Here is a 106085-nt window from a genome sequence, read left to right as displayed (position 1 = left end):
GTCCGTAACAGCCAAACATAAATACTAGGATAACAATTCACAGATCACGTGTGCTCTGCGAAACAAAATAACATTCAATTGAGTCCCAGTGCTGGCGCTAGGTTAGGTTAAATTGCAGTCTGAGAAGATATTTATGCCAATCGTCGTTATGACATCATATCTTAGCCATTCCACCACTTCCTTAATTGAAAGGATCCCCGCTTGATACACACTGCAGGGGTCGGGTAACCTTTACGATATGACCAGTTCTAGATCCTTAGAGTACACCCCAAAGCCCACCTGGTCGTCTAGTTTGGTACCATCCATATAGAAGTCTATGTACAATACTTTTTATCAAAAAGCGGCTCCAGAAGGGGGTGTAATCCGTAGCCGCCACATGACCAATGAAAAAGCTCCCTTAACCTCACGGTAGTGGTCGCAACAATTTGTCAGAGGTATTAGATGTAGCACCGAATTCAGTGCTTCAGATGATTTCGTCCTCAGTGCGGCTGTGATGCACAAACAAGCCATCCTTTGGAACCGATTGACTACTGAACAGTAGGTGGACTTTTGAAGCGCCGTCCACCAGTCCGCAACACCATATAGCATTATAGGTCTGACAACTGCCCCCTTCGTCGTTGCACGTAGAGCTTCCTGAAGTATATCTCTTAGAGTGCTGGGAAACTTTCCCATAAACGCAATTGCCACGTCATCAGCATACGCGCCCACTTTTACATATTTTTCTTCCAGAGACAAATAATAATATTCCAAAGTAGACAGTACACTTCCATGAGGTTTTCCTCTGCTGACCAATCTTTTTAGGTCCTCAGATCCCAAGCCTGCCGTAATGCATCTTTTAGGAAGTAAGTTAATAATAAACTTTTTTACGGTAGAGTTGATGCATAGAAACTCCAACTCCGTCCACCAGTCCGCAACACCATATATCATTATAGGTCTGACAATATATCATTGCACGTAGAGCTTCCTGAAGTATATCTCTTAGAGTGCTGGGAAACTTTCCCCTAACCGCAATTGCCGCGTCATCAGCATACGCGCCCACTTTTACTTCCAGAGACAAATAATATATTGTTAATGGCTATATTCCAAAGTAGACAGTACACTTCCATGAGATTTTCCTTTGCTGACCAATCTTTTTAGATCCTCAGATCCCAAACCTGCCGTAATGCATCTTTTAGGAAGTTTCAGTGGATTTGCCTTTACTATATGCATGCCGCGACAGGCGATCTCCAGGGATCTTTGCCCTAAGCTATGTTTCTATTAACCTCTCAAGAGTCTTCAGCATAAAGGACGACAGACTAATAGGACCAAAATCTTTCGCCTTCGTGTTTTAAGGTTTTCCTGCTTTCGGAATGAAAATGACCTTCTTGTCCCTCAATCCCACAGGTATATATGACATGATGATACAAGCAGAGTATATCTCCCTAAGCCAAGGAACCTGTCTATCAGACATAACTTGTAATTCAATCAGTGATACATCATCAGGGCCTGTCGACTTAAAGGAGTCGAAACTTCTTATCGCCCAAAGGATTTTCAGACACAATTTCCCTAATAACCTCAGACGAATGCATACCAGTGACAACCTCTTCTGGCGCTACGTTGTCCGTTGGAGAATTTCCCGGGAAATGTGTATCAACGAGTAATTCTAGTGTTTCCTTACCAGACATTGTCTATACATTCTCTGAGTTCTGAATATACCCCACCGTAATAGGTCTCGAGGACAGAATCTTCCTTGCCCAGCGGCCTCAGATGTATCCTCCACGGAGCTGCAGAGGATTTGTTCTGAGCCTTTCTCAGCTCGCCCTTATATATTCTTAGCTCAGCCTTATGGATGTCCCAATCGTGCGGTGCTCTTGTGGCTTTCGCTCTGTTGAAGAGTTTTTTGCAGTCCTTCCTTAGACCAACCAGCTCAGGGGTCCACCATGGCGGTCGCTGTTTACCCCTTGGCTTGGTACTAGGACATGCTGGTACAAGCGAGTCATTCAAGGGTTTCGTGATCCGCTTGACCATTATGTCTATATCATCCGCAGTTTCCACTTCCCTTTCTGGTCTAGAAGTGATAGACGTGCAGAATTTGTGCCGAAATTTATCCCAATCCGCCTTTCTTCTGTTAAGCCGAGGGAACGCTTCTGCAGTATTTTTTCCAAGGCTGAAACTAATAGAACGATGATTAGAGAAGCTGTGGTCATCCAACAGTTTCCAGTCGCATATTCTTGCAATTATATCTTCCGATACAAATGTAATATCTAGTACCTCCTGCCTGTTCCTTGTAATAAAGGTCGGTTTATCCCCTTTATTACAAATCGCCAGATTGCAACTTATAATATATTCGATAAGCAGCTCACCTCTTTTGTTGACATCCGAACTTCCCCATATCTGGTGATGTGCATTAGCATTACTTCCTACGTTGAGGATCTCTTCCCTACAGAAGCATTTGGCAACTTAAGGTTTGAAGGCGGCATCTCGGTGCCATATATAAGGAAGCCAGCCAGTATTGAGACTTGTTTATTTCAAGGCTGGCTGCTACTAAATCTTCAGTGCTTAGCGACGGAAGAAGAAAAACATTTAGACTACTTTTTACCTCCCATTCCCCGTACACTTGAGTAGTATAAATCCCGGTATTCTTAGTCCACGAACCATTCCTCCACACACCCATGGCTCCTGGATAAGAAATCCTCCTGTCATCAGGAGGACCCTTAATGCCGCTGATGCGGCCTTACAGTGGTGGAGATTTATCTGTAGAAACCGGACCATAGTCAGGATTCAGAACTTCCACCACTATTGTGTTAACCTCGTCTTCTGACTTCACCAGGAGTTTATCCTTACAAGATTTGTTAGATCTTGTCATGATGAGCTTCCGTACGCATCCAGGGGCAGGTGAGAAAGCTGTGGAACTACTCTTCCTCATGACATTGGGCACTTGCGGTGTGGACGATTTCTCCTCAGATGCTTCTCTAACTGCTACTGTCAAAGTACTTTTTGAGTTCCGTGCTTTCCCGCTGGGACACACATTGAGCCCAGTCCAACCGGATGACCCACCCAGACTTCTCGGGTCCCGTTTCGATCCCTTCCCCTCCTGTCTCGATTGTGGCAGGAGGATTTTCAGTCTCCTGCAGTTCCTCAGGCAAGTGTTCAGCAACAACTGCCGAGTCGTTTCCTGATTCCCCAACCTCACCGCCTCTATGGACCTTCAGTTTCAACTTGTTGAATCCATGGGATACAACTCCTGCAGACTTGTTGAGGTCTGCGAGACAGCCGGAGTTTAGTACGAATACTGCATATCTCCGGTCACCATCAGCCTCATCCAATCTACACAGAAAACAAGAAAAACTATGTTCAATTAAGAAATTTGTACATTCAATAAAAAAATTTGCTGAAATCGGACCTGTAAAGGAAATTGTATTATTGATTAACAAGTTTGCAATTTGGATTTATGATAAGCTCAATCCAATTAAAATGGTTATTAACTCAAGATTCATTCAATTCATTCGAAATTTGCAATTTCATTTAATTGATATTTTTCACAGTAATAAAAAACATTTTATTTCATTGGATTAAACTACGCAAAAAACATTAAAAATATTGCTAAAAAAATTTTATTTTTTCTTAATGTTCAAAGTAAAATTGTCGATTCCATTTTGAGCCTCTGTTTGTTGTCGGCGACAATGCCTGTAAAGAGTATTATAAACAATATTATTTATATACATACATATTTAAAATGAATATACCAATTTTAGCATTTTGCTTGGAATGCCACGAAATCTAAAGCCACATGTGTTATCTTCCATCCTCAGCCCCAGTCTATTCTATTCTATATCTTACATATAAAAATCAATTTGTGTTTGTGTGTTCCTTATAGACTCAGAAACGGCTGAACTGATTTTCTTGAAATTTTCACAGATGGTACATATTGACCCTGTGGTGAAAATAGGGTACTAAATTTTTTGATATCTTAAGGGGGGCGGACCCTCCCCCTTACCCTGGTTTTCAGAAACGCCAGATCTCGGAGATGGGTGGTGCGATTTAAGCGAAATTTTGTGTGCTCTCATATAGTACCCTAAAAATAAAAATTTGGTATTAAAATTTCGGATGGGGTACCTAGGGGGGCTGCCCCACCCTAAAACCTACCAAACATATATTTACACCAATAACGACAATAAGGGATTCAAATGAAAGGTATTTAGGATAAGAAAACGTATCTGATATCCAATTGTCAGATCAAGTGCTAGGGGGACCACCCCAAGCACCAAAGCACCTCTAAATCGGACGTATTTACCGACCACAGCAATATGGGACTCAAATTGAAGGTATTTACGAGTAGAATACGAATCTGATATCCAAATGTGGGACCACGTTTCTGGGGGTCCACCCTTCCCCAAAACATCCCCAAACAGGACTTATTTACTGACCATGGTAATATGAGGCTTAAATAAAAGGTATTTGAGTGTAGAATTCGAATCTGATATCCAAATATGGGACCAAGTGTTTGGGGGGCCGCCTCTCCCCAAAAACATCCTCCAATTGGGGACAAATTTACGACCATAGCAATATGGGGCTCAAATGAAAGGTCTTTCGGTGTAAAGCACGAATTTGATATCAATAATCGGGAAAAGTGTTTATGGGGCCTCCCCACCCCCCCAACACCACCCAACTAGAAAGTATTTGCTGACTATTGCAATATGAGGCTCAAATAAGAGTATTTTTAGAGTAGAACACGAATCCGATATATATTTTCAAGGCCAACTCACTGAGTAGCCGCCCATCTCCCCAAAACATCCCCAAGCAGGTCATGTTTGTCGACTATGGAAATATGGGCTCAAATTAAAAGTGTTTTGGGAGTAGACCGCGTATCTGATATCAACATTAGGGACCAATTGCCTAGGGGACGTCCCATCACCATAACAACCCCCAATAGGACGTATTTGGGACAATTTGGGTCTTAAAGAGAGTGGAACTAAATATTTATAGTTTTTAGGGCCAATATCCCAAACTGGACATATTTGTCGAATTTTGCAATAAGGATTTTAAATGAGATTAGAAATGAATTTGATATCCAATTTTGAGGCCAATGGCAATATGGGGTTCAAATAAATGATATATAGATATATGAGAATAGAGCACGTTACTGATATATTTTCCGGGCTTAGTGTTTCGGGGACCACCCCAATCCCCAAAACACCCCTAGATCGGGCATATTTACCGACCATGTCAATGTGAAGCTTAAATGAAAGGTATTGGGAGGTAGTGCAAGAATTGATACCCATTTTCGGGACCAATTTCTGGGGGTCTACCCCTTTCCCAAAATACCCCACAAAAAGCAATTTTTTAGTGGCCATCGCAATATGGGGCTCAAATAAAGGTATTTGGGAGCAGAATACGAATTTGATATCCAAATGTAGGACCATGTATTTAGGGCATCACCCCTTTCCCAAAACACCCCCCCAAAGGGTAACAATTTGTCGACCATGGGAATATGTAGCTCAAATAAAAGGTATTTGAGATTAGAAAACGAATTTGATAACCTATTTTGAGGACGCCTCATCGTGTAAACTTCCTTAAGCCAATGGCAATATCGGGTTTAAATAAATGGTATTTGAAAGAAGAGCACGATGCTGATATTTTTTCAGAGCCAAGTGTCTGGGGGATCACCTCACCCCCGAAAATACCCCTAAATCAGATATCATGAGAATATCGGGCTGAAATAAAGTATTTTAGGAATGGAGTACACCTTACATCCAAATTGATATTCGTAGACCAATAAAGATCATATGGGATTCAGATAATGACACTTATATTGTTAAACTGTTAGTCAAGCGATATACTATTTGCGTAGCATGGTATTTCACTAAAAGGTCTTTAATTGTCGAAAATAAATATTCCAAAGAAAATTTTGTTCCATATAAAGTAAAAGAAGGCGCAGCGGCATTTATCCATTTTATTTTTTCACATCGACATTTTTCTGCATTACACTATCTCAGCGCAAAATTTTTCACTATACATTTGTTTAACTTTAAAGTTTTAAAAAAAATTTAATTTTTTGTTGAAAAAATCCACACTTTTAATTTTCCTGATACTCTTTTTTTTTGTTTAGCCACTCCACTTTGTATGTGATAGAAACTAGACAATATATTCGCCACACTCGCACCCCTTTCGCGTTACATATGTGTGAAAGGGAAAACAATATAATTTTGGTCAATACACAATTAATACTTTTAAATAACAATTTAATTCATACAATTAAAGGTATGTTCAACGTATGCCGTATTTAACAATCACTTGCCGTGATACAAAAAATTTCTGTATCAAAAATAATTAAACAATTAACACCTTGTTTGAAAAGATTTTTATAAGTCAATACCATTTTTAAAGGTCAAGTTTAGGTCTATATTTTTTCTGTGTACCAATCTTCCAGTCGGTGGTTGAAAGATTAGGATTGCATTCCCTTAGTCTTCCAAGTATGGATTCAGGATCTGAGGGAATCCGTGGTATCCAAGTATGCGCCATTGGTCGAGCCGGAATATCTTCCTTCTTGACTAAATCTAGTGCTGCACCTAACCAGATGGTCTAGGCAAATTATAAGCCTGCGAAGAAAGAGTAGGTTCGGCCTTGTCCTTAAGACTCGAACCAGTTGTTTTCCTCAAAAGCCCTGCTGACCCGTCGTCTGTCGGCTAGTGGAGCCTGGAGCAGCCGCTCCACCAGACGAGGTTTCAATGCTGGCAATACTTGTGAGGTATTTACCTTAGGTAATCAGCCGTGTATACTGGTCTACTTAAGTGGTCTGCGGCAAGCGCTTCGGCCTCAGCAAAAAAAAGGAGGTCCCTTAAGCTTAAACTTTTGTATCGGACAGCAATCATCCAAACTGTTCCCTAATGAAATGTTCATGGGCAAATTTGCAAAGGAACTAATAGGCAAACAAATAGGTTTAGCAAGCGTTTTTGTTGTTTTGAATAACAAATTTCATTGGGTGTATGTGCGTTGATTCACTTTTATGAACCATTTGGGTCAAATTGACAATGGGAATGAGAAAGCACACGATTTGACAGTGAAGGCCAGAGAACTGCCGTCAATAAATATTGTTAACCTGAAGCTTTGCAGGTCGACGCAGTCCGAGTTAAGGGCTTGAGCGACGAATGCGCCTGTTACCCTTTGGAAACGGTCGACAGGACGGCGAAAATCCCATGGGGAGATCTATATCGTGAGAAGACGAGGCTATTACTGAAAGGAAGTAAGCTGCATAAGCATAGCTTTCGGTATCATAACGTTACATATAGGACTACGAGCTCACTTATGTTAAATAGGTGCGGCAAGTGATAGCATGTGTACGGCATGTGGGGAAGATGATGAGACGTTGGAGCATTTCCTACGTCATTGGCCGGCTTTCGCTGCTAACAGACACATGCACTAAGGTGGGAACGCAATACCAGACATGAGCCAACTTTGAGGCGTGGCTTGGAAAACAATTAAGGATTTTGTAAGTAGCACGGAATTGCTAACTTAGATTTTCGAGGTTACTTTTTTTAGTATTTAGAGCTCACAACAAGCCGATGACAAGCTAGGTGTATGTCTATAGTGACATGGGGCGGATTAATATCCGCGCCCTCTTTGCAACCCATCCAAATTTGGTTCGAGTCCGATGAAGAATAATCCTTTTATAAACCCAAGAGGTATATTTGCGAGATCGTTCTATATATAAAAATATAGCCGATCTAGACCATTTTGGGCAGGGTGTCGTAGAATTGAAAATAACTCACTGCACCAAGAATCTTTAATCGGGAGATCAGTTTATATGGCCGCTTTATGCATCTGGTGTTGCATATTTATTTTAGTCCCATATTGTACCGATCGGCCATCAATTCTCAATTTGGGTGATGTTTCTTGGGTAAGGGGGAGAGTCCAACCCGTCTCCGGTACCTAAAAATCGTCTATTGTTCTTTTCGGAACAACCTACATATTCTTTGAAAATTAAAAAAAAAATCGATTCAGCGAATTTATAATAACTGGCAACTGACTGACCTACCATAAATGCATCAGAATGATGGGCCTTCTATGACTATATTGCCAAATTCCTTTCATTTGACCCTATGTGCCCTGTATTAAGCCTAGTACTGACTTCATTCGCAGCGAAAATGCCTGCTAAATTATTGAGAAATTCAGTGGATATAATACTTTGCCAGATTAGTCAATCAACAACGCACAACAAAGTATTGAAGCAGAATTTATTGGTGCCCATTTCGTGAGCATTTAATTACTTTTGATATTAATTGAAGCAAAATTTATACTGACGCAGCGATATGTCGTCCTTTTTTTTTCATAGAATTCACAACCACTTCTAAGGAAAGTGTTCGCATTCTGTCGTGACCACATTTTTATTATGCGTTTTGACAGTTGTTCGGGCGATTTGTCTTTGACTTTACTTACTTTAATTAGCTACGACAGAACATTTGTCCCATTAGCCGAACTTAGAATAGCTTTCCGAGCTCCCCAATCTTCTGCGCTTCCTCAAAAATCTCCGATACCAAGTTTCGAAATGTCTTTCAACAACACTTGACCTTTCCATTGGACCTTTTGTCATCCCGTTTAGCGTGTACCACCGTGAGCCTTCAAAAGACTTCTTCGCAGAGGCTTCTTGATTTAATATGACAACATGATGTAGCCAACGCAACCGTTGTATTTTGATGCGTTTAACTAACGTCGTCATAGAGTTCATACAGTTCGTGGTTCATACGACGCCGATACTCTCCATCAGTGCAAACTGGTCCACAAATTTTACGAAGAATGTTCTTTTAAATACTCCACCCACTACCTCGCCTGTTTTCCCAAGAACCCATGGCTTGGAACCCTATCAGTGTCTTGTATAGTGTAATTTTCGTTTGTTGAGAGGTGGCCCTGTTTCTAAACTACTTGCTTAATCTAAAGTAGCAACTGATGTCATTCGTTTCGGTTTTCTTCATTTTTTTTATCTGCTCGGATGTACAAGGCATAGTGGGAGTTGATTCCATCCATTTTGCTTTATTTCCATTTATAGTCAGGCCCATTTTCATTGATTCTATTTCGATTTTTGAAAGGCTGCAGTTACTACTTCCGGTGACCGACCCATGATATCGATGTCGTCAGCATAGGCAAATAGTGTGTGTTTTCTTGTGAGTAGTGTTCCATATCTATTCAAAATGCATCTAGTCGAAAGCGGCGTTGTATTCAACGAAGAGATGATAAGAGGTGACCTGTCCTTCTCGGGACTTATCCAGGATTTGGAATACTTGGAGGAATGTAACTGAGGTACAGGTTTGGCAAGCTGTGGTATACTATTAAGTCAATCTCAAAGCCCGGTAGAAGGAATGACAAATAATCAAAGGCGTCGGGCCCCGACGGAATCTCTTCACAGATGCTGAAGAACCTGAATCTAGCTGGAGTAGAATACTTTACAACTGTCCTCAGTCTGTCTTTGAACAATTAGTTTCACAAGGCTCTGAGATATCTTCGGCACTGTTTAACCTCTACCTATCCTCCATTCCAGCCCCTCCAGATCGTATCGTATCATGACATCAGGCTCCCCCCATTGATGGCATCTGAGATAGGTTTAACGTCTACCTTAACGAATTTGCCGCTAATTTCGCTGCCCGAGATTTGAAGTTATCTGCCACCATTGTCCACTAAAATACGCGTGAGGTAAATAATAAACTAAATCTTATAGACAACAAAGAAACGATTCTGACCATCAATTGTCCCAAACTACTTGGTGTCAGATTGGACAGCTTTTACAAATTCTCCCCACATGCCACAGCAATTTGCGATAAGGTCAAAAGTAGAAACAAGACACCCAAGTCAATTGCCGGCAGCACTTGGGGTGCAGACAAAGAAACTTTGTTGACCACGTACAAAGCAATTGGCCGGTCTGTGGTAACTTATGCAGCGCCAGTGTGTTTTCGTCAGCTATAGGACACGTTGTAGAATAATATTCAGGTGCCGAATTACCGCATACGTGAACGAGAAAACCCGTTCGAAATCTCTCCTTGGTGAATTATGTATTTCTTTATTGTAAGAGAATTTTTGAAATTTAAGAACGCAAATATTTTAGTCGACCATAATTTAAAAAAAAAATTGACATACCATTAAACATGGTATTGATTTATAAAAATATTTTTAACAAAGTGATTATTTGCTTTAATAATTGTTGACATTGAAATTCTATTTTCCATTGAATCATGACATGTGATTGGCTAAAAGACTAGTGTTTAACAAATTTTTCCACGAATCGAACGAATAAAAATTGTTATTTAATAACATAAACGGTAGGTATGTATCTGTTTCGACGAAAAGAATTATAGTATTGTGTATTTTTTCACACACATTTTATGCGAATAGAAGTGCAAGTAGGATAAATATACATATATATTTTGCTTCTCTCCCACACAATCATATCTTAATTTTTTGCATTCCTGATTTAAGAGGAAGACTACTAGCGGGGCTAGACGAATAATTAAATTTGCAAAAAAATATTTAAAAAGTGAAAAAAATTCATGAAACTCAATAATTTGTAAATAAAATACATGTAAAGGACCGCCAAGTGTGCGACGTGCAGTTCAATCCCGTTGCTAAAATTCCATTTACCAGCACATATTGATTTTTTATTGACTTTGGTTTGAAGCCTCACACAGAAAAAATATTGACTAATAAAAACATTCATAAAAAAGTGATTAACGGCTTTGATAGTTTTTTTTTACATTGAAATATTACTTTGCATTAAATCATGACGAGTTATTGGTAAAAAATACATATTTTTAGCAAATGTTTAAGTGTACAAATAACAATTATTAACAAATTAAAACTATTATGTTATTTAATAGCATAAACGGTATGTATCTGTTTCTACAAAAAGCAAGATGATATACTGTTCTCTTCCACACATATGTAACCGGGACAGAAGTGCAATTTAGCCAAATATATGTACACATACACTACACACATTTCGCATCCCTGATGCAATTCAATAAAACACATGGTTAAACCCTGGTACTATGTTCGCTTTTCGCAATGAAAATCCATATAAAAAGGGAAAAGAATTGCCCAAATGTTTTCATTTCTCCATAACTTGTTTTTTCAACTATTGCAAATTTGACATTTAGCGAAGCCCAAGGAAAGCACAATCACAGTCGCTATGAAACACACACACACAAAAACACTAGCGCTGAGGGCCTCATTGTAATTCAACGTTATTGGCATTGGTGACAATAAACACATGCTTATACTCGAATACGCATATGTGGTAAATTATTAATCCTGTTAATTTTTTGTACTATAAAGTTAAATGAATTATTTATTGAAGAAAGATGGACACGCAAAGAACTTCCGTCCTCGGAAGATGGTAATGTGCATACATAGAATATTATAAAAATGCAATGCAAATGCAAATTTGCCCAAGAATATACCATAAGGAACAAGTCAAATGCTATTACAAAGCAAAAAACATATTTGTCTGCCTAACTTTAAAAAAACAATGTTTTTTGTGTTCTATTTGTAATAGAAACAGATAACCATGTGGTCTGCAGCCATACAATACCCAATTGTTTAAAAAATTGTTTGGTTAAATTTAAAATATGCTTGGTATTTTTACGGTGGTTGCGGAATGGGAGATCGAGTTGATGATCGTTCGCCCCGCAGACGATGCGAGTGGAATCAAGCTAAAGACCCGAACAGAATGAGCGTTGCGTTGAAAAATGCAACAACGCAAAAGTTAAAGAATTTTCAACTTTGACGACTGAAGTCGGGCGTCATTCTGTATTGTCATGTGTGAAGTAGTAAAATTAATATAATATAAATCAATATAAAATTTTTGGAAAGTAATTATTTAAAACCCCACTTACCTTCGCTAATGTGTACGATACTCTCTCCATGCTTCGGATTTCAGGGTTATTTGCTCGATTTCAGCTATGGCTTTTGTGAAAATGGCGAAGCTTCGCTACGAATGTTGAACTTGAGCAATAATACACAAAAAAAAGATTGACTTAAATATGACCAACTAAACATGTTATTGATTTATTAAAACATTTAAACAAAGTGATTAATTGCTTTGATAATTTTTTACTTTGAAATTCTATTTTCTGTTGAATCATGACATGTGATTGGTACAAAAGACTAATGTTTAACAAATTTTTAATTGGATGATTTAATAATGTTATTTAGTGACATAAACAGTGTGTATCTGTCTCTACAAAAAGCAAGATAGTATTCTCTTTCACACACATGCTATGTGAACAAATTTGCAAATTTAGGTACACTTACACCACTGAATGCAAAAACAAAATTTCCTTCTTCTCACCCACAAAATCATATTTTTATTTTGTGCATTCCTGATGCAATTCAAGAGGAGACAACAAACAATTGGCGTGCTTAGATGGATATAAATTTGACAAAAAACATTGAGCAAATGACAGATATTTTTTATGGCTTTGTAAAATTCCATAATCTTTAAAAAAATGAGGCCACCGTAGCGCAGAGGTAAGCATGTCCGCCTATGATGCTGAACGGTGGCAGTGGCAGTCAGCAGTGGCTTCCCCTCCTAATGTTGGCAACATTTGTGAGGTAATATGCCATGTAAAACTTCTATCCAAAGAGGTGTCGCACTGCGGCACGCTGTTCGGATGGTGCACTCAATATTTTGTTGTTGGGCAACTGCCACTACCTGTAAATTAATATATCTTGGAAAGAACAACGTACAGTCCAATCCCTTTCCTAATATTTCATCAATTTTATATGTCTACGGTTAGAAAAGTTGACTTGCATATTTTCCTTATATAACTAAAAGGATTTTGCTATTTGTACCATTAAGACTTTCTCCGCTTGTAATACCACTTAGATTTTTGTTTTGTTTGTTTAAAAAAAAATACCATTTATTTATTTTAATTAGGCCAGATAATCATGTTTTTGAAAGAATAAACAATTTTCTAATAAATTGGTTTATTGAGTTTATAACCGTTTTAATTGATTTGTTCAGCTTGCCATAAATGCAAATTGCAAAATTGTTTATTAATGATATAAATTTGCTTATAGGTCCGATTTCAGCAAAATTTTTAATTGATTATACAAATTTCTTTCTTAAGTGCAGTATGCTGGAAGGGATAGAACTGACATTCCAAGCACTTCTATGGAAGCTGGAAAAAGAATCAGATTTCCCGAAGAGCACAACACTGCTAAAATACTGAGGAAGAAAAAGAGCTCCCCGCTTTCAAGTACTCAGGGAAAACCAAGTCAGCCATCCAGCAATGGAGACTCCAGACAGTGTTCCGCGGAGGTAGACAAAGTTGGAACAGGAACGAAGGGAGCGCGCACGACCCCTGAGTCTTCATGGAGGACTGTGACTTCCAAAAAAAACGCCAGTCATCACGTAAGTGTATCCCGTAGGATTCCACTAGATCATCGGTCCTAAGTGGAGGATCTGGTTTACGATCGGATTTTTGACCATGTGTGGAACTTCACTCCGGGTCCACCCGTTTTGCGTCGGCGGAATGTATTGATACCGTGAAGGTATTCACGGCTCCCTCGCAAAGCTCGACCTTGTGAGAAAGATGGATATCCCCCAGCTCACAAAGGCGACGGTCTTCATTAAGGGATGGGGCAATAAATTTGCGACAGAATGCATGTTGGGATTCTTCGACAAGCAAATCCAAGGTTTGGTCGCAGAGAAGTGGGAGGTCTTCCTCAGGAAGGAGAAGGAGGAAGGAACTCTCTTTGTGGTTGGCATTGATCAAGTGTCCGTGACGAGTTTGGCTTAGATTAAAGGCAAGGCGCACTACGGGAGCAAAGCTACCTTTTTCAAGATTGGAAAACTAGGAAAGGCAGAAATTTTTATTCTTCCACATCAACACCGCCCAACAAACAGGGGGGTCGACAACGAGACAATCACAGCATCTCTCAATATTTGAAAGACAAGGAGCAGCAATGATCCTAATACTAAAATATCAGGCTGTGCAATGGCGAGAGACCCAACACAGCCTAACAACCAGGAAGTCGACGACGGACCCATCACCGACTTAAAAATTCGGAATACTGGAGTAGGTAAAGATCCTAAGATTGAAACACTGGGCAGCGCAGCGCAGCGACAGGAGCCTCAATAAGAATAAGATCTCCCGAAGAGCATAACCCTGCTAAAATGCTGAAGAAGAAAAAGAGCTCCCCGCTTTAAATTACTCTGGGAAAACCAAGCCAGCCATCCCGCAATGGAGACTCCAGACAGTGTCCTGTGAAGGTAGACAAAGTCGCAACAGGAACGAAGGAAGCGCGCACGGCCCCTGAGTCTTCATGGAGGACTGTGACTTTCAATAGGAGGCCACAGCCACAACAGATGGGGAAGATGGTCGCTGAGAAAGGTAAGGAGCCGCCCTCTTACGCCAGAGTGGCGAGGAAGCACAACAGAGATGAGCTGACATATGCAGTCATCAATATCGGCTGTGCATCCGGTAGGATTCCACCAGGGCATCGGTCCCAAGTAGAGGATCTGGTTAACGATCGGATTTTTTAACCATGTGTGGAACTCTGTAGAGGGTCCACCAATACAAATGATGAGCTGCTAGTTTAGAGGGCACATCTTTACGCTGCGTTTTGCGTCGGCGGAATGTATTGATACCGTCAAACAGCTCGTCAGAGGTATTTTCTCTCCCTGGGAGGGAGCAAAGCTCGACCTTGTGAGAAAGGTGGTTATCCTCCAGCGCACAAAGGCTACGGTCTTCATCAAGGGATGGGGCAGTAAATTTGCGACGGAACGCATGGATTCTTGAGCAAGCAAAACCAAGGTTTGGTCACAGAGAAGTGGGAGGACTTCCACAGGGAGGAGAAGGAGGAAGGAACCCTCTTTGTGGTTGGCATTGATCAAGTCTCCGTGACGAGTTTGGCTAAGACTAAAGGCATGGCGCACTACGGGAGCAAAGCTGTCTTTTTCAAGATTGGGAAGGCTAGGATAGGCAGAAATTTTCATTCTGCCAAAATCCGAAAAGTGTGTATTTGTCGGCTCTCTAGTACGTCAAATGGATATCGTGTTTACAGTTTTAATCGAAAACAAGTTTATGTATGCCGAGACGTTATATTTCACGAAACCGATTTTCATTATAAGAATAAAGTTAAAAAAAATCCAAAGCAATAGTGAAATTCCCCTATATACGATTCAAGTGGTATCCCTGATAATTAAAGCGATTTTGGGTCATGCTCATCAATCCTAGAAGATGCACATGAAGTGGGGGAATCTGAAGAAGTTCAAAGCGAACATATTGATGATGTTCCTGCCGCAATTGATTATGTAGATAATCAAGACGTTTCGGCGGTTCCACGCAGAAGCGAAAGACTCGCAGCAAAAAACAAAGCTCTAACCGTCAAACAAGAATGTAGCGCAGACGAGCCAATAAGCCTTGAAGATACCATGAACTGTTCTGAGAAGCTGAAATGGATTGACGCGATGAAAAGCGAGATAAAATCTCTTGAAGAGAACAATACATGGAAGTTAGTAGAAAAGCCGCCTGGAGTGAATGTCATCAAGACCAAATGGGGTTTCAAAAAGAAAAAGTAGCCAGGTAATAATATACGATATAAAGCCAGATTAGTAGCAAAGGGCTACACATAGAAGAGAGCAATTGACTACGACGAAACATATTCGCCTGTAGTAAGGTACACTTCAATACTTTTTCTTATGGCTTTAGCAGTGAAATATGACCTGCAAATAGAAAAAATGGATGCAGTCACAGCTTTTCTACAAGGTGAGCTGGAAGAGGATATCTACGTTGAAAAACCTGAAGGTATCCAAATAAGAGTGATGATGGTCATGTTTCAAAGCTGTGAAAAGCAGTATATGGGCTTAAGCAGTCGAGCTTAGTTTGGAATACGAAATTGGATAAAGTTCTTATCAAAATAGAACTGATTACATCCAAAGTAGATCCTTGCATTTACAGGCACCGAGATGGATCAAATATGACGTTTTTGACCATATATGTCGCTGACATATTACTATTCAGTAATGAGACATCATAACGGAAAAAAATAAAAGCTCAATTAATGAAGGATTTCAAAATGAACTTTTTAGGAGAAGCAAAGCAATGCATAGGAATTCGAATTTCACGAAAAGATAAAAAATTTATTTGGACCAGGAAGAATACAAAGACGAAATGTTGAAGAAATTAAATTTATTTAATGCAATCCTGTCTCAACGCCAATGGATGTGAATGTCAAACTTTCAAAGGATATGTCTCCCAAAACAGCTGTCGAAATTCAAGAAATGTCAAAAATTCCGTATCATCTTTTTGCTTCGCAGTGCAGTACTTTTAACGATTGTCCTGGAAATGCACACTGGAATGCAGCAAAGCGAATTTTCAGATACCTGAAGGGAACAAAGTGGTAATGGAGATATAATTGCATATTCCGATTTCGACTGGGTTAGCGATTCCGATGATAGGCGTTCATTTACGGGATATGTAAATATTCTTGGGCTTCCAAAAATCAAACAACAATAGCATTATCGTCTACAGAAGCCGAATACATGGCACTCTCTGCCACAGTTCAGGAGATTGTATGGCTTAAAAAATTTGAAGCAGAACTCAACCCAAACTCAATGAAAAGATCACAACAATCTATTGCGACAATCAAAGTACAATGCATTTGGAAAGATCGAAACATATCGATGTTCGCCATCATTTTATACGTGAAAAGGGAGAGTCAAATATTATTCAATTTGTTGGAGTCAAAACTCAAATCATGGTTGCAGACAATTTAACCAAAGCAGTTCCTGCTGATAAACATAATTATTGTTCAACTCAAATGGGGCTGCATTTTAATTAATTTTTGTTCGAGTGGGGGTGTTGAAATAAACTCTTTGCAAAATATACTTGTACGAACAAAAACATGTAGGCCATGAGCATTGAATTTGTATTTTTATTTTTAGTCTTCGTAAACTCTGTCAATAAATGTTAAATATATTTTGCTTTCCAACCATTCAACTGAATAGACTTATTTTTATTTTTTGCTCTTATAAAAACTTCCGACAATTGCATACCAGTGACAACCTCTTCTAGAGCCACGTAGTCCGTTGGAATTTCCCGGGAAATGTGTATCAACGAGTAGATCTAATGATTCTTCATTACACATTGTCCATACATTTTCTGACTTCTAAATATATCCCACTGTAAAAGGTCTCGAGGATCGGATCTTCCTGTTCTGTGTCTCACCTCCTTTTTTTAAATTGGCCATGTCAAAACATTTGTCCCATTAGCCGAATGTAGAATATTGTTCCAGGCACATCAATCTTCTGCGCTCCTTCTTAAATCACCGACACCAAATTTCGGGGTGTCTCCCATCACTTGATCTTTCTATCAGGATATTTGTCGTCCCGGTTTGCGTGTAGTACCGTGATCGCCTTCAAAAGACTACTTGCTGGGACTTCTTCACCTATTCTGACAACATGACCTAGCCAATGCAACCATTGTATTTGGATGCGTTTAACTATACTATCGCCGTCATACAGCTCATGGTTCATACGACACCTATAGTTAATGGAGAGTACTTAACACAAACTGGTCCAAATATTTTACGAAGGATTTTCCTCTCAAGCACTCCCACCGCCACATCTGCTTTAGCAAGTTCTCATGCTTTGGAGCCACGGGTAGTAAAGGGTGATTTTTTAAGAGCTATAGGAAAGTTTTTCAAAAAAAAAAAAAAAACACACATAAAATTCAATTAATGCATGAAATCTTTATTTTAATCGATAGTTCGCTCCATATAATGTCATGTTCAAAGATTATTCCATGCAAATTTTGACCGTAACTACGCCTCAAATGGTCCATCCGCTTAGTCCAATTTTGGCATACTCTTTCCAACATTTAACAGCTGAGTATAATTTTTTCTCGCGAGGTGCACTATCTGTCAACCAGTTTTGGTTATGTGTGTGTATTATAGTTAAGAACCATAACACACAAACAACGAAAATTTGCGAGAACTAGTAACATACACAAATTAAGAGTTGCACTAATCACTGAATTTGACAGATACTCAATATTTTGTTGTTGGGTAGCTGCCACTACGTGTAAAAGAAAATGTCTTGTATAGACATGAGTTTAAACATATCCCCACAAAAAATATTCTAAAGGCGTTAAATCGCACGATCTAGTCGGCCTATTGACCGGTCTCGAACATGAAATAAAATGTTCACCGACTTCGTTCACCATGCCACCTGTTGGAGTATTGTTCTACTTGTTATAAATCACTTTATAAAATAGAAATAATTTTTAGTCACATTATCTATGAAATTGTAATTGAATTTTATTATACTTATTTTTTATTATTCTGTTGTCTGACATCTTATTTTAAACATTCAAATATAATTTTCCTGTTAAATATTATTTACAAATTGCACTGCTTTATTATTATATCAAAGGATAATAATAGATTTCCAATAGGTTATGGGCCCAGTGCAGCGAGAGAATTTGTGAATAATTGTGAACTGCAAAGAAAATTGAGTCTAAAATGGAAGATGTAAAATCCTGTATCAAAAAATTAAATGGAGAGAATTATCAAATCTGGAAGTATAAATTAGAGCTTTTGCTGATGAAAGAGGATTTGTGGGATACAATCTCTTGTGATAAACCGGACAATGCTCCAGCATCGTGGATATCAAAGGATGGCAAAGCTAGAGCTACTATAGGTTTGTTGGTGGAAGACTCTCAGTTAGTACATCAACGTAATCTGAAGACTGCAAGGGAGTACTGGGAAACATTGAGGAAGGTCCATGAGAAATCAACACTATCGAACAAGGTAATGTTGCTAAAGAAGTTATGCCGAATGCAGTTAAAATCTGGACAAGATATGGAAAGTCATATTTCTGAAATGCTGGATACTGTGGATAGATTAAATGGTTTGGGAGAATCATTGGCGAATCATCTTCAGGTAGCATTTTTGCTTGGTAGCTTGCCGGATGAGTATAACTCAATTATTACTGCTTTGGAAGTCCGTTCGGATGCAGATTTGACATTAGAGCTCGTCAAAGAAAAGCTGATTCAAGAATTCAAGCGCAGACAGGAGGCACATCAAGAATCTGGTTTGTCGAATCTAGCGCTAAAGTCAAAGGCGAAGACAACGTTGAAATGTTTCAATTGCGGTAAGACAGGTCATTTTAAACGAGACTGTAAAATCAAAAAGCAAGTCAATACCAAGCAAAGTCAACACAATGTAAAGAAGACATCAGAGGATTCAAACTCGAATGAATTTTGCTTAAACTCAAGCGAAAAGTTATGTCACGATTCTTGGTATATAGACTCAGGTGCAAGTTGTCATATGAGGAGCAATTATGAATTTTCCGAGAAATACGATGACAGCACCAACGGGGATATTTATTTAGCAAATGGTAAGAAAATCAAAGCCCAAGGATCAGGTGAAGGATTTCTGTTTTGCTGTGGCAATAAATTGACTATCAAAAATGTGCTGTATGTTCCGGAACTAGAAGGTAATTTGTTATCAGTTTCCAAATTAACCCAAAAAGGCTTAGGAGTGACATTTAAGGCAAATAAATGTGAAATTTTTAATGACAAACGAATACTAGTTACTGCGAAGTTTGTGAATAACTTATACGTACTGGAACAGGACCAACATGCTAATTTTGCAACCAGCAAAGCAGTTGAATGTATTCACACATTTCATCGAAGATTCGGTCATCGTGACGTTAATGCATTAAAGTCCGTAATTAAAGAAAATTTGATTGGAAATGTCAAATTGAAACCCTGCAATTGTTCTGATAATTGTGAATCGTGTTTGAAGGGAAAAATGTCAAGAAAGGAATTTCCCAAAATTACTCAAAACAGAGCGAATGATGTTTTAGATCTAGTTCATGCTGATTTGTGCGGACCTATGCAGGAAACAACACCAAGCGGAAACAAATATTTTCTCACTATGATTGATGATCCTACAAGGTACTGTATGGTGTATTTTCTAGCAAGTAAAGATCAAGCATTTGAGAAAATCAAAGAATTCGTGGAGTATACTGAAAATTTTTTTGGAAAGCGGGTTAAGATTCTAAGGACTGACAGAGGTGGAGAATTCAAAAGTCGAGGATTCGATCAGTACATGAAAAGCAAAGGTATATTTCACCAATTCACAGCCCCATATACACCGGAGCAAAATGGTGTCGCTGAGCGAAAGAACAGGAGTTTGGTTGAAATGGCTCGGACAATGCTCATACATGTGGGACTACATTTAAAGTACTGGGCTGAAGCTATTAATAGGGCTAATTATTTGCAAAACCGACTACCCTCTAAAGCTGTAAATAAAACGCCTTACGAAAAATGGTTCAATAAACAGCCTTCAATGGAGCATATAAGGATGTTTGGTAGTGAAGCCTTCTACCATATAAACAAAAATTTTCGTCAAAAATTTGATGAAGTGTCCAAGAAGGGTATATTAGTAGGATTTTCAGAGGAATCGAAAGCTTATCGAATTTTAGATCCACAAACAAACAAAATTATAATTTCAAGGGACGTACGATTTTTGGATGAAGTTTGTCAAGTTATAGCGGAGTGTAACGAGGTTCCGCTAGTATTATCTTATTCAGGTCAGCAAAACATCAGGGAAACAGATGAACCAAGTCAAGATGACACTGAAGATTATGATACACCTGACGAAACTGATGAGATACAAGAAAATAATTTGACAGAAGATTCATCGACGGATAATGTTTTGGAAAGTAATGAAATCGAGCATGCGCCAAGAAAATCGTCAAGAACTACAAAAGGTAAACTACCGGAAAGATATGCATGTACAGCAACTTCGATATTTGAGCCGAAAACTTACCATGAAGCTATTCAATGTTCAGATAGAGAAAAATGGTATAGCGCCATGGAAGAGGAGATGCAATCTATGTATGCAAACAATACTTGGGAGTTGATTGAACTACCAAAGGGTAGAAAAACTGGTTTATCATATTGACGTAAAAACTGCATTTCTTAATGGTGATTTGGACAACGAAATATATTTAAAACAACCCGAAGGATTCAAAACTACCAAAAATGAGAATTTGGTATGCAAATTAAATAAAAGCATTTATGGCTTGAAACAGTCGGCCCGATGCTGGAATCAAAAACTTAATGAATTTTTGTTAAGTTTAGGATTCAGAAGGGGTGATGCTGACTGTTGTCTATATACAAAAGGGGAATTAGACAATATTATATATTTACTTGTTTATGTTGATGACATTCTGATTTTTAACAAAGACGAGAAAGTCATTGAATCCACTGTAAAAGACATATCTTTAAAATTCAGAATTAATAACCTGGGTCCTTTACAGCAGTATCTTCGAATTCAAGTTGAAAAAATTAATAACAAGTATGTCATTCATCAACAACGTTATATTGAAAAGATTTTGGATGCATTTAGTATGACAAAATCCAAAACATCTAAAATTCCTTTAGATGTTGGATACATAAATCAAATTTCAAATGAATCGAACAAAATGGAGTCCAATGAACAATATAGACGAGCAATTTGATCATTGCTATATTTGTCAAACAATACAAGACCTGACATTACTGTCGCGACATCAATTTTAAGTCGAAAAGTTGCATGTCCCACTAAAGCAGACTGGGATGAGGTAAAAAGACTCTTAAAATATATCAATGGTACGAAGAATTTAAAGCTTTGTCTTGATTGCAAAAATTTTAAATTAATTGGATATGCTGATGCTGATTTTGCTGGAGATATTAATGGAAGAAAATCTACTAGTGGCTATGTGTTCCAACTCGGGGGCGCCACAATATCATATGCAAGTCGTAAGCAGAAAAATGTCACATTATCTTCAACAGAAGCAGAATTTGTTTCGTTAGCTGAAGCTGCACAAGAATTAATATGGCTGAGAATGCTTTTCAAAGATCTTAAACTTCAAGTTAACGATATCTGTATGAAAGAAGATAATCAAAGCTGTCTCAAACTATTAGATGCCGAGAAAATAAATCCACGCACGAAGCACATTGATGTGAAATATTATTTTGTTCGAGAACTTAAACAATCTAAGGAAGTAATCTTTGAATACTGTCCAACTAACGAAATGTTGGCAGATTTGCTAACAAAGCCACTACATCGTATAAAATTAACGAAATTCAATAATATGATTGGACTTATTTGAGTTTCTATTTTATAAATTGAGAAGGGGTGTTGGAATATTGTTCTACTTGTTATAAATCACTTTATAAAATAGAAATAATTTTTAGTCACATTATCTATGAAATTGTAATTGAATTTTGTTATACTTATTTTTTATTATTCTGTTGTCTGACATCTTATTTTAAACATTCAAATATAATTTTCCTGTTAAATATTATTTACAAATTGCACTGCTTTATTATAATAATAGATTTCCAATACCACCGACCTTGTGGCATGTGGCACCGTCTTGTTGAAAATAATACTTCCATTAACATTTTATCATAAGTAAAGAGAGAATGACCTACTGAATGAAATCAACATTTTTTTTTGCTTCAAAATCAATTATCTAAAAAGTATCCTTAAGTCCTTAAGTATCCATATCCAAAAACATAAACAAACCTTGAATGGCGCTTGCATCGAAACCAATTTTCCTCTCATTTAAGGACGCGCAATGGGAAACAAAATTTACTGGTATAAATCGGAAATTTTTTAACGTTAGAGATATTTTCACGAAATTGTAAATGGTTACAGCTGATTATTAGTATTAAATAGATTGGGACTCTAGAAGGGCCGAGAACCTGTTTATGGGCCTTCAAAGCCGTCTACATCGGAACTGCAAAATTTTGTTCGGCCTGCGAAAGTGCATTTTCGATCCGATTTCCAATAAAAAATTTGCATGGGATATTTACTAAAGTGTACCCCGCACGGGAAAGCTGTGAGCACCACACAGGCTGAACATTGAGGTCCGATCTGTGTGGTGTTCATTGCTATCACGAGAAGCTTAGCTGCGAACTACAAGGTGCGTCCACAGGATGCGGATAATGGAATGCTGCATATGGAGTAGCTGCAAGAGTAGTCGCGGACAATTAGCAGTATCGAGCGAAAAGTCTCAGTGAGAGGCCGGTTGGCTCCGGCTCTATAATGCTCGATATGACAAAGCAAGTAATTGGCGCCGTTAAATAACATATGGCCACACTGTTCCCGCGGCGATCGATCCTTTGGACCGGAACGTGCTTGCTCACCTACAGGAGCCTGACGAGGATCGCCACCTTCACATGGAAATATGGCTACAACAACAACAACAACTAAAAAAATTACCGAGTACCCAAGACGGCGTAAATTGATGTACTACTATACATATCACCGACGTAGCAAGGGAGAGGTCCGGGATCCGACAAAGCAAGGAACGGGCCTGGTATATGTATATTCATTAATGCATGATAGTGGGCGCCCGTTTTACTTTACAGCAATCCAGGACAAGTCTGAAAGTTTGGTACGAAAATCGCTCAAAATACTCTAATTAAACTCAGAACAATTTATTTCTATAGACTTTGTGCCTACAGGCGTTTTTAATGTACACAAAATTCTGCCAAAATACGTCTTACATTTTCTTCATACGAATTTAAATGAGATTTTTTAGCGGCAACTGAATATATTAATGGGCCGTTGTGTGATCGCAGAGTTGTAAAAAACATTAAAGCTTTTATTTGAAGTTCCTCAGGTTGTTGCTTGGATAAGTACAATGCAATTGTTTCGGAAATTTCGTTTAAATATCGTCCATCCAAATTTAAGGCAGCGATAAGACTGGGAAAATTATTTAAAAGTTTTAACTGAAGTTTGTATTCCTGAGTGTGACTGAAAAAAGAAAATATAATTAGATAATAAATTAAAAAAATAAATATAACATTGTTTAATGATTTCTATTACTGTTGTTTTTCTTGTTAGTCTTTAAATCTTTAGTGTGTGTTTAGTGTAAAGCTTTGTTTTTTTTTTTTTTTAATTAGAAAACAAAAACCTGAGTAGAATATGAGATAGAGAACAAAATAAAAGACACGCGTTTTTTGCGTTTTGAAATACAAATACAATAAAACTTTCAAGAAATTCTTTCTCACAGAAAAACTACAACTGGATAACGCGCTAGCACAATAGCCAAACCAAACTGCCTAGACCACTCTCGGTAGCTTGCTGTTGCACGTAGAGCTTCCTGAAGTATATCTCTTAGCGTGCTGGAAAACTTTCCCTGTCCAGAAAAACACCCAGGTATTTTGCGCTTTCTATAAATGAAACATTCTCTCCACCCAAGGAGACAGGTTCCACTGTAGGCAACTTGTGTCTCCTGCTGAAAAGAACTACTTCTGTCTTGCACGGATTTATAACCAGACTACTTTCGGTAGCCCACTTTGATGTTGCACGTAAAGCTTCCTAAGTATATCTCTTAGAGTGCTGGGAAACTTTCCCCTAACCGCAATTGCCACGTCATCAGCATACGCGACCACTTTTACATCTTTTTCTTCCAGATACAATAATATATTGTTAATGGCTATATTTCAAAGTAGAGCTGACAATATATTTCCTTGAGGTGTTCCTCTGCTGACCCATCTTTTTAGATCCACAGATCCCAAGCCTGCCGTAATGCACCTTTTAGGAAGTAAGTTATTAATAAACTTTCTAACGGTAGAATTGATGTCTAGAAACTCCAACTCCTTCATGATTGACGTCGATTTTACATTATTGAAAGCACCTTCAATGCCAAGAAATGTTACCATTGTATATTCCTTGGCAACGAGAGAACCCTCTATGTAGCCGACTATGTCGCGAAGCGCTGTTTCAGTTGATTTGCATTTACTATATGCATGCTGCAGCCGCGACAGGCGATCTCCAGGGATCTTTGCCCCAATATATGTTTCTATCAACCTCTCAAGAGTCTTCAGCATAAAGGATGACAGACTAATAGGTCGAACATCTTTCGCCTTCGTGTGGTAGGGTTTTCCTGCTTTCGGAATGAAAATGACCTTTGTGTCTCTCCATCCCATAAGTATATATGACATTTTGATACAAGCAGATTATATCTCCCTAAGGCAGGGAACCAGTGTATCAGACACAGCTTGTAATTCAACCGGTGATACATCATCAGGGCCTGACGACTTAAATGAGTCAAAACTCCTTATCGGCCAAAGGATTTTTGGCTCAGACACAGTTTCCCTAATAACCTCCGACGAATGCATACCAGTAACAACCTCTTTTGGCGCCACGTTGTCCATTGGAGAATTTCCCGGGAAATGTATATCAAGGAGTAGTTCTAGTATTTCCTCACTAGACATTGTCAATACATTCTCCGACTTCTGAATATACTCCACCGTAATAAGTCTCGAGGACTTTCGTCTTGAGCCGCCAGATGTATCCTCCACGGAGCTGCAGAATTCTACCCAGGATATGTTCTGAGCCTTTCTCAGCTCGCCCTTATATTTTCTTAGCTCAGCCTTATAGAAGTCCTAATCGTGTGGTACTCTTGTGGTTTATGCTCTGTTGAAGAGCTTTCTGCAGTCCTTCCAGAGACCAACAAGCTCTGGGGTCCACCATGGCGGTCGTCGTTTGCCCCTTAGCTTGGCATTATATTTTCTTAGCTCAGCCTTATAGAAGCCCTAATCGTGTGGTACTCTTGTGGTTTATGCTCTGTTGAAGAGCTTTCTGCAGTCCTTCCAGAGACCAACAAGCTCTGGGGTCCACCATGGCGGTCGCCGTTTGCCCCTTAGCTTGGCACGAGGGCATATTGATCCGCTTGACTATTATGTCAGGGCCTTCGTGATCCGCTTGCCTATTATGTCTAGATCCTCCGTAGTTGCCATTTCCTTTTCTGCTGTAGAAGGAATAGAAGTGCAGAATTTGTACCGAAATTTATCCCAACCACCTTTCTTCTATTTGGCCGAGGGACTACTTCTGCAGTATTTTCTCCAAGGCTGAAAGTAATGTAACGATGATCAGAGAAGCTGTGGTCATCCAACACATCCCAGTCGCATATTCTTCCACTTACATCTTCCGATATTAAGGTAATATCTAGTACCTCCTGCCTATTCCTGGTAATAAAGGTCGGTTTATTCCCTTGTTTTATAAAATGCTGGCTACTACCAAATCTTTAGTGCTTAGCGACGAAAACATTTAGACTACTTTGCAGGCTCTGTGTCTCCCATTCCCCGTACCCTTGAACATACAAGTTTTAACCGCTGTGATTCTATATTTACTTTTTCTAATTAAATTATTTTTTTTTAATTATGTTTAAAATTTTTGTAATAATTTCAAAAAAGTGCTGCAATATGTGAAAACAAAAAGTGAGTTAAACTTTATACTAAACTTTGAGAACAATACGATAAAATAAATTTATTTTAATGCACTAGTTATTAAAAGACCAACAGAACCCACAACTAACCAAGTTTTCCTCAGCGACTTTGCCATCATCCATCAAAATCAACACTTTCAAAACGACGATAACGTGTCTTATTATATAATCCACTTCGCCTTCCTTGCAATTATTTGTTGTGTTCCATAAGACAAAAAACACAAAAAAACAAATATCACGAACATTTTTTCAATTAAAAATTTAACTGAAAATAAAAATGTTTTTAACTAAAAAATTAATTAAATCAATATTTTTTAAATTAAATTTGAACTTTTTTCAATTACGATCGTTATTGTAATTTCCAATTAAAAATTAATTTGATTTAATAATTTTTTAATTGAATCTTAAAAAATTTTATGTATAAAATGTGATCTTTTTCATTAAACAATAACGGCCTACACCTCAATTTTTTTTTCTTTTTATCATTAGATTCATTCGCCTATTTATCGAAGATAAAGATATTAAAGAGAAAACAGTTGTTTTCAGCGAGTGACAAAAAGAAAAAGTAGTATTGGTATAAATAAATCAGAAACCTTATTTCATTGCAGTTGGGTCTAAACAACAGCACTACTATGACTGTCCGTTTTTAAAAAGTAGAGCCGCTCAAAATTTTGATAAATACTTTCTATATATAGAAAATAAAACTTCCCCACAAACAGTCTATATATTAATGGCATAACGGCTTTTTTATTATCGATCTAATTATAACATATTCTAGATAAATTTTTTTTCTGTTGGATTTACTTCCTCAATGCAAGTAATTCATAAAGTTTCTGTAACAACAATATATTAATTACTGTTAGTCGGTAGCTAGAGAAGAAAACAATATTTTCCGTTGCATTGTTGGAAAAACCTCCGGAGGTGTTGTTTTTCCCAAGGAGTGATGGACTGAAACATAAACCTCAAGTTCGTGTTCCAGGAGTTTTACATATGTGAATCATGTGCCCACTATACGGCGAGCTTTTCTCAAAAATATGCATATTTTCAATAAATTTTTAATTGATCCAATAAAAAAATTAATTGGATATTTCGGAAATTTCAATGAATTTTTTAGTTGTGATTTCAAATTTATTTGGAATTAAATTTTTTTATCATTTTTCAATTGAATATGCAATTCCTCTTAATCAACTTTTTCAAAAACTGTGATTGATATTATCATGTTCGTGATTTCATTTAACAAATTAATTGGATCAATACATTTCGTGATTGAAACCGGCTTTTTTTCTGTGATGGTAATCAAGATTCTACTTTTGTATCGGAAGATATAAGTGGAAGAATATGCGACTGGGAAGTGTCGCATATTCTCTGATCATCGTTATATAAGTTTCAGCCTTGGAGAAAATACTGCAGTAGTGGTCCCTCGGCTAAACAGAAGAAAGGCGGATTGGGATAAATTCCGGCACAAATTCTGCACGTCTTTTGCTTTTAGACCAGGAAAGGAAGTGGAAACTACGGAGGATATAGACATAGTAGTCAAGCGGATCACGAAGGCCCTGAGTGACTCGCTTGTGTCAGCATGCCTTAGTGCCAAGCCAAGGGGCCAAAAGCGACCGCCATGGTGGACCCCAGAGCTAGTTGGTCTAAGGAAAGACTGCAGAAAACTCTTCAACAAAACAAAAGCCACAAGAGCACCACACGATTGGGACATCCTCAGAACAAATCCTGGGCATAATTCGGCAGCTCCGTGGGGGAAACATATGAGGCCTCTAGGCTAAGGAAGATTCTGTCCTCGAGACTTATTACGGTGAAGTATATTCAGTCGGAGAATGTATTGACAATGTCTAGTGAGGAAATACTAGAACTACTCCTTGATATACATTTCCCGGGAAATTCTCCAAAGGACAACGTGGCGCCAAAAGAGGTTGTCACTGGTATGCATTCGTCGGAGGTTATTAGGGAAACTGTGTCTGAGCCAAAAATCCTTTGGCCGATAAGGAATTTTGACTCATTTAAGTCGTCAGGCCCTGATGATGTATCACCGGTTGAATTATAAGCTGTGTCTGATAGACTGGTTCACTGATTTAGGGAGGTATACTCTGCTTGTATTAGCATGTCATATATACTTATGGGAGGGACACGAAGGTCATTTTCATTCCGAAAGCAGGAAAACCTTACCATACAAAGGCGAAAGATGTTCGACCTGTTAGTCTGTCATCCTTTATGCCGAAGACTCTTGAGAGGTCTGTCTTAGGGCAAAAATCATTGGAGATCGCCTGTCGCGTCGCCCTCCACAACAGTAATCGGGTTCTCTTGCTGTCAGGGAATATACAATGGTAGCATTTATTGACATTCAAGGTGCTTTCAATAATGTAAAACCGACGCCAATCATGGAAGAGTAGGATTTTCTAGTCATCAACTCTTCTGTTAGAAAGTTACGGCAGAGAAATATAGAATATAGGCATTAACAATATATTATTGTCTCTGCAAGAAAAAGGTGTAAAATTGGTCGCGGTTAGGGGAAAGTTTTCCAGCACACTAAGAGATATACTTCAGGTAGCTCTACGTGCAACAGCAAAGTGGGCTACCGAAAGCGGTCTAGGTATAAATCCGTGCAATACAGAAGTAGTTATTTTCAGCAGGAGATACAAGTTGCCTACAGTGGAACCTTTCTCCTTGGGTGGAGAGAATATTCCATTTAGAGAAAGCGCAAAATACCTGGGTGTTTTGCTGGACAGAAAATTCAACTTCAAATCCAACATTTTGGAAAGGGCAAAAAAGCCAACTCTTGCCCTATACACCTGCAAGAGAGCCATTGGCAAAAGCTGGGGGTTAAGACCGCGTGTCATGCATTGGCTATATACTGTTGTGGTCTGGTGGACAGCGCTCTAAAAGTCCACCTACTGCTTAATTCTTAACCGGATCCAAAGGATGGCTTGTTTGTGCACCACAGCTGCACTGAGGACGCCACCAACTGATGTAGGGATTTAATGCTACATCTTATGTCTCTGGACAGTGTGGCTACCCAAATTGCAGCGACCACTGCCGTGGGGTTAAGGGAGCTTTCTCTTTGGTCATGTGACGGCTACGGACATTGTGTTATCCTTGATACAATATCCGATGTTCCAGGCAGTGTGGATTACACCCTACCTGAGCCGTTTTTGATAAAAAGTACTGTAGCACTATTCCTGACAGAACCGATTGGAACTGCGATATCCCTGGTAACAGAAGTTACATAGACTTCTATACGAATGGTTCCAAACTAAACGACCAGGTGGGCTTTGGGGTGTACTCTAAAGATTTAGAACTGGTCATATCGAAAAGGTTAGCCGACCACTGCAGTGTGTATCAAGCGGAGATCCTTGCAATTAAGAAAGTGATGGAATGGCTAAGATATAATGTTATTACAACGATAGGCATAAATATCTTCTCAGATAGCCAGGCAGCCATTAAATCCCTGGAGAACGTCTATTTGAACACCAAACCCGCTCTTGGCCGTCACAGATCTCTCAACGAGATGGCTGAACAGTTCAAAATTCACCTGTTCTGAGTGCCGGGCCACTGGAATCTGTGGGTATGCCTCTTGCGACAGGCAAGCTAAGTTTTCGGGACTAGGCCCGAAGAACAACGAATGATAGATGGTCACAAAGAGGGGGCTGTGAGCATTCCATAACTATGTGACCAAATCTAGACTTGAAGAGGTCTACTGCTTTGCTTTTATTAGCAAGAACAGACGTATCAGTCATTGTGTCGGTCATGACAGGTCACTGTCTAATCGGAAAACATGCTGGCAGACTGAAGGTTGCCAGCAACGACTTTTGCAGAAGCTGTGAGGACATCCAAGAAGAAGAGACTGTGGAACACCTTCTGCGTGTATGTCCCACACTAGCAGCCAGAAGGAGTTCCACTTTAGGTTCTCATTTCTTTGAGAACCTGTCTGATTTAGCAGATGTGAACATTCGCAAGTTATTGGGCTTTATGTCATTGTGTCCGCCATGACAGGTCACTGTCTAATCGGAAAACATGCTGACAGACTGAAGGTTGCCAGCAACGACTTTTGCAGAAGCTGTGAGTACATCGAAGAAAAAGACTATAGAACACCTTCTGTGTGTGTCCCGTACTAGCAGTCAGAAGGAGTTCCACTTTAGGTTCTCATATTTGAGAACCTGTCTGATTTAGCGGATGTGAACATTCGCTAGTTATTGGGCATTTTAAAGGAATGGTTCAATGGTAAGAACTAGAAGGCACCATCCTTCTTCTGTTACTGTGGTATCACAATGGACGAAAACGTCTAAGTGAGTCTGATGGAAGACTGCCACTTAAACCTAACATTACCTAATCTAATCAAGATTTATACTAATTTATTTGATAAAAAAAAAATAAACTTACGCGGTTATTTTTTTGTTCCAAGAAGATTGAGCAGCCTCTTTTAAAAATCCGTTGAGAAAAGGAATAACTTCACTGCAAGATAGAATAGAATACATCATAATCAAAAGGTAATTATTATAATGGTAAGATTGTACAATATATTCACACAGAAAACTGACTCATTCAGCCATTAACGATAATAGAATTTACCATCTAAACCCTAACAGGATCTAATGGCAGATTTTTAAATAAATTCTGAATGTTCTTTGAGGTTGAGCTGGCAACTATGGATGATCGCATATACTCGATATTTTTAATATCTCTAATAGTAAATATCAATACTATCGTAATTTCCCATAAAATATATTTTTAACGAAAATTAAAAGTACAAATCTCGTGATCGATTTACATACCAGTTATATCAATGCACATACCGAAAAAAAAAAAACAAATTTAATAAAGTCGGTTGGAATTCACTAGAGAAATTATTGTACAAAATGTAAGCCCAATCGGCTGAAAATTGCGGCCCCTATAGGCGTATAGGATATATTCAGTGTCTGATCGCTTATTTTTATTCAATTTTGGTAAAAAATTAACTTTCCCGATAGTATCGATAGGAAACATATCAATCGATATTCAGACCAACAATAAAATAGTATCGATAGTGCCGTCGCTATTTTGCCAGCTCTACTTTGAGACTTAGTTATCTCAATTATGACTTAATTAGGATAACAAATGTGATTAATATGGTATAATTACCCCAATGGCACAAATAATAAGTATTTGGGTGTGGGGTACGAACGCAGTATTTACATTTTGATAAAATTATAACCACATTTGTGAAAAGCATTAGTTGGGCCGCATGGCTTCACAAAAACCCTCTAAGGGCAACATCGGGACTATATTTGGTAGTAGTATACGAAATTGATGTTTAACTTTGGGAACAAAGATGTTTAATTAGGGGCCGGGACAACACGTAACTTAAATGAAATGTAGTATAGGCATTGCAACCTATCGTAGCCTTTTCCGTTCAGTCTTCATGGCATGATGTTGCGTTGATGATCGCATGTCGCATCAATGAATTTGTTTTTGGCAGATGGCATAAACAGAGAAGTTTGAAATAGCACTTCCCGCAAGGAGGTAATATCGTTCTCAATCATATTATCTGCTTTCGCTGTATGTAAATTTAAGTTCTCAGTCGACTAAGCTAACACCTCAAACTAGTATAAGGGAGCTGCGAATCCCTTAAGTTGGTGTCGCTTTTTACTCTAGCTACCAACGTTTGTCCATACAAGGTCGAAAATCTCGAAAAAATCCATCGCTTCCGAGTTTTTAGTTGACATAACAAGCGGATATTTTGTATATACATACAATCGTCCATGTGAATAACAATGAGCCCTTTGCCAAAGATCACAAAAATAATTGAGATTTTTATACAACGATTACAAATTATACTTACTCCAAGCTTCTCTTCGTTATGAAATCTTTAGAACATTTTGCTAGAACCTCTAGCAGTGTGAAACAACGATTTAAGACGCAGGCGTTTCTTTGTCGAAACTTCTCCACAAAAGGGGACCATATTAGATGCACTAACGGAAGTAGTTCATTTTCATAATCCGACAGTAGGGGTAAGCCACTCGATACGCACTCCAAAGATAAGATTTGTAAATCTTGATCCGATGAATTTATAAATTTAACGACTTGATACAATATTGTCTTAACAACCTCTATATAGCGAGGAAGTAATTTATCATCATGTTCAGTGTCCGCTGTAAAATTTGATTGCTCAGTAAAATCTTCTGCGGTTTCGATATCAGTATTTAATAAAATAGTTTGTTCTGTATCTTCTAACAGCTTTAACCAAGAATCAGCTGTATTGGTACTTTTGAGTGCTGTAATTGCAATTCCTCTTTCTAATGGCGCAGTGTCGTGAAATTGCTGATGACACGAGTGTAGCCATTTTTTTATATGTCCTAGGAATGCCATAAACACTTTGAGATACGAGACTATACTTTGTGCTTGACAGGCTTTAGAACACTCATCGAAAATTGTTTCGAATATTGATTCCATATGAGGAAATGTGTTGGGGGAAGAAAATTGCAGTATAACCGTAAAAATATCAACCGCAGACTTACTACCTGAAGACTGAAAATAAAGATATTAGGGGATGAGTTTAATTTCATTGTTACTATATCCGTTGAAGCTTTAATATATAAAATACCTTTCTCAGCAGTGTGTTAAGGTGATATGTGACATAGTCTGTATTAACTTCTATGAGTTGATAAACCGTACTGAATCGTAGGGCTCGTTGTATGGCAACCAACGCAAAAATTGCCGCTTGGTAAACAAAAACATAACTATGAGCTGAAAAAAAATTAATTTAATAAATCAATTTAATAAAAAGTCCTTCCTATCTTACCAAGCTTCAATAAGACTTTATGCAAGGCTTGAAACAGGTAACCATCAAATCGTTCTCCAATATATAAGGCACAGTGCCCTAAACAATCCATAACAATGCATGTGTGTAAGACATTAAACTCAGCATCGGCAATGGTGACATTATCATTAGCGCCTTATCGAGAACAGCATTTGAATAATTTTTTTTAATCTTATTTGGAGCTTACCTTCAGTTTCATCATCAGAATCATAATCCTGTGTTCGAACTTCAACTGCAGATTCATATAAACCGGGGGTGCGATCAACAAACCAATCTGTGTGCTGAGTACGTTAAAAATTATTATTGTTTTAAAAATATTATTATGTTGCAGCAAGCTGGTAGCCTTGTGATTTTGTATAATTATTTTATTTATTTAATACTAGTCTTATAGTAAATGCAAGATAAGCATAAAATAAGCATTGGCCACTTAGGCCAATGCTTAATCATATGTGTTGAAGCCAATTCAACAAAAGCCATATACAAGTTGGCTAGCAAACAGCTGTAAGATGACAGTATGTTACAGTGATGCTCCCAAAGTGTAAAATATGGAAAAGAGGAGATAAAATAAAAGACAACAGGTCAGATTTCAAATGGTTCAGTTTATAATCCTAATCCAAACATGAATTACTTTTATAACTGAAGTACACTGAATTGATTTTTTGAAATTATATTAATAATTTTTACTTTAACTTTCTTTACTTATTTTGATCAACTTGGCAATCCTTTATCCATTCTTTGCAAAAGCGCCAAAAGCTTTCACTCAAATGGATAAAGGGCGGCCATGGTGATCAAATTTCCAATTCGCCTTTTTTGTAAATCTATGCGCTTTTACCTTTGACTGCCCCGCCCTTAAATCGCTTGTGCAGCGTCGACTAAAAAAGGCGATACGGACTTGCGGCTTTAAACTGAATAAACTGTATCAATTGAAATCTGACCTGTTGCCTTTTATTTAGAGCTGGAAAACTATCGACAATCGTAACATTCGATAGTTTTAATAATAAATATCGATAGTATCGATACTATCGTTAATTTCCCATCACCTATATTTCAAAAGAAAATGAGAAATAAAAATCAGGAGATCGATTTATATAGAAGCAATATCAATGCACAGTCATGAAAGAAATCATTATACAAAATGTTAGCCTAATCGGATGAAAATTGCGCCCTCTATAGGCGCAATGTACCTTAAAGGATGCATTTAGTGACGGATTGCTTATTTTTGTTTTTTGTGCAAAAAGTTAAACTTTTGCGAGAGTATCCATCGGAAAAGTATCAATCGATATTCAGTCAAAAAATTAAATATCGATAGTTCCATCGATATTTAGCCAGCTCTAACAAATACTTGCTACCCAACTTGTACATAGTCCAATCTATTGAAATCTGGCATTTTGAATTACAAAATATGGCAATGTGACTATGGTTAGGTTTAAGTGGCAGTTTTCCATCCATCTTCCATCAGTATTTTATCGTTTGTGTTTCTCTTTTGGTATCATCTTATATTTAGTCTTTAATAAACCTTCGAAAGTATAACAACGTGTGTCGTTAAAGTAACACAAAAGGATTTAGGTTCAATAGGCCAAGAACGGTTTGAAAGGTGATCGATAAATTAGATGAAAAGAATTATGACGCTTGGTGTGCTCAGATGCGTAGTGTTTTAGTCGACTCTGGATTGGGGAAATTGGTCAGTAGAAAAAGTTCCAGAACTGCGTCTGCGTCACACACAGGATGAAAAGGTGTTCGGTACATTGAAGTCTTGTATGACATCTACGGAGGCGTGGAAAAAGTTTAGTGAGATTTATCGACCAAGCGGCCATGTAAGAAAGGTTTCCATTTACAAGAAATTGTTGAATTTGCGTATGAGCGAAGATGACGAAATATCTGTGTTCTTGAATGAATTCACGATTTGCTTGCTGAAGTTGAAATGGAACTACAGGACGAGCTGGTGGTTATCATATTGTTGTCGAGCATGTCTAACTCGTACGAGCAATTTGTAGTGGCTGTGGAGATATGCGATTCGCTGCCAACGTTCCAAATATTGAAAATAAAATTTCTGGAGGAGGGGGAGAAAAAGCCAAAGCGGTTCGAGCGTTAATAGTGAATCACTCGCATACATGGTAAAACCGAAAACGAAGACGACAGATAGCGATTCAAGAACGAACAAGAAAGGCAAACAAAATTTCATTTCAAATGTTTCAGTTGCGATCAGCGTGAACATTTTTCTGCAAATTGTCGAGCCAAGGAGTAGAAAACGGAATAGCATAAAGCAGAGAGGCAATACACAGCGTCTAGCAGCTGCTGACGCTGACGTTCTCAACAGACACAAGAGGTGTTTGGATAGTAGAGCAACCGCGCATATGTGCGGCAACAAGGAGTATTTCTCTGAGTTACCGTTGAAATCCCATGTTTTTCGTAACAAATAACAATGATAAAGTAACAATTTATTTATTGAACGATATCAGCAAGTTGTTTTGCTTTAAAACCTATTATCTAAAAAACGTAATCGGCGAAAAATATCGCGAAAAGCGAATATAGTACCAGCCTTAAAAGAGCACAAGGAAAACATCCACCTGGCTGGAGAGCATATTATGAAGGCAGAAGGAAAGGGCAAGGTAAAACTGCAAATAAATAAATTTTTGTCAACAGGCTTTGACATTTGATAATTCCTGTGGCATTTGATAATTCCTGTGGCATTTGATAATTCCTGTGGCATTTGATAATTCCTGTGCGAAAATATTACACAAAAATGGCATTGAAATGTTTTGTGGCCAAAAATTATGAAAACGTAATGAAAATGCACGAACGATACGATCATCTGAATTTTCGAAGTTTGCATGAGCTTTCAAAAATGAAGTGGTACTTAGAACATATGGAATTAACGATGTTCGTGATATAGATTGCAAAATTTGTATGAAGGCAAAAATACACGTCAAGGCTTTTGAGAAAACTTAAACGCAATCAAAGAATTTTATTGAGAGAACCCATGCAGATGTGTGCGGACCATTTGAAAACCAGTCGCTCGGTGGAGCAAAATACTTTTTAACATTCATTGTTGACCGGTCAAGGTGTATATTTGTATATTTATATTTGTATATATCGGAGTTTTTGAGGAACGGGTAAGAAACCCAGCGTTCAACATTTACGTATTTTCGGAGCTATGTCTGTGGGATTACAGAAGAACAGTCATAAGATATTTAAGCCAAATGGAAGAGAATATAAAATGGTTGACTATTCTCTTACAGCCAAAGCATATCGTTTGTATAACCGTGGAAAAAAAATAGTGGTGGAAAAACGTGATGTACTTTTTGCGGCGAGGTAGCGACGAGGTATCTTATCGGAGCTGTTGAGCATCCCAGAAAAGATACGAGAAGATCCATATGAAAGTGACTATAGTGATGATGATTTTCTTGAGGTTGAAGGGGAAGAAACCGAGAAGAGCTACATGAAGCAGTTGTGATCGATGAAAAGGAAATGTCAAATGGACGCGGCAGCGTGTGCAACGTAATGGAGAATATCCACAGAATGTTATACCAATAGGGAGTAAATGGGTGTTTAGTATTAGGCATAATAAGGATTTTGATATCGAAATATTCAAATCGCACTTAGTTACACAAGGTTTCAGTCAGCAGTTTGGTGTTAACTATACAGACACATTTTCATCTGTTATACGGTACGAGACGTTTCGTATGGTCATTGCATTGGCTGCGAAACGTAAAATGTTATTACATCAAATGGATGTATGTACTGCGTACATCGGGTATCATTTCATCAGGGAATTCATGAAAGCAACGAAATCTGATTGAAGTACAAGCCAACTGAGACGATGATAGCCGATGTTCTAAATAAGAAGCTACCTAAATTGAAACATCATAATTTTACTAATGATCTTGGATTTAAACAAATTACTTTTAAATGGAATGAATAATAACATTGTGGAGGAGTTTTGAAGTCTGGCATTCTGAATTACCAAATATGGCAATGTGACTATTCAAATAATAGAACTCTGTATTTTAACTTTTGTGTTTCTCTTTTCGTATCATCTAATATTTGTAGCAGGATTCACTGAATAAGGTTAAGCCAAGCGATCAGCCGATATACTTTTTTTTAAATATTTGGCAGTACTTGGCATTGAGGATGTCAACTTGTTCTCTTTTTACATTCATTCTTTGTTTACGTTTTCTCCTATATGATGACATTTTCAATCGTCAGATTTGACATCCTTAATGATGTTTATGGGGCCTATCCACTTTGTGTTTTTGCATGTGACCTAACCTTCTATTAGTGAATCCTGTATTTGTAGCAACGAACTGATTTTTCTTTAGTCTTTAATAATCCTTTCAAAGTAGAATAACGTGTGCCGTTATTATAACCATAAGGACTTAGGTGCATTGTAGCCGTTGAGTGAAGCGGACGTGATTCGCTCCTCAAAGAAAAAATAAATAAATATGTATATATTCGTATCTCGGAATAGGTACTACCTATTACGAAAAAATTTTAAAGCCTTTTGGAGTAGGCTAGAAATGGACTTCAAGGACTCAACATCTGCGGTGGTGGCGTCAGACCGCAGCATGTTTTCCTCCCCTCCTATAGGTGTGGGTGCCTTGGCACCTGTAGTCGAGAGTAATGCTTCAAGCGCACTACTAGTCGTCAGACTAATTAATGAGGAAGAGAGAACAGTCATCGCAGCCATGGACGAGGGTATCGGGATGACAGCAGAAGTGAGCGATGGCTTTGCTAAGCTCACAAGTAGACCGAGAAGGCGATCCGGTGCACGACGAAGGAGACAGAGGAGTATGTACCGGCAGCGTAATCGGGCAAAAGTGCAGGATGCTGGAAGGTAGAACCGCTTTCAAGTACTCAGGGAAAACCAAACCAGCCATCCCGCAATGGAGATTCCAGTGTCCTGCGGAGGTGGACAAAATTGGAACAGGAACGAAGGAAGCGCGCACAGCCCCTGAGTCTTCATGGAAGACTATGACTTCCAGAAGGCCACAGCCATCACGGAAGGGGAAGATGATCGCTGAGAATGGTAAGGAGCCGCCCTTTTACGCCAGAGTGGCGAGGAACCACAACATAGATGAGCTGACTTATGCAGTTATTAATATCGGCTGTGCATCCGGTAGGATTCCACCAGATCATCGGTCCCATGTGGAGGATCTGGTTAACGATCGGATTTTTGAACATGTGTGGAACTCTGTAGAGGTTTCACCAATACAAATGATGAGCTGCGAGTTTAGAGGGGACATCTTTACGCTGCGTTTTGCGTCGGCGGAATGTATTGATACCGTCAAACAGCTCGTCAGAGGTATTCACGCTCCTGGGAGGATGCAAAGCTCGACCTTGTGAGAAAGGTGGATATCCCCAAGCTCACAAAGGCTACGGTCTTCATCAAGGGATTGGGCAGTAAATTTGCGACGGAACGCATGTTGGAATTCTTGGGCAGGCAAAACCAAGGTTTGGTAGAGAAGTGGGAGGTCTTCCACAAGGAGGAGAAGGAGGAAGGAACTCTCTTTGTGGTTGGCATTGATCAAGTCTCCGTAACGAGTTTGGCTAAGACTAAAGGCATGGCGCACTACGGGGCAAATCTGTCTTTTTCAAGATTGGGAAGACTAGGATAGGCAGAAATTTTCATTCTGCGACACTAGGCCGTGCAGTTGCAGGTGACTCAACACCGCCCAACAAATAGAGGGCCTACAAAGAGACAATCACAGCATCTCTTAATATTGGAAAGACTAGGAGAAGCAATGATCCTAATACTAAAATATCAGGCAGTGCAGTGGCGAGAGACCCAACACAGCCTAACAAACAGGAAACCGACGACGGACGCTCTGATGGAGAAAATCAGCAAGGGCAAGATTCATATTGCCTTAATTCAGGAGCCATGGACGACCCGGAACAAAGTCTCTGGACTAAACCATATCAACTACCACAGTATATTATACACGGCTCAAGGAATACAATAAGATTACCAGAGCGGCAAAACGTGCATCCTGGAAGCTTTTCTGCGAACAGGTCGATAGCGTTAATGACGCCGCCAAGATAAAAAAGTTTCTCTCAAAAACCCATGTCCAAACTGAAACTTTAGTATACGACATGGGAGTGAGAGCAGAGACAACGGAGAACATGTTGAGGCTTATGGTGCAACCCGATTTTCCACAGGACACGACGGGAAGACACCGGAATCTTGGAATAATGATGCTGGTCGAAGGTTTATAATTACGGAATTTATGGTGAGGAATCCTGGAGAAGCTTCATACCATTTAAATCACCCGGACCTGATGGAATATTTCCGTCGTTACTACAGAAGGAGGCAGACTATCTGGGACACAGCGTGCCTGGGACTCGAATATACTCCGAAAGCCTGGTAGGAGGCAATTTGGTGTTTATACCTTAGCCCGGCAAGGCAAGTTATGCGACACCAAAGGCCTACAGACCCCTAAGCCTTACGTCCTTTCTACTCAAAACCATGGAACGTATTGTGGACACCATGATAAAGAGTATGACATCCAGCGAACTGCTCAAATACAAACAGCATGCCTATGTCAAGGGAAGGTCGGTGGAGACTGCCCTGCACGAGGTTGTGCATAAAATAGAAGAATAGTTCGATTCTAAAACTTACACACTGGCATTGACATCGAGGGACCTTTTAACAATGTGCGAAGCGACACACTGATTCAATCCTTAGACCAGTACCGGGTGGACCCGGTCCTTAGAGACTGGATAAACCATATGCTAAGGAACAGCATATAAATTGTGTGTCCCAAGGCATAAATGTAAGGGAGAAAGTGGAACAGGGCACTCCACAGGGGGGCATTTTATCGCCACTTATATGGGTGACCACCATAAATGACCTATAACGGATGCTGACTGGGGAGGGATTTGAACCCGTCTGCTAGGCAGACGATGTTATAATACTTCTAAGAGGTAAGGATCCGAACGTGCTATGCAGAAGGGCCGAAAGGATACCTGAGATGAACCTTGAAGTCGAGTGCGACGCACTGCTGCCATCGGCACAGTCTTGGATTGACGGAACCCTAATATTGCCATCTGGAAGTTCAAGTTACACGGATGGATCAAAGCTAGAGGACAGAATGGGCCTGGGGGTGTACATTGAAAACCCAGGGACTGAGATCTGTTTTAGACTGACTGACCATAATACGGTCCTGCAGGCGGAGTTCCGGGCGATCACGGAATGCGTGAAGTGGTGTTGTGCTAACGCGAGGACGTCGAGTCTGAACATCTTTACCGACATTAAAATAACAACCAGGACGGTAAGGTCACGAACAGTCTTGCAGTGTAAGAAGGAGATTAACGCCTTCTCTGAGGATGGGAAAATCATTTGGGGCCGGGCCATAACGGAGTAAGGGGAAATAAAAGGGCAGACGATTTGGCGGTAAAGGCCAGAGGACTGCGTCAATAAACTTAGTTAACCCGAAGCCTTTCGGGTCGACGCAGTCCGAGTTAAGGGAGTGGGCGACGAATGCGCATGTGGGGGGATCCAGATCGTGAGAAAACGAGGCTATTACTGAAAGGAGGCAAGAAGAAGGTCAGTATAGCTATTGGTATCATAATGGGACACATAGGAGTACGAGCTCACTTATGTAAAATCGGTGGCAAGTGATAGCTTGTGTAGAACATGCGGGGAAGATGATGAGACGTTGGAGCATTTCCTTTGTCATTGCCCAGCTTTCGCGTCCAACAGATACCGGTACTTAGGTGGATACACAATATCAGACATGAACCAACTTAGGGGAATAGCATTGAAAACAATTAAGGATTTTGTAAGTAGCACGGAATTCCTAACTTAAAATTTTCTTTTTAGAGGTTACGTTATATTGTAGTTTGTATAGCGCACAGCAAGTCGATTACTGGCTTAGGTGTACGTCCATTGTGGCATGGGGCGGATTAATATCTGCACCCTCTTTTCAACCTTACCTAGGTTCAACACATTCCAACCGTCAAAGGAATCAGAAGGACGAAGTTAAATATTTTTTTGCATCACATCCACATTATCAATTAATATCATATTTGCATCATACAAAATGGAAAAGAGGTATGTAAGATTGTTAAATATGAGAACGGGTTAGACTTACATTATTTAAAAATAATATATATGACAACTCGGCATAATTTCTGAGATACAAAGCTTGTACGGATAAAGTAAAATATTTCCAGTTGAACTTCTTTGTAACGACCATCGCTATAACGAATTGTTCTCTATAACGAATAAAAATATAAAACGCAATTTTTCAGACATTTTCACCTATTTTAACGTCTCTTTAATGAATTCTTCTCTGTTACGAATTGTTTTAAAGCGCAAGTTGAAATTGTCACGCAAACTAAACCCCTATAACGAATTTTTGGCCCATTTTTATTGAAGTTCTTACTTTACTTTAATTGGCTATGACAGAATATTTGTTCCATTAGCCGAACGTAGAATAGCGTTCCAAGGGCCTCGATCTTCTGCGCTAATTCTAAAATGTACCACCGTGTTTCCCTTCAAAAGACTGGAGCTGGAGCTTCTTCATCCATTCTGATAACATGACCTAGCCAACGCTACGTGAACATGAAGTTCACACAAAAAAAAAGGGTGGAACAAAACTAAACTCATTCAATGTTAATCATCAACGCACTAGCAGACAGTTACAAACTAAAAATTGCTGTAAAATACGTTACATTTGTATTGACTACTATGCCAAGTTTGTAGGGGCTCACGAAACAAAATCGGAGCTATATCAAGCTATATATCGATTCAGACCATATTGCACACGTATGTTGAAGGTCATGAGAGAAGCCGTTATACAAAATTTCTGCTAAATCGAAAGGGAATTACGACCTCTAGAGCCTCAAGAAGTCAAAATCCCAGATCGGTTTGTATGGCAGCTATATCAGGTTATGCACTGATTTGTGTCATACTTAGCACAGTTGTTGGAAACACCACTAGCAAAAAAACAGCCAAATCGGATAAGAATTGCGCCCTCTAAAAGCTGAAGAAGTCAGACCCAAGGTCGGTTTATATGGCAGCTATATAAGATTATCAACCGATTTGAACCATACTAAGCAGAGTTATTGGAAATGATTTCAAAACACCAAGTGCAAAATTTCAGTCAAATCGTATGAGAATTGCGGCCTGTAAAGGCTGAAAAAGTCAAAACCCAAAATCGGTTTATATGGCAGCTATAGCAAAACATGGACCAATTTGGCCCATTTGCAATCCCAACCGACCTACAATAATAAAAAGTATTTCTGCAAAATTTCAAGCGGCTAGCTTTACTCCTTCGGAAGTTAGCGTGCTTTCAACAGACAGACGGACGGACGGACGGACATGGCTAGATCGACATAAAATGTCACGACGATCAAGAATATATATGCTTTATGGGGTCTCAGACGAATATTTCGAGTAGTTACAAACAGAATGACGAAATTAGAATACCCCCCATCTTATGGTGGAGGGTATACAAATATAGGCCTACATTTGACAATTTAATTGTGGTGTTGACTTATAAAAAGGTGTTAATAGCTTTAATTATTTTTGATATTGACATTGGTGATTGGTAAAGAAGGCATACGCAGAACATATTTATAATTATACGAATTAAATTGTAATTCACACATTTGTAATGGAGGCCACCGTAGCGCAGAGATTAGCATGTCCGCCTATGACGCCATGCCATGTAAAATATGCCAATATGCCATGTAAAACCTCTCTCCAAAGAGGTGTCGCACTGCGGCACCCCGTTCGGACTTGGCTATAAAAAGGAGGCCCCTTGTCATTGAGCTTTAACTTGAATCGGATTGCACTCATTGAGAGGTGAAAAGTTTGCCCTTGCTCCTTAGTGGAATGTTCATGGGCAAAAATTTGCATTTACACAAATGTAATGCGAAAAGAAGTTCGAATCGAATATCTAGAAAATTAGAAGTGTGGTTTTTATCTCTCCACAAAATGTAATTTGTTATTATTATAATTTTAAAATTAAACAAATTAATTGTGAAATATTTTGAGCTGAAATAGTATAATGTAGAAAAAAGTCGTATGTGAACAAATAGAAAGGATAAATTCCAAACGCAACAAATTGGAGGACATTGTAAACCTGTGCACAGAAAAATGTAGACCTTAATTTGACCGCTTAAATATGGTATTGACTTTCAAAAAAACTTTTAAACAAGTTGTTAATTGCCTCCATAATTTGTGAAAAAGTAATTCGATTTTTCTTACGTATCACGGCAAGTGATTGTTAAACAAGGCATACGTTGAACATATTTTTAATTGTATAAATTAAATTGTATTTAATAGTATAAATTATGCATTGATCTAGATTATATTGCGATCCCTTTCTCACATTTTTTCTTTTGCATCACGGCAAGTAATTGGTTAACAAGGCATACGTTGAACATATATTTATTTGTACGAATTAAATTGTTATTTGTTTGTAGAAAATGTGCATTGATCAAGATTAAATTGCGTTACCTTTCACACATATGTAATGCGAGAAAATGTGAGAGCGAGCCACATATATACATCACTTATATCATATACAGACACAAATTAGCTTGGCTAGTAAAAAAAAACTATAAAGAAGAAGTGTAGTTTTTTATATTGCTCCGTTAAATATAATTCATTTAATTATACTTTCAAAGTAAAAAAAAAATGATTGTGATAAACGTTTCACCGAAATAGTGAAAAGCGGAAAAATTAGGATGTGAACAAATATATGTATATATTTTTATATATTTATATTTTTAAGCAATGTGTTTCATGTTTTATACGAAATTTAAACCAATAAAATAAAAAGTTTTTTTATTTATGTGAAAAATATCAATTATTTAATTTTATTAAAATAGCAAAAAAAATGCTTAAAAGAAAGGACAACTTTCAAATAATTGGTTTATAAAGTTAATAACCACTGTAATTTAATTATCATAAATCCAAATTGCAAAATTGTTAACCTATAGATCAAATTCCTTCATAGGACTGATATCAGCAATTTTTTTAATTGAATGTACAAATTTCTTAATTGAACATTGTTTTTCATTTTTTCTTTGTATCTCCGACTTTTGAGTCGTACTCAGAAATCGAATGTAATTCCAGTATTAACGCGATTGCATATCGTTCAAATCTCGTATTAAATACACATAATGCTGCGCATCTATAAACGAATTTGTATTATTGATTAACAATTTTGTAATTTGGATTTATGACAAGCCCAAAAATCCAATTAAAGTAGTTATTAACTCAATAAAACAATTTATTTGAAAGTTGTCTCTTCTCTCAAATTTTATTTTATTGGATGGAAAAAAATGCCAAAGATCTGCCAAGGGACAAAATATAGTCGTATTTCTTCGCAATGCAGTAAAGCAAATCTCCATCTCCATTAAGAGACATGCAATAGCATCCTCCACTATGGGTGCGGAATATAAGGGCAAGACACTGCAGACATCATGTCGAGCGAAATCCCAGCTCTCCATACAGAACACGGCGCCTGCAGCGCTTGTAATAGCCGGAATGGTTCCGATAGGCCTACAGGCCACCGAGGGCGCCAGACTCTACACGAAGTGCAACACCCAGAGAGGACAAGGTAAGATTCAAAGGGATCATACACGGGCCGATGGAAAGATGTGAAGATAGAAAGCACGGCGATGTCATCTATTACGTCACAAAAATGCTTGCAGGCCATGGTTACTTCCGCCAATACCTGCATAGAAAGGGCAAATGCTCCTCTTGCATGTTCATTTATGAGGAGCTAGAAGTTGCAGACGATGTGGAACACACATTCTTCCACAGCGAGCGCAGAGTTGAAAGATGCAGTGAATTGGAAACAACCATTGGCGACGTTTCGCATGGGACAATAGTTCAAAGGATGCTGGAAGACAAGAAGAACTGGGTGGCGGAGGAAGATAGATAGACCTGAACGAAGCAGCATGGAGTATGAATGCGGAAGTCTGGACGCAGATACAACAAAATGACATGGAAAATCATCAGATATGGAGTCCACCTCGAAGTAATGCGAAAGCGGTTCCAAGGTGGAATTATTCCGCAAGGGTGACACAGAGTGGGTTTTTAGCCGGTACCGTAGATAAAGCATTTTCACATATTGACCCACAAAAAAATTACACCATCAATATGTTGTTGTTGCCACATTTTCATGTGGAGGGGGCGATCCTCATCAAGCTCCTGTGGGTGAGCCGCCTTGTCATATTGAGCATCATAGGTACTCTGTATTTGTGCAAGAGCCAGTGCCGCCCGGCCTCTCAGACTCTCCGCTCGATACCGCTGATTGTCCGCGACTGCCGTTGGAGCTAAAGTATTGAGTATTCCACTATCCGAATCCTGTGGACGCACCTTTAGCTCTTAGCTAATCTTTTCGTGACAGCAATGAACACCACATAGATCGGACTTCAATGTTCCAGCCTGTGTGGTGCTCGCAGCTATCCCGTGCCCGGACCGTCAACATTATTGGAGGTAGTTGTTCGTAGAAGTTAGCGAAGCATTGTTTACCAAAAATTATAATTAAAATATGACAGAATAAACCTATAAGTTGTTGTAGTAGTGGTTATAATTGGTCCATTGGTTGATTTCGAGCTCATTTAAGCCCATACTTGCTATCCTTTTAAGGTCATTGCTATTCGGGACAATGAAGCAAAGAACAGGGTCATTATTTGCGAATTTTGCTGCCTCGTCGGCTTATGTAATTGATAAGGATGTCTCTAACTTTAGAAATAATAATTCTATTATTTTTTTTTTATATTTTGAATGGCAGTTATTGTTGATTTAGAGTCAAAATATAGTAGAAATTTTCCACGCATATTTTTGTAACAGTTTAGGGTCCAAAATATTTCTGCTGCTTCTATGATTAATATTGATGCGTTCTCGACGAGGCTGGCTATGAAGGCTGTACAAGTTGCTGATTTATTACCCCAAAGATGTAGAGGTTGGCGTTTTGGAACCATCGGTATACGAATACAATATTTCCAGTTTATATTGCTCATGGTTTTAGATATTTCATAGGTTTGGCAAGTTTTTTGGTAAGGCCCTTACATTGTCAATGAATCCCGATTGTTTTCGGTTCCATGTTGGTTCTGAAGGAAAGTAAGATCTTAGTGGCTTGGGTTTAATGTCTAGATCACTCGTAATTTTCATAACTAGATATATAGTTGAAGGAATACGCAATGTGGAAAATGATTGAATGGTATAAATTCGCTTGATAAGGTGTTCCTCTACAGGAAAAATAATTTTAAAGTTAAGTTTAGGGATGAAACTTTAACACTAGTATCCACAAAACTTAATGTAGTTTTGAAATAGATTTATGCGACAGATTTCAAAAATAGAACTGTCAAATAAACATAATTTAAAGCTTCATTAAGTTTTGTGAATACGGCCTTAAACCTATGCTCCAAAGTAGTAAATCTTGATTCGGCTAGAAGGTTCTTTATAGGAGTGGATTTTAAAGATCCAAGGGAAACTTAATAAGATTTAGACGGGTCTGCAGCGGGATTTGTAATTGTTTAATGTGATTTGACCAAGTAACGTACTCATTGAAAACCATACCAAGAATCCTTAGAGTTTCCATTAATCATAATATCTGGGAGCATAGATATTTTCTACACATCGTCGGCCTGATGCTACACAGATAACAATAATTTTGAAAAACAACAACTTTGGTCGCAAGAACAGTTACGAAAGTTGTTAATTTTCCTGAAACAATTTATTTTGAATCTCAAAGACCCAAAGTACAAATTTGTTGTTGAAAGTCACTCTTTGCAAGCCAACATATAACAACAACAACAATATATCCATAATCAAGGCAAAAAACCATCTAACCAGACAACGCATGTGCTTTGCTTCGGGTGGTGGTGTTTTTGTTTTCTTTGTTCGCACTTGCGCTGCTTTGTATTGTTCGTTTTACTGCTGCTCTCGGGTTTTCCTCGGTCACTATCTATTATTACCCTTAAAAACAAATTTTAATAATTTTGGTATTGAGAACTCATGATCTCATGTTCGTAAGTCTTGCACGCATCCTCTAAAGGTAAAAACTACTCTAACAATTTTTTCTGAGTACGAAATTCTTATTTTTTTATGCCGAATTTTCTAAAATAAGTTTAATAAAAAAAAATTAAATTTTTTTTGGCTTACCGGGGGACCGAACCTGTCTATTTTTACAACTACCTCAACTAAAGAATTTGTTGAAAGTCAACAAAATTGCAATACATTTGCCTGCCAAGTCTCTTGCAGAGACTTACTTACATACGTACTTCAACAAAGAATGTCTTCGATTAGATGCTAAAATTCGTTGAGAATTTAAAGTTTCACATATAAATTTTGTAGCTGTTTTTTTCTACGAGTTATTTTTTTCTGTGTATCTTGTTCCATACGCCATTTTGTGCAACTGAGAAAAAAGTTGGACCCTCAATTACTCCAATTTGGCCGAAAAGGATGGCTGTTTTTTTACGTTATCATATTCATGTATTTCTAAAGAATACTCTCTTAAATTTTCAAGCTTTTCAATTTAGGAATAAATGCTTTATAGCCCATTTCCCGATGTTAAATGTTGTTTTGTTCCAAATATCCAAATTTGTGTACCATTTTTACATTTTTTCAAAATCGAAAATTGCAAACATTTTTCTGTTATTGTGAAGTTGGTAAAGATATCTCAATTTTTTTTTTGAAAACTGTGAACGCTAATATATGCAGGAATTGGCCCATCGGCGATGACATGTGGTTAAAGTCAGTGCTGAATTTTGTACGGCTTGCCAACACACCATTTTCTGACCGATCCTAATCTTTCAAAGTCTTCAAAATGTGCTTGTCTTTGCGAATATCTCAGTTTTATAGCGATAGTTTTGACGAACCAGCTTCAGTATTTTGATGAAATTTTTTCTGTTGCGCTTATTTTAACTTGAACTAGTTTTTTATGATTTCAACAGGTTATTGTTTGTATGGGTCAGTTGGTTTTAAATTTATAAATAAATTTATAAATAGCCCATTTCCCGATGTTAAATGTTGTTTTGTTCCAAATATTCAAATTTGTTTACCATTTTTTCAAAATCGAAAATTGCAAAAATTTTTCTGTTACTGTGAAGTTGGTAAAGATATCTCAACTTTTTTTGATAATTGTGAACGCTAATATATGCAGGAATTGGCCCATCGGCGATGACATGTGGTTAAAGTCAGTGCTGAATTTTGTACGGCTTGCCAACACACCATTTTCTGACCGATCCTAATCTTTCAAAGTCTTCAAAATGTGCTTGTTTTTGCGAATATCTCAGTTTTATAGCGATAGTTTTGACGAACCAGCTTCAGTATTTTGATGAAATTTTTTCTGTTGCGCTTATTTTAACTTGAACTAGTTTTTTTATGATTTCAACAGGTTATTGTTTGTGTGGGTCAGTTGGTTTTAAACGACATTTATTTCCATAAAATTTTACGCAAATAAATTAAAAAATTAAGGAACAATAAATGTTAAATATTTCAAAAAAAAAATTGACCAATTTTTACGACGAGCCATCAACGTTCTGCTTAAATAATGTCTCTTATTTCTCCTCCCATGACGAAACAATTAAATGTTGTCTCATTTGTTTAACAACCACAAATCATATGGTGCAATCCGCCATCTCGTCATCAAGATGTAATTTCAAAATTAGAATTGTTCTCAACACAACCAAATAAACTTGCCCTAGTTTGCGTACGTGTGCCAGTTAAATGGGAGAAAGAGAAACTCAAACAAAGATAACGTGCAAAAAATGGGGCAGTTTGCTGAGAATGTAAACACAGAACGGACATTTAAATACCGTCAAACTAGCCGGCTGTTTTCAGCTGTTCGTGTGAGACAACCTTCGTTAATCTTACTTGTTCTTTATGAAAATCGATCGAAAATCCGATTTTGAAGAAAAAGATGTTCGGTAAAAATTGCATCCAACTATTGCCGTATATGGATATAATTTGCATCATATCTTTATAAGTCCTAAAGTTTTCATAATTTATTGGAGATAAAATAAGAAAAGGTGGTAGAACTAGCAGTTGTAAACTTTTTAAATTTTTTTTTTTTGTTTTTGAAGAAAATCAATATTTCAAAATGTAAATTTAAAAAATTTTAAAAAATATTTCACTGTGTCCCACTCTACGGTCAAAGCCTACAGAACTAATAAATTTCTACTAGAATCAATGCTGCTTGCTATTGACAGATAGATTTCGATCCTAACTCTCTATGAGCTCTGTATCAATTGCCTTAAATACTGTATTCCAAATTGTGAAAAAAAATAAATGAAATTGGTATTAGCGTAAATTGAACGCTCAAAACTAGTTAAAAAAATGTATCCCGTGATAAAAGGTCATGTTTTAGGGGAAATTGGCTTGTCGAAATTCGGCAATTTTTAACATTCAAATATACCAAAAAAAAATTTTTTGCAAAATTCTTAGGAGTGAGATTTCTGCTATTTTATCTGAGTGTTGTTAAATCCACCTTTCTTCGCTAAATGGTTATGAATTATTAAAAGCATTGTGGCTTAGGAAATAAAAAAAAAAGACTAATTTTTTCAAAAATGTTTAAAATTTTTTTAAAAAGTTTTTTTTTAAATAAATTTGTCTTTAAAGGAATTAAAAAAATAACTACGTCAATATAAATTCTATAAATTATGAATATATGAAATTTCATCCAATTTGGACAAGGGAGTCTAGGGTCAAGCGTAATGGGTTAAAATTTATTGCAAATTGTCTATAGAAAATTTAGAAACATGTTTTCGTTCGAAAAGATGTTATTGAAATTGTTCGAAATCTTTCTTTTAGAAAAAAAATTATTTCGAGGATGCCCGGGCCTCAGCAAGATTTTTCCTTTAGACATATTTCATTAAAATTTTGCATTTAGAAAAAAATGTCTTTCAGACGCAATAATTTTTATTGAAATTTTTTGGCTTTATAAAATAATTTCGAAAGTTTGGCTTTTTGAAAATTTATCGCTGAAATATAATCTTTAGAAAAAAGCATTAAAATGTAATTTTTAGAAAAATGTTGTTGTTTTCCCTAATTTAAATAAAATTTTGAGGCACGAGCTGAAGAGAATATGCTAAATTAATACAATTTTTTCTTAAGGAAAAACTGTGATGAAGTTTTGTAATAAAAAATATTACGCAAAAATTTTGTCTTTAGAAAAAATTTCGTTAAACTATATTTTGAAAAAAAATTTCATTAAAATTTTGAACTTAAAAAGAATAATTTTGAGGTGGTCCAGGTCTGATCAAAATTTTCTCTCTTTTGTCATTTTAAAAAGTTTTTTGTGTTTAGAATAAATTTAATATATTTTTTTTTTTCTATAGACAAAATCATTTCAACAACATTTCAGTGTAACTTTCTCCAACGACAAAACTTCAGACAGAGACCGACCCCCTCACAATTATTTTTTTTAAAAACAAAATTTCATTACAATTTTTCTAAGTACAACATGTTATTTAAATTCTTCTAAAGAAACAATTTTAATTAAATTTCTCTAAAGACAATAATGTCAAAAATTTTTTTCTAAAGGTAGCATTTCTTTCAAAGACTAAATTTAAATAATTTTTTTTCCAAAGACTTAATTTCAGCGAAAAAACTTTTGCCCATTTTTGGGCCTAGCTCGAAATTATTTTTTAATGTCAAAATTTCAATGAATTTTGTGTCTGCTAAATGCATTTTGCGACACTGCATTTTGTCTAAACTTTTTAGTCTTTTTATTTTGATTTTCTATTATAAATTAAAACAAAAACCAAACCCATTGTTCTACTCTGAACACAATTTCAATAACAAAAGGAATTTTTTTTCTATGTAAAAATAAAACCTCAAAGACATTTTTTTAAAGGCAAAGTTTTAATGAAATTTTTGCTAAAGACTTGTCAATACAAAATTTCAATAAAATTTTCTAAAGACAACATTTTAATACTTTTTTCAAAATGTCAAAACTTTTTTTTCTAAAGACAAAATTTTAATGAAATATTGTCTAAAGACTAAATAGTGCTCAGGCCTGGGCCCCCTCTTAATTATTTTTTCTAAAAGAAAGATTTCAATATCATTTTTCCTATCGACAACATTTTCCAAAAATTGTTTCTAAAAACAAATTTTAATGAAAATTTCCGAGAAAGACCGAATTGCAACGTAATTTTTTCAAAAGATGAAATTTTTGGGACATTTTAAACAGAAAATTATTAAAATTTTCTTAAAGTCAAAATCTTCATGGAATGTTTCAACAAAAATTGTTCCGAAAGGCAAACATTTAACAATAACTTCTCTAAGATATAATTCTATATGAACTTTGTCTTAATTCTATATTTTCCAAAAAATTCCAAAAAATTATTAGTAATATTTAATTATAAATTATTTGAAGTACATCATCAATGAAATAAAAAATGGGGACTAGGAAACAGAAATTTAAAACGCCCGAAAGAATCACACTAATTAATTAACATTTTAAAATAATTATATCAAATGAAACAGTTTTAAATGGTTTTCATAAGGTTATTGTAGCCGTAGATAGTTACTAAGTGAATGCTAACAAATGGACCAAATAGGAAGATTGTGATTAGAGCTCAATCGCCACAAGGAGTTGTTTAGCCCTTTTTGGCTCTTGGATATCTGTCAGATTTTCAGGTCATTTGAAAAGGACAGTAAAAGTTTTTTGGCTACGAGGATGACGTTGTCATCATGGTGTGTGGCCGTTCAGAGTGCATATAGTATGCTGCCAAAATATTAGGTAACTTGATATATTCAGGCGACCTCTGCTAGTTGTGATGGAGCTGCCGCTCTCAATACAAAATGTCGTGAAAAGCCATTGCAATGTTAGGACTTTGACCTCGCGCAGGTCACATGGCGGACTAAGGCTTAATTTGTGGGGATGAAGAGGTGTCAATGACGGTTGAGCACCTATTATGAGACAGGATTATGGCTGCACAAAATTTATTTTCCTGTTTAAATTATCTTGATGCAAAAGTCCTTCCGCCATGCTTGACTACGTTAACTTTAAATTGGGAGCTTCTCCTGACCTCCTGGCCGTTTGTAATTCATGTTAGCTCGTAATCTTCTTCATTTTAAAATCTGGCATTGTACTTCTGGCCTTTTTGAATTTTTCATTTTTACACCCACCACCGTAGGATAGGGGGTATATTCATTTAGTCATTCCGTTTGCAACACATCGAAATATCAATTTCCGACCCTACAAAGTATATATATTTCGGATCGTCGTAAAATTCTAAAACGATTTAACGATGGTCGTGTGCCTGTCCGTCTATCTGTCTGTTGTAATCACTCTAGAGCCTTCAAAAATTGAGATATTGAGCTGAAATTTGGCACAGATACGTCTTTTTGATGTACGCTGGTTAAGTTCTTGAACGGGCTAAATCGGACCATATCTGGATATAGCTGTTATATAGACCGACTTTCCGATGAAGGGTCTAATGACCATAAAACCTTTATTTTCCATCCGATTTTGCTGAAATTTGAAACAGTGAATAATTTAAGGCTTTCCGACAACTGACTCTGATATAGCTACCATTTAGACCGATCTCCAGATAAAGGGTCTGAAGACCATAAAAGCTTTATTTATTAGCCGATTTCGATGAAGTTTGCAACAGTGGGTTATTTCAAGCCTCCCGACATCTGACTTAAATATGGATTAGATCGGTCCATATTTGGATATAGCTGCCATATAGACCGATCTTCCGATAAAGGCTCTAAAGGCCATAATAGCTTTAGTTTTTACCCGATTTCACTGAAATTTAAAACAGTGGGTTATTTTAAGCCTCCCGAAATCTGACCTAAGTATGGTACAAATCGGACTATATTTAGATATAAAGGGTCAGATAAAGGGTCTGAAGACCATAAAAGCTTTATTTATTACCCGATTTCACTGAAATTTGGAATAGTGGGCGGTTTTAAGCCTCCGGACCGACCAATCCGACCCACCGGATCCGACCCAAATATGGTACAGATCGGACTATATTTAGATACAGCTGTCATAAAGACCGATGTGCCGATAATGGGTTTAAAGCCAATAAAGCTTTATTTTTTAACCGATTTCGCTTAAATTTGAAACAGTGAGTTATTTTTAGGTTTATTTATTACCCGATTTCGCTGAAATTTGAAACAGTGAGTAGGTTATGACCTCCCAACATCCGATCTAAATATGGTTCAGATCGGACTATATTTAGATAAAGCTGCATATAGACCGATCTGCCGATAAGGGAACTGAAGCCCATAAAAGCTTTATTTACTACCCGATTTCGATGAAATTTGAAACAGTGAGTTTTTCTGAGCCTCACGATATCCGACCTTAATATGGTTCAGATTGGTTTATAATTGGATATATCTGCCAAATTGCAAAATTGAATGGTGACATATATATTGGACCACTTAATGTCCGTGCCGAATTTGGGTGCTTAAGTTATCCAATTTTCACCGGATTGTGACGAAATGGTGTTTACATATATACCCGAGGTGGTGGGTATCCAAAGTTCGGCCCGGCAGAACTAAATGCCTTTTTACTTTTTTTTCTAATGATTTTTTCAAAAATGCTTTACAATGGAAAATTGAAAGCCACAGGAGATACATTACACCAACCATGATTTGACGCGTTTCGACCTCTTGGTAAGAAGATGGGTAAGGTAACGAAAAGTCTTGCAGTGTAAAAAGAGATTAACGCCTTCTCCTTGAGGATGGGAAAATTCGCATCGTTTGGGTGCCGGGCCATAACGGAGTAAGGGCGAATGAAAGGCAGATGATTTGGCGGTGAAGGCTAGAGGACAGCCGTCAATAAATTTGGTTAACCAGAAGCCTTTCGGGTCGACGCAGTCCGAATTAAGAGCGTGGGCGACGAATGCGCATACAACACTGTGGAACAGCGAAACAGTCAGTAGGACGGCGAAAATCCTAAGGGGTCATCAAGATCGTGAGAAAACAAGGCTATTACTGAAAGGCAATAAGAAGGAGGTCAGTATAGCTATTGGTATCATGAAGGGGCATAAAGCTCGGCACGGGACTACGAGTTTACTTATGTAAAATCGGTGCGGCAAGTGAAAGAATGTGTAAGGCATGCGAGGAAGATGATGAGACGTTGGAGCATTTCCTTTGTCATTGCCCGGCTTTCGCGTCTAACAGATACCGGCATTAAGGTGAGGACACTATAACAGACATGAACCAACTTGGGGGAGTGACATGGAAAACAATTAAGGATTTTGTAAGTAGCACTGAATTCCTAACTTAGATGTATGTCCATACACCTAACTTAGGTGTATGTCCATAGTGGCATGGTGCGGATTAATATCTGCACCCTCTTTTTAACCTAACCTAATGATAGTCATCATCAGAAAACTTTGTGAGGGCTTCAAAGTTTGTACATTGGTAGGTTGTATTTATGTCGAAGAAATTGCAACGTTGATTTTTTGCCCACACACCTAAAATTTTTCCCAAGGTATTTACATGGGTTTGTGCATCGTTTAGAAGTTATTTTGATAGCTCAGAACCTTTATCCATATCATAACATTTTCGATCATTAAGCTTGTAGGTGCATACTTAAAAATTTGTTTACTTATAAAACTTACTTCACTTTTTCTTTGAATTTTAAGATGTCAAAAACAAAATATTTTTCTTTTTAAAATTGTTAATGTTTTCAGTTTTTTAATTTCATTCGAGAACAATAAACTCCGTATTTTTTATAAATGTGCCTTTGTTTTAATTGTGAAAAAAACAAAAAAACCTCGAACATAATTTGTGACCTCGCATTTAAAATCGCTGAATACATATTCAAATTATCTAACTAGTGTAACAATGCCTAACGCCACTGAAAATTTGGTTAATCAGGAGATGGTCGGAATGAAAGTTCTCAAGCTCTTAATAATGCTGCTTCTAGTGACCATAAGCTGCCTCCATTCTGAAAAAAAAATCCAAAACTCTGGTTTATGCAGGCTGAAGCTATTTTTGGAATTTCTGGAATCACTTGCGATGAGACCAAATTCCAATACGTTATAGCAAACATCAATTCAAACTTTCTACCTCACATTTGTGATATTTTGGAATCCCTCCTGTCCGCGTCCGATTTATCTCTTATTTCTCGAAGCTTCAAAACTACAGAAAATTACGCATTTAGATTTTGGATTACGCAGAAAATTTTTTTGGACACTTATTATAGCAGATGCTACAAAACCAATTATTGGATTTGATTTTTTAAAACATGTCCATCTTCTGCCTGATTTAAAACGTAAAGCATTGATTGATGGCAAAATCGATTTTCAAGTTTCAGCGAAAATACCTAAATCTCCGTCACGAGGCATAACAACGTTGGTGAAAGATGACTCTGTAAACAACAAATTGTTAATGAAGTATACAGAAGTCAATCAAGCATCCACTCTTCCTGCAATATATCTCCATATTAAAACAATTGGACCACCCGTTGTTGCAAAACCAATGACGCTTAGGCCCAAATCGTTTTCAAATTGCCAAAAAAGATTTTCAGTACATGCTTGAACTTGGGATTATTAGACCGCCATATGTTTCCCAAGAAAAATGGAGAATGGAGATGTGGTGGAGATTAGCGATTTTTAAATAAAATCACGGTGCCAGATCGTTAATCTATACCTTTTATCACTGCTACCAACAATAACTTAGCCGGTAGTACCCGCATTCTATCAAATTCCTGTATTTTCCGACGTCGTACCAAAAACTGCTGCTGTTCCTCCTTTTGGTTTATATGAATTTGTCAAAATGCCGTTTGGATTGCGAAATGCCGCCCATAGCTTCCAACGTTACATGGATGAAGTACTAAGTAGGTTACCTTTTACATTCGTCTACATTGATGATTATTATTATATTTTCAAAATCACCTGCTGAACATATGGAGAATCTGAAGATCGTTTTTGGGAGGTTTCAGATATGGTGTTGTCATCAAACAGGGTAAATGTTATTTAGATAATAATGAACTCGATTTTGTTGGTTTCGGAATATCATCAACTAGAATGCAACCCATTCGAAGCAAAATTGATGAAATTGAAAGTATTCCTAAGCCTTCGACTATTAAGGACTTACGACGCTTTCTCAGAATGGTAAACTTTTATAGGCGTTTTTTACCTAACGCAGCAAGATATCTAGCTTCACAAAACCAACATCTGAAGAACGTAGTCAAAAATTAGAAACGACCTGTAATTTGGACTGAAGCTGAGAAATCATTTTCGCAACGTAAATCAAGCTTATAAATGTGTTGTTATTTCATCCGGTTAGTGATGCTGAATTATCTATTAAAGTAGATGCATCAGACCTTGCTTTAAGAGCTGTTTTAGCGAATCAATGATGCATTTCAACCACTATCTTTCTTTACCAAGAAACTATGCAAATCTCCGCGACGCTATAGTACTTACGATCGAGAGCTATTAGGGGTTTATGAAGCTATTAAATATTTTCGGGAATATTTAGAAGGGTGTTCGTTTTCTATCTATACTGATCACAAGCCATTAATTTACGCTTTTTCTCAAAAGCAACAAAGCAAGTCTTCCTCAACTACGACAATTACATTATTTGTCAATTTTCAACGGGTTTGATATACATTGAGGGTAATGAAAACATCATGGCAGATAAATTCTCTCGTGTAGAATCATTATCATTATTGAATTTTGAAGAACTTTAAAAGCTTCAACGAAGCGATGAAGAGCTTCAAGATATTTTAATATCCGAAATATTTTTGAAATTGCAACTCATTACAATTCCTGCCTCAAATACGAAGATATTTTGTGATGTGTCTCAAGCCTTTAATCCAAGACCTTATGTTCCTGTTGCATTGCGGAAATCTATATTTTATGGTTTACACAATTTATCTCATCCTGGTTCAAGATATTCCCTAAAGCTTGTTACTGAACTGTATTGTTGGCCTTTTATAAGAAGAGATTGCGTACAGTGGACGAAGTCGTGTCAGGATTGTCAAAGATCAAAAATAACTGGCCATACAAAAAGTCCTATCGGGACACTCCCACTATCTTCGCAATGTTTTGCTAAGGTGCACATAGATATAGTTGGTCCATATCCACTTTCAGATGGACTTCGATATCTTCTAACCTGCATTGATTGATTTTTCGGATGGATGGAAGCAATACCGAGTATTACAGCTGAAAATGTATCCGTAAGTTTCTTAAATGGCTGGGTATCTTGTTTTGGTTCACCAGATATTGTGCACACAAACGGAAGATGTTAGTTTACATCGAATTCTTTTCGGAATCTATTAAAGCTTTTGGGAACACGATTAAAACATTCGACATCTTATCATCCAGAATCGAATGGATTAATTGAGCGCCTTCGCAGAGCTCTTAAATCCGCATTGTTATGCCACAACAAAACCCAATGGACAAGTTTTGCTTGGATTAAAAGTTTTGGTAAAATATACTATTAGTTGCTCTCCGGCGGTGTATGGCGAAACACTTCATGTTCCTGGACAAATGTTGACCGAAACTAATTCCGATATATATTCAGATGATTTTTTCAAAATATTTTACCCTTCAAATCGGAAGCAAAACAGGTAATATCATAATTGATCGGTTGAAGCCAGCATTTACAGAAATTGATCAATTGATTTAAGCCAACAGATCGCCCCTTGCAAATCGAAAGCTGTGTAATGCTCAGGTAGGGTGTAATGCACACTGCCTGGAACATCGGATATTGTATCAAGGATAACACAGTATCCATAGCCGCCACATGACCAAAGAGAAAGATACCTTAACCTCTCGTCACTGCACGCTGCAATTTGTCCAGCCACAATGTCCAGAGACATTAGATGTAGCATTAAGATGGTGTCGTCCTCAGTGCGGCTGTGATGCACAAGTAAGCCATCCTTTAGATCCGGTAAAGTATTGAACAGTAGATGGACTTTTGAAGCGCCGTCCACCAGACCATAACACCATATATCATTATAGGTCTGACAACTGCAGTATATACCCAATGCATGACATTCGGTCTAAATCCCCAACTATTGCCAATGGCTCTCTTACTGGTGTATAGGGCAAGAGTGGCCTTTCTTGCCCTTTCCAAAATGTTGGATTTTAAGTTTCCTATCCAGCAAAACACCCAGGTATTTTGCGCCTCTGTAAATGGAACGTTCTCTCCTCCCAAGGAGACAGGTGCCACTGTACGCAATTTATGTCTCCTGCTGAAAAGAACTACTTCTGTCTTGCTCGGATTCATACCTAGACCATTTACGGTAGCCCACTTCGCTGTTGCACGTAGAGCTTCCTGAAGTATATCTCTAAGAGTGCTTGGAAACTTCCCTAACCGAATTGCCACGACATTAGCATACGCGACCACTTTTACACCTTTTTCTTCCAGAGACAATATTATATTGCTAATGGTTATATTCCAAAGCAGTGGAGACAGTACACCTCTTTTAGGTGTTTCTCTGCTGACCCATCTTTTAGATCCGCAGATCCCAACTCTGCCGTAATGCATCTTTTAGTAAGTAAGTTTAATAAACTTTCTTACGGTAGAGTTGATGCCTAGAAAGTCCAACTCCTTCATAACTGACGTCGGTTTTAAATTATTGAAAGCACCTTCAATGTCAAGAAATGCTACCATTGTATATTCCTTGACAGCGAACCCTCTATGTGGATTCGCCTTTACAATAAGCGCGACAGGCGATATCCAGAGATTGTTGGCCTAAGATGTTTTGTATCAATCTCTCAAGAGTCTTGACCGACTAATAAAACGAAAATCTGTCGCCTTCGTGTGGTAAGATTTTCCTGATTTCGGAATAAAAATAACCTTCGTGTTCCTCGATCCCACAGGTATATACAACATGCTGATACAGCAGAATATATCTTTCCCTAAGCCAAGGAACCAATCTATCAGGAAATGTGAAATCAACGAGTAGTTCCAGAGTTTCCTCTCTAGGCATTGGGCAAACTTTCTCTGACTTCTGAAGATACCCCACCGTAAAAGGTCTCGAGGACAGAATCTTGCTTAGGCTAGAGGCCTCAAATGTATCCACCACGGAGCTGCAGAATTCTACCCCGGATTTGTTCTAAGCCTTTCTCAGCTAGCCCTTTTATTTTCCTAGTTCAGCCTTATAGATATCCCAATCGTGTTGGTTTTCGCTCTGTTGAAGAGCTTTCTGCAGTCCTTCCTAGACCAACCAGCTCTGGGGTCCATCATGGCGGTCGCTGTTGGCCCCTTGGCTTGGCACTAGGACATGCTGACACAAACGAGTCATTCAGGGCTTGACCATTATGTATATATCCTCCGCAGTTTCCACTTTCTTTTCTGGTCTCGAAGGGATAGACGTGCAGAATTTGTGCCGAAATTTATCTCAATCAGCCTTTCTTCTGTTTAGCCGATGGACCACTTCTGCAGTATTTTCTCCAAGGCTGAAACTAATAAAGGGTGATTTTTTTGAGGTTAGGATTTTCATGCATTAGTATTTGACAGATCACGTGGGATTTCAGACATGGTGTCAAAGAGAAAGATGCTCAGTATGCTTTGACATTTCATCATGAATAGACTTACTAACGAGCAACGCTTGCAAATCATTGAATTTTATTACCAAAATCAGTGTTCGGTTCGAAATGTGTTCAAATTTTGACAAATTTTGTTCAGCGATGAGGCTCATTTCTGGTTGAATGGCTACGTAAATAAGCAAAATTGCCGCATTTGGAGTGAAGAGCAACCAGAAGCCGTTCAAGAACTGCCCATGCATCCCGAAAAATGCACTGTTTGGTGTGGTTTGTACGCTGGTGGAATCATTGGACCGTATTTTTTCAAAGATGCTGTTGGACGCAACGTTACGGTGAATGAACACATTTCGAACCGAACACTGATTTTGGTAATAAAATTCAATGATTTGCAAGCGTTGCTCGTTAGTAAGTCTATTCATGATGAAATGTCAAAGCATACTGAGCATCTTTCTCTTTGACACCATGTCTGAAATCCCACGTGATCTGTCAAATACTAATGCATGAAAATCCTAACCTAAAAAAAATCACCCTTTATAACGATGATTAGAGAAGCTGTGGTTATCCACGCAAGAATATGCGACTGGGAAGTCGGTCTGAAATTTAGAATGTTACCTACATGCCAAATTTCAGAGTAGGGAAAATATGTTGAATGGCTAAATAATCTATTCACAACTTATACATTTTGGTACCATTTATTACTTTCTTTACAGATGGAGCTAGAGGTCTAAAATTTGGCATGTAGGTACAAGAAGGAAAATATGATGGTGACTCAATGATCCATACCAATACCAAAAAGTGCGAAACAGTACGAAATAATTTATTTTCGCCAATAGCGAACGGGGACTGCCAAAAATTAAGCAAGTTCACGAACATTATCGTAGTCTTGACAAAAATACGACATGTGGAAGAAAACGTACAAATTGGGTTGTAATTTATACCTTGAAACTAGAATAAATTTTTATGCGTAAATTTTGGTACTCAAGCATACAAAATGGTACTTTCTGAAAGGAGTGAGCTAAAGCTCTCAAAATCAGGATACAATTACACCTTGACTATAAATTTTGGGTGAGCAGAGGATTATTTAAAATCGTACATTAAGGTACTAAGACGTACAAAATTATAGATTCGTTACGAAATTATATAATGCCCTCAAAATTAGGATGTGGTTACACCTTGACTGTAAGAATTTTTTATTGTTAAAAATCGAACATTTACCATACAAATAGGTAATTTTTTACGAAATGAGCTTAGGCCAACAAAATTGGCATTAATTTATACCTTGACAATATATATTAGGCGACTTAATGATTTTTCCGATGTATTGCTTGGTACTTTCTTTACAAAAGGGGACAGATTTCTGAAATTTTATACGCAGTTATTACAAAACTTCATAATTTTATAAACTAAGCGACTACCTAGGTTTTTGGAAGTCCTACACTAAAAAGAGTGCATCAAAAACAGGGCTAGCGAAGCGGACTACCGGGATGGTAGTATTCCTATATCTCTTTATATAAAAAAGTCGCGCGATTAACTGACTGATTACTGCCCAGCCCAAACGGCTAAAGATAGAATTATGAGGAGCGCGATAAGACCGGGTTTGGTGATATTCGAACGTTGAGTTACAAAAAAGTACCAAATAGTACGAAAATGGGTATTATTTGCCCAGTGCAAACGGAAAGGGCCATACTTAAAGAGCGTCCCAAAAAAAAGGGTTGGTAAAAAAAATTTTAGAAAATCGTACCGGAAGTGGGATACGTTTAGTATCACACTCCCCTCCTATGAGTAGAGCGGATTTTTCTGTAATTCGTAATAGGTAATTTTTTGGAAGAGGAAATTTAGTCACTCAAGGATACCTAGGTAAGGTTAGGTTGAAAAGAGGGTGCAGATATTAATTCACCCATGCCACTATGGACATACACCCAAGCTAGTAATCGGCTTGTACGCTCAAAAAACTATAAAATTCCCTTAAAAAAATTTTTAAGTTAGGAATTCAGTGCTACTTACAAAATCCTGGATTGTTTTCAATACCACTCCCCTAAGTTGGTTCATGTCTGGTATTGTGTCCCCACCAAAGTGCCAATGCCCCAAAGGAGATGCTCTAACGTCTCATCATCTTCCTCGCACGCCCCACACATCCTATCACTTGCCGCACCGATTTTACATACATAAGTGAGCTAGTAGTCCTATGTGTACCGTTATGATACCAATAGCTATACTGACCCCCTTCTTGCTTCCTTTCAGTAGTGGCCTCTTTTTTGTCACGATCTGGATCCCCCATAGGATTTTCGCCGTCCTACCGACCGTTTCGCTGTTCCACAATGTTGCATGCGCATTTGTCGCCTACTTCCTTAACTCGGACTGCGTCGACCAGAAAAGCTTGGGTTTAACCAAGTTTATTGACGCAGTTCTCTGGCCTTCACCGCCAAATCGTCTGCCCTTTCATTCCCCCTTACTCCGTTATGGCCCGGCACTCAAACGATGCGGATTTTGCCATCCTCAGAGAAGGCGTTAATCTCCTTCCTACACTGCAAGACTGTTTGCGACCTTATCGTCCTGGCAATAACAACCAGTCTTGCAGTGTAAGAAGGATACCTACGATAGAGGTATCTACAATATAAGGCGGTTCATGATCTGCATCTGTTTCCAGTGGAGCGGCAGATATAGTTTAGACTGGACTCTAAAGACCCTACAGCTGCGGTGGTGGTATCAGGCCGTAGCATGTTGTCTCCTACTGAAACCTCGACTGGGGCAGTCGCTCCCCAAGCTCCAATAGCCGACAGACGACTGGTCAGCAGGGGCTTTTGACGAAGACACCTAGTTTGAGTCTTAAGAACAAGGTCGAACCTATTCTATCTTTGCATGCCAATAATTTGCTTAGGTCATAGGCCTTCCCCGGCAAACCAACACGCTCTTTAAGAGGTTGGAATAATAGAAGACGCATCGCTCTCAGGTTTATTGAGAGGCTTGGTGTGAATGATCCTTAGACTCTCACTAATAGGGAGAGAGGCTCCCTAAATTGGGTTCGGGTATTCACTGCACAGGCTACCCCAAAGACTATACGTCTAGATTCGGAAACTGCGCATCAGTCAGCCAAAAGGCTGCAGTCACCTGGAGGACATAGCATGCCTAAAAGAACTAGGGCGAACAATAATAAGATGGGTCCAAGAACATTTGCTAATGTCGCTAGGGACAGTTTGTTGATGTCAGTTGTCGACAAGGGAAAAAAACAGGGCTGCATACCTAGGAATAATTAGAGTGGGATAGTCAATGGACTGTCATAAGTATACTCCAAAGTCCTTGCGAAATTTCCTGAGTCTCCTCCATTTTGTGACGATGCAGGCTGGTATCGGGGCCGATAAAGACTAATTGCCTTCGGGGACCAGCGCTCAAGTGCAATGTGTCGCTGTGCGCTAAAAAAGATTGGTGAGATCTTACCAGGTGCAGCACTAGCACTAGTCAAAAAAGAAGATATTCCGGCTCGACCAATGACGGATGCTTGAATACCACGGATTTCCTCAGATCCTGAAACCCTACTTGGAAGGCTAAGGGAATGTAATATTAATCTTTCAAACACCGACTGAAATATTGGCATGTTGGATGAGGCTGATGGTGACCGGAGACATGCACTATTCGTACTAAACTCAGGCTGTCTCGCAGATCTCAACAAGTCTGAAGGAGTTATATCCTGCGGATTCAGCAAGTTGAAACTGAAGGTCAATAGAAGCGGTGAGGTTGGGGAATCAGGAGACGACTCAGCAGTTGTTGCTGAACACTTGCCTGAGGAACTATCGACTACATCGCTAAAGTCTGGCGGATTGCAGGAGACAGAAAATCCCTCTGCCACATTCGAGACTGGAGGGGAAGGCATCGCAACGGGACCCAAGAAGCCATGTCTGGGTGGGTCATCCGGTTGGACTGGGCTTAATGTGTGTCCCAGCGGGAAAGCACGGAACTCAAAAGGTGCTTCCTGGATGCGCCCGGAAGCTCATCATGACAACATCTAACGAATCTTGTGAGGATGAACTCCTGGCAGAATCAGAAGACGAGGTTAACACAATAGTGGTGAAAGTTCTGAATCCTAACTATGGTCCGGTTTCTACAGATAAATCTCCACCATTGTAATGCCAATTCGGTGGCACTAAAGGTTCTTCTGATGGCAGGGGGATTTGACGTGGTTCAGTCGCTAAGTACTGAAGATTCAGTAGTAACCCGCCTTGAAATAAATAAGTCTCACTACTGGCTGGGTTCCCTATATATGGCACACGATTCAAAGATGCCGCATTCATACCTTAAGTTGCTGGTTGAAGACGCTTCTGTAGGGAAGAAGAGCCTCATTGTAGGAAGTGATGCTAATGCACATCACGAAAGGGGTGTGGTGCTTATTGAATATATTATAAGTTCCAATCTGACGATTTGTAATAAAGGGGATAAACCGACCTTTATTACCAGGAACAGGCCGGAGGTACTAGATATTACCTTTGTATCGGAAGACTTAAGCGCAAGGATACGCGACTGGGAAGTGTTGGATGACCACAGCTTCTCTGATCATCGTTTTATTAGTTTCAGCCTTGGAGAAAATACTGCAGAAGCGTTCCCTCGCCTAAACAGAAGAAAGGCGGTTTGGGATAAATTTCGGCACAAATTCTGCACGTACCTTATTCCACAGAGTGAAAGCCGCAAGAGCACCACACAATTGGGACATCTATAAGGCTGAGTTAAGAAAATATAAGGGCGAGCTAAGAAATGCTCAGAATATCCTGGGTAGAAGTCTGCATCTCCTCCACGCCTAGAGGCGTCAGATGTATCCTCCACGGTGGGGTGTACTCAGAAGTCAGAGAATGTATGGACAATGCCTAGTGAGGAAACACTAGAACTAATCATTGATACACATTTCCCGGGAAATTCTCCAACGGACAACGTGGCGCCAGAAGAGGTTGTCACTGGTATGCATTCGTCGGAGGCAATTAGGGAAATTGTATCTGAGCCGAAAATTCTTTGGGCGGTAAAAAGTTTCGACTCCTTTTAGTCGCCATGCCCTGATGATGTTGTTGTTGTTGTTGTAGCAGTTTATTGTGTCCTATCTTTCGTCTGCTTGATTCTGTTGAGTGTCAAGACCCAGGAACTCTGCGACTAAGATGGGGTGCGTCCACAGGGATCTGGGTCTGAGTCGAGTGGGTCAGGCCGGGCAGTTAAACAAGTGACGTGTATCGTGCGGTCCCTGGTTACAATCGGGACATACATCTTGCACGTCGGCATCAATCCTAGCTCTGTGGGAATTGAGGCGGCTGCATCCGCCGGAACGTAATTGAGCCAGAACCACTCTGGTTTGCCGGGGAAGGTCGATTTCTTCGGGTGCAACGGGTGGCGGTCGTTCTCCACTACATTCACCCGGTAGTCAATTACCGCGTCTGCTACCGTGTCTGCATGAATGTGGTTCAGACCCGCTTGATATGCCGCTTGATCTAGAGGTTCTCTCTTGTAGCGCTGAACCTCACGCTCTAGATCGTGTAGATCTACCTTAAGGCTTCTGGGCGGTGGCTAGCTATCCACAAGATGATGATTTGGATGGTTTCTGCGATAACAGCCCAAAAGTTATTGCTTAGACAACATGTAGCTCTGTCTTCGCACTGGTAGGATCTTTGTCTCCTGATGGAGGTGGTCCACATGAGGAGACAGCCCGTCGCAGTTCGGAGGGCGGCATTCTGACAGATCTGAATATTATTCCACTGCGTGTCACAAAGTTGACGAGACCACACTGGCGCTGCATAACTTACCACAGACCGGCCAATTGCTTTGTACGTGGTCAACAAGGTTTCTTTGTCTGCACCTCAAGTGCTGCCAGCGAGTGACTTGAGGACCTTGTTTCTACTTTTGACTTTATTGCAGATTGCTGTGGCATGTGAGGGGAATGTGTAAGAGCTGTCAAATGTGACGCCAAGTATTTTGGGACACTTGATGGTCGGAATCATTTCTCCATCGACCATCACAGTCAGCTCAGTATTCACCTCACGCGTATTTGTAGTGAACAGTGTGGCTGAAGTTTTGGTGGCGGATATCTTCAGATTTCTTGTAGCGAAATATGAGGCAAGCTCGTTGAGGTAGACGTACAACCTATCGCAGATGTTATCAATGGGTGGGGGGCCTGATGCCATGATCGTACAATCGTCCGCATATGATACGATCTCAATGCCGTCTGGAGGGGGTGGAATGGAGGATAGGTAGAGGTTAAACAGTGACGGAGATATCACCCCACCTTGGGGAACTCCCTGTTTCACTCTACGGTGTTTCGACTTCTTATCCCTAAATTCCACAAATGACTGGCGACCACACTGATAATTCGCGACCCATCGTTTCAGGCCTGGCTGGAGGGACGTGTTGGCGATGTCCTCAAATAATTTGGCATGGCTGACCGTGTCAAATGCCTTCGTTAGGTCCAGGCCACAAGCACCGTCCTATCACATAGCCTGGGTTGATTGAAGCCACGGCAAATGTGTGTGGTGATGGCATGCAAAGCTGTTGTTGTGCTGTGCAGTCTCCGAAATCCATGTTGATGCTCGGCGAATGGAAATTCTCCTACGAGGCTTGGGAGGAGTAATGCCTCAAGCGTCTTTGCCACTGGTGAGAGAAGGGAGATCGGTCTGTACGACCCCAAACTCGGGTCTTTTCCAGGCTTCAGTAGCGGGATCACTCTGCCCATTTTCCAGACATCAGGAACTATAAGAGTGTTCAATGACAGGTTGAGGTAAGGTACTCAACTCCAGGTGAATCCAGATTCTTCAGCATCAATGTAGAGATTCCGTCGGGGCCCAACGCCTTGGGAGATTTGGCGCCACTCCTTGCCCAGTCTCTCTCGGGATGCACGATAAATTGACGGTTGAACAACCTGGCGCATCTCTTCGGATCAGTCACGGTTATCTCGCCAAAAGTGACTGAGGTCCTGTCGTCCCGTCTACCGGGGTTCGAGAGTGACTTAACAGTGGCCCACAGTTTGCCTACACCGGTGCCTAAGTTACATTGCTCCAAGTGTTCCAGCCACAAATTCCGCTTATGTTCGTTGACTACCCTGTTTATTTCCAGATTCAGCTCGCTGATTCTGTTGTTAGCGGGGTCCATAACACGAATCTCATCACGCTCGTCTGCGAGTACCACTGCTTGCGCCGGGAAATTGGGCCGCACTTGGGGTATTCGACCGGCTGGTATAAAGCGAGCGGCTTCTGCGTTAATGATGTCTCGGAATTTCCTCTCGGCCACAAGCACATCAGAGGGGGGTGGCAGTTCACTGAAGCGGCGATTGGTATACTCTCTGAAGCCAGTGCAATCGGCCTTCTTATAATTGATAATCGTCCGGCGCTCAGAGGTTATGAAGTCGGGTGGTCGGTCGATGGTGAGAATTATGGGGAGGTGGTCTGATCCCAAAGAGATGACGGCTTGCCAGGATACGTCACTCAGGAGATCAGGGGATGCAATTGAGATGTCTGGCGAGCTGCTGCACCTCCCCGTAATCCTAGTGGGGGCATCCTCATTCACCGTGCAAAACGTGGAGCTATCTATCTGCTCTGCCAAAGCTATGACACGCTGGTCGTTACCTAGGGAGAATGCCATGACGTGTGATGCGCATTAAAATCCCCCAGAACCAGACGATTATGGCCAGAGAGAAACCCACTTATGTCGGGATTGTAAGCCTGGCCATTAATCGGGACACAGCTACCAACCGGCGGTATGTACACGTTGTATATCTCTATCTCGGCAGTACCAGACCTGACTGCTACCCCCATACATTCCATGTAGGGGTCACTAGCGTCAAGCGCAGGCGAGATAGGTCTACACTGCACGGAATGGTGTATAACGAAGGCCAATCCCCACCTCCATTCCTTGAGCGATCCTTAGGTAGCACATTGTAACCGTGACAACTGTGCAAGCTGCAGGTGTTGGTCAGCTTTGTCTCCTGGATCGCTGCGACCAATATGCTCTTCCGACTCGTAAAGTCTACGATCTCATCGATCTTGCCACGCAGTCCGTTGCAGTTTAACTGCAAGGACGATACACTTCCAGGCAGTGGCCTGGCAATAGTAGGGCTAGGATGCTGTCGTTGCATAAATTGCCGTACGGGAGAGGTCGGGGGGGTCACATAGTCCGACGACGACGACGCTTGTGACCCACTGCTGGCTATGTTCGCACAGCACCTTGCGACATAGTCAGTATGGCTATACTCCCGTAGTGAAATTAGGCCAGAGCAAGAACGGAAATGTACCCACTCCATGCACCGGTTACACCTCACCGACACCGACCGATGATGAAGGCGGTTCTGGCAAACCGAACAGAACCAGGGTCCGGGGTACTTTCCAATCCCGGCACGGACCAGAAGCGTGCGGAGAAGGCACTCCGGGATGTGCCTCTCCCATGACGAAAAAAGACGAACACGTACACTGAGGGGGCAGCCCTTGCCGATGAGGCTTCCATCGGGTCAATCCGGTGCGTACAACTGGCTGCCATGGGATTGAGGCCCTGATGATGTATTATCGATTTAATTACAAGTTGTGACCGACATACTGGCTCCTTGGCTTAAGGAGGTATAATCTTTTTTATCAGCATGGAGGAAGGATACAAAGGTTATTTTCATTCCGAAAGCAGGAAAACCTTACCACACGAAGGCGACAGATTGTCGTCCTATTATTTTGTCATCCTTTATGCTGAAGACTCTTGAGAGGTTGATAGAAACATATCTTAGGGCAAAGATTCCTCGAGATCGCTGTCGCGGCAGCAGCATGCATATAGTAAGGGCAAGTCCACTGAAACAGCCCTTCACGACCTATTCGGATACATAGAGGGTTCAATGGTAGCATTTCTTGGCATTGGAGGTGCTTTCAATAATGTAAAACCGACGTCAGTCATGAAGGAGTTGAAGTTTCTAGGCATCAAGCAAACGTACTAATTGCGGTGTAATTTGTACCTTGGGTAACTGTAAGACGGACGGGTAACTCAAACGGACAAAATGGTACTTTCTTAATGGAGTGAGCAAAAGCTCTCAAAATTGGGATATTTTATATCGTAGATTTGGGTACTAAAACTTACAAAATTGTACATTCTTCACGAATTGAGCTAAATCACTCAACATTGGAATACGGTTACACCTTGAAAGTAAATATTGGGCGGTTAGAAGATTTGTTTTTAATTCGTACATTTATTTATAGAAGGGGACAGATTTCTAAAATTTCATTTATTCATTAATTTTTAATAATCAAACATCGCCCACCCGGGCTTTACATTGATAGATTTGAAAATTGTCAAGTTTTCATAATACAAAAATCAATATTAAAATCTAATATAATGCTATCACTAAAATAAATAACTAACAAATTTATTGAATGTAAAAAAATTGTTTTTTAAAAAATTAATAACAGGGTCTAACGCACAATTATCCCTTCAAACACAAAGAAAAATCAGCAAATGTGAGATATCTTCAGTGATGAAATTCAAGAATTGAATTGAATTTTTTTGCGAAGCAAACTAAAAACACATTCTCTCTTCACAGAAACCCAACATTAACCAAAACCCATTTGTATGTACTTACCCTGTTCGTTTTTAGTTTTGTTATTTTATCTGCCTCCAAAGATAAATTCCAATGTTCGTCCTCTAAAAGGGCTTCCACAAATATTCTAACCAAGCCCAAATCGTTTACATCTCTTTCCTTTGCTGTCGATAGCCAAAGTATTGCTAAGAGTATTTCATTAATAGCCGAATTTTGCATCTGCAACATTTCCATGAGGTGATTTGTGATTAAACGATTCAAAATTGGCGTACGGCCTAATATACAGATAACATCTTTCAAACAATAAACACTTTTCTCAGAACTAAGATTTTTAAAACGGCGCCAATGTAGTTTGCTTGCTTCCATGTAATCACTTTCAACATCTATGTCCCGCAAGGAATATTCATCCAAGAGTAAGTTCATAGAGATCTCCAATTCAAGGGCTAACAACAAACACATACAAAATATATCCAAATTTTTAGGAATGGAAAGCAATAATTGTAGTCTGGTGGGACTCATTGATTTAAGAAATCCTTTTAGGAACATTAGCTCGGCAAGTTGTTCCGCATCATCGCCCCTTTGTATAATTCTTGGCAATTTGGCCAGGTGTTCATCGAAAAGTAACTCAGAGATCTCGTCAAATACATTGAGCGTAGAATAAACATTTTGCATTCGGTCAATGCAATCACGACAAAGATTTCTAATATGGATATCCTCGTCTTCAGTAAAGGCTACAACATTTTCAAGCAAGAATATGAAGTTCTCTTTAAGGTTATTTTGTGCACAGTTTTGTATGAGCAAACAGCACATTTGTGCGTACTCTTGGCGTATCTTTTTTGAAACGTGACATCGCAATATATTTGTCTCATTAAATAAAACGCGCAATTTCTTGGACGATGCTTGCATCCATTTTTCTGATCGTCCTTCATTTTGCAACTGTTTCATACGTGTTTCCAGTTGACCACGATTCTTTTTTAGGCCCAAAACATCGTCAACGCTACAGTTTATGTTGTGTTGACCGACAGAAAAGAGTTTTTTGAACGATTCAACGTCGTACTTGGCTCCTGTATCATTTTCCATGGATTCCTCATATATTACACAAAGAATACTGCCCAGAGCTTTTATGGAATTCTGAAAATACTTATAATGTATGTAATAAATTCATTTCAATTTGTTTTATCCACGTACAATTTTACTGGATTCTCCTTTCTTCTCATCAGCTATGGCGGTTCTACACAGGATGGTAACAATTTTAGGCAGAAAAATGAAAAGAACATCTGCCACCTGGTTTCGTAAAACAACATCCATTTTGTCAGCTTCTTCATGAACGTAGAAAACAATCATTAGACATTCCAAGGATGCATTGCTGTAAAACAACAAACATTTTGAATCTTTAGTTAAAAGATTTCAGAAAGTTAGCCTTTAAAGGAGGCCTTTGTGAAGAGGTTAGCATGTCCGCCTATGACGCCTGGGTTCAAATCCCGGCATGAACATCAGAAAATTTTTCTGCGGTGATTATCACCTTACTAAAGCTGGCTATATTTGTGAGGTATCTATTGGATTTACTTTAACAATAACATTTTGTTACTTTCATTTATTACTTTTTATGTTTTACCAAGATAGTCTTTGAAGTAATTTCTCACATAGCATACATATTTTTTCATTTCAAAATATCTTCTTGTTACTTCTAATAAAACCTTTGAATTGAAAACAATTCGAAACATTCTTCGTCTTCTTGCATTAGCTGACCTCTTAATAGGTTATGGGCCTACGCTAAAATCTTTCGAGAACAGAACAATAACTATCAAAGGAAAAATATAAAAGGAAGCTGAAAATGGATTTAAAGCTAACATTTCCCAAGTTAAGTACCAATGATTACCTTTCCTGGAAATTTAATGTTGAAATGGTTCTCTTGGAAAGGGAATTGTGGCATCATGTTATGGACGCCATACCTGAATCCCCGAATGCAGCATGGACTCTAAAAGATGGTAAAGCTCGTGCTGTGATTGGTTTGTCCATAGAAAATTCACAAAAAATTCATATAAGAAAGCTAACAACGGCAAAAGCATATTGGGATGCCCTCAAGACATAACATGAAAAGTCAAATTTGAGCAATCGTGTCAGTCTCCTCCGACAGCTATCATCGAAGCGTATGAGCGAAAGCCAGTCGATGGAGAGTCACATCTCAGAATTCTTGGAAATTGTGGGTAAATTGGAGGATCTCGGAGAAGAATTTCCCGAGCATAAGGTCGTGTCTTTCCTTCTTGGAAGCTTGCCGGAAGATTATAATATCTTGGTGTCAGCCTTGGAAGTTCGCCCGGAAAAGGATTTAACATTGGATATGGTAAAAGAAAAATTGACGCAAGAGGCAAAACGGAGAAATGGTGCATTTGTCGGACAAGAAGCTATGTTGAAAACCAGAAGCAAGAAACCAGGTTATAACCCGAAATGCTATCAGTATGGTAAGAACGGACACATTAAAAGAAATTGCAATCAACGTCAAAATAAGCAGAGAGAAAATGCTAAATATACGTCAAAAGCGGACTCAAATGCGTGTTTTGTTGCCGCTTCATCTCAAAATGAGAACATGTGGTTCATAGATTCCGCTGCAACTTGCCATATGACGTGTAAGGAGAGTTTTTTCACGGAGCTTGATAAAAATTGTGCCAATGATGTTTATCTAGCTGAAGGTACAATTTTGAAGTCCAATGGTGTTGGCGAAGGAATATTTTACGGTTTACATAAGGAAATTAAAATGAAAAACTTTCTTTTTATGCCGAAATTAAAGGGAAGCTTGTTATCAGTCCCAAAGTTAACAATGCAAGGCTTCACAATAAAATTCGAAGGACAGAAGTGTTTGATAACTCTGAAAGGTGAGTTGTATGCTAGTGCTACATTAAACAGAAATCTATTTGTAATGGATGAAAAACATTCGGCTATGATGACGTCGTGTATTCACACTTGGCACCGTCGATTTGGTCACCGTGATACGGATGCAATAAAAACCGGTGTCAATAAGTCCCTATTGGCTGGGATACAATTGGAGAGATGCAATTGTGAAAGTAAGTGTGAAGTGTGTTTAAAAGCGAAGATGACTCGGAAACCCTTTCCGAAGATTGCAGAAAATCGCGCAAAAAGCACACTCGACTTAATACACAGTGACTTGTGTGGTCCCATGCAAAATTACACACCAACTGGTAATCGCTATGTTCTGACCCTAATTGATGACAAGAGCAGATATTGTACTGTTTATTTTTTGAAAAATAAAGGGGAAGCAATTCATAAAATCAAAGATTTTGTGGCATACACAGAAACAAAATTTGGTAGGCGTATGAAAACCTTGCGGACAGACAGAGGGGGAGAATTTTGCAACAAAGAGATGAAATCATTTCTGAATAGCAAAGGGATTCATCACGAGTTAACTGCTCCATATACACCCGAACAGAATGGTGTAGTTGAAAGGAAAAACAGAAGCCTAATGGAAATGGCAAGATGCATGCTCTTTGATGCGGATATGGATGTGAAATATTGGGCAGAGGCAGTTAACACTGCAAATTATCTACAAAATCGTCTACCAACGTTTGCAACCAAAGTAACACCCTATGAGGAATGGCATTCGAAAAAGCCAAGCATGAAACATATTAAGATTTTTGGTTCTGTTTCATATGCTCACGTCACAAAGAAGAAGCGCCAAAAGCTGGATGCTGTTGCAAGAAAATACATCTTCGTGGGATATTCTGATGAAACAAAAGGTTATCGTCTGCTGGATCCCAAAGATAACACCATTATCATAAGTAGAGACGTTAGTTTTTTGGAAGAAGACAAGTCGAAAGTTGAATTTGCGGAAACTCCATTCGAAGAAAACTGCGAAATCGGGCAAACATCAAATGACAACGAAGAAGTTATAGATGAGATACCAGATACCATCGAAATTGCGTCAGGAGATGAACCTTTCGAAACCGCAAGTGATTCATTTACTTCCGAAGAAGATGAAGAAGAAGATGCAGTTATCCCAAAATGGTTTCACTAAGGTCAACAAAAGGTAAGAAGCCCAAGCGATATGAAGCGAATATGACAGCAATGAAATCAGAACCTCAAACGTACGAGGAAGTTATGAACCATCCAGAGAAAGAGAAGTGAATTCTTGCGATGAAAGATGAAATCCAGTCCATGTACAACAATAACACCTGGGATTTGGTAGGATTGCCCAAAGGCAGAAAAGCTATAAGTTGCAAATGGATTTTTAAAATAAAAACTTTTGTTGACGGAGGAAGCCGATATAAGGCACGACTTGTTGCAAGAGGTTTTTCACAGAAATATGGTGAAGACAACGACCATATTCTTGCTCCAGTTGTGAAACACACAACCTTTCGAACATTACTTGCTGTTGCTTCACATAAAAATTTGAAAGTTCATCACATTGATATAAAAACGGCGTTTTTGAACGGGAATATTGACAGAGAAATTTTTATAAAACAGCCAAAAGGTTTCATCGAGGAAAGAAAAGAGAAACTGGTTTGTAAATTAAACCAAAGTATTTACGGGCTCAAACAATCCGCTAGATGTTGGAATCAAAGAATTAATGATGTGCTCACAAATTTCGGATTCAGAAGGGGAAAAGCGGATATATGTTTGTACGTGAAGGAAGTGTCTGGTAATTACGTATACGTCCTAGTGTACGTAGATGATATACTTGTAGCAGCCAACTGCGATGATATTGTTCAAGAAGTAATATCTTATATATCGTCAAAATCCAAAGTAACAGACATGGGAGAACTTAAATTGTATCTAGGGATGGAGGTATCAAGAGATGATAATGGATTATTTTATATATCACAAACTAGATATATAGACAAAATTATTAACCAGTATGCCCTTGATAAAGCAAAACCATCACTTATCCCGCTGGATACAGGCTACTTCAAAGAAACAAAAGATGAAGATTTATTGGAAACCGACAACAAATATCGCATGGCTATTGGTTCACTACTTTACTTGGCTGGTAATTCCAGGCCAGATATTTCTGCTGTCGTTTCTATTTTATCACGCAAAGTAAGCAAGCCGTCCAAAAGGGATTGGAATGAAGTGAAACGTGTGTTCAAATATCTGAAAGGGACTCGATGTGAAAAGCTTTGTGTAGGCACAAAAGACGTAAAGTTGACGGGTTATGCAGATGCCGATTGGGCAGGTGACAACAAAGATCGCAAGTCAACTAGTGGATATTTATTCAAACTTGGTCAAGCCACTATCAGCTATGCAAGTCGAAAACAAAACATCGTATCACTTTCATCAACTGAAGCAGAGTTGGTGTCACTTGCGGAAGCAACACAAGAGTGTATATGGTTGCAGCAATTGCTGAAGGATTTCAAAATTGATCTTATCGAAAAGCCACTTATATTTGAAACTTAAACTTTAATCGGACTGCACTGATTGAGATGAGAGATATTACCCTTGTTCCTTAATGGAATGTTCATGAGAAATTTAGTAGTAGTAAATAAATTGCAAATTTTGCCAATGAACACTAAGGAACAGGGGCAAACTTCTCCCATATGTGCATGAGTGCAGTCCGATTCAAGTTTAAGATCAATGATAAGGGGCTTCCTTTTTACAGCCGAGAGAAGTTTTACATGGCATCGTTTTTGTTGTAGCTGTTTATTGTGTTCTATCTTTCGTCTACTTGATTCTGTTGAGTGTCAAGACCCAGGAACTCTGCGACTAAAATGGAGTGCTTCCACAGGGATCTGGGTCTGAGTCCATGGCATAGTACCTCACAATGTTGCCAGAATTAGGAGGGGAAAGCCACCGCTGAAAATGTTTACTGATGGTCTCTCCAGGATTCGAACACAGGCGTTCGGCGTCATAGGCGGACATGCTAACCTCTGCGCTACGGTGGCCTCCTCCTTTAGTAGTAGTAGTCTTTAAAAATACGGAATATGCTATGTGACACGCCTTCGGACTCGGCATAAAAAAGTAGGGCCCTTACATTGAGCTTAAACTTTAATCGGACTGCACTCATTGATATAAGAGATATAATGCTCATGAGAAATTTAGTAGTAGTAGTAGTCTTTAAAAATATGTTTAAAAAACGTTGAGGTTTGAATGAAATGGGTGTATTTGAACCCACTGACCCAAAAAATTAACCTAAAATACTCTTACAAAAATTAAAAAATTTTAACATTTGCAATTAGTCGATTTTTGTCCGTAACCCATTTTTGGCTTATTATCAGTTTATATGGCTAAAAGGTTCGTAATTTGTTGAGTTATTGAACATTTCAAATGGTTCACTTGGTTTCAAATCGATATACCTAAATTTTCGTAAAATTTTTTTTCTTCTTCTTTATTTACATATCCGCTATTCGAATATAATGCTTTACCCCCAACGAAACTCTATGAGCTCAGATTTCCTTTAGGTTAGGTTAGGTTGAAAAGAGGGTGCAGATATTAATCCGCCTCATGCCACTATGGACATACACCTAAGCCAGTAATCGGCTCTAAATACAAAGAAAAAAAAAGTAGCCTCGAAAAAGAAAATCTAAATTAGGAATTCCGTGCTACTTACAAAATCCTTAATTGTTTTCAATGCCCCTCCCCTAAGTTGGTTCATGTCTGGTATAGTGTCCTCAAATAGTGCCAGAATCTGTTAGACGCTAAAGCCGGCAATGACAAAGGAAATGCTCCAACTTCTCATCATCTTCACCGCATGCCCTACACATGCTATCACTTGCCACACCGATTTTACATAAGTGAGCTCGTAGTCCTGTGTGTCCCGTCATAATACCAATAGCTATACTGACCTCCTTCTTACTTCCTTCTGTATGTCAATGGCTTGGATATCTAGAAGTCTCCAGTGCCCTAGTGGGCGTGGTCGTCCTCGCTCCGCCTATACCAAGACAACATGTTTTCTGAACCTGTTGTATGGTCCTTATGTTGCACTTTTCCTCCATAGTCCACCAAACTGCTGAGGCGTAAGTAAGTATTGGTCTAATCACACTGCTGTAGAGCCAGTGGACTATCCTCGGATTCAGGCCCCATTTCGAGCCTACGGCCCATCTACATAGTGCCCAACATCTGTGAGCCTTCTAAGTACGCTCCTTAATGTGACACTTCCAATTCAGTTTCCTGTCCAAGATCACACCTATGTATTTGATCTTGTCAGATATTGAAATCGTCTTATTGAGGAAACGTGGTGCGTCATGGTTCTAGCCCGGTCATGTGCCGCAAGACCCTTTCGACCCATCTGCATAGCTGATTCGGATGGTGGTTGTTGTTGTTGTAGCAGATTGTTGTGTTCTATTTTTCGTCTGCTTGATTTTGTTGAGTGTCAAGATCCAGGAACCCTGCGACTAAGATGGGGTGCGTCCAGAGGGATCTGGACCTGAGTCGAGTGGGTCTGGCTGGGCGGTTAAACAGGTGACGTATATCGTGTGGTCCCTGATTACAATCGGGACATACATCTTGCACGTCGGCATCAATCCTTGTTCTGTAGGAGTTGAGGCGGCTGCATCTAATTGATAATTGAGCCAGAACTACTCTGGTTTGCCAGGGGAGGTCAATTTTTCAGGAGCAATAGGAGGCGGTCGTTTTCCAAGGACTACATTCACCCGGTAGCTATTTACCGCATCTGCTACTGCGTCTGCATGCATGTTGTCTAGACCCGCTTGATATGCCGCTTGGGGTCTCTCTCTCCCTCTCTCTCTCTCTCTCTCTCTCTCTCTAGGGTTATCTACATCATGTAGATCTACCTTAAGCTTCTGGGCGGTAGATATCTATCCACAAGATGATGATTTGGATGGTCTCTGCGATAACAGCCCAAAAGATATTGCTTAGACAGCATGTGGTCAACAAGGTTTCTTTGTCTGCACCCCAAGTGCTGCCGGCAAGTGACTTGAGGTGTTTGTTTCTACTTTTGACTTTATCGCAAATTGCTATGGCATGTGGGAAGAATTTGTAAGAGCTATCAAATGTGACGCCAAGTATTTTGGGACACTTGATGGTCGGAATCATTTCTCCATCCACCATCACAGTCAGCCCGGCATTCACATGTATTTGTGTGAACAACGTGGATGAAGATTTAGTGGCAGATATCTTCAGATTTATTGCAGCGAAATATGGGGAAAATTCTTCGAAGTTGGCGTTCAACCTATCGCAGATGTCAACAATGGGTGGGGGCCTGTTGCCATGATCGTACCGCATATGATACGATCTCTATGCCATCTGGAGGAGGTGGAATGGAGTAAAGGTAGAGGTTAAACAGTGCCGGAGATATCACCCCGGCTTGTGGAGCTGTTTCATTCTACGGTGCCCTAAATTCCACAAATGACTGGCAACCACTCAGATAATTCGCGACCCAGTGTTTCAGGCCTGGCTGGAGGGATGTGTTGGCGATATCCTCAAATAGTTTGGCATGCCAAACCGTCTGTACGACTCCCCCAGACTCGGGTCCTTTCCAGGCTTCAGTAGCGGGATCACTCTGCCCATTTTCCAGACATCGGGAAGTATAAGAGTGTTAAAACACAGATTGAGGACAGCAGTAAGGTACTAAATTCCAGGTAAATCCAGATTCTTTAGCATCGGTTTAGAGATTCCGTCGAGGCCCGACGACTTATATGATTTGGCGCCACGGATTACATTCGTAACTTCGCCCACGGTAAATTATGATGGCTGTTCTTCGGGTCGGAAACCACGGATACGGCGAATGACTCTCTTATTAGCCCTCTCACACTCGTGATGCACAATAAATTGACGGTTGAACAACCTGGCGCATCTCTTCGGATCAGTCGCTGTTATTTCGTTAAAAAAAACAACCGGCGGTATGTACATGTTGTATAGCTCTATCTCGGCAGTACCGGACTTGACTGCTATTCCCATGAACTTCATGTATGGGTCACTAGGTGTATTCCTTACGTAGCACTTTGTATTCGTGACAACTGTGCAAGCTGCAGGTGTTGGTCAGCTCTGTCTCCTGGATCGCTGCGACCAATATGTCCACAATCTCGTCGATCTTGCCAGAGGGACCGTTGCAGTTGAGTTGCAAAAATGATACACTTCCCGGCACTGGCATGGCAATAATCGAGCTGGGGCAGCCAGAGCGTAGAACCGGCTGCCATGGGATTTATGGTGGTCACCCATAGGAGTGGCGATAAAATACCCCCCTGTGGCGTGCCTTGTGCCACTTTCTCCCTTATATTTATGTCATGGGACATACAATTTATCCACCTGTTCCTTGGCATATGGTTTATCCAGTCTCTAAGGACCCGGTACTGGTCTAAGGATTGGATCAGTGTGTCGGTCCGCACATTGTTAAAAGCCCCCTCGATGCCAATGCATACCGCCAGTGTGTATGTTTTGGCATTGAAGGAATTTTCTATTTTATCCACAACATCGTGCAAGCAGACTCTTCCGACCTTCCCTTGACATAGGCATGCTGTTTGAATTTGAGCAGTTCGCTGGATGTCATACTCTTTATCATGGTGTCTACAATACGGTCCATGGTTTTGAGTAGAAAGGACATAAGGCTTATAGGTCTGTAGGCCTTTGGTGTCGCATAACTTGCCTTGCCGGACTTGGGTTAAAATACAACCCATGCCTCCTGAATATTGAATATTTTCTGTAGTAACGCCGAAAATATTCCATCAGGTCCGGGTGGCCTAAATGGTTTTGGAGCTCCTCCAGGATTCCTTCACCATAAATTCCGTAATTATAAACCTTCGACCAGCATCATTATTCCAAGATTCCGGGGTCTTCGAGAGTTCCGTCGTGTGCTGTGGAAAATAGGGTTTAATCAAAAGCCTCAACATGTCCACCGTTGTCTCTGCTCTAACTCCCATGTCGTCAACGAAAGTTTCAGTTTGGACATGGGTTTTTGAGAGAAACTTTTTTATCTTAGCGGAGTCATTAACGCTATCGACCTGTTCGCAGAAAAGCTTCCACGAGGCACGTTTTGACGCTCTGGTAATCTTATTGTATTCTTTGAGCCGTGTGTAATACACATCCCAATAAACTGTTAAAAAGTCTGCGGACCTCTTTCCCAATTTTGCGAATCTCCCGGTCATCCAGGATTCCTTTAACGGATCATTGTATTTCAAAATAAATTTATAAAATATAGTTTCCAGGCGCCGGATAACAAGATCATAGGGGCCTGTTGATTAATACATAGGTAAAAGTAATTTCTAGTTACGTTAGGAAGTTAGTGAATAAAAAGACAGAAATGGATAAATAAAATCTCTTCCCTCTAAATGCTTTGTACTTTAACGTTGGCAACACAGACACACATCCGAAATAATTAAATATGAACAAAACAAAAAAAATAAGTCATTTTAATTTTAAATAAATGTTTTTTTCGAAGTTCATAAATGTGATTTTATTAAAATCCTAAGCAATATTTTGTTTATTTATTTATTTATTTTGTTTTGAAGTATAGTAAAACAAGTTTTACAAATTACATTTATAAAGGGTGATTTTTTTGAGGTTAGGATTTTCATGCATTAGTATTTGACAGATCACGTGGGATTTCAGACATGGTGTCAAAGAGAAAGATGCTCAGTATGCTTTGACATTTCATCATGAATAGACTTACTAACGAGCAACGCTTGCAAATCATTGAATTTTATTACCAAAATCAGTGTTCGGTTCGAAATGTGTTCAAATTTTGACAAATTTTGTTCAGCGATGAGGCCATATCTGGTTGAATAGCTACGTAAATAAGCAAAATTGCCGCATTTGGAGTGAAGAGCAACCAGAAGCCGTTCAAGAACTGCCCATGCATCCCGAAAAATGCACTGTTTGGTGTGGTTTGTACGCTGGTGGAATCATTGGACCGTATTTTTTCAAAGATGCTGTTGGACGCAACGTTACGGTGAATGAACACATTTCGAACCGAACACTGATTTTGGTAATAAAATTCAATGATTTGCAAGCGTTGCTCGTTAGTAAGTCTATTCATGATGAAATGTCAAAGCATACTGAGCATCTTTCTCTTTGACACCATGTCTGAAATCCCACGTGATCTGTCAAATACTAATGCATGAAAATCCTAACCTCAAAAAAATCACCCTTTAGCTTAATACAGACCTACAAGTAATTCACACATGGACCACGGCAAACCATCTTAGCATTAACCCTTAAAAATTAAACTTCTTATTGATAAATAGCCGCACCAATACAATTACGTGCGAGAAATTGGTTAAGATTGGTAATCAAAGTATTTCCCAAGTCTCTAAGGCAAAACATTTGGATGTTTCATTTAATCAATCACTAATATGGAGTGACCAAGTTATTGCTGATACGAGTAAATTCTTTGGCATGCTGAGAACGTTATACCAGACCCAACATGTTCCACCCATTCACACTCGCACACTTTTGGCCAAATCTTATCTTATGCCGGTATTAATCTGTGGAAGCAAATTGTTTACAAACTGCGATTCCAGAAGCAAACATCGACTCAAAATAGCATATAAATCTATCCTTAGATATGTCTATGGACTGACGATTCGAAAATACTTCTGCGTTTCGGAAAAATGTGTATGGAGTGGATTTCGCAAATGTATTAAAAATCAAAGCACTGGTACTTTTACAAAGAATTATATATACCAAAAGCCTAAATATTTGTACGAGAAACTGCAGTTTGGTAGAACCAATAGAAGAATGCTGATTGCACCAATGCGACATAAAATGCTGGTATCAGAGTGGCAATTTTTCTTCTGTGCAACCCGTCTATGGAACTCTCTACCACCACCTATACAGCTTATCGGCAATGCAAATAAGTTCAAAAAAGATATTTTAATATACTTTCAAGCTCTATAGATGGTTTGTTCCTAATGTATTTTGCAGATTCATTTATGCGTACATAGTTATTAAAATGAAAGTTCTCTTTGTTATAATGACTATACTAATCACATACTATAATTATAAGATTTTAAATATAACATACCGAAACAAACAAAATAAATAAAAACAAGCATACATCTTACAGATTCGGTATGGTCCTAATAATGCCGGTTATTAAAAATCGCTTTATTCACCGTAAGGCGACCTAAGAATAAACAATTACCTCTGGAGAAACAAGCATGGTAGTTAAGTCGTTTTCCGGAGGGGATAACAGTCCTAAGAAAGAATGTGGAGCCGTGCCTGTAATCCTCATTAACAGAAGATTGCATGGATTTACATTAGGAAAAAATTAAATGTGGAATAACAGGAGGTGTCGATATGTCGGGAAGCCTCAGAGCTCGCATGGTCACTTCATAAGCCCTCTCATTACCCTCTATGCCAATATGTGAAGAATCCATAGAAATGAGCGAAAATTTGCATGGTCAAAGACACCCTTACGATTGGTTTTCAAAGCCTCAGTAACACTAAGACTGACGGTACAGACGAGAACTCTTTCCGGAGGCTCTGAAGTTTGCGTCATAGATTATATGACGGCGGCCAGCTCAGCTGAGAATATCTACGTCTTATCTGGCAAACGGACCTCGACAATAGTCTCATAATCAGAGTGGGTAACATGTCTTATAATCAGGGCTTGAATTGCTTGACTATTTTTGAATGGTCGACTATTTGCTTTAACTTTGACTATTTAAAACCCCGTTTACACTCCCCTTTAAATCCGGATTTAATGGCTCGATCATCTGTTTTCTTGTTTCTGTTAGCAAAAAACAATTAGAAAACAAGTGATAAAAATCGAAACGAGTAAAAGGCAATTATTTCGCTCTTATATTGGATAGGTAACTGAAGACAGCATTCCTTTGAATTCTGAAAATTAAAAAAATATGATAAACACTATATGATATGGGCTTCTTAGTCTAAAAACTCACAAAATTTCGGCTTAACAGTAGCAATGCAAAAATAACTTTGAAAGTAGTTGCAGAATAAAAGAAGTTAAGCTACAACTTCTGTCACGTAAAATAGATAATAGGACATACACCTAAGCCAGTAATCGGCTTGTTGTGCGCTCTAAAAGCTATAAAGTAACCTCTAAAAAGAAAATTTTAATTTAGGAATTCCGTGCTACTTACAAAATCCTTAATTGTTTTCAATGCGACTGCCCTAAGTTGGTTCATGTCTGGTATTGTGTCTCCACGTAAGTACGGGTATCTGTTTGACGCGAAAGCCGGGCAATGACAAAGAAAATGCTCCAACGTCTCATTATCTTCCCCGCATGACCTACACATGTTATCACTAGCCGCACCGATATTACATAAGTGAGCTCGTAGTCATAACGGGAACTTCCTGTTTCACTCTACGGTGCTTCGACTTCTTATCCCTAAATTCCACAAATGACTGGCGACCACACAGATAATTCGCGACCTAGCGTTTCAAGCCTGGATGGAAGGACATGTTGGCGATGTCCTCGAATAATTTGGCATGGCTGTCGAATGCCTTCGATAGGTGCCACGAGGACCGTCCTATCACGTGGCCTGGGCTGATTGAAGCCACGGCAAATAAGTGCGGTGATGGCATGCAAAGCTGTTGTTGTGCTTTGCAGTCTACGAAATCCATTTTGATGCTCGGCGAATGGAAATTCTCCTACGAGGCTCGGGAGGAGTAATGCCTCAAGCGTCTTTGCTACTGGTGAGAGAAGAGAGATCGGTTTGTACGACTCTCACAAACTCAGGTCCTTTCCAGGCTTCAATAGCGGGATCACTTTGCCCATTTTCCAGACATCGGGAACTATAAGAGTGTTCAAAGACAGGTTGAGGACTGTAGTAAGGCACTCCACTCCATGTGAATCCAGATTCTTCAACATCAATGTAGATTCCGTTGGGGCCCAACGCTTTAGATGATTTGGCACCACGGATGGCATTCGTAACTTCGCCCACGGTAAATTGTGATGGCTGTTCATCGGCTCGGAAACCACGAATACGGCGAATGGCTCCCCTCCTTGTCGACTCTCTCGGGATGCACAATAAATTGACGGTTGAACAACTTGACGCATCTCTTCGGAGCAGTCACGGTTATTTCGCCAAAAGTGACTGAGGTCATATCATCCCGTCTACCGGAGTTCGAGAGTGGCTTAACAGTAGACCACAGTTTGCCTACACCGGTGCCTCAGCTACATTGCTCCAAGTGTTCCAGCCACAGATTCCGCTTATGTTCGTTGACTTCCTGACCTGACTGCTACCCCCATACATTCCATGTATGGGTCACTAGTGTCAAGCGCAGGCGAGAAAGGTCTATACTGCACGCAATGGTGTATAACGAAGGCCAATCCCCCACCTCCATTCCTTAAGCGATCCTTACGTAGCACATTGTATCCGTGTGCAACTGTGCATGCTGCAGTTGTTGGTCAGCTTTGTCTCCTGGATCGCTGCGACCAATATGCTCTTCCGACTCATGAAGTCCACAATCTCATCGATCTTGCCACGGAGTCCGTTGCAGTTTAACTGCAAAAACGATACACTTCCCGGCACTGTCCTGGCAATACTTGGGCTGGGATGCTGCCGTTGCGTAAATTGCCGTACAGGAGAGGTCGCGGGGGTCACATAGTCCGACGACGAGGACGCAGAAGGCGACGACGACGACGCTTGTGACCCACTGCTGGCTATGTTCGCACAGCACCTTGCGACATAACCAGTAGTGAAGTGAGGCCAGAGCAAGATCGGAAATGTACCCACTCCATGTACCGGTTATACCTCACCGACACCGACCGATGATGGAGGCGATTCTGGCAAACCGAACAGAACCAGGGTCCGGGGTTCTTTTCAATCCCGACACGGACCAGAAGCGTGCGGAGAAGGCACTCCGGGATGTGCCTCTCCCACGAAAAAAAAAAGAAGAACACGTACATTGAGGCGGCAGCCCTTGCCGATGAGGTTTTTATTGAGTCAATCCGGTAGATACAACTGGCTGCCATGGGATCGTTTTTTATCCCTAAATTCCACAAATGACTGGCGACCACAAAGATAATTCGCGACCCAGAATTTCAGGCCTGACTGGAGGCCTGATTTTTACTATTCGAAAAAATTGACCAGACATTCTATTGAGTTTTGTGTAATCAAAAAGCGCGTTTCAGAATTGTTTCGAGGAATGGAAAACCCGCTTATCTGAGGAGTATTACTTTAAGGGGAAAATTTAGTTGCTGATGAATAAAAAAATACTTTGTGAAAAGATTTTAAATTATTTTTTATTTTTTTTATCAGACTATTTAAACTATTTTTTATCAGACCTCGTATAGTTTTATCAGACCTCGTATAGTTTGTATGGTCTCAAATCATTACTTCCCGCGGCGATCGGTTCTTTGAACCGGAACGAGCTTGCTCATTTACAGGAGTTAGTCGAGGCTCGCCAACTCCTTGTCTGTGAAGAAAAAACTGGCAAACAAAATGGTTGACATAACCAACGTATACAACATACAGGTGTACCAACATAACAGAAATCCGGATTATTGAAATACGTTTCAATTAACCAAAGTCTGTAGAATGAAGAATGTTTCCATCTTTGAATTGTGACTTTTTTGGCATAAATTTGTATTTCAATTAAGCAATTTTTCAATTAACCGGATTTTCAATTAAGCGGAGTGAAATGTGTTAAAAAGTCCTTACAATTATTGTAATTAGTTCAGTTGTCTTTTTTTTTCAATAAGCCGATTTTTTCGATTAAAAGGTGTTCAATTAAGAGGATTCGACTGTATTTCTTCAGCAATGCAAAACTCATATTTGCATTACTTAGAGAAATACCTCCTATGAATATTTTAACTGCCATCTCCACAAAGTACCACAATGGTAACGCTGATCGCCAATGAAATGTTAATGCGCAACTTTGCAATATGTACATCTAAACTTACAGTTAAAAGAACATACAAAAAAAAATAAGTTCAAATAAGCCGTTTTACTGCAGCCTTGATCTATCTATGCCTTGATTCCGAAAATTCAACAATCTATTTGGGATTCTAGTTTAAAGCTCAAAATATAATTTAAATGTTGATAATTCAATCACTCACATTATTTTTTTGTATTTTTCATATTCAATCAAGTCAACCAGTGTCAAGAGGATTTGTCCTAAAATCGTAGATGAATTATGGCAATAGAATTGTTCCAATACGTCTGTAGTACAGCGGCGAAGACTCTCAGCTATACATTTGACGGACGCTAATTTAAGCTCTTCAGAAATATTAGGTCTCATGGAAGCCTTTTCACAATCTCGAATTTGTTTCAATGTTACCACCATCATGGTGCGCAACGCTGTTAATTCCTTTAAATACACTTTGGACGTAACAAGTGTAATGCATTCCAAGCAGCCGGACCTTAGCTCGTTATTGTCACTGTAAGCGTAATATTATTGTAGGTATTCGTTGTAGTTAACATAAATAAGAACTTACTCGCTAAGCTCATCCAATTTAAGGACCAGTGGAATTAATATATGAACATTGAATATGTTCATTTGTGTCCAATTGAATTGGACTAATTCATTTTCCAATTTAGATAATGTTTCTTTATTAGGCTGCCGTAAGAATGAATCCATCGCCGGCTTGATGGAATTAACGAAAGGCTCCAAAGATGACATTTTCCGTGAGAAAGTACTTAGGTTTTATGCCACACGAAGGAGCGCGGGAACACTTTGTATTCCGACATTCACAATCGCTGTGTTTTATTTTAGTCCAGGGATGATAAATGTGGTTTTGAAAATGGTACGAAATACGAGTCTAAATGGTACTTTTTACTAGCAAAATGAACCATTTATGCTGAAGTATAGGAAACCACTTTGGAGGCGGTTGTTGCAAATTAGTTAGGGTAAAAATGCACTTAAAAGGCGCACCCCGGATTTTTTCTTAATTTTTTGCAAAAATTGACCCTGGAAGGAACTATGGGGTCTTGAGAATATTGAACCCCCCTTAACCTAGCCAATTTGGGCACCAAACGAAAAGTTTGAGTAGATTACGAAAGTAACCTTAACAAAGAGTAACCATAGGGTGTCCTGAGGTTTTTGCCCCAAAAACGGACTGCAGATTCTTGTTCGTAGGGTCAACATTTTTCGAATTGAAAACGCCAATCACTTGTGCCAAATTCCATATTTTTAGCTTTCTCTATTACACAGCATGTAGTTATCTTATGACATGTCAAATTTAGCACATGTTTAGTTGTACATGTCGTGTGATAGAAACGAAACTAACATATGAAAATCACTTTTCAAAATAGCACATGTAATATTTTGGTTTAGAGCATGCTCTATTCCTTCTGACTAAAACATAAAGAAACAAGTTGTTTTTGTTGTCCGTCGAATAAAAGTAACCCCAAATTAAATTGTTTTCACAAATTTATGATTTACTCAGCTTCCTCACAACTTTGACAATTATTACGCATACAAAAATCAACTTTTGCTCAAATTTTTAGGTTATGTCATAGAAAAATAACAAACAGGTGTGAAAATTGATGAATCGTATGTAAATTTACAATTTTGTCAAACATTCTCAATTACATGTGAATACAAAAAGTGGCATGTCATAAGACATATACATTCCGTGTAATAGCGCCTTAAGCTAATATTTAGTACTTTTGGTAGCTACATGTATCCTATAAAACCTTGTCGAATGTTAAAAATGAAAAAAAATATATGGAGGTTTCTAGGTTTAAAGACGTTCCTTTTTGTCTACACATGTACAAGAGCTGTGTGTCTTACTGATTGGAACAAATCGCTAAGTAATCACATAGGCTATAGCAATATTTTTCAATTCGTTAAATTTGGCATTAATAACAGTAAAATGCTGTTCTTGATTCGTATTAAAAGTGGGAGAAAACGTACGTTTAGTGCTACTATTGGTACAATTTGGTACTTTCTTTACGGATTAAGCTAGAGCTCCAAATTTTGCTAGGTATACAATTACGAAATAACGTGGATAATAAAAACGTACGTTCAGTGCTACTATTGGTACCATTTGGTACTTTCTTTACGGATTAACCTAGAGCTCCAAATTTTGCTAGGTATACAATAACGACATAACGAGGATAATAAAAAAAACTATTCTACTTTCGGTGCAAAGTTATAGTTTCAGTGGATAGTTATCGATAACATGCAATACCAGTTGGTCACATGCTAGGCAAATTTACACAAGGTAATCATTAGCCCAGCTGATGAAATTTTCGGGCCAGGTTTGACGGTATTAAGATGTCAAATTTTTGTTTGCATTATCTTTCTCGCTTATTCTCTGCTCATGTACGCACACGTATACACACACGCACACAATTTTTTTTGTGTGTGTTGGCAAAACATCGATCAGCTTGATGGTAACATGGTAGACTGTCTCACGCGAACAGCTGTTTATAACCGGTCAGGTTTGACGGTATTAAGATGTCAGATTTTTGTTTGCATTCTCTTTGTTGTCATCTTCTTTCTCGGATATTTTCTGCTCATGTACGCACTCATATACACACACACGCAAACACTACGGATCCGGTACTGTGGTGTTTGAGCAAACACCACCGTACCGGATCCGCTTTGCACAGACAGAAATTGGCATTTTATTGTCAACCAAGTTTGTGGTTCATGAGGTTGTTACATGTTCTAACATTCTTTGTCACTGAATATAAGCTACTTGCTTATGAGATTGATAATGTATTAGAAAAACTAAGGGAGCGAAAGAGACAAGGCTTGCTCACGGCCTACACGGTTGTATACAGAGCAATTTGTCTGGTAAAAAACAAATAAACAACTAATCCTACCAAAACACTTAAAAATAGATAACAGAACGAACTGTTAACAGTAACAGTGACGCAAATGCAAATTTTGCCCATGAACATTCCACTAAGGACTAACTACTCACATATCAATGAGTGCAGTCCGATTCAAGTTTTAAGCTCAATGATAAGGGTCCGAGTCCGAACGGCGCGCCGCAGTGCGACATCTCTTTGGAGAGAAGTTTTACATGGCATAGTAACTCACAAATGTTGCCATCATTAGGAGGGGAAAACCACCGTTGAAAACTTTTTCTGATGGTCTCGCCAGGATTCGAACCCAGGCGTTCAGCGTCATAGGAGGACATGCTAACCTCTGCGCTAACAGCGATGTAGTAAACATATAAAACGTAATTATAAGGTCATTGAATGAATTTGAAAAACACATTTGTATCACAGAGGATTTCATGTAAGTATTAAATTTTTAAAAAACACTATTATAATAATACAATATAATTGTTTTAAAAGGTACATAAGTTTCATTCTGTACAAAGCTAACGTACATATGTAAAATATATATACTGTATAGAAAAATAAAGACTCTAATTTGTTGTTTTCTTTTTTTTCATTTGTCAGCATCTATGTGAACCAGGACAGGCTTTAAGATAGAACTGAGGCATATTGTTGTGGTCTGAATCGGTGTTGAAAGATTCGTGGATAATGGAAACAGGTGACGTATAAGCCGAATCAAACCAGCGTTTGTTTCTCTATAAATTATAAAATTCGCATAATAAAGATTTTTCATGATCTTTTATATTGGGCTGCCCAAAAAGTAATTGCGGATTTTTTAAAAGAAAGTAAATGCATTATTAATAAAACTTAGAATGAACTTTAATCAAATATACTTTTTTACACTTTTTTTCTAAAGCAAGCTAAAAGTAACAGCTGATAACTGACAGAAGAAAGAATGCAATTACAGAGTCACAAGCTGTGAAAAAATTTGTCAACGCCGACTTTATGAAAAATCCGCAATTACTTTTTGGGCAACCCAATACTTTCGATAAATATTTGTAGGTGATGTAATGCATATTTACAAAAAAGCTGGATGTCTGCTGCTTCATAAAAGTGTGCGTAAAAAATTTCTCATAGTGTTTGAAATTCTTGATGGGGAAAATTTCTTGATGGGGTTCTCATAGTGTTTGTTCACGCTTTTTCGAAGAACCTTGCGCTCGAAGACTTGCAATTCATTGGCAACAGTTGCGGCAATGAGAACCAAATAGGGAATCCGTACATTAAAATGGATCTGACGGCTACTTTGTAAAGCAACAGAGGTAAGTATCTGTTGTTAAGAAGATATGCGAATGAGCCAGCTACTTTTTTGGTCTTTTTTGGTCTGCAGTGTGTGTTAAATTTAAACAATTGGTTTAAATTTATCTCCAGGTATTTGATGAATGATCCTACATGTTGATCCCATCAAGAGAAAGCCGCAGGTATTGGCTTTCAGGTACTATGCCTCTCGGGCCTATCCCTGAAGCATTTCTGAAGCAGATCGCTTCTGATTTTAATGCCCCATTTTTTGTAGAAACAGTTGATGACTCTGAGATGTGCGCTTGCCGAATTTAATGCCTGAGTAGGAGATGAATGGTGAGAATAGATCATGCAGTCGTCAGCAGAGAATAACTTAGGAATGCTATGCGTGTGCGGAAAGTCATAAAGAAGCAAATCGAATAAAAATTGTGGTAGCACGCTACCCTGGGGTACACCACCTGATGCTGAGTAGATGTCATACTGTATAAGATTTACAGTATGCCATTGTGAGATGCAGAGTCGAACGCCTTCTATATCAAAGGCAATGGCCACTGTGCAGCGTTGTTCTCTGAGGTGGTCTGAGACGTCTCAATGGAATTTCAAGAGTGCATGCTGAGTTGAATGCGACTTTTTAAAACCAAACTGGTAATTAGAAATGCGATCGATAATAAACAACTCTTCTATTTTCTCTTTAAGTACATTTTCGTAGATTTTTCCAATATTTGAGAGCATGGATATTGGACGGAATTCATAAACAGATTTACTATAAGGTTTCTTCTTTATCGGTATGATTCTTGTTATTTTGCATGCTGAAGGGAAATAGCCGGCGTTAATTCAGTTGTTTAAAATGCATTCAAGCAGCTTCAAATTGGATGGTGGTGATTTTCGTAGGATAAAATTAGAAATTCCATCGAGACCACTTAATTTTGTGTTGTTTAAATTGCAGATTTTGTTGTGTATAGAAAGCTTAAACTGCTCGGCTATATATTTGTTGGATATTATTGTATTATTACTTAAGATATTGCTAACAGAAGACGACTTATTTCTTTCAACTATTTTATCCACCTTTCTGAAAGTAAGTTCCTGGTTATTTCGTACTTTGCCTATAAGCCTCTCGATTAAAAATATTTTTTCATTTATTTTTGCCATTGGTACCTGACGCGAAAATTTTTTTAATTTTTTCTGAAACTGGGAACCCCCATGCTTTAAAACTATTTTCTGCGAATGTGCTTCATGAATCGATGATAGTGTGTTGTTCAACTCGGAGATGATTTCATCAAATTCATTGATTTCAAGATTTCTATCAATTGCCGTCATCAACCTTAAAGACGCAGATTCCAATTCATTACGGAAGTTTGCCCAGTTGGTATTCTTGTTTGAGGTGTATACATGTGGCGCCTTCGTTAACATTTTATGATTCAATTTCAATTCTAGTTTTATTGGGAAATGATCTGAGAAGGATGGTAAGCTTTCAACAGAATAATTCCTGCTTACTTGGTCTAGGAGGTTCGGACTAATTAGGTAATGGTCCAGAAAGGAAGATCCATTTGGGTAAGAAGGATAGGAGTCGCAAAGTCTTGTGACATCAGCGGCATGGTCCAGAGGCCATTGTTTAAGTATTTTGCCAATTGAATTTTGCGATAAATCGCCCCAGGAAGTGCTTTTGGCATTTAAATCCCCGCCAATGATAAAGCCATCAAAACCACCAAATAAGTTCAAAAGCTTATTTAGATTCGTCTGAAACCTCTGAGTCACATAGCCACACGGAATTTATAATGACTCAACTAAGATTTTTTCCTGTTACCATTAGATAACATATCTAATTGTACAGAACAAAAATTTAACCCATCACAAAATTACGGGTACCGTTACCGTTAACAGCGGAATAAAATTTTTTCTGGCGAAGTGCACTATTTGTCAACGAGTTTTGGTTGTGTGTGTATATTATAGTTAAAACCCAGGACACACACAACGACAAATAGTGAGAACTAGTACATACACGAAATCAGAGTTGCTCTAATCACTGATATTGACAGAGAGTGCACTCAATATTTTGTTGTTGGGCAACTGCCACTACCTGCAAATAAATATATCTTGTGTCTTTACTTAACATAATTACCAGGTGGTGAACTGTAAACAGCTGAGTACAAATTTTTCTCCCGCCACCTGAGTACTTGAGACCAATTTTTAATTTCACATTTGTATTCTATTCCTCAATACCTTTCATTTGATTTTAATCAGTGAAAGTAGACTTTTTTTTACACAAAAAGTCGATTTGATCCACCGACAATAGATTCCTATAGATGCATTTTCCCTCTCTCAAAAATAGCAGCCACGATCAACGATTAAAAATCTGAGGTTTTCTTTTGTCGCCTTAAGCTGAGCATTCTGTAAAAGCGGAATGCTGTCAAACTCCATATAAAAAACTTTGCGAAACGTTGCTAAATATTAGCGGACAAGTAGTACTCTGCTTATCGTGAGGAAAATGACAACAAAAAGCAATATGGCAACTCTTTAAACCATTACCGACATCATTTTTGTATGTTTTATTGATTTCAGTGGTTCGTTTTTCTTTATTTATTTGGAAAAAATTAAATTAAATTGAGAAAACAATAAGTGCTGATAAAAAAGTGTTTGCGTATGGGAACAAAACATTTGATTACTGTCAAATTCTTAGCCTTAAAGGCTGGTACTACAGTTTTTTTCGAGGGAAAAAATTTCCATAAATCGTTCTTTCATTGGTTTGACAAGGTGACCACATTTGATTTTTTGGGATTCTTTGGCCAAACTGTTGCCATTTACATATAAAAATTAATATGGCACCAATTAATTAATCAGCTGCTTAAGTGCTTTTCGCTCTTATTTTACATAAGAAACGATTTGTCGCGCAGCAACTGTGATTGTGCTCTTGGACGTCGTGAAATGTAAATTTTCCCTAGATGAAAAACTAGTTATAGCGAAACGAAAGCTCGTATTCGTTGATCATACACAGGTTCTCCTAAAATTTCTTCGTTTATTTATAATATTTGTTCTTCGTTCCTCTTAAAAGAGTCGATGGTTTATCTATATCCATTTACTGTCTGTGACTTGTGATCGAAAAACTTGCTTGGTTGTTTGTTTATAGCAAGTATTTCAAATAAATACTAAATTGATATTCGAAAGGAGTCATGAATCGTGTTTGTCTTTTGAAGCCAATGAAAGCAGAACATAAAACAATACATCTCCATCCGGGTCTTAACATTATAGGACGACAAAGGGAAACCGGAATAAGAGATGAGAAATGCTCAAAAAAACAAGTTGAGCTTAATGTGGACATGGATAAATGCAATATTAAACTAAAGATTTTAGGTGTAAACCCTTGCGGTATCAATGGTCTAATGTGTCTCCAAAACACAGAATGTGATATGCGACATGGCGATGTATTGGAAGTGGTTTATGGACGGCATGCGTTCGAAGTACAATTTAAACCTCCCCTTGATAACGGTGAATTGGTCACGACTGCTCCCAAAGACGCAAGTATACAAAAAAATGAAAAAGAAATTGTCGATCAATTTTTGGACGTATGGAGTGAAGTGGAAAACGGAAAAATGCTTATTTTTACTAGCAAAGGAGTCCGAGGTTCTTCAAAAATTGCATCCTATGATATGGATGGTACTATCATAAGAACTAAATCTGGAAATGTTTTTCCAAAAACATGTGATGACTGGATGCTCAATTATCCGGAGGTTCCTAAAAAGCTGAAATCACTGTGGCAAGATGGGTTTAAAATCTGTTTCTTTACTAATCAAGGAGGAATTGCCAAAGGCAAAACCAATTTAAATGAATTCAAACAAAAAATAAAACAAATCGTAACAAGACTGCAAGTGCCCGTGCAAGTGTTCATTGCCATATCTGATGGATATTATCGAAAGCCATTACCTGGAATGTGGGAACATTTAGAAAAATATCAAAACAACCACATTAATATTGATAAAGAGAAAAGTTTTTTCGTCGGTGATGCTGCAGGACGACCCGAAGTTGGTAAAGGTAAAACAAAGCGTCGGAAAGATCACTCACTGGCAGATCGTTTGTTTGCTTACAATATTGGTTTGACTTTTTATACACCTGAAGAACATTTCTTTAATATAAAGAAGGAGGAGTGGATAAAACAGGACTTTGATCCAACTAAAGATTTTGATGAACTGTCTCTTTTAGAGCCCACTGATACAAAATTACCATCCGATGAGTGCGAATTGATTATTATGGTTGGATTACCGGGATCGGGTAAGTACTATCGTTTGCCTATTCATATTGTGCATGCACTGTGCATGTAAATAACATCTAAAACGTTATGACTATGTTCCAAACATCTTCTTATATAAAAACATCTATTTGTGTTTATTAATACGGCATAGACTTAAAAACGTATGAAGCGTGTGCTGAAAATCGGGAGGGTACGCCACCCTTATATTTGAAGGGGGTTACCCTCCCAGGGGCGGAATTAATGCATGTGATGGAGTACGCATTCGTGTCGAATGAAATTCCATCTCCTGTTGTTGTGAAGGCCTCCAAAGCTTAGAGGTTAGCATGCCCTCCTTTGATGCTGGAAAAAAATTCAGCTGTGGTTATCCGACAATTATGAGGTACTATGCCATGTAAAACCTTCTCTCCAAAGAGGTGTCACACTGGGACACGTCGTACAGATTCGGCTATAAAAAGCAGGTCCCTTATCATTGAGCTTAAACTTGAATCGGACCACACTCATTGATATATGAGAAGATTGCCCCCGTTCCTTAATGGAATTTTCGTTGGAAAATTTGCAGTTGTTGCTGTTATAGCCACATATTTTCACGTGTATGTAGCAATACTCGTCTAGCTCCCATAGCAGAGCACGCTTGTTTCGATCATAGGACCGATCGTCGCGAGATAGTGAAGGACTTTGGTTATTTAAGAAAGCCAACAAATCGCCTTGTGATATTGAGCATCATATTGAGCTCTCACTGAGACTCCACTCGATACCGCGGTTTGTCTTCGGCTACAGCAGTTTCTTCGAGAGATTGTTGACGCGCCCGGTAGCTCTCAGCTGAGCATCTCATGCATACATGTTTTTATTTAAAATTGTTTATAAACATCATCGATTTAAACATTCCCGTTCTAAAATTTCAATAAATCGCCTTCAATCAAGAAACACATAATTCACAATTGAAAGATTTCGAACGATTTGAACTCGTTGTTGTTGTTGTTGTTGTAGCAGTTTATTGTGTACTATCTTTCGTCTGCTTGATTCTGTTGAGTGTCAAAACCCAGGAACTCCGCGACTAAGATGGGGTGCGTCCACAGGGATCTGGGTCTAAGTCGAGTGGGTCTGGCCGGGCAGTTAAACAGGTGACGTGTATCGTGCGGTCCCTGGTTACAGTCGGGACATACATCTTGCACGTCGGCATCAATCCTAGCTCTGTGGGAATTGAGGCGGCTGCATCTGCCGGAACGTAATTGAGCCAGAATCACTCTGGTTTGCCGGGGGAGGTCGATTTCTTCGGGTGCAATGGGTGGCGGTCGTACTCCAAGGACTACATTCACCCGGTAGCCAGTTAACGCGTCTGCTACCGTGTCTGCATGAATGTTGTTCAGACCCGCTTGATATGCCGCTTGATCTAGAGGTTCTCTCTTGTAGCGCTGGACCTCACGCTCTAGATCATGTAGATCTACCTTAAGGCTTCTGGGCGGTGGGTATCTATCCACAAGATGATGATTTGGATGATTTCTGCGATAACAGCCCAAAAGGTATTGCTTAGACAGCATGTAGTTATGTCTTCGCACTGGTAGGATCTTTGTCTCCTGGTGGAGGTGGTCCACATGAGAACTAAGGAGGCAGCCCGTCGCAGTTCGGAGGGCGGCATTCTGACAGATCTGAATATTATTCCACTGCGTGTCACAAAGCTGACGTGTCCACACTGGCGCTGCATAACTTACCACAGACCGGCCAATTGCTTTGTACGTGGTCAACAAGGTTTCTTTGTCTGCACCCCAAGTGCTGCCAGCGAGTGACTTGAGGACCTTGTTTCTACTTTTGACTTTATTGCAGATTGCTGTGGCATGTGGGGAGAAAGTGTAGGAGCTGTCAAATGTGACGCCAAGTATTTTGGGACACTTGATGGTCGGAATCAATTCTCCATCGACCATCACAGTCAGCTCAGAATTCACCTCACGCGTATTTGTAGTGAACAGTGTGGCTGAAGATTTGGTGGCGGATATCTTCAGATTTCTTGCAGCGAAATAAGAGGCAAGCTCGTTGAGGTAGACGTTCAACCTATCGCAGATGTCATCAATGGGTGGGGGGCCTGATGCCAAGATCGTACAGTCGTCCGCATATGATACGATCTCTATGCCGTCTGGAGGAGGTGGGATGGAGGAAAGGTAGAGGTTAAACAGAGCCGGAGATATCACCCCGCCTTGGGGAACTCCCTGTTTCACTCTACGGTGTTTTGACTTCTTATCCCTAAATTCCACAAATGACTGGCGGCCACACAGATAATTCGCGACCCAACGTTTAAGGCCTGGCTGGAGGGACGTGTTGGCGATGTCCTCAAATAATTTGGCATGGCTGACCGTGTCGAATGCCTTCGATAGGTCCAATGCCACGAGGACCGTCCTATCACATGGCCTGGGTTGATTGAAGCCACGGCAAATGTGTGTGGTGATGGCATGCAAAGCTGTTGTTGTGCTGTGCAGTCTCCGAAATCCGTGTTGATGCTCGGCGAATGGAAATTCTCCTACGAGGCTCGGGAGGAGTAATGCCTCAAGCGTCTTAGCCACTGGTGAGAGAAGGGAGATCGGTCTGTACGACTCCCCCAAACTCGGGTCTTTACCAGGCTTCAGTAGCGGGATCACTCTGCCCATTTTCCAGACATCGGGAACTATAAGAGTGTTCAATGACAGGTTAAGGACAGTGGTAAGGTACTCAACTCCAGGTAAATCCAGATTCTTCAGCATCAATGTAGAGATTCCGTCGGGGCCCAACGCCTTGGAAGATTTGGCGCCACGGATGACATTCGTAACTTCGCCCACGGTAAATTGTGATGGCTGTTCATCGGCTCGGAGACCACGAATACGGCGAATGGCTCTCCTCCTTGCCCTGTCTCTCTCGGGATGCACGATAAATTGACGGTTGAACAACCTGGTGCATCTCTTCGGATCAGTCACGGTTAACTCGCCAAAAGTGACTGAGGTCCTGTCGTCCCGTCTACCGGGGTTCGAGAGAGACTTAACAGTGGCCCACAATTTGCCTGCACCGGTGCCTAAGTTACATTGCTCCAAGTGTTCCAGCCACAAATTCCGCTTATGTTCGTTGACTACCCTGTTTATTTCCAGATTCAGCTCGCTGATTCTGGGGTTAGCGGGGTCCATAGCACGAATCCCATCACGCTCGTCTGCGAGTACCACTGCTTGCGCCGGGAAATTGGGTCGCACTTGCAGTATTCGACCGGCTGGTATAAAGCGAGCGGCTGCTGCGTTGATGATGTCTCGGAATTTCCTCTCGGCCACAAGCACATCAGAGGGGGGTGGCAGTTCATTGAAGCGGCGATTGGTATACTCTCTGAAGCCAGTCCAATTGGCCTTCTTATAGTTGATGAACGTTCGGCGCTCAGAGGTTATGAAGTCGGGTGGTCGGTCGATGGTGAGGATTATGGGGAGGTGGTCTGACCCCAAAGAGATGACCGCTTGCCAGGATACGTCACTCAGGAGATCAGGGGATGCGATTGAGATGTCTGGCGAGCTGCTGCACCTCCTCGTAATCCTAGTGGGGGCATCCTCATTCACCGTGCAAAACGTGGAGCTATCTATCTGCTCTGCCAAAGCTATGCCACGCTGGTCGTTGCCTAGGGGAGAATGCCATGACGAGTGATGTGCATTGAAATCCCCCAGAACCAGACGACTATGGCCAGATAGCAACCCACTTATGTCGGGGCTGTAGGCCTGGCCATTAATCGGGACACAGCTGCCAACCGGCGGTATATACACGTTGTATATCTCTATCTCGGCAGTACCAGACTTGACTGCTACCCCCATACATTCCATGTATGGGTCACTAGCGTCAAGCGCAGGCGAGATAGGTCTATACTGCACGGAATGGTGTATAACGAAGGCCAATCCCCCACCTCCATTCCTTGAGCGATCCTTACGTAGCACATTGTAGCCGTGACAACTGTGCAAGCTGCAGGTGTTAGTCAGCTTTGTCTCCTGGATCGCTGCGACCGATACGCTCTTCCGACTCATAAAATCCACAATCTCATCAATCTTGCCTCGCAGTCCATTGCAGTTTAACTGCAGGAACGATACATTTCCCGACACTGGCCTGGCAATAGTAGGGCTAGGGTGCTGTCTTTGCATAAATTGCCGTACGGGAGAGGTCGGGGGGGTCACATAGTCCGACGACGAGGACGCCGAAGGCGACGACGGCGACGCTTGTGACCCACTGCTGGCTGTGTTCGCACAGCACCTAGCGACATAGCCAGTATGACTATACTCCCGTAGCGAAGTTAGGCCAGAGCAAGAACGGAAATGTACCCACTCCAAGCACCTGTTACACCTCACCGACACTGACCGATGATGAAGGCGGTTCTGGCAAACGGAACAGAACCAGGGTCCGGGGTTCTTTTCAATCCCGGCACGGACCAAAAGCATACGGAGAAGGCACTCCGGGATGTGCCTCTCCCATGACGAAAAAAGACGAACACGTACACTGAGGCGGCAGCCCTTGCCGATGAAGATTCCATCGGGTCAATCCGGTACGTACAACCGGCTGCCATGGGATTGCATGGGAACTCGTTAACGTATGCGGTAATTCGGCCATAGATCTCAGATTGTTGATGTGATTCAAAAGTTTGTTTTAGCACTCTTATAGTAACCTATAAACAAAAATCTAAGTGTATGATGGCCGCCAAGTCCGACTAGATGTCTGGGTCGCCGCCCCACTCACAAACCACACGAATTGTTTAGAGCACGAATTTGACATCCATATTCGGGGCAAAATCTACGATGAGTCTTCTCATCGCCAAAAAGGACATATTTACAGGCCATGTGAAAAGGTATGTTTTCAATCAAATTTATATGGCAAGTCGTTTTAAACTCCTGGCGAGTTTTAGACTAATAAGGGTTTTATGGGATTCCAATAAAGGAATTTGGAAGTAAAATATTTTTATTCAAGAGAAATACATATTTCGTTTTCGATGTATGGTATTTCACTAAAAAGTCTTAACAATATAATATAAGTGTTCAAGGGAAATTTTTATCCTTAAATTGAAGAGGACGAGCTCCGTTCCCTGCTAGCTGCATATAAAATTAAGCACAATTTGGAAAATAGATCAATCAATTCCAATAAGGAATTTGAAAGTAAAATATATTTATTAAAGAGAAATACATATTTCGTTTTCGATGTATGGTATTTCACTAAAAACTCTAATTGTACATGACGAGCTCCTTTTCAAAATAGTAGCTGCATATAAAATTAAGCACAATTTGGACATTAGGTCAATCAAAAAGTAAATTTGATTGATTTCTATGTTCCTGAATCCGAGGATAGTCTACTGACACTACAAGAGCGTGATTAGACCAATACTTACTTACGCCTTAGTAGTTTGATGGACTGCGATTGAGAAAAAAAAGTGAGAAGGTATTTGTGTGTAGAGCACGAATTTGACATTCAAATTGGGGCCGAAATCGACGAGAAGCCGTCTTATCCCCAAAAAAGACACATAATTCTAGGCCATGTGCAAAGGTATGGGTTCAATCTGACATCCAAATCCAATTTATATGGCAAGTCGTTTTAACCTCCTGGCGAGTTTTAGATCAATAAAGGTTTTATGGGATTCCAATAAAGGAATTTGGAAGTAAAATATTTTTATTCAAGAGAAATACATATTTCGTTTTCGATGTATGGTATTTCACTAAAAAGTCTTAACAATATAATATAAGTGTTCAAGGGAAATTTTTATCCTTAAATTGAAGAGGACGAGCTCCGTTCCCTGCTAGCTGCATATAAAATTAAGCACAATTTGGAAAATAGATCAATCAAAAAGTAAATTTGATTCTATTGGCACTACAGGATCGTGATTGGACCAATAATTACTTACGCATCAGTAGTTTGATGGACTGCAATGGAGAAAAAGTGCAACGTTAGGATAATACAACAGGTTCAGAGAACAATTACATTGATAACACACACTGAGTAATTCTTAAGGTCTAGTTAAATCTAAATCTAAAATAAAAAAATAATATAAAGTTAACTATAGCCTCTGGCTCCCCAGCAACAAAATTTTAAGATAAAGACAGCAAGTTTAATTTGAGTGTTACAATATTGGTCCCATTTCACAAAAATTCAACATATAGATCACCAGATCAGAATCAAAAAAGAAAAGTATAGTCAGCGTAGAAAAGCAATGCAAGAGGAAAAAAATTCAATTTAACCATCGGAGGCAAACAACTTAAGCAATTTTAGTCGAAAAAAGTTGTTAGAATGAGAAAAAATACGTAATTCGTGAGGAAGCCGATTCCAAAACGTGCTATTCTCACCAAGTATGATCTTGTTATTACATTGCTCCTTTATTCTAGGAATAAACAAATGTGGATTTCTGGTGGACCGAGAACAAATAAACATACTTCTTATGGCCAATTGCGCAATATTGGTAAAAACGCTGTAAAATAGTATTAAATTCCTATAGTTCACAAATTCTTAAAAAACACTTAGAAAGCACTTCAAAAAGCAAGATGTGCGATCCCTTCGTCGAACCTTATAGACAAACCTTACTATTGAATTGACAATATGCCTTACCTTATTCAAATTACTTTGGATTGTTTCTAAGAAAACTTCCACATCATTTCGGGAGTATAGTCATATTGAATATGTGCGAACATAGACAGCAGTGGGTCACAAGCGTCGTCGTCGTCGCCTTCTGCGTCCTCGTCGTCGAGCTATGTGTCCTCCCCGACCTCTCCCGTGCGGCAATATACGCAACAGCAGCATCCCAGCCCCAATATTGCTAGGCCAGCGCCGGGGAGGAGTATTATTTTTGCAGCTTAACTGCAACGGTCTCCATGGCAAGATCGATGTGATTGTGGGTTCTACGAGTCGGAAGAACTTATTGGTCGCAGCGATCCAGGACACAAAGCTGACCAACACCTGAAGCTTGCACAGTTGTCACGGATACAATGTGCTACGTAATGATCGCTCAAGGAATGGAGGTGGGGGTTGGCCTTCTTCATACACCATTTCGTGCAATATAGACCTATCTCCCCTGCGCCTGGCGCTAGTGACCCTACATGGAGTGCATGGGGAAAGCAGTGAGGTCCGGTACTGCCAAGATAAAGCTAAACAACATGTACATACCCCCGGTTGGTAGCTGTGTCCCAATTACTGGCTAAGCTTACAACCCCGACATGAATGGCTGGTTATAGAGGACTTTAATGCGCATCACATTTCATGGCATAGGTAAAGACCAGCGTGGCATGGCTTTGGCAGAGAGGATTGAAAGCTCTACGTTTTGCACAGTGAATGAGGATGCCCCCACTAGGATTACGGGGAGGTGTAGTATCCCGCCAGACATTTCCATTGCATCCCCTGATCTCCTGAGTGGTATCCTGGCAAACCGTCATCTCTTTAGGGTCAGACCACTCCCCCCTAATTCTCACCAGTATTCATAACCTCTGAGCGCCGGACGCCGCTTTAGTGAACTGGCACCAACCTCGGATGTGATATTTGCCGAGATGAAATTCCGAGACATTATTAACGCAGCAGCCACTTGCTTTATACCAGCCGGTCGAATACCCCACGTGCGGCCCAATTTCCCGGCGCAGGCAGTGGTATTCGAAGACGAGCGTAATAGGATTCGAAATAAGCGGGGTAGTCAACGAACATAGGCGGAATTTGTAGCTGGAAGACGGTTTAGACAAGCTGCGGATGACAGGACCTCAGTCACTTCTGGCGAAGTAACCGTGACTGATCGGAGGAGATGCTCCAGGTTGTTCAGCCCTCAATTTATTGTGCATCCCGAGAGTGACAGGGCAAGGAGAAGAGCCATTCGCCGTATCCGTGGTCTCCGGGCCGATGGACAGCCATCATAATTTACCGTGGACGAAGTTACGAATGTCATCCGTGGCGCCAAATTATCCAACGCGACCCTGACGGAATCTCTACATTGATGTTACTTACTTACTACTGTCCACAACCCACCTTTGAACACTGTTATAGTTTTCGATGTCTGTAAAATGGTCAGAGTGATCCTGCTACTGAAGCCTTCCAAAGAAACCGAGTTTGGGGGAGTCATACAACCCGATATCCCTTCTCTCACCAGTAACCAAGACGCTTGAGGGGCTACTCCTCCCGAGCCTGGTAGAATTCCCATTCGCCGATCATCAATATGGATTTCGAAGCCTGCATAGCACATCAACTACTTTGCATGCCATCACCGCACACATTTGCCGTGGCTTCAATCAGCCTAGGCCATGTGATCCTCGGCCTTCGTGGCACTGGACCTATCGAAGGCATTCGACACGGTCAGCCATGCCAAATTATTTGAGGACATCACCAACGTGTCTCTCCAGCCTGGCCTGAAACGCTGGGTCGCGAATTATCTGTGTGGTCGCCAGTCATTTATGGAATTTAGGGATAAGAAGTCGAAGCACCGTAGAGTGAAACAGGGAGTTCCCGAAGGAGGGGTGATATCTCCGGCACTGTTTAACCTCTGCGGCGAATGGAAATTCTCCTACGAGGCTCGAGAGGAGTATTCCCTCAAGCGTCTTGGCTACTGGTGAGAAAAGGGAGATTAGTTTATACGACTCCCCCAAACTCGGGTCCTTTTCAGGCTTCAGTAGCGGGATCACTCTGCCCATTTTCCGGACATTGTGAACTATAAGAGTGCTCAAAGACAGGTTGAAGACAGTAGTAAGGTACGTCGTCAAAAGTGAATGAGGTCCTGTCGTCACGTCTACCGGGGTTCTAGAGTGACTTAACAGTAGACCAATGCTTGCCAAAACCGGTGCCTAAGTCACATTGCTCCAAGTGTTCCAGCCATAAATTCCGTCTATGTTCGTTGACTACCCTTTTTATTTTCAGATTCAGCTCGCTGATTCTGGGGTAAACGGGGTCCTTATAACGAATCCCATCACGCTAGTCTGCGAGTACCACTGCCTGCGCCGGGAAATCGGGTCGCACTTTAGGTACTCGACCGGATGTTATAAAGCGAGCGGCTATTGCGTTAATGATGTCTCGGAATTTCCTTTTGGCAACTGGCACATTCGTGGGGGGTGTCAGTTCACTGAAGCGCCGATTGGTGTACTCTGAAGCCGACTCGAATGCACATTCAAATCTCTTAGAACCAGACAGTCGGCCACTTATGTCGGGCCAGTAAGCTTGGCCGAAATAGCTACCAACCGGGGGTATGTACACGTTGTATAGCTCTATCTCGGCAGTACCGGACCTGACAGCTATCCCCACGCACTCCATGTAGGGGTCACTAGCGCCAGGCGCAGGCGAGATGGGTCTATACTGCACGGAATGGTGTATCACGAAGGCCAATATCCCACCTCCATTCCTTAAGCGATCCTTTTTTGGTTTTTGTGAAACATACTCACGACCTTATATGGCTGGTATTCTGTTTGCTTTTCGAGAAATTTTTCGTGATTATTTTTTTAGATAATAAATTATGAAGCTAAAAAACTTGCTGATTTTATTCAGTAGGACATTTCCCAATTTTATTAAAAGTGTTATGTTATTGAGATTTTTGCATTGTTTCAAAAAAGTAATCGTAAAAAACATGTATTATCAACTGTAAGAACGAACATAGTACCAGCCATTATTCACTTAAATAGCTTTATTTGACACTTCTGTAGTAGCCACATTTTCATGTGGAGGCGGCGATTCTCGCCACGCTCCTGTGAATGTGCAAGCTCGTTTCGGTCCAAAGGACCGATCAACTCGGGTGGCCATTGGTTATTTGAAGGCGCCAATAACGCCTTCATATCGAGCATTATGGGCACTCAGTATTTGTACAAGAACCGGTGCCGCCCGGCCTCTCACTGAGACTCTCCGCTCGATACCACTGATTGTCCGCGATACCACTCCGCTGTAGACGCGCCCGGTAGCCCGCAGCTAAGCTTCTCGTGACAGCAGTGAACACCACACAGACCGGACCACAATGTTCCAGCCTGTGTGATACTCACAGCTATCCCGTGCCGGTTCTATAAATGAAAGTTCTATGAAGGAAATATGCAAAATAAACCTATTTCAAATCTACGTCAAGTTATGTGAATAAAGTCGTTATTAATTTTTAATGCAAGTTTTCGAAAGAAAGTTAAACTTGGTATTAATTTGATGTTGTTGAATCCATCGATAAGCAAACATGCCGGCTATCGAATTTAATTTTTCATTTGTATGATCTACGACTCCAATCTTTTTTATACAATTGGACTTAAGAATGTATAATATTAACTTTAATTATGTATTTTTAATAAGATTTGATTTCTTTAATTTAACAGGTAAATCGAATTTTTGTCAGCAAAACTTAGTGCCGTTAGGATATACTGTCGCCAACGCCGACACCGTGGGGAGCATACAGGCATGCGTGAAAATCTGTGAGAAGGCACTTACCAGCGGGATTTCATGCGTTGTTGATAATACAAATGTAGATGTGGATTCACGAAAAAAATTTATAGCCATCGCCAAAAAGTTGAATGTACAGTGCCGTTGCTTTTATATGAACATAAGTTTGGCTCAAGTTAAGCACCATCTTACTTTTCGTCAATTAACGGATACAAAACATTCAAAAGTTAGTGAAATGATTTTAAATATGATGAAAAAGAAATATACCCAACCTCAATTGGATGAGGGATTCACAGAAATTGTAAAAGTCAATATAAAACCAACTTTTAAGCGAGATGATTGGAAACGTCTTTATAGATTGTATTTGGTTGAAAAATAAAGGTGTTGCCTATGAATTTGTTAAGTTCTTACGTTTCGTTAGTTATTTGCTTAAACTTTGAAAACATCGAAAAACAAAGCCATTACTGGAAGATAGTTTTACTCCAAAGTAAAAATGCGTTTAGCTATATCATCAATTAGCCAGTCTACAGCATTTAGAAGTTTTTCCCCGGTTACTGCACTAACGCCAACAACTAGCCAATGATGTGTTGTAATATTGTCCAAGTGCAGCATCTGCAATTTGTTTCGTTTTTAGGAATGTTAAGTTGTTGTTGATTTTATTTACCTCTTTTATTTCGTTTGCGCTTAACGCTCCTGGTAAGTCTTGTTTATTTGCCAAAACTAATAAAGTTGCTCCGGCTAACCTTTCTTCCTGCAGCAATATCTCAAGCTCATGTTTACATGTCTCCAAACGCATCCTGTCAGCGCTATCGACAACCCACACTAAACCGTCGGTGCACTCAAAATAGTTCCGCCAATACGATCGCAATGACTTTTGCCCTCCAACATCCCACATATTTAACGTATATCCATTGTGTTCCAATGTTTTTATATTAAAGCCTAGCGTTGGGGAAATAGTATTTATGGGCTCGCCATTGAATCGTTTCAGTATAGTTGTCTTTCCAGCATTATCCAAACCCCTTTTAACCGAAGAGATCAATGAATCATCGGTGTATGAAATAAATTATGATGGGCCGACTTGGCTCATGTTAAAACTTACAACAAAAGAATACGCATTTCTTTTTCTTTTTGTCTCATTTTCTTCAAAACTGTCAGGAAACCCATGATTTAGTCTAATATTTGAAATATAAAATTATGCTCAGCAGATGCGATACTACTTTTGTTTATCTCTGCTTCTTGTTTGCTATTTGTTATATGATGTTATTCACCTTAAACGGGTTCCATTTCTGAAACATTCAACGATAATAGGTCTGTTAGCGCACTTTTCCAGTGAAATTAGGACAGTTATTTTATATTTCATCCATACCAGAATGTACTTATATGTGAGGTCAATAGCAGAGTAAAATTTTATTACTCTTGTTGTGATTTTGCAATGAATCTAAATGTCAAATGCTTGTTAACACAGATGTGATTTTTATGTTGAACAGTGTTACAATAACAAAAATATAACTTTAAAACACAGAATAAAGAAAAAAAAGATAAATTGTAAACCAACGTTTATTTCTAAAACCACTTTGACATTTGCATATACGGTGGTTTTAGAAATAAGCTTTATTTTACAACTTAAGGCGCTATTACACGGCATGTAGAAGTTTTATGACATGCCACTTTTTGTATTTACTTGTTATTGAAAATTTTTGTCAAAATTGTCAATTAACATACGATTCATAATTTTTTGCAATCACACCTGTATGTTATTTTCGTATGACATAATCTAAAAATTTGAGCATAAACAGTTTTTTTATGCGTAATAATTGTCAAAGTTGCGAGAAAGCTGGTTAAATCATAAATTTGTAAAGACAATTTAATTTGGGGTTGCTTTCATTCGACTTACAACAAAGAGGCTGATTTCTTTATGTTCTTTTCAGAAGGAATAGAGTAGGCTAAAACAAATTAGAGTGGGTAAAAACAGGCGGAAATGTATTGCTCTGCTTATAGAGAGGAAAATGGCAAAAAACTATTATAGTGGCAATACTTGAAACTATTGCCCGATCATTTTTGTTTTATTAGTTATAATGGTTCGTTTTTCTTTATTTATTTGAGAAAAAATATATATAGCAGAGAAAACAATAAGTGCAGATAAAGAAACGTGTTTTGGTATGGAAACAAAAACATTTGATTGATTGATTAAAGATTCCGCGACTATTCCGAAAGCAAAATAAAATACCAGCCCTTAGTTTCGTTTGTATCACACGATATGTGTAACTTAACATGGCAAGTACTCGGATTGTGCAGAACAACTACCAAATAGATTGATTACTCGAAGATATATTCATTTACAGGTAGAGGCTGTTTGCCAACAACAAAATATTGAGTGCTTTATATGTCAAAATGAATGAATTGTGCAATTCTGATTTTGTGTATGTTACCAGTACCTAAGTTATATTCATTTCCAGGTAGTGGTGCACTATCCGCCAAAATCAATGGTTAGTGCAACTCTGATTTTGTGTATGGTTCTTAACCATAATGCACACACAATAAAAAATTCGTTGACAGATAGTGTACTT

The 106085-nt window shown here is 39.3% G+C and overlaps 3 protein-coding genes and 2 long non-coding RNA genes across 15 annotated transcripts; 2 read left to right on the top strand and 3 right to left on the bottom strand.

The window, feature by feature from the left end:
• Positions 1 to 3617: 3617 nt before the first annotated feature.
• LOC131994948 (uncharacterized) lies at positions 3618 to 11952 on the bottom strand. The gene is made up of 3 exons (XR_009396993.1): positions 11859 to 11952; positions 3726 to 4054; positions 3618 to 3666 (listed from the first exon to the last, which is right to left on the bottom strand). It is a non-coding gene; the product is annotated as an uncharacterized LOC131994948 (long non-coding RNA).
• Positions 11953 to 23455: 11503 nt separating this feature from the next.
• LOC106085574 (TELO2-interacting protein 1 homolog) lies at positions 23456 to 85630 on the bottom strand. The gene is made up of 10 exons (XM_013249881.2): positions 85346 to 85630; positions 84968 to 85288; positions 70222 to 70399; positions 69076 to 70164; positions 33259 to 33352; positions 33054 to 33206; positions 32856 to 32998; positions 32094 to 32779; positions 30656 to 30727; positions 23456 to 23790 (listed from the first exon to the last, which is right to left on the bottom strand). The coding sequence occupies exons 1-10, from the start codon at positions 85528 to 85530 to the stop codon at positions 23505 to 23507; spliced, it is 3207 nt and encodes a 1068-aa protein (XP_013105335.1). The 5' UTR covers positions 85531 to 85630; the 3' UTR covers positions 23456 to 23504.
• On the top strand, positions 54678 to 60486 carry LOC106085575 (uncharacterized). Of its 8 annotated transcripts, none has more exons than XR_009396991.1 (4): positions 54678 to 57580; positions 57648 to 57903; positions 57975 to 58129; positions 60215 to 60486. It is a non-coding gene; the product is annotated as an uncharacterized LOC106085575 (long non-coding RNA). The 8 variants fall into 8 exon arrangements; XR_001220988.2 differs by lacking the exon at positions 57975 to 58129 and having other exon boundaries at positions 54680 to 54843; positions 55316 to 57580; positions 57648 to 57882; XR_001220987.2 differs by lacking the exon at positions 57975 to 58129 and having other exon boundaries at positions 54680 to 55843; positions 55919 to 57580; positions 57648 to 57882.
• Positions 85631 to 91808: 6178 nt separating the features above from the next.
• On the top strand, positions 91809 to 103921 carry LOC106085581 (uncharacterized protein F21D5.5). Its single transcript, XM_013249890.2, has 2 exons — positions 91809 to 93206; positions 103455 to 103921. Exons 1-2 carry the CDS (start codon positions 92111 to 92113, stop codon positions 103895 to 103897), a joined length of 1539 nt encoding a protein of 512 aa, XP_013105344.1. The 5' UTR covers positions 91809 to 92110; the 3' UTR covers positions 103898 to 103921.
• On the bottom strand, positions 98782 to 104964 carry LOC106085582 (ADP-ribosylation factor-like protein 2). Of its 4 annotated transcripts, none has more exons than XR_009397051.1 (6): positions 104885 to 104964; positions 104618 to 104804; positions 104183 to 104537; positions 103930 to 104130; positions 103567 to 103709; positions 98782 to 99074 (listed from the first exon to the last, which is right to left on the bottom strand). XR_009397051.1 is itself a non-coding variant. In XM_059362478.1 (4 exons), the coding sequence occupies exons 2-4, from the start codon at positions 104680 to 104682 to the stop codon at positions 103996 to 103998; spliced, it is 555 nt and encodes a 184-aa protein (XP_059218461.1). In that variant the 5' UTR covers positions 104683 to 104804; positions 104885 to 104963; the 3' UTR covers positions 103843 to 103995. The 4 variants fall into 4 exon arrangements, 1 of the variants encoding a protein (XP_059218461.1); XR_009397053.1 differs by lacking the exon at positions 103567 to 103709 and having other exon boundaries at positions 98782 to 98954; positions 99056 to 99074; XR_009397052.1 differs by lacking the exon at positions 103567 to 103709.
• Between the last annotated feature and the right edge of the window lie 1121 nt (positions 104965 to 106085).

This window comes from Stomoxys calcitrans, chromosome 2 (assembly GCF_963082655.1).
Source record: "Stomoxys calcitrans chromosome 2, idStoCalc2.1, whole genome shotgun sequence".
NCBI lineage: Eukaryota > Metazoa > Arthropoda > Insecta > Diptera > Muscidae > Stomoxys > Stomoxys calcitrans.
The sequence above is the reverse complement of the archived record's forward strand: the minus strand, read 5'-3'. Positions and strand labels throughout refer to the sequence as shown.

What these genes read in the sequence shown, in the direction of transcription:
- LOC106085574 (XM_013249881.2), bottom strand. Translation starts at nt 85,530, where the DNA reads ATGTCATCTTTGGAGCCTTTCGTTAATTCCATCAAGCCGGCGATGGAT. An exon ending in TAAAGTCTTATTGAAGCTTG is followed by an intron (nt 32,999 to 33,053) that starts GTAAGATAGGAA and finishes ATTTTTTTTCAG; the next exon opens with CTCATAGTTATGTTTTTGTT. An exon ending in TTAACACACTGCTGAGAAAG is followed by an intron (nt 32,780 to 32,855) that starts GTATTTTATATA and finishes CTTTATTTTCAG; the next exon opens with TCTTCAGGTAGTAAGTCTGC.
- LOC106085581 (XM_013249890.2), top strand. Translation starts at nt 92,111, where the DNA reads ATGAATCGTGTTTGTCTTTTGAAGCCAATGAAAGCAGAACATAAAACA. An exon ending in GGTTGGATTACCGGGATCGG is followed by an intron (nt 93,207 to 103,454) that starts GTAAGTACTATC and finishes TTAATTTAACAG; the next exon opens with GTAAATCGAATTTTTGTCAG.
- LOC106085582 (XM_059362478.1), bottom strand. Translation starts at nt 104,682, where the DNA reads ATGGGTTTCCTGACAGTTTTGAAGAAAATGAGACAAAAAGAAAAAGAA. An exon ending in GAAATGCGTATTCTTTTGTT is followed by an intron (nt 104,538 to 104,617) that starts GTAAGTTTTAAC and finishes TTCGGTTAAAAG; the next exon opens with GGGTTTGGATAATGCTGGAA. An exon ending in GCGCAAACGAAATAAAAGAG is followed by an intron (nt 104,131 to 104,182) that starts GTAAATAAAATC and finishes AACAAATTGCAG; the next exon opens with ATGCTGCACTTGGACAATAT.